Source organism: Thalassophryne amazonica, chromosome 18, assembly GCF_902500255.1.
Source record: "Thalassophryne amazonica chromosome 18, fThaAma1.1, whole genome shotgun sequence".
NCBI lineage: Eukaryota > Metazoa > Chordata > Actinopteri > Batrachoidiformes > Batrachoididae > Thalassophryne > Thalassophryne amazonica.
The window spans coordinates 27,607,066-27,712,399 of NC_047120.1; the positions used below are offsets into that span (position 1 = coordinate 27,607,066).

At 40.4% G+C, this 105,334-nt stretch overlaps 5 protein-coding genes and 2 long non-coding RNA genes across 7 annotated transcripts; 3 read left to right on the forward strand and 4 right to left on the reverse strand.

The window, feature by feature from the left end:
• Positions 1 to 3,436: 3,436 nt before the first annotated feature.
• LOC117531168 lies at positions 3,437 to 7,594 on the reverse strand. Its single transcript, XR_004566544.1, has 2 exons — positions 6,938 to 7,594; positions 3,437 to 3,683 (listed from the first exon to the last, which is right to left on the reverse strand). It is a non-coding gene; the product is annotated as an uncharacterized LOC117531168 (long non-coding RNA).
• Positions 7,595 to 8,527: 933 nt separating this feature from the next.
• LOC117531167 (choline O-acetyltransferase-like) lies at positions 8,528 to 41,601 on the reverse strand. The gene is made up of 15 exons (XM_034194211.1): positions 41,582 to 41,601; positions 41,054 to 41,165; positions 39,676 to 39,867; positions 36,948 to 37,066; positions 35,219 to 35,272; positions 31,536 to 31,716; positions 28,003 to 28,180; positions 27,745 to 27,914; positions 27,570 to 27,670; positions 27,333 to 27,461; positions 23,170 to 23,292; positions 22,925 to 23,066; positions 22,661 to 22,723; positions 18,266 to 18,403; positions 8,528 to 9,179 (listed from the first exon to the last, which is right to left on the reverse strand). The coding sequence occupies exons 2-15, from the start codon at positions 41,096 to 41,098 to the stop codon at positions 8,904 to 8,906; spliced, it is 1,911 nt and encodes a 636-aa protein (XP_034050102.1). The 5' UTR covers positions 41,099 to 41,165; positions 41,582 to 41,601; the 3' UTR covers positions 8,528 to 8,903.
• LOC117531169 lies at positions 23,238 to 26,906 on the forward strand. Its single transcript, XR_004566545.1, has 3 exons — positions 23,238 to 23,344; positions 25,191 to 25,195; positions 26,841 to 26,906. It is a non-coding gene; the product is annotated as an uncharacterized LOC117531169 (long non-coding RNA).
• A 1,170-nt stretch (positions 41,602 to 42,771) lies between the features above and the next one.
• On the reverse strand, positions 42,772 to 44,508 carry LOC117531497 (probable vesicular acetylcholine transporter-B). The gene has a single exon (XM_034194611.1). The coding sequence runs from the start codon at positions 44,483 to 44,485 to the stop codon at positions 42,941 to 42,943; it is 1,545 nt and encodes a 514-aa protein (XP_034050502.1). The 5' UTR covers positions 44,486 to 44,508; the 3' UTR covers positions 42,772 to 42,940.
• Positions 44,509 to 62,930: 18,422 nt separating this feature from the next.
• Positions 62,931 to 72,080, reverse strand: rgrb (retinal G protein coupled receptor b). Its single transcript, XM_034193755.1, has 7 exons — positions 71,798 to 72,080; positions 70,248 to 70,404; positions 68,161 to 68,282; positions 66,783 to 66,936; positions 66,566 to 66,683; positions 64,192 to 64,305; positions 62,931 to 63,286 (listed from the first exon to the last, which is right to left on the reverse strand). The coding sequence occupies exons 1-7, from the start codon at positions 72,045 to 72,047 to the stop codon at positions 63,146 to 63,148; spliced, it is 1,056 nt and encodes a 351-aa protein (XP_034049646.1). The 5' UTR covers positions 72,048 to 72,080; the 3' UTR covers positions 62,931 to 63,145.
• A 7,611-nt stretch (positions 72,081 to 79,691) lies between these two features.
• On the forward strand, positions 79,692 to 84,767 carry lrit1b (leucine-rich repeat, immunoglobulin-like and transmembrane domains 1b). The gene is made up of 4 exons (XM_034193784.1): positions 79,692 to 79,931; positions 81,521 to 81,981; positions 82,669 to 82,974; positions 83,073 to 84,767. Exons 1-4 carry the CDS (start codon positions 79,810 to 79,812, stop codon positions 84,134 to 84,136), a joined length of 1,953 nt encoding a protein of 650 aa, XP_034049675.1. The 5' UTR covers positions 79,692 to 79,809; the 3' UTR covers positions 84,137 to 84,767.
• A 2,368-nt stretch (positions 84,768 to 87,135) lies between these two features.
• Positions 87,136 to 90,880, forward strand: LOC117530903 (leucine-rich repeat, immunoglobulin-like domain and transmembrane domain-containing protein 2). Its single transcript, XM_034193860.1, has 3 exons — positions 87,136 to 87,298; positions 87,428 to 88,209; positions 89,998 to 90,880. The coding sequence occupies exons 1-3, from the start codon at positions 87,144 to 87,146 to the stop codon at positions 90,783 to 90,785; spliced, it is 1,725 nt and encodes a 574-aa protein (XP_034049751.1). The 5' UTR covers positions 87,136 to 87,143; the 3' UTR covers positions 90,786 to 90,880.
• The last annotated feature ends 14,454 nt before the right edge of the window (positions 90,881 to 105,334 follow it).

Here is a 105,334-nt window from a genome sequence, read left to right on the forward strand (position 1 = left end):
TTATGAAGAACACTACAGGTCAAAATCCAAAGGAGGCATTTCAGCCTGGCTAGACAAGTAGGATCTCCCAATTTTAAATGATGCATCACGTAATGCTTTGAATGCTGAAATCACTATTCAGGAAATAGCATCAGCAATTAAATCCATTCCCAATGGCAAGGCTGCAGGTCAGGATGGCTTTGGCATTGAAATTTACAAAAAAAAAAATGCTGAAAAAATTGCCCCTTTGTTACTTAGGATGTTTAAGCATTCATTTCAAACTAAGGAATTCCCAAGAACATTATATGATGCCAACATTTCATTATTACTGAACGAAGGAAAGGATGAAATGGAACCTTCATCCTACCGCCCCATTTCCTTATTAAATACCGATTTGAAAATATTTACTAAGTTATTGGCAAATAGATTAAATAACCACATTAGCTCAATCATTCATCCTGATCAGACTGGGTTTGTACCTAATAGGTTTTCTTTTTTTAACATTAGGAGATTAATGAACATCATGTATCATCGACATTGGCAAACTCAAAAAGTCGCAGCTTTATGTTTAGATGCAGAAAAGGCGTTTGATCAGGTGGAATGGGCCTATATGGTGGTAGTATTAGAAAGATTTGGTCTGGGTGACCAGTTTATCTCCTGGGTGAAGTTATTATATAGGCATCCATCAGCTTCCATTTTTACTAACCAAGAACGATCAGCACCTTTCCCTTTGCATCGGGGCACTCGTCAGGGTTGTCCCCTAATCCCCCTGCTTTTTGTAATTGCAATTGAGCCCCTCGCCATAGCAATTAGGAACAGTCCCACCGTTAACCCAGTCCAGTTAGGTAGAGTTGATCATTCCATATCACTGTATGCTGATGATGTGGTTATCTTTTTATCTAATCCTGAAAGCTGAGTTCCAGCTTTATTAGAATTGGTAAAATCTTTTGGGGAAATTTCTGGCTATACCATTAATTGGCAGAAAAGTGAATTTATGGTTCTGGGGACTGATCTTGACGTAGATTTTTTTTAGAAAATCTCCCTTTTAAAAAAACGGACCAGTTAAAATATCTAGGTGTTACCTTGCCAAAAAATCCTAAGTTAATTTTTAAGTATAATCATCTTGATAAGATTGAAAAATTAAAGCAGGATATTGAGAAATGGAGAAGCCTTCCTATTTCTATGATAGGTCGCATAAATGCAATAAAAATGGTCTCACTTCCAAAATTTTTGTACATTTTCCAAAAGTTGCCCATTTACTTGACAAAGCAGTTCTTTAAATCAATAGATTCAATAATTATTCCTTTCATTTGGGGCTATAAAGCCCAATGAATAACTAAGGCTCATTTATGTAAGCCCAAATCGATGGGGGGGCTAGGTTTGCCCAACTTTCAACATTACTATTGGGCGGCACTCTGCCGCACATTGGTCTACTGGCAAACGGAGTACACATTGGACTCAGTGGCTGACATTCCTCCTTGGGTGGCCATTGAAAGTGAAGAGGTTGAAAATAGTTCTCTCCCTGCCCTCCTTTTTTCGCATCCTAGTCCAAATGTTAAGGTGCACAATTTTGTTGTCTCAAACTGTATAAAAATGCTCAGTCAAATTAGGAAAAAATATTCCTTACCAAATACAAATATTCATACACCGATATCAAGTAGCCACACTTTCCCCCCATCCTTTTTAGATGCCTCGTTTCACAATTGGAAAGAAAAGGGAATTGTTTCTCTTAGGGATTTATATGTTGCTAGACAGTTTGCCTCCTTTGCTCAACTAAAAGATAAGTTCTCTCTGCCTGCAACGCATTTTTTTCGATATCTGCAAGTTAGGAACTTTGTTCGCCAGAATATCCCTGAAGTCGAGTCCTTACCTGAGGAGGTGCCAATTTATAAGCTTCTCTCGAGTTCACCTGAATCCAAAAAGTTGGTGTCTGGGTTTGTTAATCTCTTTTTAGTTCAGTGTAACTCTTTACCCTTGAAAAATGCATGGGAAGGGGAGCTGGGCTTACAGATAGAGGACGAGGAATGGGAGGAGCGTCTGAACAAAATCTGGTCCTGCTCTATAAATGCAAGGCATCAATTAATTCAGTTTAAAATTTTGAACAGGCTGCACTACTCTAAGACTACATTGCACAAAATTTTTCCTTCCACCTCTCCTTTATGTGACCGTTGTAAATGTGCGGAGGGCTCTCTGACCCATTTATTTTGGTCTTGCACAAAACTGCATAATTTTTGGCTGGAGGTTTTTCAGTGGTTTGAAGGTATGTATGAGTGCTGTTTAACCCCAGACCCCAAAGTAGCATTGTTTGGGTTATCTCGATCTCTTCTGTGCCTCAGCTCCTCTGAACGACACACAATTGAATATGGTATGATTATAGCAAAAAAGATTATATTAACTTTAAGGAAAACTGATACGGTGCCCCAATTCAAAATGTGGTTGTCTGAAATCATAAACATCTTGCATATGGAAAAGATCCGGTATTCCCTTGAGGATAAAGCGGGTAAATTTATCAAGATTTGGCAACCTTTTCTGGACTATTTAGGAAAACATAGAACTGTTTCATAGCAGCTGTTCATTGATGCCACCGAAAAATACGCATATATGTTCATATTTCTCTGTCTTAAGAGAAAAAACGTGTAGCAGTGTAACAATGTTGGTCCTGTGTGTGTGTATGCGATTTGATTTCTGTCGCTTTGTTTGTTTGTTTGGTATACTTGACAGGAACGTTTGGGGGTTCCTTACTGACGGATGGTACATGTGATGTACATCTTACCAGCCAATCAGGTCACACTTTACAAATTAATACACAAGTTTATTTCCTCATCATGTTGTCTGTGTTCCTCCTGCTTTATTGTACAGGCCAGAAGGGAGAGGGGTTTAAAGCTCCTCCCCCCTTTGGGTAAAAGTTCAAATTTGAAGAGATACTTTAAATATATTTTTACATATAAGAGTAAGAATATTAATAAGTGTGTGTGTGTGTGTGTGTGTGTGTGTGTGTGTGTGTGTGTGTGTGTGTGTGTGTGTGTGTGTGTGTGTGTGTGTGTGTGTGTGTGTGTGTGTGTGTGTGTGTGTGTGTAAAATACAAAACAGAATCAGCAGTATGGACAGTACAGTAATTTGAGGACCATTTTATTTCATCACAGTATTTCTGTTTTCTCTGCAGGTCAGTTTGTTTACAGTGGTTTTCTGTTCACACAAAAACATTCAAAATCTGAAAAATGATCTATCAACAACATAATGTTACAGCCTAAAAAATTTTTACACCAACAATCAGTGAACTCTCAAATCTACTCACACGTTATACATATAGTCACCCTTTTTAATAATGACATAAGCATTAAATACTTGACTACTGTCTTTTTATCCTCATATCCTGTTTCAGCAACAACAATTATGCAGTTCTGTTTCATGCAAAAGCATCCAAATAGTAGGATTTTTGACACTTTGTCACCATGTGCACATGGAATTTGCCCTTTGGGTTCTTCAGCTCTGTGGCCATTTGAACAGATCATGGCAGTGATGGTGCAGGTGTGACCAGGAGCCAAAAGTTCATTTATGTATCAACCTCTGGAGATCAGTGGAGCAGGTGGATAAGTGGATAAGGAGCTGGGCTGCCAATATGTAGACCTGGTTTCAAATCTCGCTCATGCTATTTGTCTGTATCTTTGGACAAGACACTTAATCTACATTGTCTGTCCACACAGCTGTAAATGGGTACTGACATCGGTTGGGGAAATGACTGTTGTGCCGTCTACGGGGAGTTGTCGACTCTCATCCGCTTGACGTTACGGAATTTGTACAATAGCACTGAAGACTACTGGGCCTCGGCCTATATATGATCTACTTCTTCTTCTTATAGAGATCACATAACTACTTGTTTGATAGGTCTAAAGTCTGCAGGACTCAAATGACAGCAAAAGAGAATTAAATTACATCAGACTGCTCACAGAAAGCACAGCTTCCAATGGCTCTGGTTATAATGTCAAAAGCTGTACTTTGTGGATGCCTTGGTGAGTATTTTTTTTATACAATATAATCACAAAAACGGAAAGCAATTCAGCAAGCACAAAAAACAACATTGTTTCCCATTTTAAAGTAGATAAAAAAAATTGTAGATACCAATAACACTTACAGAAATGTCATTACAAACAGCAATTGTGGGGAAAAATAATTTATATTTTACTGTAAGGCAGGTTCAATATTCATGGAATAATCATTTCATTTACATCTATGAATACATATTGGAATGGTTTGTCAGGAAGCCTTTTTGGAAGAAAGAGGGTATTTGAAATATAGTTATGAGCAAGGTGTTGGGTTCAATCACAAAACAATAAAAATAATTGTACTGTTACACAATCACTGCTCAGCTGAGCAAAATAAAAATCCTCAACAATGTGCTAAAAATATAACATTCCTTTTACATATATTGCTCCGAAAACAAATTATGAGAAGTAAAACAACATAGACATATAATCTATAAGCAACTGTGGAAAATAGCTTGCATTACTTTATTTAACATTTTAAGGCAGCTGTGCTTTCACACAAACACACACATAGTATATACTGCATATCTATCCACATACACATTGTATATACTGCATATTTATCTATCTTTAAATGGTAAATGGACTGCATTTATATAGTGCCTTTCCATCTGCATCAGACACTCAAAGTGCTTTACAATTATGCCTCACATTCACACAAAAACACTCACACACCGAAGTCAGGGTGCTGCCATGCAATGTGATATATATATATATATATATATATATATATATATATATATATATATATATATATATACACTCAACAAAAATATAAACGCAACACTTTTGGTTTTGCTCCCATTTTGTATGAGATGAACTCAAAGATCTAAAACTTTTTCCACATACACAATATCACCATTTCCCTCAAATATTGTTCACAAACCAGTCTAAATCTGTGATAGTGAGCACTTCTCCTTTGCTGAGATAATCCATCCCACCTCACAGGTGTGCCATATCAAGATGCTGATTAGACACCATGATTAGTGCACAGCTGTGCCTTAGACTGTCCAAAATAAAAGGCCACTCTGAAAGGTGCAGTTTTATCACACAGCACAATGCCACAGATGTCGCAAGATTTGAGGGAGCGTGCAATTGGCATGCTGACAGCAGGAATGTCAACCAGAGCTGTTGCTCGTGTATTGAATGTTCATTTCTCTACCATAAGCCGTCTCCAAAGTCATTTCAGAGAATTTGGCAGTACATCCAACCAGCCTCACAACCGCAGACCACGTGTAACCACACCAGCCCAGGACCTCCACATCCAGCATGTTCACCTCCAAGATCGTCTGAGACCAGCCACTCGGACAGCTGCTGAAACAATCGGTTTGCATAACCAAAGAATTTCTGCACAAACTGTCAGAAACCGTCTCAGGGAAGCTCATCTGCATGCTCGTCGTTCTCATCGGGGTTTCGACCTGACTCCAGTTCGTCGTCGTAACCGACTTGAGTGGGCAAATGCTCACATTCACTGGTGTTTGGCACGTTGGAGAGGTGTTCTCTTCACGGATGAATCCCGGTTCACACTGTTCAGGGCAGATGGCAGACAGCGTGTGTGGCGTTGTGTGGGTGAGCGGTTTTCTGATGTCAGTCTTGTGGATCGAGTGGCCCATGGTGGCGGTGGGGTTATGGTATGGGCAGGCGTCTGTTCTGGACGAAGAACACAGTTGCATTTTATTGATGGCATTTTGAATGCACAGAGATACCGTGACGAGATCCTGAGGCCCATTGTTGTGCCATACATCCAAGAACATCACCTCATGTTGCAGCAGGATAATGCACGGCCCCATGTTGCAAGGATCTGTACACAATTCTTGGAAGCTGAAAATGTCCCATTTCTTACATGGCCGGCATACTCACCGGACATGTCACCCATTGAGCATGTTTGGGATGTTCTGGACCGGCGTATTTGACAGCGTGTACCAGTTCCTGCCAATATCCAGCAACTTCGCAGAGCCATTGAAGAGGAGTGGACCAACATTCCACAGGCCACAATTGACAACCTGATCAACTCTATGCGAAGGCGTGTTGCACTGCATGAGGCAAATGGTGGTCACACCAGATACTGACTGGTATCCCCCCCCAATAAAACAAAACTGCACCTTTCAGAGTGGCCTTTTATTGTGGGCAGTCTAAGGCACACCTGTGCACTAATCATGGTGTGTAATCAGCATCTTGATATGGCACACCTGTGAGGTGGGATGGATTATCTCAGCAAAGGAGAAGTGCTCACTATCACAGATTTAGACTGGGTTGTGAACAATATTTGAGGGAAATGGTGATATTGTGTATGCGGAAAAAGTTTTAGATCTTTGAGTTCATCTCATACAAAATGGGAGCAAAACCAAAAGTGTTGCGTTTATATTTTTGTTGTGTGTGTGTGTGTATATGTATGTATGTGTATGTATATATATATATATATATATATATATATATATATATATATATATATATATGCATATATGCATTTTTCCCTGTATTATCATATATTTAATTTGTGATTTTTATGCATTGTTTTAGTGTACTTTTTAGTACGGACTCTTATTTTATTATTACAGTTTGTTCAGTGCTTTGATTCCTGGGAACATTCAATAGAATTAGTCATTATAATAGTTATTATTTTTAAGAAATGTGTGAAAGAAATGTTTTTTTTTTTTTGCTATATAAGTCACACCAGAGTACAAGTTGCAGGGGCCTCCCTAACTACTACAAAAATACTCTGTAAAATACAGTATATAGTGATTATTTTTATATTTTGCCATGTAATATTTATAATTTCCACATCAGGCTAAAAAAATACACTTAGTAAATAGGATTAAGCATGCGCATACATCTAAAGTATTCTGTTCTTTTTTCACATTGACTTTGGCTGTTTATTCCCAGGGACACAACAAACATTCACGCCATCTCTCCACGTATTGCCACACTGTCATGACCAACACAAGTTAAAAGCCACTGATTTAGTTTGTTAATTTGTTGTAAAAGAAACCATTTAAAATCTCACTCACACTGTACAGTATACTAGTTGGATGTTCTCTTTTCTCTTTTCCTTTAATATTGATGACTTTTTAAAATAGTAGCAATGGCTAGTGTAATAACGTACAAGTTTCTATGTATGAATGTTTTAATTTGGTGAAATGCACAATCACATACAGTACAACCTCAAAAGTATGAACTATTTCTGTTATTGCACAAAGCACGTTCGGTATAACAGTATAAAAGTACATCTGTACTTTTCCCCTATCTCTATATCCAAATATAAAGCACCTATGTACACATGAACACAGTGGTTTGCCTCATTCACCACTGGACTCTAAGTTATTTATAAGGTTCATTACACATTTAACTGTTGCTATAATACAAAAGACACACGCCACAATTCAACAACTTCAAATGTGCCGTTGAAACCATATCATGTCTTGATAGTTTATAAGATGTCCTCTACTTATACACAGCGTTACAAAGTTCTATCGATATCAAAGTTGTTTTGAGACACACCCGCACGCACACACAGTCTAAAATATATATGGAGGAGATGCTTTTGTGTTATGATTTTTCTCGATACTACTTAAAAACAAATTATTACTTTAATTTTAAAATAATTAATTATTTCATATTTAAATTTTTTTCCATTTTAAAACACACTCATCTTCAACTGCTTATATGATCAGGTCGCAGGGCATTTTAACACTATATATGTATAAACACACATTAGCAAGATATCTTAAAGCTGTACGGCTTTTCAGATTTCACAAAACTGGCAAAAAGTAGTTTCTACTGAAACCCAAGTATTATAATGTATATTTATTTGTGTAACTTGTTGCAAAATTACAGCTCATTTTAATGATTTTTATTTAACGGGGGGGAATTCCAGACGAATATTTTATTTTCCTTTTAATGCCGTCTACAGGAGGAAATGCATGTGCACATGCATAATGTTTTGAAATGAATGGAATAACCTTTGACTTCGCGTGATGCGCGTGATGCATGTTCCTGCATCCATAAAATGTCTCATAAATGACTTCAGAGGTGTTACCTGGGTTCAAACTTTTTTAAAATTACAACTCTTTATTTCTTGCCAACCTTTACAAAATATATGGCAAACATTAGATTTACACACTGATAAGCCATTTCTGAGTGTTTTCCACCATCTTGGATTATTTTGTTTGAATGAGCAGCCAACTGATGTCACCATGCCTTTGGACTCTGATTGGCTGTCGCCATGTGCTTCTCAGCATCTCTTGCACAAGACAGGGGAAACCCCTGCGTGGTCTGTGATGTTGCTACAGTCCCTATCATAGACTGCATGGGTCAAAATAGAAAGTAGTTCACGGCTGTTTATTTGTTTGAAATTTTTCCCTTCAGGGGAATTAATTACTAAGTTTTTTCCAGACAGTCGAAATTTTAATCATATTGACATTGTCATATTGTGAATCCCTTATTTAAAGGCTAATAAATAAATAAAATTATAGTGGTGCAAAAGAAAATTCTTTTTGAGTCACTTAAATATACCCTAGGTATTTTATGCACAGTATATTTTGTCTATTGCACCATGTATATTATATTGACATAAATCATTGATCACTGTGACAGAGGAGTTTTCCTCGTTTCAGTGCTAAAAGTTATGGCTTCAGTTTCCTAAAGGCAGCAGACCAATTCAGTCAGTCTACAGAATCAAACAGGCTCAATCTCACATCGAAGCAGATACAAAAACAGAATTGTATATTTATATTTCTACATATATTCTTCATAGTTACATGTGAATTTTTTGTTGTAAACGAGATAATGTAATGTTGCACACACAACAGCTGCATCTTTTCTGCGGAGTCTAAAGCTAAATTCTGAGCATTTTGAGCAGAGCAGCTGATTGGATGAGCTCTGTCAGTATGGCTTACTTCCCTGTTTTTGGGTCTGGCCGACTCCATTCATGTGATCGGGCAATTTGGAAGCTGCAGCGTTGTTTCTGTCGCACAGGTCCCTGATGTCCAGCAGGCCCCGCTTCAGCTCTTTGATGAAAACGGCCGAGCTCGTCTCCGTGCTCTCCCGGAAACTCGACACACAGAAGACGATGTGGTCCGGCTGAGGGTTGTAACAGGCCCCGTAGCCATTGGGCACCACTGGGCCGTAGCAACAGAACATTTCCTCTGTGGTGGGAACCTGGAATGGAGGAAAACAGACCAGGTTAGACCTGTTTTGCTTGCTGAGGAAAACATTTTGGGTATCTTCAACTCCAGTTTCCTAATGGACTACATGCACTCAGGATTGTGATGTATTTCTGATTTCATCTAATACTACTTGGTTCGTTTCAGGTCTAGCTCTTGCAAAAAGGGGCTTTGGCTGTTTCAGTATGAGTATACACAGGAAAATATTTAAAATGGACCATTTTGAAAAACAGGAAAAGCAATACTCCAAGCATTTCTATGTTTGACTCACTGTGTTCAGCTTCATCCAGTTGTAACAGCATACTGTTTTCATGACTTTCCGATTGATCCCCACATACTGGTAACACAGTTATCCAGCCTCTCTTAAACTTGGGATATACAGTGTATGATTTGAGTCTAATTGTTTATTGAATTCTGAGCCACATGACTCTTTTTTTTTTTTTTTTTTTTTTTTTTTTTTGAGTCACTGAATTTCAGCTTTGTTGTGCATCGTTTGTTGTGTACAGGGGGGTAAATGACACGATCAACCCCTCCAGACTGTCACTCTAACAGTCTGACGAATTCCAAACATGTCAGAAATTTTATTCACCCCTCATGATAATGAGGTAAAAACATCCGACATTGTAAATTTAAAAAAATACTAATAATAAATAGGGAAATTTAAAAACTTCTTACCGCCAGTTAAGGGCCCTTTCACACATAACACGATTGAAGCCAACTAGCACACGAAGAAGGAATTGCATGCCATTCGTGAAAAATCGGAGCCGCCTTAAATGGCCGAAAGACAGCGAGTGTCCTGCGAGTGCTCATTCGACCCCTTTCTGGTGTTGGCTAAATTCCAGGTGTCACACACGAATATCTAACACCATTCGCTGGACACTTACAAAAGGCGGGGCTAGTCACACTCCTGGTACGAGAGTAGACAGCAGCTGACCACATTCGAGCTGTCTGTGAAAAGTGTCTAAGTGCCCCACGATTGTGGCATAGCCAAGCAACACACGTGGCGTGCCAGAGTTTCGGCTCTCCCTGCACGCACCACACGCGGTGTGCTTGTCTTTTGCACCCCCGCCCCTCAAAGACACATGTGGCATGCGTGTCTTTTGCACCTCCGTGCAACACACATGGCATGCATGTCTGTTGCGCGGCCTCCCTGCAACACACGTGGCGTGCTTGTCTTTTGCACACACCCCCTCCCCGCAACATATGTGGCATGCAGGGGGGCAAACTTGCATGAAATGCTGATATGTATGTACAGACAATTATCACATGGGGACCGACCAGCCACGTCTGAGCGCACACAGCACGGCAAAGTGCCTCTCAGTTGATCGCCAGCCAGCGACTCACTGACAGCTGGAAATGATGGCTCAGTGCACATGACGTGTCACATTAAAAACACAGACATCAGACAGATGCAGGACAAACACATAATAATACATACATAGAATAAAAATCACAGAATGAAGGTACAGAGAGTGAGCTTCTTTTCTGTGAGCTGCCGAGGTCAGCTGACAAAAGTGGGTGTGTCCCCTGTGACGTGTTCAGATATCTGTGCTCGCAAGTCATAGCTTGGGAACACCTGTACTGGCTTGTAGGATACGACCTCACACAACTGTACTGTGAGCCGCAGACGTCGACATGCTGTCCTCACATGGAAATAAATTAAATACATATTGCTTCAGCTGTCCACGGTGTCAGCGCACCGCAGTGCTGGTGAATATTGTGCCATGCAGGAAATCACCCCACGGGATGCTCCTGCGTGTCACTGTGGGATTTCCCCACATTGTAATAATAAAAACACATATCACCTTTGCAGCGGATCACTGCACGCTGGACATGCCATGCTGGCTGCACGTGTTCACGACGCAAGAGCCTGGCTGTTCATGAGATGAGCGCATCGGGTAATTCATATAAAACATGAAAGAGAGAACAGTAATCCACATCATTTCATTACTTCCTGGTGTACGTCCAGGTGGAGGCTAAATCCGCTCTTTAGAACAGGAATTAAGTATTATGAATTGTGGTGTTTTATTTATTTTTTGCTCTGCTGCTGTGTGCGGGACTTTCCACGTGCTCGCACTCTGTTCGTGCGCGTGAACACGAGCATGCACAAAACCGTCATCACGGTATCGTGCATGCCTGTCCGACCATGCGTCCCTCCCAACAGCAGGTGGAATATTTTGTGGTTCCCCATTTTGTGTTTGGTTCGCAGATTTCTTCCGGTTTCTGCGTCTTTTGTGTTATGTGTGAAGGGGCCCTAATCTCTGTTTAAAGATCTAATGTTTTGATGTCTGGCAAAGTGATCTAAATAGCCTTATGGTCCTTAATTTGGTGTCACTTTGCTGATATGCCACTTTGCAGGAAATTACATGAATTTAGGAAAATCGGTGAGATTTCATGAAATTTCATATACATTGCCTTATAATATAATCCCATATTCATACAATTTAATTGCAACCACAGAACCTGAGTGATTTAGTGGAAATGTTTTTATAGTCTACACTGGGTAGCATCCCTGATTTTGGCAAATAAAGGAATACTTTGAACATGCACAGGTGGGATGTTTCACAGCAACACAACAAAATATACATCAAATTGTTAATTTATATCTGCAGATTACTAATTTCACTAATCTGGCTGTTACAGTAAATGGCCGCAAAAGAGGGAAAATAAAAGCTTTTTTCCTACAATGAAAGTGATGCGTCTGGAATATGACCGTTGACCACTACTGGAAGTGGAATGTTTGACAGCTGTTATATTTCCAAAAATGCAAAAAGGGGACCATCACTTTAACACTTCACGCTTGCCACTTTGTGGAATTAAAAAGTAGCTGTCACCACCTAAAAGTGGAGCTTGTGAGGAGGATCAGAATGAAACAAATCATTTTATAAACATTTGGGAGTCTTTTCTACACACTTCAAAATATACTGTCATTGTGTAGCTGCCTGAATCAACATATAGCAGAAAACAACAATAATGCTGATGTGCTGACAAAGACACATACAGTAAATAAAGCTGGTGCCGAGAATTGCAAATGACTCTGGCAGGTGTTCCAATTAAATGCTGAGTTTAACGTCAGGCCCAGTGTTTCCAGTTGTCATTAATTAGGCGTACGCGTCATGTAGCGGCGCTGTGTTCCACCTGGATTTCTGTGAGAAGGCTTCTTTTCTCACACGTGCACAGGTTACATTTAACGACTGTATGTTTCCGTATTTAATACAATACCACCTCTGAATCTATATTGTAATAGCCAAGTGGCCTCTGTGTGCGTGTGTGCGTGTATGCGTGCGTGCATGTGTATAGCTTCGATCACAGAGAAACTGGGGAGAGCTGACATTTGCCGTTTAGTATGGCTATGTATTTTGGGTCAAAGATGCATGCTGTGAAAATGGAAAATTGACAGAAGTAATATTTTTGGAGAAACTAGCAATATTCGCTAACAACAGTGAACAATGGATGTTGTGCTGCAATGCACCATGGATTTTTGGGGTTTTAAATGTTATTGAGGTACATGTTAGTTTAACAGCGTTGTTAGTGTTATTGATTTATTGTGTTTTTGGAGTTCAGTTGGTTTTGTCAGTTTTGTTAGGTTTCATGTTGCTGTTACCATGAGTGATAAGTGTACTGCGTTTGATATCTTCTGCCACTCTCTGTTTGTGGGTGTGTAAAAATAAAAGCACCTGCTTGTGGCAGAATGCAGAAGAAACATACAATACATATAATTGTAAATATGTTAAAAATACATTGATGACACAAGAATCTGAAAACAGTTATTTCCATTGTGGTCCATTTAAAAATCAAATGACAAAATAGATGTAATAATAAAATAAAATAATAACACTGATAATGTTAATAATAATAATAGTAATAATAATAATAGTGTGTACATGATGACAAGAACCTAAACAATTTATAAATATGATAGTATTTATAAGTTAAGACATTAAATTAACATCAGACAGTAAATTAACATTTAAAAATTATGCAATTAACAGAAAAAAGGGTTGAGTTCTTCTAAAATCTGTGGTGGTCTAAGGTTCTAAAAACATTCTGGACTCACACACCATTCCATCTCATTATAGAAACTGTATAATTTATTACCACCCTTGAAAAATGTCAGCTACGGGCATCGCGCTAGTTTATTTTTAAGAATCAATGTATTCAACATTTTATTTGTTAGGATGTTGGAGGTCCAACTTGGGATTTCTCAAACAGCATACACAAATGATAATACATCATGATATGATGTGGTCATGATACACATTGTGTGTGAATTTAAGTAAAATGTGTCAGATTTGGCATTTTATTCCTTTATTTTTTGTATAATATCCTCATATATATATATATATATATATATATATATATACATTAAATCAGTTCACAGGTATAGACATTAAGCATTTTCAGGGACTTGTCCCATAGGACAAGTAGTATGAGAGATCCACTTGTCCTATTGCTATCCTGTCCCATATCGGTATGTTTGGCAGCAACAGCTTAAGAAGCAGCATTGTTCTTCCTTGCTTAACTTTCATTAATATGAAATCTTCACAGCAAACGTCAGCTTCCGAGGGATGCGACCAAATGCACAAGGCTTCAGCTGTTCTGAGGGATGTGATTCAGTAACAGAGAAATCTGAGGAAAACTGACACTGAGTATGATGGTCTGTGGCCCGCCCAGAGCCCCTGAAGCTGTAGGGTTCTCAATGCTCTGAAATGTATTTTCCAGCATTTTAGAGCAATAAACTGAAGAAATTTCAAATTTCATTCATGGAATTTGTGATTTTTTCTTTTTTTGTGAAACTGCCATCACTACCGTCACTACCTCTGCTTTTCCATCACCATCTGGTATGCTGCTGCCACTGCTCAGGACAGGAGCAGACTGCAGCTTGTCATCCATGCAGCAAAGAAGGTGATCAACTGCCATCCCTACAGGACCTGTACACTTCCTGAGCCCTGAGGTGAGCAAGGGAAATAGTGGCTGGTCCCTCTCACCCAGGACACAAACCTTTTCTCACCCTCTGTCTTTGGCAGGAGGCTGAGGTCCATTAAGACCAAACCCTCGAGACACAAAAACAGCTTCTTTCCATCCACAGCTAGACTAATAAATAATGCCAGAGACCCCCTCTTACCCTGCGTCCCTCTCCCACTACCATAAAGTACAGACTGGTCATCCCTGTACTGAAAGCTACTGTACATCTGTATTTCACTCACCTGTTTTTGCACAGTCCCATTTCATTATGTTATATTTATTTAACAGTTAACATAGTTTTGTCTGTTTGACTCGTTTACTTCTTGCATAAATGTTTTTCTCTTTTCTTTTCTTTTCTTATTGTTTTTGCACCAGTAACACCAGATTGAATTCCAAGTATGTGCATACTTACTTGGCAATAAATTCAATTTTGATTCTGATTCTGAAACACAGCAGTCTGAGTATTTATTAGTAAAGTTACACGTGTTGTGACAATCTAGTCAATAATATTCATCTGTCCCCAACGGTAGGCCTACTAGTGCACAGCAGTAAACATATCTGAGTTGCACTAATAGAAAACAGAGTTTGACAAATTATGATACAAAGCTTGACTTAGCAATTAAAGGTTTTATAGAAAGTCATGTTTCTACAGTAATGCTCAGATTTAAACAGAGAAATAAAGTCATTAAGCCGACATCCATCACAGAATTACAGCCTATGAATTAATATCAGGACAAATTAGTTATTCTGAGATATTGTACTTATAATAAAGATGCCTATTAACAATAATTTAATGAGTCATGAAAATAAAGAACTTATGTCTGTCCTGAGTGAGAGCAAGGTGCCCAATATTTTCCGGAATATTTTAAAACATTTAATTATTGAATTAAATTGCAACATGAACATTATCAATGAATAAAAAAATGCCTTTGTCAAAACCATGAAAATTAGAAAGAGAGAAAAGCTGCTAAACTAACATGAGTTTATAACTTTAACTTTTTTTAAAGAAGAGATGAAGATGTCTACATTGTTGTGAAGATGACCAGAAAACATTTATTTCAAAACTCTTTCTGGATAAATACATTCATTCTACACACTGATCAGAATTCATTCACGTCATTTCGTCCTGATTAGCACACGATCAGAAACAATCGGAAAAAGCCATTGTTTTCCGGAGCTGTGGACTATGCACGGGCTTTGAGTGTGGAAGTGGGTTTATTCAGCCCAGTCTCTTACTTTTTTGAGCTCCCATCACAAAATGAGACATACTCTTCACAAAAATGTGGTGCTTTTCATGACTATCACAAATCAATAGATTAATGTAATTGTCGTGATGAGACGACGGACACTTTGTCCTTGATGTTAATGGAGATTTGTGTGTGTGTGTGTGTGTGTGTGTGTGTGTGTGTGTGTGTGTGTGTGTGTGTGTGTGTGTGTGTGTGTGTGTGTGTGTGTGTGTGTGTGTGTGTGTGTGTGTGTGTGTGTGTGTGTGTGTGTGTGTGTGTACTTGGATCTGAAGTGCTGAGTGTGTGTATGAAGGAGGAGGCTGTACAGGCTGTGTGTGCACGCGACAGTGGAAGCTCATCTCTCTGTGAGACTGTTTTTTTAAAACAGGTTGTGAGCATGGAGCTGCGTTTCTTCCAGTGAGACTGATTTTTATTTTTTATTTTTTTTTTACCACAACTGGATCAAAATAAATGCAAAATTTTCACTGTGATTTCCATCAATCTATGCACATTTATGGTGTGCAAAGATCCAGGACACAGCATGGAGCTGTGTCTCATAATTGTGCAGAAAGGTCAGATTTGCCAAAGGTCAGTCATTGGGGTCAAGGTCATGTCGACCTGTCTTGTTGATTATCCTGCCCTTCCCAGCTCATTTTGCTAATTTCTACCAAACGTAGTATGTCAGTGAAGGCTAACCCCAAACTTTCCCTTAAGGTCAAAGTCACACAGTTTGATTTTCCACCTGATATGAATATGGATCACGCTGAGGTAAAATTTGAAACTGCCCTGGCAAGGTTAGCCAGAGGTCAGTCAGTCATTTGGGCTGAGAACAAGGCCACTGTGGCCAAATGTCAGAATACCACAGCCATGACTTTAGTCACGCCTATGAATACAATTACCAAGTTCAGTTAAAACACTGCAGGATAACTGAGCTGGCGTTTCTCCCGACCAGCTCTGGGTAAAATTCTGTACTCGATGACCTCACCTAATGGGTGTTGTGGAGTCAGCTGTAGGTTGCATCAAAATTCTATATACTCAGTTTAATTAATACAGACTCCTTGAGTCAAAGTATGATTTTTGCACTCATTTACAAAATAATCTATTGATCAGTTTTATTAATAAGTCCAATATATTTTTGATTGCACATTCTATATTGATGTGAACTAAAAGTACATCATTGTACACAAAAGACAATTACATAAAATGTATTTGCACATTTTTGCATAAAATTTGCATAACATTTTATTACAGAGATTAGAGCATGCCATAGGTATTAAAGGCACTGCGCTGCGGTGGTTTGAATCATATTTGTCTAATAGATTACAATTTGTTCATGTAAATGGGGAATCTTCTTCACAGACTAAAGTTAATTATGGAGTTCCACAAGGTTCTGTGCTAGGACCAATTTTATTCACTTTATACATGCTTCCCTTAGGCAGTATTATTAGACGGTATTGCTTAAATTTTCATTGTTACGCAGATGATACCCAGCTTTATCTATCCATGAAGCCAGAGGACACACACCAATAAGCTAAACTGCAGGATTGTCTTACAGACATAAAGACATGGATGACCTCTAATTTCCTGCTTTTAAACTCAGATAAAACTGAAGTTATTGTACTTGGCCCCACAAATCTTAGAAACATGGTGTCTAACCAGATCCTTACTCTGGATGGCATTACCCTGACCTCTAGTAATACTGTGAGAAATCTTGGAGTCATTTTTGATCAGGATATGTCATTCAAAGCGCATATTAAACAAATATGTAGGACTGCTTTTTTGCATTTACGCAATATCTCTAAAATCAGAAAGGTCTTGTCTCAGAGTGATGCTGAAAAACTAATTCATGCATTTATTTCCTCTAGGCTGGACTATTGTAATTCATTATTATCAGGTTGTCCTAAAAGTTCCCTAAAAAGCCTTCAGTTAATTCAAAATGCTGCAGCTAGAGTACTGACGGGGACTAGAAGGAGAGAGCATATCTCACCCATATTGGCCTCTCTTCATTGGCTTCCTGTTAATTCTAGAATAGAATTTAAAATTCTTCTTCTTACTTATAAGGTTTTGAATAATCAGGTCCCATCTTATCTTAGGGACCTCGTAGTACCATATCACCCCAATAGAGCGCTTCGCTCTCAGACTGCAGGCTTACTTGTAGTTCCTAGGGTTTGTAAGAGTAGAATGGGAGGCAGAGCCTTCAGCTTTCAGGCTCCTCTCCTGTGGAACCAGCTCCCAATTCAGATCAGGGAGACAGACACCCTCTCTACTTTTAAGATTAGGCTTAAAACTTTCCTTTTTGCTAAAGCTTATAGTTAGGGCTGGATCAGGTGACCCTGAACCATCCCTTAGTTATGCTGCTATAGACGTAGACTGCTGGGGGGTTCCCATGATGCACTGTTTCTTTCTCTTTTTGCTCTGTATGCACCACTCTGCATTTAATCATTAGTGATCGATCTCTGCTCCCCTCCACAGCATGTCTTTTTCCTGGTTCTCTCCCTCAGCCCCAACCAGTCCCAGCAGAAGACTGCCCCTCCCTGAGCCTGGTTCTGCTGGAGGTTTCTTCCTGTTAAAAGGGAGTTTTTCCTTCCCACTGTAGCCAAGTGCTTGCTCACAGGGGGTCGTTTTGACCGTTGGGGTTTTACATAATTATTGTATGGCCTTGCCTTACAATATAAAGCGCCTTGGGGCAACTGTTTGTTGTGATTTGGCGCTATATAAAAAAATTGATTGATTGATTGATTGATTGACAGGAGCCTAAAATGAAAATCAGTCAAATAATTTTCTATGACGTTTTGGAGACAATCAAACCTTTTTGCTCATGTTGTGTTGTAATAATCTGAAGCGATCTCATATCCAAGAATAAATAAATAAGAATAATAAGTTACTTTACCTGACTGGTAGAAAAGATGAACTGGTTACTGTCCACATATGTCTGATCAGAGAAAATCTCTGGTTTCTCCATATTGAGCTCCTTGGAGATCTTCAGAAGCCCAAGAAGATGATTGTCTATTGCCATTCCTGTAATAGCCTGTAAAACATTTTTTTCTTTTTTTAGTAATAATAATGACTTTTCAGGTCAAAGCAAAAGAAAAAATCAGAATAGTACAGAATAGTCGTAATCCTGTTTTGGGGGGCAGTAGTGCTCTTTCCATCATAACAGTCACCTTATGTGTACCAAGTACACTGTAAGTGAACTACACAGCCAGTGTCTGGGTATAAAAAGAGTTGTTCACTAATTATGTCCGCCAAGAACGTAATAAAATCATCTGCGTTTTTTATTTGTCTGTCTGACTTTTAGCAGGATTACATCAAAATTACTTCACGGATTCTCACCAAATTTGCACCACAGAATTAGGGCATGGAAGACTCCACTGAATTTTGGAGGTCATCCAGATCTGGATTGGCAGACATCAGACATCTTGGATTGCTCTTGTTACAGAGTGTATTTAAACTTTCTGAGCCGTAACTTCATTGGATGTTTGGTACAATACCAAAACGTACCGACTGATACTTTCCTTTACCATAAACACTGATCACTATTGTAATTTTGAAAGACATGAACTCAAGCTTGTTGTATCTGTCACCCTCCACGAAGAATAGAACACTTTTTAATTCCTCAACCCTAAAGAGTCTCCATGTAGAGTTGTCCGACCCATGACAGCTGTGTGTGTCCTTCTGTCTGAACCAAATTCTTATTTACACTATTTAAATCACTGATTTTATGCATTGGATTAATTAAGGTGTATTTGAAGGTTTTAAGCCTGTCTCCCATTATTGATTTTTGATACCAAATTGTCTACAATTTCAGTATAAATATAAACAAAATCTGATACCCAATCAGGTCCTAAAGTCAGGTGCAATCGGTGGTAAAAGTAGCATTTTAGAATGCAATGACCAATTGGAACGCTTTAGATATGTTTATAAAATTTGTGATGTTGAGATAAATCGTGATCCAAAATAGTGATATAATAAATCTGCTTTAAGTAGTGCAGAGCACGGGTAATCTTGTGTAAAATTATTTGAAAATGGGAAATCGGATGTAACATGCAGTAATTGGGACGTACTGTTCTCTGAGCAGATACCTCCTGAGCTTCTGCAACATGAAAAGTATTCCGTGCACTTCAACAAAAGACAGTTTTGACATTTTATCATAGAAATTTGAGCTTTCTGTAAAGGGGGGGGAAATGCAAGAGGAGGTAGTATTTTGCTCACACAATGCCACATGTGGAAAAAAAAATCATATAATGAGAATCACATGTAATAGGGTGTATCATACATTATCAGATAAAAATCTTAGGTCATTACATTGCTATTGCATATGAATTTTGGCTGTGATTTTTAAAAATCAGGCCTGATGTCCTCAATTTTAAAAATGGGACTGAAATCAGAGCCATAAATTGGTAATGGGGAATCTGTCCTAACAATTTTGACAGACTGGTGCTGCATATTTTTCTTTTTAATGAAGCCACTCTTTTCAAATCTATCTTGTTCTTCTTATTCAGTTAAAATACAATTTAAGCTCATGGTCTTTCTCTTGTTTCTGATCTATGTTTTTTTTATAGAATTCAGGTCTGGGAGCATGTGCTGATGCCCCACGTTGCCACATCCACCACATTATGGAAGATGCTTGTGTCCTAAATGACAAAAACCCATTTAGACAACTGGTCCATCCCCAACTCCCAAAAGCAGCCATGTGTCTGCCACAGCCAGATAACACATGGGCCTGATGCAATTACTGAGGTCTTGAGCACTGAGACACCTGCATGCTGGATCATGACCAGGGGTTCCTCAGTTGAAGCCCCCACCAGATTGGAAAATCACTAAGGGCCCTTGGGCAAGGTTCTTAAACCCCCACTTATTCCTGCTGTGCAATTCAGCACTTTTCATGACAGTACCCTGACTCAGTGTGTGTATGGTTGAATACAAGGCATTATTGTAGAATATGTAGAGTTTCTGATTCAGATGGAAAATTGCTATAAATGCAGTCCATTTACCAATTCTAACAAAGGCACCTAAGCCACTGGTTTCCACAATCATACCACAACACCAAGTCCATACAACCACTCAACAGCATTATTGCAACTCTTCTTTCTTTTTAAAATAAAGACACTCTTGATGTACAGTGAGGAAAATAAGTATTTGAACACCCTGCGGTTTTGCAGGTTCTCCCACTTAGAAATCATGGAGAGGTCTGAAATTTTCATCTTAGGTGCATGTCCACTGTGAGAGACATAATCTAAAAAAAAAAAATCTGGAAATCACAATGTATGAGTTTTTTTTTAATAATTTGTATGTTACTGCTGCAAATAAGTATTTGAACACCTACCAAACAGTAAGAATTCTGGCTCACACACACCTGTTAATTTTTCTTTACGAAGCCCTCTTATTCTGCTCTCTGTACCTGTATTAATTGAACCTGTTTGAACTTGTTACCTGTATAAAAGACACCTGTTCACACACTCAGTTAATCACACTCCAACCTGTCCACCATAGCAAGACCAAAGAGCTGTCTAAGGACACCAGGGACAAAACTGTAGACCTGCACAAGGCTGGGATGGACTACAGGACAACAGGCAAGCAGCTTGGTAGAAGACCGCAACTGTTATGATTATTTATTAGAAAGTGGAAGAAACACAAGATGACTGTCAATCTCTCTCGGTCTGGGATTCCATGCAAGATCTCACTTTGTGGGGTAAGGATGATTCTGAGAAAGCTCAGAACTACACAGGAGGACCTGGTCAATGACCTGAAGAGAGCTGGGACCAGTCACAAAGATTACAATAGTAACATATGATGCTGTCATGGTTTAAAATCCTGCAGGGCAGCAAGGTCCCCCTGCTCAAGCCAACACATGTCCAGGCCCGTTTGAAGTTCACCAGTGACCATCTGGATGATCCAGAGGAGGCATGGGAGAAGGTCATGTGGTCAGATGAGACCAAAATAGAGCTTTTTGGAATCAACTCCATTTACCATGTTTAGAGGATGAGAACAACCCCAAGAAAAGCATCCCAACCGTGAAGCATGGGGGTGGAAACATCATACTCTGGGGGTGCTCTTCTGCAAAGGGGACAGGACGACTGCACCGTATTGAAGGGAGGCTGGATGGGGTCATGTATTGCAAGATTTTGGCAAACAACCTCCTTCCCTCAGTAAGAGCATTGAAGATAGGTCATGGCTGGGTCTTCCAGCATGACAATGACCCCAAACACACAGCCAGGGCAACTAAGGAGGGCCTCCGTAAGAAGCATTTCAAGGTCCTGGAGTGGCCTGACCAGTCTCCAGACCTGAACTCAATAGAAAATCTTTGGAGGGAGCAGAAACTCCAAACCTGAAAGATCTAGAGAAGATCTGTATGGAAGAGTGGACCAAAATCCCTGCTGCAGTGTGTGCAAACCTGGTGAAAAACTATAGGAAATGTTTGACCTCTGTAATTGCAAACAAAGGCTACTGTACCAAATATTAACATTGATTTTCACAGGTGTTCAAATACTTATTTGCAGCAGTAACATACAAATAAATTATTAAAAAATCATACACTGTGATTTCCGGATTTTTTTTTTTTTTTTTTTTTTAGATTATGTCTCTCACAGTGGACATGCACCTAAGATGAACATTTCAGACCCCTCCATGATTTCTCAGTGGGAGAACTTGCAAAACTGCAGGGTGTTCAAATACTTATTTTCCTCACTGTATCTTTGGACAAATTCAGATGGTATTTAAACTCAAAAACGTACCCATTTTAGCTACTTTTTTTGTAGTTTGGTGGTCATGCTGCCACTGTTTTTATATCAGCCATATTTAAGCATTTTGGGACAAATCAAAATATGGAAAGTAAAGATCTTATTCCTGCTTTAACTAACTTTGCTAGGCCAAGTGTCATAGTGTACATTAATGTTTCCTACTGTAGCGTCTTGTTGAAAAACTTCTTGAACAGAAATTTTCTTACTCTTTACTGTTGTTCTACCATATTTTCCAGAGTATAAGTCACTGTATTTTAGTAATTTGGGAGATTCTACAAGTTATACTCGACTGTGTAACTTATATACCACAAAAAATAAATAAATAAATCTCATGTTCTTTATTCCTGCTAATAACTCTTTATGGATGCCTTTCCCAGGAATTACAGCACTAAACAAAATAAAGTGTAAAAGAATAAATGCTAATAATAAAAGTAAACTACAACGATGCACAAAAATCCCAAATTAAAGAGCTGATAATACAGAAAAAAAGGGTATGACTTATACTCCAGAAAATATGGGCTCTAATAATGTTGTGTCATACTTACTGCAATTGTATAATTGGTCTGGGCATTAATTGCATCCCTCAGTCGTTTCATTTTCTCTGAGTCCTGCAAAAGAAATAAAAGAATATTTTTTCAGTATTTTCCCTTTCATGTGTGTAAACTGCTGGCAGATCGTGTGTTTTGGGAACAGGCTGGGTTTAGTGCGCCAATGTGGCCCAAGGCACCTGTTTGATTAAAACAGGCCACAGTGACCAGAATATTGGAGTTGCTCTGACATTTTGTGATAAATTGAGACAAATGACTTACAGCAAGAGTGGCTGCTTCATCCGTCATCGATTTGACAAAAGCCAGGGCCTCGGCGGTGGCTGAGCGAATGTTATCCACACGACCTTTTTGGAAACGGCGAATGGACGCACTTTCATAAGTGTGCACAAGTCTTCCATTACACCTGAGTACATGACACGTGTGATCAATAAATACTTTGAAACACTTGTTTAACAAAATACTTTAAAGAACATACTTGGATACAAATTTCCATGAATGTACTGTACTTGTAAAATGCAAGTTGTAGTGCAACTTGTATATATGCATCTGGGCTCATCTTCTGCTTTTTGATGAATTCTTTTCCATGAACTTTAAAGTTAAACACGTCCATGTCAAGATTATCCACCAGCCTGCAACAGAAAACAACCGCAAATATAAGGACTGATGGTTGTTTTTAATACAGTGGTGAAAGAGATTATCATGTGAATAAAATATTCTTTTAAATTAAATCTCATTTAATACCATAAAATTACATATAGCATGATATAATGAATTTCTGCAGATTCAAACCTGAGACTGATTATAGATAAAATCTAGAATACACCAAAGGAGTAACAATGGCCAATGTCAATAATAACTCCAACAACTGACAGAGCAGAGCAGTCAGTTTTTTTATTAACCAAATCCAAAATTATACGTATAGTTAGAATACAGTAAAGTAAGTCCCTTCAGCTGCTCCCTTGTTTGCACTTGGGGTCGCCACAGCAAATCCAAGGTGGATCTGCATGTTTGAATTGGCACAAGTTTTACGCCAGATGCCCTTCCTGACGCAACTCCACATTACATGGAGAAATGTGGCAGGGGTGAGATTTGAACCCGGAACCTTCTGAACTGAAACCAAGCGCATTAACCACTTGGCCACCACCCCTATAGTTAGAATACAACAGAGTATAAATAAGGTTTTTCCCAAAATCTTTATGATTCAAATAACATAATTATACCTCAAATATTAATGCTTTTGTATCAAGACTGAACTCCTGACATTAGTCATAGAGAAGGACAAAGATGTATCTCACAATTGATGATGATGAAAAAGTACTTTTGACTTTATATTCCAATAAATCTCCAACGTACATCGTTATCTGTTTGTACTTAATGGAAGCTCTTGGGAGCTCTTTCACCCCTGTACTTATGAGACACTAATGCAAGTATGGCTTCCAAAATAACACTAAAACATATCACACAAGCACTTATTTCAGTGTTGCTTAAACCTGACAAAGATTCAGCTGTTGCTTCAAGTTACCGAACCATAAGGTTAATTGTGATTTAAACTTATGACTAAGGTGCTGGCAATAAGAATGGAATCCGCGGAACCAAAATTTATACACTAAAACCAAGAAAGGTTTTTATTGAAAGAAGACAATATTAACTAATGTGTCAACCTTTCTTTTTGTATAAGTTGGAACATATTTGAAACAGAGAAACTATTTTTGATGCTGCTGTCAATTCATTAGTTCCTTAAAAAGCTTTTGATAGTTAATTGAACATGTCTATTAGCTCATAATTGTTAAAGTGTCTTAAAACACTTTAACTAATATATCCGATATGTAAAAAAGTGTTTGAGGACTTAAAATCAGATAAGCAATAACTGAGACAAACTAGCAAAGAATAGTTACCCAGTTGTAAATGTTTTTCATAAAAAAGAAAAAAATCTAAGCACACTTGGAATTAACGCATTAACATGGTGGTTTTAGGCTAAATAAACTCCAGTTCTTACAAAGTGCTTTTGTTCCTTCAGTGTGTTATAATTGTGCTAAAACTGTCAAACCCTTGCTCTTTCCTTATAGTGTTAGAATATTTATTTTACATTTTGAGTATTTTTTTTTTCACATTCTGTGTTGTATTGACTTAGAATAATTAATATTAGGAACCCACAAACCCTGCCTCATACTCTATGACTGTTGGGATAGGCTCCAGCACCCCTGGTACCCTTAATTGGAGTAAGTGGGTATAGAAAAAGGATGGATAGATGATTCCACAAACTGCAATACAGTAGGTTGCGGTACACACCTCTAAAGCTGGTTTGCAATCTGTTAATAAACACAAATTATCATTATTATTATTAATTTATAAGTCGTAAGTTTATTTTCAAACTGTGGCTGATGAAGTGACCGAGGTGAGTGCTTTAAAGCAGTGGTTTGTCAGGGATTTAATAGTTCATGTGTCTTGACAACATCGTTAGTATGATTAGTTTGTATTATTACAAATATCTGTAGTGTACGGCTTATTTTGTAGTTAATTGGCCTAGTATCAGTGAAGAAGCATGTGCTGCAGTTTTTAAAATGAGTGAGGTGATGGCTTCTGCACACTGCAGACACACATACAGAGGTACACAGGAGGTGCTTTACATATAGGATTCAGTCCCATTAATAATAAACACTTCTACCATTGGTTTAGAGCCAAAGCCAGTGAGATGATGTCCAGTTTAAAGAAGTCTAAAAAAAAATTCTATATTTGGTGGACATCAGTTTTTGAAAATCAGTCAAAACCTTTTATATCAAAAACAGAAAGAAATGCAAATCTTATATGAGAAGCTCGAAGAAGACAAAAAAAAAAAGTTTCTTGTCAAATGGTTACATTATACTGTAGTTGCCTAGTTTGGTTCAACAAGCCATCTAAACCAAACCAACTGTTTTAGGTTACTTAGATAACCAAAAAACACAATCAGGACAGTCCTAAAAAAAAAAGTGGAATGACTGAGGATCATCCAAATGTCAAAGTAATGAGTGGAGTGGACTTTAAAAATCAAGATCAATGGCCAAAGTCAAAATTCAGCCCAATGCTTACTCAACAAAAATATAAACGCAACACTTCTGGTTTTGCTCCCATTTTGTATGAGATGAACTCAAAGATCTAAAACTTCTTCCACATACACAATATCACCATTTCCCTCAAATATTGTTCACAAACCAGTCTAAATCTGTGATAGTGAGCACTTCTCCTTTGCTGAGATAATCCATCCCACCTCACAGGTGTGCCATACCAAGATGCTGATTAGACACCATGATTAGTGCACAGGTGTGCCTTAGACTGTCCACAATAAAAGGCCACTCTGAAAGGTGCAGTTTTATCACACAGCACAATGCCACAGATGTCGCAAGATTTGAGGGAGCGTGCAATTGGCATGCTGACAGCAAGAATGTCAACCAGAGCTGTTGCTCGTGTATTGAATATTCATGTCTCTACCATAAGCCGTCTCCAAAGGCGTTTCAGAGAATTTGGCAATACATCCAACCAGCCTCACAACCGCAGACCACGTGTAACCACACCAGCCCAGGACCTCCACATCCAGCATGTTCACCTCCAAGATCGTCTGAGACCAGCCACTCGGACAGCTGCTGGAACAATCGGTTTGCATAATCAAAGAATTTATGCACAAACTGTCAGAAACCGTCTCAGGGAAGCTCATCTGCATGCTCGTCGTCCTCATCGGGGTCTCGACCTGACTCCAGTTCATCGTCGTAACCGACTTGAGTGGGCAAATGCTCACATTCGCTGGCGTTTGGCACGTTGGAGAGGTGCTCTCTTCACGGATGATGCGAAGGAGATGTGTTGCACTGCATGAGGCAAATGGTGGTCCCACCAGATATTGACTGGTATCCCCCCCAATAAAACAAAACTGCACCTTTCAGAGTGGCCTTTTATTGTGGACATTCTAAGGCACACCTGTGCACTAATCATGGTGTCTAATCAGCATCTTGGTATGGCACACCTGTGAGGTGGGATGGATTATCTCAGCAAAGGAGAAGTGCTCACTATCACAGATTTCGACTGGTTTGTGAACAATATTTGAGGGAAATGGTGATATTGTGTATGTGGAAAAAGTTTTAGATCTTTGAGTTCATCTCATACAAAATGGGAGCAAAACCAAAAGTGTTGCGTTTATATTTTTGTTGAGTGTATATTTCGGATATTTTGAATGGCTGTTCTGCGATAGGCTGGCACCCTATCCTGGGTGTACCCCACCTCACATCCTATGACTGCTGAGATGGGCTCTACCCTCCCCATGACCCTTGACTGAAGTAAGCCGGTACAAAAATGAATGAATGAACGAATGAATGGGTAGTCCAAAGAATTTTTTTAAAAATATGCTAATTTGAAGTCTTATTTCAATTTAACCTTGGATGACCTTGAAGGATCAAACTCCTTCTGAATGGTCACTTTAAGGGATTGGTTACAGATATACCTACTGTATGCTTACTACCTATTGATACAGGTGACCTTGGCAGATTAAACTAAAGGTCATGACTTTAATTCAAACAATTTGGACCCATTATGGACTAAACGCGATAGAAGGGTTGTTGCACTCCTTGAGTGCACCTTCTTGTTTACTAATTATATTACCACTAATTGCTAGCTCTGGCTATGTTATAATTGGTGTTGGTCTTGCCTCTGGAGTCTGCTTGCAGATGCCGCTAGTAGTCTTTGGAGTGGTGGGTTCCATTTCCAGAAGAGTCTCCGTGGTGATGGAAGTTCTCTCACAGTGGATGATGTGGCTGATTTGGCTGGACTCCCTGGTCTGTTCAGAATAACAATGACGTGACTTTGAATGTTGACCTAAGAGGAACTGGTGTCAAACCCCCATTCTGGTTGAAGACTTATATTCCACTACCTTGGGCAAACTTACATGTACTCCATCAGGTATTCAGAACACTGCTCCAGAACAATACCCTCAAATGCTGAATGCTCACACACCACTCCACACATGCCATCCAGACCTACAACAAACTGAGAGAAGGTGAGTTAACTTAGACCTAACTCCTTGCTCGTGGTGGATTTTGGATCATTTAAAAAGGTCCTACCTGCATTGACTTGTCATACCAGCGGTTTGCACCATTCTTCTCACGGCCTCCACCGTGCAGCATCAGCAGGGCCCTGGTGGTGTCACTGAGCTCTGAGCTGCAGGGCTCATCCAAACACACAACACACACACAGCTCTCTATCAGGACCAGAGATGCTCTGTTGATTGGCTCTATGCAGATGCAAGAAGAAGAGCGATGAGATATTCTGAATAATTCCCTGGATCTTATTTGACTTGGTAAGAGAGTGTGAGCTAAGACCTTTTGTTAGTGTTTCTCGAGCTTGTGCCCATTCTGTCCTCCCATCTGATGTGAGGATTCCAACAGGAGGTTGTCTCTCTTTGGCATTGTCTGCCATTGTCATTATTTTCTCCAGCTGAGAGAAGATCTCGATTTCGTTGAGCTGCTTGCCATTTGCAATAACATCCATTGCAAAAAACTAAAGAAAAAAAACAGAAATGACACTTTAACTATACACAGGTAGGTATGTGTTTATATCCTGACTTGCTAATAATTCTTGGAGAGTAATCTTATTGTACCACAATAATCATGATAATGGGTTTGCAATTGCTCCAGACTGAGACTAACATCCATCCTTTCAAAGAGTTCTTGGACTAGGCCATCAGAAGTATTTCCATACCTAGTAGAAGTGTTAAACTTGCCGAGATATTTATTTATCTGTGAAAGGGATTGACATTCATGCTTCTGGGTTCTCAGCCTTTGTGATGACAAACGTCTGGGAGGAGCTTATGGAGTCATGCAGTCACTGAACAGAGGTTTTTATGATTGCAGGAGAATGATGGTTCAATCTATTACTTCCTCTCTTATCATATTCTGTGAGACTTGGATACTAACCAGTGATCTGGGGCAACAGCTAGATGTATTCAGTCCTGGGACCCGTCGGAGGATCCTTGGGTACTGCTGGAGTTTGTCGCAAACTAACAGCTACTTAGGGAGACTCAAATGAGGTGTATTACTTGCATTACTTGATACAATATTTTGGCCATGTTGTGCATTTCTCTGCTTGTGTTCTACAAGCAATCACAGAGTTAGAATTCGGTTGATGGTTGACGTCTTTGGCGTGAAGCCAGACTGCTCCGGTTACTGAGCAGCAAGTAGCTGGAACTGAATTTTGTTTAGAATAATTCAATTTATTTCATTTATACAGTGCCAAATCACAACAAAGCTGCCTCAAGGTGTCCTTTACACGAAATAAGGTCTAACCTTAACAACCCCTAGTGCAAGCACACAGGCGACAGCGGTAAGGAAAAACGCTCGCTGATAATGTTGAGGAAGAAACCTCAAGCAGACCAGACTCAGAGGCCATTCTCACAGTTACAAGGTTTTTACAAAGTTTTACAAAGCTGAAGAAACAGGAAACAGAAAAACCAGAATAGCATCAAAAACAAAGTGCATTACTGAGATGAGCACACAGTCACTGGCGCCACAGGCAGGGGGTCACCCAGCGCCCTGGGATGTAGGGCCAGCATGTGTCCATCATGTGCTGTGTCAGCTTCACCCAGTAGGAACCTATTGTGAGGAAGCAATAATCCTTGTCAGAACCTGCCCTGGCACAGAGATCAGTGTAATACCTGCATAGTGATCACCCTTTCCAGATTTGGACAGTAAGTCCTTTCTTCCAGTCCATGTGGATGATACCCATATCCCAGATAATGTCCATCCAGCTATGCACTATGACTCCTATGGATAATACTCAGATACAAAATCCCTCCTGGTGTGCACATCAGTTATTCAATGCAATCCCCAAGCAAATTTTAAGATCTGGTTGCAGAAGAAATCTCACAATCCATTCGGACCACCAGTTGTGTTGAGTCCTCCAGCCAGATTGTGTGTAAATTGCTGAGAAACATTCTGATCTTGAAGTCTGACCAGATTTAATCTTGGACACTGAGCAGATGGTAGAAAGATTTCAGCTGAATCCTCAAGGAAGGTACAAGTATGTGGTCAGAATTCACAAGCAAAGCACTTCTAAAGATCCCTCAATCCTGTAGAATTCTCAAACATTTCCCCACAAGGATACAGTCAATCTCCTTGGCAAAACCACCAGTATTAGAATACCATGTCCAGTAGTGTCCCTCTTGGAACCAGGATCCAGCAACTCACAGCCCCTGACCTTTTGTAAAATTGAGGAGCAGTGATTTTAACCATGATTACGAGACCCAATGCAGTCCTCATAGCCAGTGGTACCGGAAAGAGCTGGTTGACCACTGCAACTGCCACTCTCTCCGTATGTCACCATTGGCATAATGAGACTTAAAGTGGGTGTATCAATAAGATGTGGAGTTTTCCAAGTTACCTCGACAGCAGTGGAACATGGCCAACCTTAGGGCCCTTTCACACATCATGCGGATTTGATTGAAGTGCAGACAAAGCGCAATCAATCAATCAATCAATCAGTCAACATTTATTTATAGAGCGCTTTACAGCACTGACTGGTGTCCAGAGTGCTTAACATTAAAAACCCAAAATCACAAAAATAAAACACATATACAGTAAAGCAACACATAACAAACAGAACATGTTTGTGCACATGAAGCAGGAATCATATGCAAAACATTTAAATTCGTAGCTGCCTCGAATGCCTCGTACACCTGTTGCTACAATTATTTGCGCACACCAGCTTCACGTCTGTCTGACAGGACAGTGAGCGGCGCGCCACAGGACCATATGACAGGCCGACAGTACGACAAATACGCCACTTTCAGTCACATATCAGCAGAAATACACCATACCAAACACCGTTTGGTCAGTTATCACAACGCTTTTTTCTTTTTTAGAAAATACTTTTATCTGCTTGTTGATTTTAACCATTTCACACTCCTGTTATGAGACAGTGATTGTGGTGTAGTGGTAAGGTTTCTGTCTGGTAATCAGAGTGTGTGGGTTCAGATCCTGTGAGTGGCATTTTTTTTTAACCAGGGTTATTTAACTGTGGGGTTCTGTATTGTGTCCCCTTTCTTGTATTATTTTTATCAACCCAGTGATATTCACTAATTATACATCTGGTTTTTATTTTATCTCCCTCCATCTCAGCAGCATAATGTGGTGCAGCTCATCACACAGTGCGAGCAGCTCCAGCTGTGTTCCTGCTCGAAAGACACCGTCGTGTGCATGAACCATCGCACCGGGATCGTGCACGCCTGCCCATTGAAGCAATATTTCATGGTGCGCTAATTCAAACTGTTTTGCGCTGTTTCACCGTAATTCGACCAAATTCGCACTATGTGCTCCCTTAGTTTGTCCCATTGAAAGTGGAAACAAGAATGTTATTTTTTTATGTTTCGCTTTGTGAGGTGCTTTTATGGTAACTTAAGAGTAAATTTTGCATTCAACTGAAATGAGTGGCAAAGATGCCAAATAGGAAGTGAGATCATAGCTCAGCAATTCTTTGAACTCACTCAACTCAACTTGGTTCACTGGCCCAGGGTGTCACATTTAGGGAGTGCTAGTTCCAGCAGGGTATGCTCAGGCACAAGTTGCCGTGTTCTTATTTGTGGCTCTCCTGTTAGAAATTATTGTTATTTTGAATGGCAACACTTTTTGCTGTAGCCAATTTAGACCTTTTTCAGCACTACAGTCCAGTACTGACACATGCAGTATTATATCCAACACACTCATGATGGTAAGTAGAATACTGTAGAAATGACAGAAGCTGATATGATGCACTGACCTCTTTGAGGAAGACCCTTCAGCTGCACACAGAACTAAACTAAATACACCAAAAACACATTCACTCATGCTTTCTTTCAGAAAGCTGCCTCAGAAGTCCTGACCTGGTTCTTCCGTGTTATAATGACGTGTTCCAGCTCAGAGGACGTTTCATTCATGCGGACATTCAGCATGTCTCTCTTTAGTCCTGGGAAGCGGTAGGAGGTGAATAGGGAATAATGTTGCTCCATGCAAAGGGGCGTTCCAGCTAATTGGCCCCGAGCAAAATCCACTGGCAGCGCTCTCCTGTGACACAGTATTGTAACACAATTCCTGTAAAGACTCACAAAGTGTATAATACACACATAATACAGTGTTTTTAGACATCTATCATTGACCTCATGACTATGAATTGAAGGCATTGATTAACTGTCGTTAATATTTTTAAGTTTGCATTTCCTTTTTTTTTTCTTCTTTTTTTTTCCCCTGTCTGCATATATAGTAATGGTAAGTGCCACACTGGCGGAACCATTTATGAACATTACTAACCATATATGCAATTTATTCTTGCAAGACAGAAGGTATGTAGTGCATGAGTGAATGTGGTGTGTGTGTGACCCCCATCCGCCCTTCCCAATCAGCCTACAACATCCTACTCAAAGCCACCCGACAGCTTCTGTCAGAAAGGGCCGACCACCAAAACAACACAAAGACAGACAAAAACGAGAGACAAGTGGTGAAGACAATAACTGTGACGTGAGACACCAAGGAGACGAGGCCCCAACCATACGACATACAATGACAAACAACCACACATGAACAAACAGTGACAGCAACAGTCTGTTGTCTAATTAGTGAGCATCCATACCCTAATCCAGAACACCGTAGTGTTAATCCTTTTAAAAGCACCCAAAAACCGAATTGTGGTGACGGCCACAAACATGCGACCGTCCACACACAGAGACCCAGATCACAGCTAAATATCCGATCACTACTGTGGCTGGTGTGTTGGGCCAAGACAAGAGTACAGAACCTTACCATATGACATGGACCACTCCGGCACGTCAGAAGCCACTCAGCTGGCCACAAGCGACGACGGAAGTGGGTCCAAGACGCAGGGCCCCAGGGGAACCAGGAGAAAATGGGGCAGCGGAAGGGCACGGGGGCCAAGAAAGGCAGCACCCGCAGCCACCGGGCAGCACAGCAAACCAACAGGGAAGCGGCCCAAGAGCGCCAAAACAAACCCCCGACAACACCCCCCCCCCCTACGGGGTCACAGGGAGCTGCCCCAAACCCCAGGGAAGCACACAGGGCGCCGGCATGGGCCCACCAATAGGGGGAGCCCCAGAACCATGCCACCCGGGCCATGGCCCCCGAGGGCGGGAGTGAGCGGCGGCAAGGACAGGGAGCAAAGGAGCCACCGCAACCAAATCCAAAGCACAAGGTAGGGACCACCGAGCCACAGACAGCCCCCAGACAAGAGGCGAGGCCCAACCCCGGGGCCGGGAAGAGGACAAGGCCCCCCAACAGCCAGACCCCCCAGCGGAGCCAGCAGTGCCCCCCGAGCCCCCCTACCCCGGATCCCACCCCGGCCACCAAAGCCCATGCCAGTCCCCTAGTGCCAACACCTGCGCCCCCTGCCACCACCCACCCCCACAACGGGCCGTGGCACCCCGGGCCCCACAGGCCCAGAGCAGGGCCAGGGGACCACGGCACAACCGGCGAGGCAGACCCCCTACCCCAGAGCCCCAGACATCCACAGCCACCCGGGGCCAACCCCACGTGCCACACTCACCCTACCTACCAACCCCACCATTGTTGTTACAATTAATCTCTCTTGATGTGTACGACCCCCCAAGTGTGCAAAGATACTGTGTTGCATTAAAAGCAGGGCAAGAGACAGCAGGTGGCAGACTGCCGTGGGTGGCATTTCCTTTGCAGTCAGTGTTTACCTGACGTGTGGGACCTATGAGTTCTGCTGGAGGGTTTGTTTTCTCCAAGTGAAATGAATGCTCAGTCATCTTCAGCTTTGGTGTCTGACTTAGCTTCTATCGAACATTTCACTTTGCACAAGAAAAACAAGAGCAATCAGAGATTTCTAACATCTGCCAATCCAGATCTGGATCACCTCAAAAATTCAATGGAGTCTTTCATGCCCTAATATGTATCAGTGGTGCAAATTTGGTGAGAATCTGGAACGTAGTTTTGACATAATCCTTCAAGGCCTATACAAAGGGAACTCTTGATCCAAAATCCAGATCTGGATCACCTCCAAAATTTAATAGAGTTTTTCATGGCCTAAAATCTATGTGTGGTGAAAAGTTTGTCAAAGTCCGTGCAGTAATTTTGATAATCCTTAAAAGCCTATAAACTGAAAATCCTGAGCCAGAATCTGGTTCCAGATCTGGATCACCTCAAAAATTTAATAGAGTCTTCCATGCTGTAATATCTATCTGTGGTGCAAATTTGGTGAGAATCTGTGAAGTAGTTTTGATGGAATCATTCAAAGCCTATATAAAGTATAATCTTGATACAGATATCTTGATCCAGAATCTGGATCCAGGTCTGGATCACCTCCAAAATTTAATAGTCTTCCCTGATGCAATATCTATCTGTGATGCAAATTTGGTGAGAATCTGTGAAGTAGTTTTGATATAATCCTTCAAATCCTATATAAAGTATAATCTTGATGCAGAAATCTTGATCCAGAATCAAGATCCAGATCACCTCCAAAATTGAATGGAGTCTTCCATGCCCTAATACCTATCCGCTATGAATTTTATCAAAATCCGTGCAGTGGTTTGATGTAATCCTACTAACAGTCAGACAGACAAATAAATAAATAAATAAATAAATTGAGTTTGCCAGTATGATTCCACACAAGACGCGTCCACAGTAAAAATTTATTTGGAAACATTTTGTTGAATTTGAGCAGATAAAATAGCCTGAGATACCACAGAATCAGTCCTACTGTTTTTGACAGAAGTCCCGTTAGCAGTAAATAGCAAACAAGCCATTCTTATGTCCATTAAAAACCTACAGCATAGCATTACCTTCTTGGGACTTTGCTTTGGAATATAACCTGTTCTTTCTGTTCTCCATAAATCTACCTTCATCCTGTTATACACTGACCTTCATTTCATTTATCAAAATGTTGTTCCAGAGTGCATGCTATTAGAGTTTCCTGTTTTTGACGGTTACCATATCTTGTGGTAAATCATTTGTATTTAGTCTTGTGAAGCTCTTGATTGTTGATTAAGACACAGACACGTCTGTCTCGTGGAAGGTGTTCTTGATCTGGCCAACTGTTGTTGCCATCCACTACACTTATATTATCCAGTTTTGATATAAAGAAAATGGCTTATTTTTTCAGTTTAAAAATTAGTTGGGACATAGGCTGACAGTGGTTTTAAAATAAATAGTCTGATCACAAATTGACGTAAAATAAAAATGTTACAATAAATGAAATTAAATAATTTAGCTGTGCAATGAAACCAGTACATTTTAATTGTTTGATCAACTTAACAAAACTAATCAAGTACACAAAACCACTAAATGTTTCAGTAAACTTGAGTTAGTTTTTACTACAATAGTCTCATGCAATTTACTCACCAATGACTGAGTTAGAGTTACTTTAAAAGAGCCACAACAAATTGTTACCTTAATTTTATAAATTCAGCCATTGTAGATAGTTTGAAAAGTGGGCGTGGTCCAGCTGTGCTCTCAGACTACTTCTAATGTAGTTGCTTATTTTTGCCATTGTCCAGATATATATGGATCAGATGTCCTTCCACGAGGTCATACTTACGCGTCAATGAGAGCCTTATATGCCAGGACTCCTCTGATGAGACGAGCTGCAAATCTTAAAAAAGGAGGGAAAAAAAACATTAAGATGTGCAGTGCATGATTTTCTGCAAAACCCGCAGATCTACAGCCTGTGATTATAATTACATATAGTCTCATCTCTCAGACGTCCAGCGGTAATCACGTTATGGGAAATTATGAGGATGCAGTCTATGTGTGTGCGGGTAAATAGAAGAGCCATGTCAGCTGTCATGCTGCACATCGTTTGTCTCTGTGTTATTATGTTCAAAGCCGGATCAATAGGAAGGAGGCGGAGGCACACCACACCCCTAAACCAGGGCTGAGCAGCAGTCTCTGTGGAGAGTTTGGCTCTGCCACTCCCAATGTAATAAGGGGCCATGACAGCAGATTAGCAGCTGTGTGGGGAGATCTGGAAACATTCAGTTACTGCAGGTCGAGCTGACAAAAGCTGATGCTGACTTACAGGCTGCTGCTCAACCACAGCTCATTTAATCAGAGCCCAGTGATTCTCTCCATGGCTCATTCAGCTATGCTGATTGTAATCAGAGTCCCAAACAGCATAAACCTTTCAGCAGATGCACAGATACATGGTAGCACATGATAAAGATGATGGTGCCCCCCCCCACTCCCCCTAATACAGAATATACAGGTCATTAAAAGGTATTACTGTACATCTGTTCAGGTCATTAAACCAGATACAGCCTAAAGTGAGTGCAGATATGAACATTTGGATGTCTAAGGGCCTTAGTTCAAGCTTGAGTGTGTAAAAACGTTGGCAAACTCTGTAGCTCATGCAAAAAAGCCATGCATGCTGATTTACTAACAGTGTGCACTGACAATTGCATCTTTCTAATGTGCAAAATAATACATATTATCCATTTAATCAATTTGTTTCCACAAATATGCAAATGAGGGTGTGTCCACCAGAGTGCACAAATTTGTGGGATATGAACATGCAAATAAGTGAGATTTGACCACACAATGAAACTGATCACCGGTTTTTGCCACACTTCACCAGCTTCCGGTCCGTTACCATGTTGAAACTTCTTTAATTGTTTTTAAAGCCCTCAGTGGCCTGGCCCTGGTGTACCTTTCAGAGCTGCTTTTTCGTTACACCCCAGCCAGAGCCTTAAGGCCTTCTGACCAACTGTTGCTGGAGGTGCCTAAAACCAGATTAAAGACTAGAGGTGACAGGGCCTTTGCAGCAGCTGCCCTCAGGCTCTGGAATAGTCTCCTCTTCAATATTAGATCCCTGTCCCTAGAGATTTTTAAATCCTCTTTAAAAACGTACTTCTTTTCTCTGGCATTTCCTAAATGAGCGATTACATCTCTATTTCACACTACTTTTTACTCTTTATTTTACTTTCTCTTTTATTTGTTTTATTGCCTGTTGCAAATTTATTGTTATTTTTAATTTAATTATTTATGACTGGGATAACTGTGCCCATTTTTCTATTATGTACAGCACTTTGGTCAACTGCTGTTGTTTTAAACGTGCTTTAGAAATAAAGGTTAATTTGAGTTGAGTTGAGTTGAGAACAAGTTCACAAGGAAATTGAATGGATTGTGATTGTATATGTATATTATGCCTTTGAAATGTGGGTGTTAACTTGTTACACTTGTTGTATTGTTCATCTTTTTCAGGGTGTGCTTCAAAGATTGCCATGCATCACCTGAGTATGGCTTCGGCTCAGCGCAATAGACCCGCTTACCTGAGTGCATCTTTACGGTCTCCAAACATCTGCCTAGGAAACACCATAACTGGACTGGAGTTGACCGGTAGTGGCAATCTGTTGTTCAGATACATGTCCTCCAGCCAGTAATCGTAGACCTGAGGAAGACAGATGTTGCGTTGTGAAACCATTTGGACCTGGGTCATTACTTTTAGAGGTGAGGGCGAAGGGCAATGGGCTAAAAAACAAACAAAAAAACAAAACAAAAACACTGTGTCAGTGTCATATTTTTTAAAAGGTGGGAGTGTGAGGGGTTTCACTGGACTGAATGTGTTTCAGCTTGAATGGCACCAACTTTCTTTGAGAGAAATTGAACCAGTAAACCACAAAAAGAAGCACAGATTAATCTTCATAAAGCATTTCATTGTTTCAACTCTTTTATAAATGCTGTGTATTATCTTAAGAATTGCATTGACACAGAGCTACAGGAAGGCTGAGTTTTCATTCAGGCACCAGCGAGTTGACAAGCTAGATTTTACAGAAAGTTTTGGATGAGGATTGTGTAAGAACAATACATAAAAATACAGACCGATAGGACATGACTTTACCAACACTTGTGGGATTATTGTCAGATTATTCAAAATGTAATCAGTGAACTCTTTGTAATGGTTTATCTTGACCTACAAAATAAATTTATTGATTTTTTTTATTTTATTTAGTTATATATAAGGATTAACACCTTAAACACATGCAGTGCCAATCTGTCACTCAACATAACCATCACATTTTGTTCCATCCTCTGTCACTGCAGAGTGTGTATCTGGAACATGGTGCATTAATGTGTCACTGGTTTTTCTTTGAGTTTTGCACTTGTACAGTGATTAACTACTGTACATGGTTAAATATTTTGGTGTTTGTGTGTTTTAATTGTGCCCGTTGTTGTTATTTTCTAATTTGCTGTGCTGTAGCCCCCCGGCTCCTAACCTGGGAGCACGAGCCCCACTTAGTCGAGGTACCAAAAATCACAGGGTAACATGGGGGTCACATAGTTTTGTCTGCTCTGAGGTTGTCAAACTCATAAAATTAGAAGTGTACATGTTGCATAAAGTCATGAAAACACAGCACTCCCTGTTTTTCTTTGGATTAATCAAAATATAAAGGAAGTAAAAACTACAATTAGATTTATATACTGCATATGTTAACCCCATCCCAGCTCCACTGATAGATCCGCCTCTGTCTATTGTAGCAGCTTGTTTTATTTTTGCAGATCAACTGTGATGAGCCAGAGCATAATCCAAAAACACACATTACAAAGTTACTGATACAGACTGTAAATGCAGCATTTATAAATGTTAAAGCACAATCTGTTCCACCGTATATGTTACATTGTTATATACTGTGTGTGTGTGTGTGTGTGTGTGTGTGTGTGTGTGTGTGTGTGTGTGTGTGTGTGTGTGTGTGTGTGTGTGTGTGTGTGTGTGTGTGTGTGTGTGTGTGTGTGTGTGTCCATTTCCTGCCCAAACGACAACTCGGAATTGAGCCAAACTAGGCACACATGTACTTTGACATACGGGGACTGACATAGGCTAATTAGCACTTTAGCAGCAGCAGTAGTAGTAGTAGTAGTAGTAGTAGTAGTAGTAGTGTCTTAGTTAAGGGGAGAGACACTTTTGTGCTGCATCATCATCGGCAATTGTACTAAAAGCTTTGTGTCATACTTGTCTATTCTCTTTTGTTTATTTGAACTTATCTCTATTTTTGCAAGGAGCTGTAGCATAGTAGTAGTAGTAGTAGTAACAGCAGCTGTCTCTTCTTGGGGCAGGTTTAGTTGCGCACTAACAGTTCTCTGGAATCCGAGATAAGTGGGAGGTGATAGCTTTGTTGGTGAAGATTAAGTTTTAATTCCAGCCTCTGAATCAAACCCACCCTGAGGTGGTTAATTACCTAGTATTTAATATAATGAGGTCATTTTACACTAGTATGCAGTTGGAGGTAAACATTTGTACACCCTTAAGGAAATAATACATTTGTCATTAAATAAAAGAATGAATGAATAAGGTCTGCAGTGGACTGATGGACCAGTTCAGGGTGTTTTCCACCTTTGGCCCAATGACCACTGGAACAGCTTCCAGCCCCCACCCCACCCCTGTGACCCTTAGTTGGCATAAGCAGGTACAGAAAATGTATGTATGAACGAATTCATCAGGTTTCTTCATCTAACATATTTTAAATTGTGCTCTTAAAATATCTTCAGGGAAAATTCAAAATGAATTAAAAAAAAAATAAATAGAAGTTTAAAAAACATACGTTTTATAATAACTTTTTTTGGTTAAATATCCCAAATTAAATATCTCTTAATATTGTGACAGTGCATGTAGAAACTCTCACAGTTTAAGAAAAAATAAAAATGTCAAATGAAAATGTATTCAGTCAGTGCCAGATCATGGGCTTGTTTTATTTTTAATATGATTTCATAACAATTAAATACCTCTTTTCCCCAGGAATGTCCAAATATTCACATGCAGATGAAGACATTGAAGAAAAAACATTAGGAAATCTAATTATTGTGCAGATTTTTCAAATGTGATTTTAAATTGATTACAAAAAAGTTATAAATGTGAAACAATTCAGTTTGTGATGAGCAAAGTCTTTAAATCATTAAATGATGGATGGTCACTGATACAGGAGAAACAGTTTGAAACATTTGATCTGATCGGTGTGTCTTTTTTTTTTTTTTTTTTTTACCCATTTGGATCTTTTTTTTTACCCAGTTAGTTGTTCTGTCTCTCCTCTCCAGAAGCTTCTTCTGGAGAATCTCTCCAACACCTCCAGGAGCCCCAAACTTCTCCACAATGGCCTTTGTTTTCTTAAACTGTTCCTCCTCCACCAGGTGTTGTATACTCTTTAAATACATGTCGAGGGTTTGCTTCAGCGGAGGCACTGGGACCTTTGGCAAGACCTGACATCACAAAAACAACAGGTTGATAAAGATGAATCAGCACTCCCTTCTTCTACTTTGGTCAGTAATCATTAGTCAGAAAGAAAAGGGAAACGTTATTATGTGTATCAGGAATATGGTGACCACTGACCATTAATTGGAATAAGTGGGTGTAGAAAATTAATTAATTAATTAATTAATTAATCAATCTCTTCAAGTACCTGGAGAAAACTGACTGTAATGATTATTTAGTAATGTTATATTAAATGGGGGAAGCACATAGCCATTACTTTCTGTTTTATATATTATTAATTATAATTTAGGTAGTTGTGTTAAGATTTGTTGTCACTTTGAAATAAAAGTACAGTACTTCAGAAACATTTTCTACAGTGAACTATTTCTTTCCATTTTGAGTTGCTAACATAAAACTAAACAAACTCAAAACAATGCTAGACAATTTCTACACAGTAGGAAACCCGTGTGTGTGTGTGTGTGTGTGTGTGTGTGTGTGTGTGTGTGTGTGTGTGTGTGTGTGTGTGTGTGTGTGTGTGTGTGTGTGTGTGTGTGTGTGTGTGTGTGTGTGTGTGTGTGTGTGTGTGTGTGTCAGGGTGGGATTTAATGGTAAAGTATAATTTCCATTACAGTAAAATCACCACCAGCTCACAGGAATGTTTCAAACCAGCTGTTTAAAAGATAATTTGCTGAACTGCTGAATTTCAGAACCAAGGACAGAGACGCTGTTTTATATAACGTAAGCTGAACTTCAGAACCAAGGACAGAGACACTGTTTTATATTACAGACTGCTGAACTTCGGAACCATGGACAGAGACACCGTTTTATATAACGTAATGCTGAACTTCAGAACCATGGACAGAGACACTATTCTATATAACATAATGGTGAACTTCAGAACCATGGACAGACACTGTTTTATATTACAGACTGCTGACCTTCAGAACCAAGGACAGAGACACTGTTTTACGTACCATAATCCTGAACTTCAGAACCCAGGACAGAGACACTATTCTATAGAACATAATGCTGAACTTCAGAACCATAGACAGACACTGTTTTATATTACAAACTGCTGAACGTCAGAACCATGGACAGAGACACTGTTTTATATTACAGACTGCTGAACTTCAGAACCAAGGACAGCAGCGGTTAATAAAAATCAATGAGAATCATCACGAGAAGTTGTCATACTTTGCCTTCTTGGTCTTTAGCTGTCTGTTTCTCCAGGATGGGCATCTTTGACTCCAGTCCAAGGAGAATATCTTGAGAACTCTCCAGAGATGGCGTGACTTCAGCCTTTTGTCCTGAGACATTTAAACAGACAAAAACAACCACTGAAAATAAATCTAGGTCCACTGAGCCATGCAGGCACAGAGTGAAGCAGCAGGTTTTCCTCTCTCTGTCACCTTGCAGCTTCATGCAATTTACTACATGTGCTTAGATTTCAGCTACGTCGCATTACTTAAGAGATACACAACTTTTTTTAATGTAATTTTATCTTGATGACATTTTTGTTTCAGTAAATTGTTTTGTGCTTAATAAAATACTTTGATAAAATATAAAGACAAATAAAGTGGGAAAACAAATGAAATGCAGCAAACTTTTGCAACAAGCAAAGACTCTGCATCAGATTATTGATTATTGATTCTACAAAGCTTTACCAACAATAAAATCCTGCTGCTTTCTTCATTTTTTTTAGGGGGGAACAACAAGGTAGTCTTACCTGGTGAGTCGGGGTCAGGGATGCGCTGGGTGGATCCGCTCTGTCTCCTACGTCCACGCCGGGAAAACCCACATCACTGTCGAGCTCCTCTGCACGCTCGCCTCTGTCCCACGCCTCCCCATAAGGCTGCGACTCCACATTAAAGCGAGCGTTGAAAAAAATGCTGAAGGTGTTTGTGTCTACCTTCCCCTTGGAGGCAACAAACTCCTCCCATCGAAATCTATTCGTGGAACATATTATCTGAGAGCCACCCCACCCTCACCCCTCCCATCCCAACGCCTAAACCCTCCTCACCCCCATCAGATACTGATGTGGACACAAGGAAAAAGAAGATGAAGCAAACACTCACTTTTCTAAAGTTTGCACTGATCCCGCTTCTGTTTGTTGTCCTCATCATCACTTAAATGTGTCAGCCAGCTAGATCCTGTTTTTCCTGTGTTACTGCTCTCTCTACTTTTTATCATTTGTTGCATGTGTGTCCTCATTTCCCCTTTCATCATATTTTCCCCCATGTCTGATATGTAACAGCCTGGTGGGAAAAAAAACGCATTATAGCTCTCAAAAATTATATTTCATTGCTTTTTGATGCGACTATTCCGGCATTGGTTAAAATCTAAATTCATTACATTTCAAATTAAGTGTGTCTCTGAGCACATTTACATGATTCGATAATGAAATCAGCACCGTAACACAGATACAAACAGAGATTTATTAAAATGACAGCTGATAAATGAATACATATTTAATCATCCTGAAGACTTCATTTGCATTTTGGACACGCACGCACACTTGCAGATTTCTATGTATGCTTGAACAGTTTACATTGTGCATGTATCCACATTATGTACAAAAAATCCACTTTGAAACATCATTTCAAACAGCAAAAATAAAACACTAACAAACAGGCCCACTTTGTTACAAAGATATGAAATTTAGGAAACAAAATCATAATAAATAATAGCAATAAAAATACAATTTCGGCCTTTAATGTGCGAGTGAAAAAGGTTTTTCAAGGGCTGATTTATTTATTCATGTTCTTAAATTGTGCTGCTTGGAATTGGTCCCATTTAATATTTTGTGCACATTTTTTTTATTTTTACAATAATGATACACACATGTTCAACAGCTGATAAATATGTGACAAACACTAAACAGAAAACAAACAAATAAAAAAAAAACCTCCAGTTATATCCGCGACAAACACAGATTTCTTTGACACAATGAAATCACAAAGAAACTTTGGAAATCGGATGGTCAGAATTTGCTGATCGGGTTTCCATATTGCACATATGTACTCACATCAAAGTTTTACGCCCTAATGTCTGTCTCATGTCTGAGGAAAATCTCAGTCAGGTCTAAGTGAACTCCTGACCGGATGATGATCGCTGTGCTTTTAAGGAATCGAACCCGTTCTCATCCACCGGCATGCAATTCGCCGCCGAGCTGTAGCCCTTCCTTTTGGATCTCCTCTCCTCCAGTTTAATGGTGTCATACAGCCCCTGCGGAGCTTCGTCTAACAGGTTGTCTCTCTCCGAGTGGGACGGTTTCATTTGGCACACGTTGCGCAGCAGCAGCAGCGCCGGCGCGTACAGCACGTTGACCAGACCCATGCCCAAATTGAGCTGCACGAACCCGAGGTTGTGCACGATCTGTCCGGCTACTATGGGACCCATCGCGTACGCCACAGAGTACGAAATATCCGCTATTGCATAAACGCTGCCGTAAACCGACACGTGGCGCACGTCGACTAAAAACGCAAGTGTGGGCAGCAAGGCCGTGTCCACGAGGGCGATGCCGAAACAAATGCCGCACAGAGGAACGATCAGCTGTCCGAAAGTTTTGCACGCCGGGACTGTGCACGAGCTGGCCCCTATTATCACCATGCCCAAAGCTCCGTAGAACCACTGCAGGTTCGGACGCTGCGCCGCCAGTTTCACTGTGATGTACACGCCGAGCACGTGCGGGAAGAAGGCCGGAAGCCACGTGAGTCCCATTTCCCACTGTGAGGAATGCATGGTGGTCTCCATCCAGTTGGCTATTGTGGGCTCCAGAAAGGCCAGCGGGATGTTGCACACGGTCAGTGCGCCGGCCACCACCGCGATGTACGGGTCGATCATCAGTTTATAAATTGGGGTTCCGACCGGCATGTTCTCTCGAGTCCTATTGGAGAACGGCTTGATAACAGTCAGCAGCAGGAAGCCGTCAGCCAGGCAGATACAGGCAAGCACGATGAAGGGCACCCGCTTGCCCGCGAACTCGTACAGGACACCCCCGAAGGGAGGCGCGACCAGACTCCCAAAAGAGATGAAGGCCAGCGCGATGCCCAGCGCCCTGCTCCTTTCGGTCTCCTCCGTGTACTTGTCAGCGATCATCGCGATCCCTGAGGTGTCTGCGAAAGCGGAACCCAGACCCTGTAGACTTCTGGCCATGAAGAGTGTGGCGTAATTCTCACCGAAAGCAAAAATGCAGGTGGAAACGAACATGACAGTGAGTCCGATCAGAAGCGGGATGTCATATCCGACCCGATCTATGAAAGTCCCCGACAAAGGGTTGACCAGAAGCTGCAGGATGGCTTTAGAGGCGAAAAGAACTCCGATCTGCACGTCTAAGTTGTCCTGGTTGCTTTTGCTTTGGCTGCTGTTGGCTGAAGCGTTGGACTGGCTCGTGCGCTCTGACTGCTCCATCTCCAGATCGGCGAGATAGTCCGGGATAATTGGCACGATGACCATGTAGAGCATGTTGTCCAGCAGGAGAGCCACGCACACGATCACCAGTATGATCCGTCTCTGTTGGTGCGGGTCCCGCATCGCGGTGCCAAGCTGTTTGGTTCTTTCGCCCATCTCGGATAGTTTGACGGCGGCTGATTTGGCCAAACCGGAGGACCCCCCCTCTGCATCCATGTTGTGCTATTCTTTTTTCCAAAAAAAAACCAAACAAAAAACAAATAAATAAAATAAAATAAAACTAAAATAAATTTTGATTGTCTTTCAGCACTTTGAGTGTCTCATTTGTTCTCCGTCCTCGCCTCATCCGTGCGTAAAAGGAGAGGCGCACAGAAACTTGGCTGCTTCATTGGCTTTCTTCAGCTTCTTGCCCTCGTCTCAGCCGCATCCGATGTTGCTTCATGATCTCCCGACAAGTGACGTGGGGCGATCGTTCAGTTGAGATCGTGGACTTTTTGTGCACCACCGCGGCTTGTTTCGACTGCTGAGTTCACATTTGTTCGGAGGGGACTGTCATTTACGCGCGACACCTCAGATCGCTCCAACCCTCTCACCGCGGTGCTCATATCTCCTGTCACCTGTGGCACTTTTTTTGCGCTCTATGACCACGAGTGGCTGTGGCCACTGGCGCGCATGAACCCGCACGTTGGGCGAGATTTTAGTTCCTTTTTTTCTCCCCACCTTTTCACTAAGAGCTGTGACGCATCACCATCTTGTCCCGGAGTGGATCCCTTCGCTGCTTGCCTCCTTTATGTTAATTTGTACCCATGGTAGCAATCAGTCCAACCAATAAGAGCCGTGAACGCCGTCACCACGCTGCACAAACCCGTGGAGAAGGGGAAAAAAAGATATAAGTGTTGGTCAGCATGACTATATTTATGAATAAATTACTTTATCATTCATTAAACACACAAGTTCACATTCAGATTGGATCTGCACAGATAAACTTTTACTAAAAACAATGTATACTATTATTTATTAATGATGGGGTGTTAAAATAACCAGGATTATGAGTGTAAACTGTCATTATAAGTGTTTATTTTGGAGACTGGAACATTTGGTGAGACGTTGCAAAACAGTCGAGTTAGTGCATTAATTCAACCATGATTTTTTTGAAATGTTCTGACTGGTTCGATAGTTCAGCACCAAAGTTCGGAGGACAGCTCCCGGCATGAAAAACAACAACAAATAAATAAAATACACCCTCTATGTTATGTTTTTAATTATTGACATGCAGCAAATGAACAGAAACTAAACTTAACTTTTTGGGGGCTCAGAATGTTACTGAGTGAATGAATGAATCTCCTTGACGTGGCCCTATGACTGATAGACTCCCAAAATGAAAGAATGTCGTCTGACTGTTGAAAGCAACCCTTTAAAGACTTTAACACAAGGCCCTGGCGACACCGTGTGGTGATGCATCATAAGCACACGCATTCATTCCTCATCCTTTACTTTCACTTCCTCCATAATCACTTTGGGAAAAACCGTTTTCTGTCGGCCTGCACAGCATTTTTGCTTTATTTTGGATATAAATTTGGCAATTTCTTTTATTTTTTTTCCACCAAATAAATGATTAATTTATTGATTTTTGTGTGAAGTAAATTGATTTGCATGTTTGCTGTAATCAGTTCTAGTGCAAAGGGTTTTTGGGTCCTAATTTCAGGACTAAATTACCAATTAAGGGTGTGGAAATATCGCAAAGTCAGAACTGCTCAAAAGGATCTAAAGCTCATACAGCAATAATCAGTCCCATGCGTGTGTGTGGGGAAAAAGGAAAATGGCTGAAGAAGGAAATGGGTAGAGCAACCAAATAAAGTGATTCAAATGGTAACATTCATATAAGGCTGATCTACATTAATGCAAGTTAAAATTTATGTAAATTTGTAGAGGAAGGGACTGCTGGGATAGGCTCCAGCCCCCCATGACCATTAGTTGGAGTAAAGTGGGTATAGAAAATGGATGTAGGGGAAGGCAGGGCAAGTTGAACATAGGAGCAAATTGAGCCACAACCTGTTATGAATCAGTCAGCCAGATCAGTGGTGCCATCTATAGATGACCAGTAACATTACTCCAAACCCCTCCATTTTTTTTCTAGATTAAACCAGAAACTAATGGTAAAGAGAGAAAAAGCTGATTTTTAGCCATAAAAGTAAAAAAAAGTGAAACAACAGGTAAGTGCATGTTTCTTCCATATGCAGCATGGATATGATATGGATATCTGATAAGAATTGTTAGCCCAGTTATGGTTCTCCATGGTTGTCATAACCCTTCACACAATAGATGCATAGATTATGTGTTTATGTGTGGCTATAGCCATGTAGGGGTCAATGAAGAATTGCACACAGGTCAAAATTTAAGAACACACCAATCATATTGAGAAATATACCGTAATATTCATATGATCATAACAATTCCAAAAAGGTATCGTTTGGACTATCCATGTCTGAATGTTATGGAGTTATGGGCTAAAAACAGCAAAAATGGAGAGAAAGGTCAGTTTCAGTTTGTGCAGGGGTCAAAAGTTAAAGTTGCTTGAATTTTGGTAAAAAAGTGATGAAGATTATTGGTTGAGCTAATATGGTTTTAAAAAGAGATAGTTTTCACAGTTTCTCATGCTTTGTTGTCACGTTAAGGGGTAACATATGTCACATGTCATAGAATCCTGTTACACCTGAGCTAAGGCAAAAAGAAACCCCAGTACGCAGGCAGCAATGACACAAAGGATAAATTGCAAAACCATGGTGCTTTAATAATCCAAAAGTGAGTAAACAATCCAAATAAACAAGGTGCCAGAACAATGAATACAAAAAGAGTCCAAACCAAAATATGTGTCCACACAGGATGTAAAAAAGGATAAAAAAACTAACCATGTGAGCAAAACACAGTATGAGACAAATAACTTGAAATACTTACTAGGGTGCCACTCAAAAATAAAGTTTCAAATTTTTATTTGTTCATAAGGCGAAAAGAAAAGAGGTGACAAAATTTGGATGTATTATAATATTTACTGGTAGCTCAACAGCATCAAAGTTTTATTTTTGGAAAAATTTGGAAATGATAAATAACAGTTGTTTTAACATAAACATACGAATACTGTAGAAATACTTAAAAATGATGACTAGCAGTTGCTAACAGTTACTTCAGAACTTAATAAGTGTTTTTGGACAAAAACAGATTAACACAAAAAATGACTGAAAATGTCACATTGCACTGTCCAGAGAATGACTTTACTGCAGCTTTGGCAATAGTTTCATTTGTCCTCTTGTAGCTGTCCAGCTCACGCAGTAGTTGCGGATCATTTTGTGGAGCAGATGATGCACACATGCATGTGAACCAAGCCTTGAGGTACACCTTTATCACAAATGTGTTGAAATGGCCAAGAGACGAGAGTTCATGTGTAGTCAGTCGGAAATGGGAATGAAAGATGTACGTATATCTTCAGACTGCATATGAGCTTTGCTATCATCTAGCTTGATGGAATGCCCCAGGAGCCTGAATGTGTATAAAAACAGTGACAAGTGCAGGTGCTCACGGTAATCATCTCTGGACTGAAACTCTATTAGTTGTTGACAAATAAAGTGAATGATATCACCTTTAACTGGATTGACAGCTGACCCTAACAACTCTACATCTAGTGTTTCAGATAAGATAAGATAAGATAAGATGGGACAGCTTTATTATCATTGTACAAGTACAACAAAATAAAGTGCAGTCTGTACCTTTGGTGCTTAGAGTATATACACAGTAAAGGAAAAGCAAATATTTTTTAAGAGATGGAAAATCTAAATAAATATAAAAGAAAGAATAAGAGATGGGGTGAGAATGGTGGATTTATGGTATATTTTGGCCTTGGGTAAAAATTATAAGCAATATATATATATATATATATATATATATATATATATATATATATATATATATATATATATATATATATATATATATATAATGAGAAAAGTAAGTACAAAACTGTGGATATTTCACAGTGGCAGTGTATATTGCACATGAATAAAACATTGCACTTATTTCAGTGTGGCATGTGACATGGCTATTTTATTTCAGAGGCATTCTCTAACTTTAATACGCTCAATTGAAAGGATGATTTTATTGCATACTACAGATATGAAAAATTTCCAGGTATTCCCAGATTTCCTGTTTTTTTGTTTTGTTTTGTTTTTTTTTATAGTGATGTATTTTCCCAATAGTATTGTAATGGATCATAGTTGATCCGTGATCTGTACAGCCTACCCTTCATGGTGCACACCCAAGACTCCATGGGGATTTGACCACCTTTGATGGTGGGTTATTGTGGGCTAGTGCATGGGGTGGCATAGTGCATAGGTTGGTAGCTTAGGGGATCATGTCAGACTCACTGTGATTGAATGTATTAGTAATGAACATTATGCTTGCAGAATTGTTGCACATTAAGTAATGAGTGTGCCACCCAAGACCCCATGGGGTTTGGACCATCTTTGATGGTGGGTTCTTGTGGACTGCATAGGATGGCACAGTGCATAGGTTGGTACCCATACTGCCCTGTCACTGAGGTTTTATTGTGTTTCAATTACATGTTATTTAAATGCTTTGTTGTAAGGTATGGAGTTCCACAATGATCAGTCCTTGGCCCACTGTTGTTTTCTCTGTACATAACACCCTTGGGTAGGCTAATGTATAATTTTGTGGTCAACTTTCATTGTTATGCAGATGACTTACAGTTCTAAATGCTTTTTTTTCAGAGAGCATTTCACAGCATGTTCAGTTTTGTTTGTATGTAATTGATTTTTACTGTAATGTTTTAATTCCATATGTATAGTTGTTATTATTATGAACATTTACATAGCCAAAAATATGTGGACAAGTCCACCTCAGCAGGCAGTTTGAATGACTGTACCAACTTGCATTGGTGATTTACAGTTATGGTGCAAATGGCTGAAACACACACACACACACACACACACACACACACACACACACACACACACACACACACACACACACACACACACACACACACACACACACACACACACACAGGTCCTGTTTATATTTGGTTTCAAAGTGTTTTATTAAAATAAATGAATTAATATTTTCTTCCTTGAGATATTTCTTGTTTCACAAGTTAGCTCTGAAATGATGCCAGTCTGTGATTTGGGGTTCGAGGTTACGAAAAAATGATGAGGTTAAAATATATTTTAATTAATTTAATCTGTTTGATAAACAGATTGATGACCTTCCAGAGACACACCAATACAAAGCAACATTGTGACTCCTTAAAGTATGCAGAAAAAGTCTGCATTGGTTACAGATGTTGTAAAATTTCCAGTTATTCTACATTCATATGACCAGTAAGCGTCGCTGTTGTACAATGAATGAGGCTAATGAATATTTTGGTGCTCCAAAGAGAAGTAAACCTTCAATGTTTCAGGAAACCACATTTTTACTATCACCAATATTTCGATATTTCCATATTCAGGGATTCCTGATATTAAAATCTCAGTATTAAATTAGTCTTCCTGAAACACTGAAACCACTTACCAGTGAAATGGTTCTAAAAGAAAAATGGTCATTTTTTCCCTAAAAAACGATTAAAGAGTTGCATACAGTTTCAGCAGGAGAGGATTCCTTTTTGAAGCTTCATATCTGGTTGGTTTGCCTGTTTTAAAAGTCAGCCGCAACACGACAAATCCACATCACATTGATAAAGTGTATTTTTTAAAACCTTTTATAATAATGTATAATAATAATAATAATAATGCATTTTGTCAACATTTTTACAAATTAGTGGGAGCAATGAAGCATTAATAATAATAATGTTATAATGCTATAATGTTATATTATTATTATTATTATTATTATTATTATCATCATCATTATTATATTAATAATAGAATAAACAGAATGTTGAATTTTCATTTGGTGTTATGGTATAATTTTTGTTGTTAAATCTTTGAATCATTGCACGTTTTTTATAGTGTATAGCATTCCCTTTGTTTGTCAGAGTCCTTCAGTAATTAGACAAACTAAATATACAGAAAGTATAATTGTTAAAAATAAAAATTCTTATTTTTGCAGTGAGCTTTCTTCAAGTCAGGTGATTGATAGAATAACTGAATATGTCTTGGACTTCATTTACATCACTCATTAATACAAACAACACAAAACGAAATTCAGTCAGTGCAAAGAGTGTGGTTCTATATGGTAATTCCAGATACACAAGGAAACCCAGCAAGACACCCAAGGGTTATGTGGTACTGTGGCTGGGAGTGGAGAAACTGCAGAGTGCAGCTGTTGTCTGCAGCTTCATGGTGGAGCAACACAGAGAAAGATTTTCTTAAACTTCAGTTCAATTTACACAGCACCAAATCACAAAATAAGTCATTTTGAGCCACTATCAAATCAAATCAATTTTATTTATATAGCGCCAAATCACAACAAACAGTTGCCCCAAGGCACTTTATATTGTAAGTTAAAAGCCATACAATAATTACAGAAAAACCCCAATGGTTAAAACGACCCCTTATGAGCAAGCACTTGGCGACAGTGGGAAGGAAAAACTCCCTTTTAACAGGAAGAAACCTCCAGCAGAACCAGGCTCAGGAAGGGGCAGTCTTCTGCTGGGACTGGTTGGGGCTGAGGGGAGAGAATCAGGAAAAAGACATGCTGTGGAAGAGAGCAGAGATCAATCACTAATGATTAAATGCAGAGTGGTGTATACAGAGCAAAAAGAGAAAGAAACACTCAGTGCACCATGGGAACCCCCCAGCAGTCTAAGTCTATAGCAGCATAACTAAGGGATGGTTCAGGGTCACCTGATCCAGCCCTAACTATAGGCCTTAGCAAAAAGGAAAGTTTTAAGCCTAATCTTAAAAGTAGAGAGGGTGTCTGTCTCCCTGATCCGAATTGGGAGCTGGTTCCACAGGAGAGGAGCCTGAAAGCTGAAGGCTCTGCCTCCCATTCTATTCTTACAAACCCTAGGAACTACAAGTAAACCTGCAGTCTGAGAGCGAAGCGCTCTATTGGGGTGATATGGTACTATGAGGTCCCTAAGATAAGATGGGACCCGATTATTCAAAACCTTATAAATAAGAAGAATTTTAAATTCTATTCTGGAATTAACAGGAAGCCAGTGAAGAGAAGCCAATATGGGTGAAATATGCTCTCTCCTTCTAGTCCCTGTCAGTACTCTAGCTGCAGCATTTTGAATTAACTGAAGGCTTTTCAGGGAACTTTTAGGACAACCTGATAATAATGAATTACAATAGTCCAGCCTAGAAGAAATAAATGCATGAATTAGCTTTTCAGCATCACTCTGAGACAAGACCTTTCTAATTTTAGAGATATTGCGCAAATGCAAAAAAGCAGTCCTCCGTATTTGCTTAATATGCGCATTTAAGGTCATATCCTTGTTGTGTGGGCCGCTGAAGAGGAGGTACTGCTGGCCCACCACCACTAGAGGGCGCCCTGCCTGGAGTGCGGGCTCCAGGCACCGGAGGGCGCTGCCGCCTTACAGGAGCAGCCAGGATGACAGCTGTCACCCATCACTGGAGACAGCTGATCCCAATCAATAAGGAGGTATATCAGCAGGACGGCATCTCCACCTCATTTGCCGAGATATCGCCTTACCAAAGAGGTAACAATCTCAGCCTACACATACGTGTGACTTTAAGTGTATTCTTGTTGATTATCTGTAGGACAGCTGACTACCAGACAGCATTTGGATAAGTACTCACCTTCCTACATTTCTTGATTGTTGTTGACGAGAGGTGGAGGTGGACTCTCCACCCTCCGTGTTGCTGGGTGCAGCCGCATCCACACCTGACTGTTTCTGTTTCCTGCCAGCAGTACCGGATCCGACGAGCGGAGGCAGTGGCCACCTGGGAATTCGGGACTTGGCGGCTCCAGTATTCCCGGGGTTCGGTGGCAGAGGAAATCAGGTTGGTTCCGGTTCGACTTGGACAGACGTCTCCTATCGTCGAGCCTGCCCACACGACACCGTTGTAATTAAGCTCGATCTCCATATTGTAATCGGTTGTATTTGTTGTGCCTGTTTCACAACAGTAAAAACAGTGTTATTTGACTCCTCCATTGTCCGTTCATTTGCGCCCCCTGTTGTGGGTCCGTGTTCCTACACTTTCACAACAATCCTGATCAAAAATGACTCCAAGATTTCTCACAGTATTACTGGAGGTCAGGGTAATACCATCCAGAGTAAGGATCTAGACACCATGTTTCTAAGATTTGTGTGGCCAAGTACAATAACTTCAGTTTTATCTGAATTTAAAAGCAGGAAATTAGAGGTCATCCATGTCTTTATGTCTGAAAGACATTCCTGCAGTTTAACTAATTGGTGTGTGTCCTCTGCTTCATGGATAGATAAAGCTGGGTATCATCTGCGTAACAATGAAAATTTAAGCAATGCTTTCTAATAATACTGCCTAAGGAAAGCATGTATAAAGTGAATAAAATCGGTCCTAGCACAGAACCTTGTGGAACTCCATAATTAACCTTAGTCCGTGAAGAAGACTCCCCATTTACATGAACAAATTGTAATCTATTAGATAAATATGATTCAAACCACTGCAGCGCAGTGCCTTTAATACCTATGGCATGCTCTAATCTCTGTAATAAAATTTTATGGTCAACAGTATCAAAAGCTGCACTGAGGTCTAACAGGATGAGCACAGAGATGAGTCCACTGTCTGAGGCCATAAGAAGATCATTTGTAACTAAATGGTAAATGGACTGCATTTATATAGCGCTTTTCCATCTGCATCAGACGCTCAAAGCGCTTTACAATTATGCCTCACATTCACCCCGATGTCAGGGTGCATCATTTGTAACCTTCACTAATGCTGTTTCTGTACTATGATGAATTCTGAAACCTGACGGAAACTCTTCAGATAGACCATTCCTCTGCAGATGATCAGTTAGCTGTTTTACAACTACCCTTTCAAGAATTTTGAGAGAAAAGGAAGGTTGGAGATTGGCCTATAATTAGCTAAGATAGCTGGGTCAGGTGATGGCTTTTTAAGTAATGGCTTAATTACTGCCACCTTAAAAGCCTGTGGTACATAGCCAACTAATAAAGATAGATTGATCATATTTAAGATCGAAGCATTAATTAATGGTAGGGCTTCCTTGAGCAGCCTGGTAGGAATGAGGTCTAATAGACATGTTGATGGTTTGGAGGAAGTGACTAATGAAAATAACTCAGACAGAACAATCGGAGAGAAAGAGTCTAACCAAATACGAGCATTACTGAAAGCAGCCGGACATAAAGATATGTCTTTGGGATGGTTATGAATAATTTTTTCTCTAATAGTTAAAATTTTATTTGCAAAGAAAGTCATGAAGTCATTACTAGTTAAAGTTAAAGGAATACTCGGCTCAATAGAGCTCTGACTCTTTGTCAGCCTGGCTACAGTGCTGAAAAGAAACCTGGGGTTGTTCTTATTTTCTTCAATTAGTGATGAATAGTAAGATGTCCTAGCTTTACGGAGGGCTTTTTTATAGAGCAACAGACTCTTTTTCCAGGCTAAATGAAGATCTTCTAAATTAGTGAGACGCCATTTCCTCTCCAGCTTACGGGTTATCTGCTTTAAGCTGCGAGTTTGTGGGTTAAACCACGAAGTCAGGCACTTCTGATTTAAGGCTCTCTTTTTCAGAGGAGCTACAGCATCCAAAGTTGTGCTCAATGAGGATGTAAAGCTATTGACAAGATCATCTATCTCACTCACAGAGTTTAGGTAGCTACTCTGCACTGTTGGTATATGGCATTGAAGAACATAACAAAGAAGGAATCATATCCTTAAACCTAGCTACAGCTATATGGCTACAACTATAAGGTCGAGATCTTAGCCATCACATGAGCAAGCACGCTAGCGACAGTGATCACAAAAAAATTCCCTCAGAGCCTTAAAACAAGGCTATATTATAGGAAGAAACCTCAAGCAGACTACACTTAGTGGGGTGACCATCTGCTATGACTGTGCTAACAACTAACAAAAAGCACAAAACAAGACTGTCAGAAATGTTGCAGCTCAACAGCCACACATAGACCAGTGTTCATAATGTCAGGATAGTTGAAAACATAACGAGGTGAAGATTAAAGTCCCAGTAAAATAGATGATGTTTGTAAATCGGAGATTGTATTGATGCCAGATCTGTCATTGAGACAGCTTATCTCACCCAACATGTACCTCCAGTCTTTCCCTATAGATGCCCATGCAGCACAGCATGTTCAAGAGTTTAAGTGTTCCAATATCAACTACAAGCATAGTAATTCAAGTTCATATCCATTCCTAAATGAGATAACCGAGTTTATTCCTCACCCTTTCCGGATCATACGTTATACTAACACTAAATAAAGTGTCAAACTTAGATCCAGAGAGTCTTGCTCACTTACTCCAGAGCTTCTGAAGCTCGCATCAGTAGATATGACACTTCCAAGAAAGTAACATCTTCGGTCCAGCAAAGGCTCCAGTGTAGATTCATGGGATATGGATGGCGGCTGCTCCACAAATGGCATCAGGACATCCACTAGGCAGAAGAATAGAACTGAAAATCTACCTTAACATTAGTTTAACATGTGATACATACTCACATATTCATCTGTGCTAATACCCGTGAATTGCAATTAGATGAGACTCAATCCTTTCCCATGGGTATTGAGACTAATAGAAATGATGGGCAAGCCAATTGTTGTAATACAAGCACCATAAATGTAAGCTAATTATAAGTTGGAGGAACAGATGAGTCTTTAGTCTAGATTAATATGAATCAGCAAAATCAGGCTGTCTTATCTCAGCAGGATGACTACTCTTTTAGAATGAAGACATTAGAGGGCATCCAGTTTTTCATTGGCACATGACAATTGAATTCCCAAATATGAGACATTATTTGCATTAAGGGGCAAGTAAAGCTGAGTGTAATCAGAATAACAGTGCAAAGTAATTACAATAATTCTCAATATTTGTCCTATAGGAGCTACAGAAATTATGAAAAACAAAGGATCTAAAACAGAACCCTAAGGTACCTGATATTTCACTCTAGTACATTTGGAAGTAAGTATTGTTATACAGCATACATTGTGATTGGCTGGATGACTATGATGTTAACTATGAAAGAACCTAACCAGAAATGCCAAAATATTTTTGAAGTCTTCCACCATATAAATTAAATCTTGTTTAATAATCCATGTTTAATAATATTTAATTGTAGGGTGCAGTATATATTCTGTAGCATTATTATGTACAAAATGTAAAGTCTCTATTTTTGCTAATAATGTGATTGTGACTGTTCCAAAAATTCTTGGGTAGCTGACAATAAATGTGTGTGACGGATATGTCTATGCTATTTTTAGTTGACGATGTAATGCTGAAAAAGTAAGTACATGGATTAATACATCAACAGGAGGATTAACACACCACAGTAAATAACTGCCCACTTTCACTAATGACAGAAGCCTAACACAGCAATAAACACTTATTACATAACAGAGATGCAGTTTGACCAGAAATTGTGCAGTAACCCTGAAGGGCCGTTTACGTGATCTCAGTCATCTATCAAAAATGCACGAAACATCTCTGTGTGGTATGTAGCTTGCATATCTCTCTGACTGTTTGTCATATCTACCTCAGCTTTCGGATATGGCTTGCACATGGCACGATGATGTGCATCCTGTATTATGAAAATTTTGAGTGATTAATTTTGAAAACTATGGAAGCGTATTGCATTCACTGTATAAAAAATTTGACCGCTGATCTCATAATTACGAGAAAAGATCTCGTAATTACGAGAAAAGATCTCATAATTACGACATCAGGATCTCATAATTACAAGATCAGGCTATTTTATTTTTATTTATTTATTCTGAAATCTTTATTTTGATTAACAGTGTAGCATTTGTACTTCCAAGATGGCGTGCTCGCTGATGTTACTGGTAGCAAAGTTAAACATCAGACAGTTAATGTTAGCACCATTTCACAATAAAATGATTAATGCCAGCCTCCCCGCAAATACTTTTACTGTGAAAAGGCATGCTGTCAGTGTTCTTTGCAACTGAGTTTAACTTGACAACACTGAGACTAGCTAAAATCCGTTTTTTAGATAATGCCAACAAATTTTCCTCAATCAATCAATCAATCAATTTTATTTATATAGCGCCAAATCACAACAAACAGTTGCCCCAAGGCGCTTTATATTGTAAGGCAAGGCCATACAATAATTACGTAAAAACCCCAACGGTCAAAACGACCCCCTGTGAGCAAGCACTTGGCGACAGTGGGAAGGAAAAACTCCCTTTTAACAGGAAGAAACCTCCAGCAGAACCAGGCTCAGGGAGGGGCAGTCTTTTGCTGGGACTGGTTGGGGCTGAGGGAGAGAACCAGGAAAAAGACATGCTGTGGAGGGGAGCAGAGATCAATCACTAATGATTAAATGCAGAGTGGTGCATACAGAGCAAAAAGAGAAAGAAACAGTACATCATGGGAACCCCCCAGCAGTCTACGTCTATAGCAGCATAACTAAGGGATGGTTCAGGGTCACCTGATCCAGCCCTAACTATAAGCTTTAGCAAAAAGGAAAGTTTTAAGCCTAATCTTAAAAGTAGAGAGGGTGTCTGTCTCCCTGATCTGAATTGGGAGGTGGTTCCACAGGAGAGGAGCCTGAAAGCTGAAGGCTCTGCCTCCCATTCTACTCTTACAAACCCTAGGAACTACAAGTAAGATTGCAGTCTGAGAGCGAAGCACTCTATTGGGGTGATATGGTACTAGGAGGTCCCTAAGATGAGATGAGACCTGATTATTCAAAACCTTATAAGTAAGAAGAAGAATTTTAAATTCTATTCTAGAATTAACAGGAAGCCAATGAAGAGAGGCCAATATGGGTGAGATATGCTCTCTCCTTCTAGTCCCCGTTAGTACTCTAGCTGCAGCATTTTGAATTAACTGAAGGCTTTTCAGGGAACTTTTAGGACAACCTGATAATAAATTACAATAGTCCAGCCTAGAGGAAATAAATGCGTGAATTAGTTTTTCAGCATCACTCTGAGACAAGACCTTTCTAATTTTAGAGATATTATGCAAAAAAGCAGTCCTACATATTTGTTTAATATGCGCATTGAATGACATATCCTGATCAAAAATGACTCCAAGATTTCTCACAGTATTACTAGAGGTCAGGGTAATGCCATCCAGAGTAAGGATCTGGTTAGACACCATGTTTCTAAGATTTGTGGGGCCAAGTACAATAACTTCAGTTTTATCTGAGTTTAAAAGCAGGAAATTAGAGGTCATCCATGTCTTTGTCTGTAAGACAATCCTGCAGTTTAGCTAATTGGTGTGTGTCCTCTGGCTTCATGGATAGATAAAGCTGGGTATCATCTGCGTAACAATGAAAATTTAAGCAATGCCGTCTAATAATACTGCCTAAGGGAAGCATGTATAAAGTGAATAAAATTGGTCCTAGCACATAACCTTGTGGAACTCCATAATTAACCTTAGTCTGTGAAGAAGATTCCCCATTTACATGAACAAATTGTAATCTATTAGATAAATATGATTCAAACCACTGCAGCGCAGTGCCTTTAATACTATTTGTCCAATGTTTCAGTAAGTACATAAGCTGAATAAAATCTTATATTTGCTGTGAGTTCAAGTTTAAATAAACTGTGTTCAGGAGGTGGAGCACCGTATTTCAAATATGCTAAATGGTCAGCTATACAAAAATACGAAATGGACAAAATGGGGCAAATATGGAGCCTAACAATCATGAAATGGGGTAAAAAGTAACAAAATGGAGCAAACTGACCCAGACTGACTCCAAATATGATTAAATATGATTCAATGAATTACTTTTATTTATTTTTAAGCAAAATGGGGACCGATAATAACAAAACGAAGGTTAAACATAGTGAAATGGAGCAGACTGACTCCAAATATGATTCAATTAAGTTTTTTTTATTATTATTATTATTATTTAGCTAAATGGGACAAAATGGGGACTGATAATAACGAAATGGGAGTAAAACGTAACGAAATGGAGCAGACTGACCCATTGATTGAAGTTTCATCTCTCGAACACCAGATGGCGGACCTGCCCCTACTACGAGTACATGTACTGAGCGCATCTCACAAAAAAACAACAAAAAAAACAAAAGCTAAACAATTAAAAGTAATTATTCGGAGTCAGTTTAGTTCACTCTGCTTCATTTCATTATATTTTACCCCCATTTTGTGATTATCAGTCCCCATTTCGCCCATTTCGTATTTTAATATGGCCTCTAAATGGTCTGTGCAATTTTGTCTGAGACTCTTCCAATAACCTGTTTCGTAGGAATCCTTTTATTTTCATATAAGTGAGAATGAAACTTGAGAATGAAATTTTTTAAATCAATATGAAATACTATATTCTAATAATAATATAAGTACACCTCTTTGTACATCCCACCTTCAAACAGCCTCATACAACCATCCATGAGAAATCTACTTAAGCAGGTATTGTCACTATTCTTTTTTTTTTCTTTTTTTTTGTAAATAGTAGATTGATGTTCTCTGTGTATAGCTGGGCAGGCAGTCTTAATGGAGTCCGTGACTGCGTTCATAAAAACTACTGCATATTCTGCTTTGAAACTGTAAATGTGATAGATACAGGTATGGACCAGCAAACCTATTTTGGGTTATGTTGGCAGTTTCAACATAATTTGCAGTTATTCTTTTATACATTAGTTTATTGGAATCACAACAACATGACACAATAACATGACATCATCACAACTTGAGTGGAATGTCCCTGATAAGTGTTTTTATAGTTTTGTATTTTCCGGCGTAAAGGGCTACTGCATATGTTTTGGGATTACAAAAGATTTTCCTCATTCTTTTTCATATTGTAACTCAACAGTTGATCTGCTGTGTGCACTTAAACAGATCATTGATGAGCACAAGACAAAGAGCTTTGCAGTCCTAATCCTCTTTTAAAAAGTCTTTATGCAGTTTATTTTGTACATAAAAATCCAATCCATCTTCAAATAGGATTGAAATTGTGCACTACAATGCAAAATGTACAATTCAGAAGGGTCACATGTTGACAAATAGACAGGTGAGAATACATGAGCTTATATTATTTATATTCTTAAGTTTAAGTATTAAATTTTCAACACGGGGTGCTTTCAGGTCAACCCAGTCTCACACCCAAGTCATCACATTAACGTTACTCTTTGTCGAGTTGGGTACCCTGTTGCCTCACTGTGTGGCACGTAGCAAAATGCTAACTCTACCCCAACCATACCGCTATCTATAACATAGCCTTGTGACTGTTGCGTGTGATGCGCGTGTCCAATGTGACATGGCCGTGCCACTTGCAGTACGTTCCAGGTGTCATCAGACTTACTCTCTGTGCCTCAGACTGATGCCTTCTCACCTCCCTACTGGACCTGCTGCTTTCCGTCTCTGTATTCAACCATATCGACTAATATAAAACACCTTGAACTGATTCTCAGAATCATTATTATGTCTGCACCTGTGTTCACTGGTTTACAGTCTCCTAATAATAAGGATGGAAACTGCCATATAAATATAAGTATTTATTATTCTTACCTACATTTGAACATCATTCAAATTTTTGACAGATTTACCTCTCATTCATAATAACAGAACTCTGGGCGTTGCCATTTATGCAAAAAGGGTTGGAGAGTGGGCAGATCAGTTTGTGATGAAAGAAGCCTGAAAATGCCCGTCTCTTTGAGTCTGACCACCGAAACAAACAGCTTCTATTTTTCCAAAACCAAAACTACCCTGTTTAAGAGTTTTATGCAAACAAAGGCCAGTGCTGTTAATTCTGTAATTTTGATATTGTTGTTATCATTGTGTCCTTCTAATTAGGCCAGCAGTCCTCAGAGGCAGTGTTAAGCTCATATTCAGTTGGAGTTGAGCTGCTTTCAGTCAAAAAGAGGACTATTTTCCAGAATTCAGCTCTAATCTGATGGCTGATGGATTTCTTCAACTTTTCTAAGGAAAACCTGGAGGTCACTCCATGCAGGTCAAAAACACGTAAGAAATGTGATACTGCCATGGAACAACAACAAAATTGCCTGCAGTTTTTTTGAAACACCACGTGAAATAAAAGTTGCGGAAAGTTTAATAACATTGCACCTCTCCAGGTCACAAAATTTCAATTACCTTGGAGTTTACTCAATGGCAACTCTATTTCTTGATGATCTTTGAGATGTTTTGCCACTCATTTAAGTATTAGATGTCATGATCAGAGCCTACATTCCTTATTGTGTAGGATTACAGATTCTATTTCTGGCACTGAAACCTCCTACATTAAGGGCTCCTTCACACTTAGTACGAATGAGTACAAATCAAGACAAATCACGGCGGAACAAGTCCTACGAGTGAACCATGAAAACATCGAGCCGACAGGCAGGCGTGAAAGAACCTGCTGTGATGGTTTTGTGCACGTGACGGTGACGTGCATGAGCATGCCCGAAACCATCGCAGTGGGAACACAGTGCGAGGGGTTGGTAAGGTTAGACCTTACTTGTGTGAAGCACCTTGAGGCAACTGTGTTGTGATTTGGTGCTATATAAATGAAAATAAATTGAAATTGAGTAGCTGGAGCATGTGTAACCACCTTGCGCAGCTGCCGTGAAAAGGAAAAAAAAAAATACATGCCACCCATGGAATTTGAACCTGCAATTTACAAAAGCTCTGATTACCAGACAGAAACTTTACCACTGCACTACCATCGCTGTTCTATAAAAGGTGTGGAAAATGCCTGGAATCAACAAGGACATAAACATATTTTTAAAAAAAGAGAAAAAAGCGCCATAATAAATGACTAAACAGCATTTGTTATGGTGTATTTCTGCTGATACGTGACTGAGAGTGGTGTATTTGTCGCACTGTTGGCTTGTCATATAGTCCTACAGCGTGCTGCTCACAGGACATGCGTGTCCTGTCAGACAGATGTGACATTCAGATCGCCTGCTGCGTGTCCACATGAACTGACGGTCCGTGTCAGCTGGGGCAGCCTGTCAATGTGCGCACTCTCCACCCCGTCGCAAAAGCAATATATGTTTTTATGTATTTCTACGTGAGGACAGCAAGCACACACGTGTGTCCGTCAAAACACGATACGTGCCCTGCAGGTGTGACGCCCTGGACCAGAGACAGACAGCAATGCCCCCTGTCCGTTCAGCACACAGACCAAGGTGTCACTCTGTGATCAGATGAGAGATGCCTCACCTGCGGGGGGGAAGGGGGAGTGACTCATGAACTACACACACACACACGTGTTGGGGGGGGCGGGAGAAGCACGCAAAATACACACACACGTGTTGTCGGGGGAGCCGACACTCTGGCACACCACATGTGCACTTGGCAACTCCACAGTCGTGGGGGCACTTAGACAAATTTCACCGCCAGCTCGAAAGTGATCGTCTGCTGACTGTGTTTGTGCCAATAGTGTGAATGGCCACACATTTGCTAAGTGCCAAACGAGCAGTGTTAGATGTTTGTGTGTGTCACCTGGAATCTGGCCGACATCTGCCACGAGGGGGATTGAATGGGCTCTCATAGCGCACACTCTGTCTGGTGTGTGCAAATAGTTGTAGCAACAGGTGTACCAAGCGTTGGAGGCAGCTCTGATTTTACATGTATTACATATGATTCCTGCTTCATGCGCAATTTGACCACATTCATACTATGTGTGAAGGGGCCCTAAGTGATGCCTTTAAGAGAAACACAGCATAGCTGTTACGTCCTAATGACGTTTTGTTAACTTCACGTATTAATTTGCTTTGCTGTCAACAGGTCTATTTCAAGGCTGATACCTCCCCCTGATGGTGGAAGGATGTCACCCGGTGACACATCCTGGCAGCATCAGTCACCTCTGAGGTTACTGTGACAAAGACTAACATCTCCTTCTGGTTTATTTCAGGGTGGTATATCTTTAGCAGCTTAGAGGTCAGAGCACAGTGTGTTTACACACTTCAATTCTTTATGTGGTCACTGACACAGGGACAGTAGCTGGAAATGTCTCACCAAACAAGGGTCCCTGTAGAACACCACAATTCAGTGCAACAAAATAAAAGTGGATATAAAAGCAATATGTGCGATGGTGTTAACAGATCAGTTACTACACAATATTTTTGAACAAAGTTGCCTCTGTTAACATCTCAAAACTGTCTTCTTTGGAGAGCATGACATGCTTTTCATGGGTTTCATGTTGCAGAAGGAGGTTTCTGCTCAGAGAACGGTAGGATCCAATTACTGCATATTGTACCTGCTTGCCACTTGTTCATTTTCACCCGCTTTTACACAATATTACCCCAATCTGCACCCATTAAAATCTGTTTATTCATGTTTTGTGAATCACGATTTATCCCTTTCAGAATCTTAAAAATATGTTTAAAACTTTCCAGATTGCTACAGTGTTCTACCATGCTACTTTTACTACTGATTACACCCGATTTCAGGCTCCGATTGAATATCCGACTTTTTGTGTGTGTGTGTGTGTGTGCAATGAATAATGAGTAAACATGTTGTTTACTGTAGGTTGTTTAATATGACTGAAGGTGTAATAAATGTTAAAACACATGGCACAAAGAGCACAATAATTGTAACTGAACATCACACAACTGCTTGGTCAACTGGAACATGCTGTGTAGAGTGACACAAATCCAGTACAAGGATCATCTGCTATTTAAATGGCGACATCATTAAGCACTAGAACTCTTAACATTTACATTAATAACTTTCTCTTCTAATGAGGACTCTTTTATAACAGCACATTGGTTGATTACATTTTGACCAGTTCTTACTGAGTTTCCTTTCATTTGGACTTTTTAATAACTGGTTCAACGATTTTCTGTCCAGTGAGGAAATTCCACAGGCCGCCTCTGTAGAACTCATTCCCAAAGGCGTAGAAGAGGGAGTTAAAGATTGGGTTTGTCTTTGCAACGATGGGAAGAATCTGGGAGCAGATACAAGTTTTAATAGAATACAAATAATGAATGCAACCTCGTTGAATGGAACATTCCATCATTCACCTCATGAAATATTCTTACCATTGAACAAATGAAACAACATTCATTGTTTTTATATAATGCCTAAAATATATCCTTGTCATTTGATATTGTGCTAATTTATAAACAAGAGAAAATGGACATCCCACTCCTACTGTATCCACCAAAGCTCAGTAGCGAGACTGAGATGCCCATCTCATCCAGATGTCATCTGACGGAGCCTGCTGTGCCCCAGTGGCCTTCCACAAGCCCCGTACTGCGGCGGGGCCAACCCAGCCTGCGCGGCTCTGCCTCTGGCAGACACGGCTTTCTCAGGACTCCCCCTGACTCGTTCTCGAGCCCCCTCGGCGCATCCAGCCTTCCCATTCGTTACCCATTGAGTCTGGGCACTGTCAGTCCACTCTTAGTTTTTAAGCTAAGCGCCGTCGCCGCTGGTGTGTGCACACGGTGTCGTGCAATGGTACAAAATGTATGGAACCAAATTTGCATGCTAAATGGAATCAAAATAGCACAATAAATGGAACACAATGGCAGAAGGGACAAATGATCAACATCACGTGAGATGCAAATCACCATACAAATGATAAGTATCTATTTAGGTGTGATATAAATTTCAATGACATATGTATTTGTTTAAAATAATAAAATACTGCATTTTGGCTCAGATTTGTTGACAAAGGTTTTGTCACTGTTGACTATTCATTGGGAAGGTTTGCTGCAGTGTGCAAAACAGGTGAAGGGAAGATCAACAACCCAAAGTCTGAGTTCCTTCAAATCTTGCAGTGTTAACTGAACACTCCAAGTGAATATGGTCGCAAACAAAACAACTGTCAAACTTATAAACAAAACTTACCATTCTCAGCTTTGGTGATATAATTTTCACGTTCTCAAAGCAGGAATAGATGCACATAAGGACGTAGGGGCCCCAGCACATGAACAGGACCCTCAATGGCAAACTGGTGTTAAACTATGGATAAAGGTACAGCAGATTCAAGTGACTATGGGCACTCAGAACTTTAACTATGCAGTGCTTATTGCAATATACCATTTCCCAGATACCTCCATTTTGGATTTGGTACGGTGCAAGCCGGGATTGCTTGGGGACATCCCGCATTGTCCACCTTTTCAAACATGTTGTAGAAGTTGTGATCCTTCAGTGTTATCCAGTAGTTAAGTCATAAATTCACATAAAGATGTCAATCATAACTCACCAGTCTGCTAATTAAAAGACCAGGACCCATATGTCTGTTGTTGGGGCAAGAAAAGAGAATTATTTGCCATTTGCCATTTATTATTACCCCCATACAGTGAGCTTGCCATCTGGTAACAACAGAGGCACTTGGAGGAACAATCTTTATAATTTTTTTTTTTCTTTTACACGAATGTAGCTTCACTTTGCAAACCAGGAGATATTAGTGGTCCAGTCACTCCAGAGGATCGTGCACTGCCCCACAGAAAACCGCACATAAATGAGAAACTAATAATAACTGGACACTGTGAAATGGCAGACATGGGTCTTGGTCTTTAATCAGCAGACAGGTGAGTTATGATTGGCTTCTTTAAATGGCTTTGAGGTTGATGAATACATTTTGGACTCACTGCTTCAATAAATATAACAATAATAATAATAATAATAATAAGCCCCACCCATTATACTCTCAGGCTCAGACACACACTGGCATGACAAATGAGTACGATGACTAGATTCAGCAGGGTTTCATCACTTAATTACCAGATCACATCCACAAATAACTTCAACACATTCAAATAGGCGGACAATGCAGGATGTCCCCAAGCAATCCCAGCATGCATGTGCTAGTTCCACGTATCACAACATCCACCACACTATGGAACCACCCAGCATCCTGGATGGCAGCCACCCAGGCAGACAACAGATCCACCCAAAGCAATTATTAAATTAACTGACAATAATTGTGATACTTGATTAATTGTTATTATTCATTTGTAATGTACAAATTCTCTGATTCTGGCTTTTTAAATGTGAATATTTTCTGGTTTCTTTACCGCTGTCTAGAAGTAAACTAAATATCTTTGGGATCTGGACAAAGCAAGACAATTACGAATGTCATCTTGGGCTTTGGGAGGTACTGAATATGTTTTATATTTTATTAACAAAAATTGATTAATCCAGAAGATAATCTACAGATTAATGAATAATGGCAATAAATGTAAGTTGCAGCCCTATAAAATATGTCACTGGTTTCATTTTTTTGTGATGAATTGTGTGCAAGATTTTCTTTCAAAATTAATTGTTCAATGTTTTGGAGACTTTATATCATATATACACACACACACACAGTATATATATATATATATATATATATAATGTGTGTGTGTGCTACATAATGCTACATAAATACAATGTTGAAAGTTATTGATGGAATTTATCGTTATAATTTGCTGGTAAGTTATCCAAATGATGACAATAATGAATAGGTTATCAAAACATAATCATTAGATTAGTGAATTGCAAAAACTCAATTTATTTATACTGTCCAAAATCACAACATAAATTGTCTCAAGGAGCCACACATGAGTAAGCCTTACCCACCCCATGAGCAAGCACATTGGCAATCGTGGTTGCCGATGGTAATTACAGCTCCAGATCTAGAGGCGGTTGTGCGTGGGTTTGTTTAATGTGGGAATGTCGTTGAACGCTGACAAACAGTCCTGGCAGCTTTCATCTGCCTTCACAGCCATTGGGTTACAAACCATCACCTCCACCGCCTGATCCACCATGAGGAATTCTTGTTTCAGGATTCAAGGTTCCTGATGGGCCTTCATGGTTACGGTAATAGCCATGGGGAATACAAGATCCCCACCATTTTTCACCCCAGCAGGCAATCCCCTACTTGATCTGCTACCCAGGTGTCATGACAAGGATGAGGAGTTGGCTTTTGATACACCTAGTTGCAATAAGAAGGATGCTGGAAAGTGTGCATAATGGTGCCAATTCCAAGTTTGGACATTTCTAATGGTTTGGGGTTCAGGTCAAATACAACCTTTTCAAATGAACAAAATGATGGTAATAATTGGTGGAAATAAGTGCAAAATATTCAAACTTTTCAGCTGGCTAGAGATGCATATAAAACACTCTACACACACTCAGCAACAGCAATATAATTTCAAGTGCAGGTTTGTAAATCAAAGACCTGTTTTTAAGCCTTTGTAACATAGAGGTTATTTTTGGTACTCTACTATCTTACCCTGTGATAATGGATTTTCTTGAAGTGTTTGTAGATGGAATTGTAACATGAGTACATGGTGATGGCTGGGAACATCAGGTAGAGCAATGTCAGGGTTAGCACGTAGGTTATGTAGTCTCTGTTGAAAACAGGTGAATATTCATCAAAACACTGGTATAGTTTGTACTTCCCTCATTGGACGGCACCACTGATCATTTGTGAAAGTTTATTTGTGTACCTGTCACCTCTGGCGTAATCCAATGTGCAGCAGGTTCCCATGGGCTCAAAGTCATACACGCCCCATCCCGCAAGTGGCAAAGCAGCCCAGAAAATGGAAAGAACCCAAATAATGGTGCTCATTGTCACTGTTGTACTCCAAAACAGCTTTTGTCCTGCAGAATATAAACAGTTATGATGTCATTATGTTTCAAAGGACAGTATGAAACCGAGATATTTCAGGGTTGTGTGGTCACTTCATTTCATTTGTTAATACACATCCATTCCCAACTCAATCTCATGCCATTCTGTGATGGAATCATGAAAAGTAAATTAATCTATGGTTCATGATACTGTCACGAAAAGCGCCATTCCTTCTCACAACACTTAAAAGGCGTTTAGGCGTTGAGGATATCAAGTGATGAAATGTTTTGTGTATTATTTTGTCTCATTCTTCCTGCAAACACATCTTAAAATGTGCAACAGTAAGGGGTCATCATTGCAAAGGTTTTAGTTTCTAAGTTCTCCACACACTACTGGGGTCAGGTCAGGACTGCAGGCAGGCCAGTCCAGTACCCGTACTCTCTCCATGCCTTTGTAACATGCAAAATGTAGTTTTGCATTGTTGCACAGATGTTTCTGGAAAAGATGTCATCTTAAAGGCAACGTGTATCCCTCTAAAATCTCAGTGTACTTTTCTGCTTGTTGCTGATTATAGTCTGAATAGTCCTTTTTGCCTTTGGTTCAGAGCACATGCTGCCCATTTCTTCAAAAACAAAACATCTGGAATACTGATTCATCTGACCACAATATGTCACATCAGCTCGACCGTCTTGTCAAATGAAGTGTTTCTACTCCAATAAGAGTTGATTTTACTCTGTGATAGAGTATATTTAACTCTGTTTGGACTGGGACCAAATGTTATCCCAGCACAGTAAATTTTACTCTACAAAATTTACTGTGTACACTGTTTTTGGCTAGAACAGCCTCTGGTTTCTCTTCCTCTTATCCTGCATATGTGTTCTTGTGCTACAGAGAACGTGCTTTCATTGCGCCTCTCTGCTGATTCCTTTCTTTTTCTGCACTCACCTTCTTTGCATCTTTTACAATATTTTGTCATTTTGTTCCCAGGTTCTTTTGATTCTATGTTTTTCTTTGACAGTCATCTGACATTGGTGTTTGGGTTGTGTCATTAGTCTGTTTCTGTTAATCTGCGTCTGCTCATGTTTTATCCTCCACACCTGACACTTATCACCTTCATTGTTCTGGTGGTGTTAAAAGAACTCTGACTGTCTTCACTTCTACTGTAGTGTTCTGAGTTCTGTGTTTTCTGACCTTATGTGTTGTTGGACTTCAAATTCTAATGAAAGATAAATAGGCTAATATTTTGGCATTCTTACTGGTGCAGTACTGGTGATATCTGTCCCACGCAATGGCAGCCATGAAACTGATGGATGCCAGGGCTGATATCATGCCCTGGAAAGCATGAATCGAACATCCATCCTGACCAAATGGCCAATATCTATAGAAAACAGAGAAACAGGCAAGTCATATTGAGACGTTCATATTGGATTTCAAACACCATAAATAAAATAATGTACAGTATGTAAGCCATTTATTCATTACTAAATATCTAGTAGTTTTTGTACATTATACCCCCATCACATTAGAGCACAAATTACACGAATGTTGTGACATTCGAACAAGTGCTGCATTCGAACTGCACTCGAACGCCTCTTACAGCATTCCTACAGCAGTTGGCACATTCGTGTGTCGCTCCTGCTGGAAAACACCTAACGGTGGTGGAGTCAGTCTACGGCATTCGTACTGCCATAGGAATGGACATTCGAACGTCATTCATGCAATCTGACCTGCCGTCAAACTGCATTTGACCTGCAGCATGAATTGCACGAATGCCATAGGAGTTGATATTCGAAAACATTACGTGCAATTCATGCTACATACGAGCTACATTCAAATTCCTTGAACAGCATTCGTGTGGCACTTAGGAAAATATTCCAAATTGGCAGGCCAGCACAAATGTCGTGCTGCAGTCGAACTGGGGTATATTCATATGGTGGTCGTACTGCTGTGTGACTGCTAGCTAGAATGGCATATAAACTGGCATCCGAAATGGCAACTCACCAGCATTCCGAGCAGTCTGATTGGTGCACAAAGGAAATATTGTTTTGTGCAAGTTGTGCAAATCACATACCCATACATTATGATTTATTTCTCAGCTTGTACAAGGTCAAAAATGCAAAGGTTTGGAACAGCTAAAAGACAGGTCCTCTGGGATGTTGTGGATGCAATAAAATTGAAAGTGTTGGGAAAGTCTAGTGACACGGACCCACAACAGGGGGCGTAAATGAACGGACAATAGATGAGCCAAAAATACAACACTTTACTGTCGTGAAATGTGCACAACGAAACATAGACAAATGCAGAGTTTGGATTACAGTCAAATATACGAAGGTGACGTATGGGCAGGCTCGAGGATAGGAGACCACCGTCAAGAGAAGAGCCGGATCCACTGCCACCGGATCTGGAGCACCCCGGAGCTGCCAAGTCCTGAATCCCCAGGTGGCCACCGTCTCCAGCTGTCAGATCTGGTACTGCTGGCAGGAGGCAGAAAACAGCTAATGGTGGATGTGAGGAAACACACCCAGTAAACAGTCAGCTACAGTTCCTTCACAGTGGGCAAAACACCTCCACCTCTAGAACAGGACACAGTTTGTGCAGAGCCTGAATAACTACTTATTGAGTTTGATGTGAGGAGTGAAGAGCGTCAACTCCTCCACAATCCGCAAACCCCAGCTCCAGCTGCGAGTAATCACCAGGTAAGTCTGCAAAATATTCAAGAACAGATTACATGCGTTCGGCACAATAACGGCTGAGAGTTTTACCTCGAGGGTACGACGATATCTCGGCAGCGAGGTGGAGTTGCTGCCCGGCTTTTATGGAGATGTGGTGATGTGGTGATGATGACTCCCGGTTGCTCCGGCGCCCTCTCGTGCCTGAAGCCCGCACTTCAGGCAGGGCGCCCTCTGGTGGTGGGCCAGCAGTACCTCCTCTTCAGCGGCCCACACAACAGAAAGTAAATAATACTTGGTAGGAGTAAATGAGGGGTTTTTTTTTCCCAGCAAATGAATTCCGATTTATGTCTTTATTTGCTTGGCGTTTCAGCTATTGTTAGCTGAAATGTGATTGAAGTGGATACTTTTGTAAAGGAGACTTCGCTTGACATTTTGATGTATAATAAGTGTATGTTGGTGTCAGCATTGGTTAGTTATGAGTATTCAAATGTTCCAAAACAGGGCAAGTCCCCAAATTTGGGGACTCTAGGGTTTAAGAGGTTAATTGTCTGTCGAGTGCAGCTCAACTTTTGTTTTACTAATTCATGTGATTCGTACTGCATTCATGCTCTAGTCTGACGGGGCCCTTAGATATGTTGGCAGGAGTCAAATAGTCCGACATATAGTGATACCTGAGATAGGTAGCATAAGCCGCTGTGAGTCCATTAATATTCAAACTGATGTCAGCTACAGCAAGATTGAAGACAAAAAAGTTAGTGGGATTCCTCATCTCCTTCACTCTGAGGAAAGCCCCGATGCTGACGGCATTGAGGAAGAATCCAATCAAGCCTGAAAAACAGTTGCAAAGGCTATTTTTTCTCCATTTTATAACACGTCAAACTTAATCCCATCATTCACTATATGGTGATATGATGCAATATCATTGTATCAGTGTAATGTAGGAGGGCATTGTATAAAAACCACAGAACACAGAAAACACATTACAGTGTCAATCTCTAATTACACAGTGAAAGAGGAGAAGGATCTGTGTAGTGCGACACATCGATCCATGCACAGCTTGAGTGAAAAATAAATATGCAACGAGGCCACATTTTATTGAGCACTCAAAATGTTACAGTGTGAGCACAAGATATAATTAGCACCCATGTTTGATTGCTGTGTGCCCATGTAATGCACCTGCACAATGCAGAGTTGAATGCACACAGAGAATTGAGATAGCAAATACCAGCCTGGGTTTAGGACGTTAATATGTATATGTCACGGACATGACAAGCAAAGCTCTTCAGTATCTCACCATGTCATTTAGGTCTCCCAAGCCAAATTGGTGTCAGGCGAGGGGCCAGATTAAGAATGGTTCATAATGATGAAAAAACAAGGCAGAGGAAATGTGGCCTGGAGGAAGCCCGGGGTCCCTGTCTGAAGTTAGGACTGGACAGAGGGCTCGTCAGTCTGCACTTGTGGCCGGGCTTGCCACGGAGCCCAGCCGGGCACAGCCCGACAAGGCAGCGTGGACATTCCATTTCCACCCTGTGGGTTCACCACCTGCAGGGGGAACCAAAGGGGTTGGGTGTGCTGTCCCATGGGTGGCAGACACACACACACACACCAAACACAGGGTGCGCATGAGCACACACACACTCGGAGTGCTCGGAGAAACCATGGAAAAAGACTTTCTTTCAGTCATCACCCAGGTCATTCTGGTGGACCATGAGGCACCTCAGGAGAGGAAAATGGGGAATCATCCAAGCTGTTTACAGTAAGGATGGGACCTGTTGACCTCAACTAAGGAGGTAATTTGGCACTGGAAGGAACATTTTGAGGACCTCCTGTATCAGGCTGGAGTGTCCTCTGTAGTAGAAGCAGAGCTGGAAGCTAATGAGGGATCATCTTCAATTTCCCTGGTGGAATTCACTGAAGTAGTCAAACAACCCCGCAGTGGCAAAGCCCAGGAGGTTGATGAGATCCATCCAGAAATGCTGAAGGCTCTGGGTGTGGAGGGATTGCCTTGGATGAGACGTCTCTTCAACATTGCGTTGAGGTCTGGGACAGTGCCTAAGGAGTGGCAAACTGGGGTGGTGGTCCCCATATTTAAAAAAGGGGACCGGAGAGTGTGTGCCAACTACAGGGGCATCACACTACTCAACCTACCTGGTAAAGTCTACTCAAAATTAAAGTCCTAAGTTTAATCCTATAAAATCCACACTGTGCTGAGTTCACTTACCACTGACAAGAAGAGCTGAGCCAAAAGCAAACATATCAAACTCAGCGAATCCTTCTGGTAACGTGTACGCTGTCATGGTGAAAAGCAGATATGAACCAAAAGCTCCTCCAAATATTGAGACCTTATAAATACCCCCAAAGAGACTTATCTTAACCCCTTTACAATCCCATAAAGAATGTCCTAATGACCAAACTCTAAACTCTGCAGTGTGAGCACCAAATGTTTGCAAGTTTGCTGCACAGCAAATCATTCCACAAGAAAGTAGAGCAAAAATAAAATGTGTGAGTTCAACCCTCAGCAGCGTTTTAGGTCAACTTCCTCCGGCTTTCTTTCACTATTCAGTGTAGTGATAAGAAAAACAAATACACAAGGAACCCTGGTTGAAGTGCGTAAGCATGGTGTGGACCGTCCAGATGTGTGGGGGTGGTGGTTACTGCTTACAAACGTGGCAGCTGAGATACATATTTTATCCACGAAAAATTAAATAAAATCAGTAGACAGGCCTTGTAACCATAGTGGTTTATGCAATTGTCCATGTAAAATTGTCCTGAAACAAATAAATTGTCATAAACAGTTTTCCTAATCAGGGGCCTGTACTACGAAGCGGGGTTACTGGCTTATCAGGGTAACTTCGGGAGTAAGTTGATGACGTGTGGAGTAACTTCCCGGTTAACCCGTACTACGAAAGGTGGATAGGTTTTGATCGAGGTATGCTGCCATGGCAATTTATGCTGCGTGCCAAACCTGCTCCGAGCAGGTTATGTTCTAGGTTAGCTTGATGTTTTTGCTTAACCACTCCCTTTATAAGTACCGCCCATCCACCGTCAATCACTCCGAAGACAATGCCGGCCTACCTGGATGATCCGTTTGATATTGGGGCACAAATTGTGGGGGCTCTCATCGCAGAGTGAGGGTTTTTCCACTGACATACCCAGACGATATTCTCCATGAAAGATATAGATTCTCAGCTGAGGGAATTCGTTATCTTTGTCAGCTGATCGGGCCAGACATCTGTAACATCACCCATCGTAGCAATGCCCTGACGATCGAGCAGATAATGTGCCTTGCGCTTAGATATTTTGCCAGTGGACAATTTATGTATTCCATCGGTGATGCTGAACATCTGAGCAAGAATACTGTATGTCGTATGATTCGCAAGGTAGTACTTGCTCTGTCTAAACTGTTGGATGCATTTGTCATTTTCCCTGGCCATTTATCCGCAATGCAAATCAAAGAAGGGTTTTATGCAATCGCAAGTAATTACTAATATCAAAATAGGTCTAATGCATGTCCATTAATTAGGCGAAGTGGGGCTTATCAATAACAATTTCTCCTAGGTTTCCCAAGAGTAATAGGAGCCATTGATTGCACGCAAATCCCAATCAGTGCACCCCTGGGAGAGCACGAGGGCAATTATGTCAATCGCAAATCTTGTCACAGCATCAATGTGCAGGTATAGCCATTCTATTCGGCCTATTTCATATACCCATTATCATGTAGTCCACTCTAAGCTCACCTTCTTTTCACTTATTTCAGCCACATAAGGGTTGCTTTGGTTTGGGTGATTTTTCTAAATATTCTAATATACAATTACTATAATTACATATTTCACATTCTTTTTCCACATTCCGGTTCCATATGTTTTGTACCATTGCACTCTGCAACTATTTAAGCATTTTTCTTTTTCTTTGTTTTTTTTTTTTTTTTGTTTTTTTGCCTTTCAGGTTCTGGGGGAGCTCCATCCCCAGAAGGGAAGCTGGATTGTATATTTACCTCCGCCAAGAAGGTTATGTTTTCGGTCGCGTTTGTTTATTTGTCTGTTTGTCAGCAGTATAACTCAAAAAGTTTTGAACGGATTTTGATGAAATTTTGTGGAGTTGTTGGAAATGACAAGAGGAACAAGTGATTAAATTTTAGTGGTGATCCGGATCACGATCCGGATCCCGATACTAATGCGTTAGCATGTCTATGGCATTTTCAATGTTAAAAGTTAGCATTAAGCAGTTGCAGCTGTCATCACGTTCAGGTGCATTTGTTTTCAAGTTGTAATATTTCTTAAATTTATTTTTGTTTATATATTAATAATCTAATGATTGTTATATACAATTTTAGAGAAAGAGACAAAAAGAAATAGATCACTGTGCCAAGGAGGGAATCTCTTTAGGGTCAGTGACCCTATGGCATTGTTTAGATAAGTGTTTCATAAATGTTAAAAAATTCATATATTTGCAGTTTAGTTGAATAATAAATTTAATTTTGTCTCTTATTTGTTTTTGTCTATAAGCACATGCAATATCAATATCAGTGCTCAGATGACAGTAGCTTCTGGGAAAGATGCAAGTTGCAATAAACTGATGCCAAGCGCTAAGAATACATGCTATCCAGTCACAGCAGATAAAACTTTTTTTTACTACTTAGCAAACATCATTGTTAGACTTTTTTAGGTTCAATGATTCCACGGCGTGTAGATGTTATGGCGTCAGTGACCCCATGGCCTTGGCGGAGGTTTGCACTCTGAGTGCTTCTAGTTTTAATTAATTTATATCATGTTGTAGATTTGCTTTCGGTTTGAGTTTAGGGAAGATAATTTTAGATGTATTTATCTAAAGTTGTCACTGGTGTGTCTCTCACACAGCAAAATTAAGAGGTCATTTAAAAATAAGTGCTTCAGAGAGCAAAATTAAGAGGTTGCACAGGTTTTATACAGAACAGAGGAGGAGTAAATATACTGTATTTCTTTCAGTCTGAGCATCTTCACGTTATATCTCATGAATCAACAGCTGCCTGCTTGTTTATAATCACTGGAGAAACATGTATATATAAGGCAACCCGAATTAAAGGAGAAATGCGGCTTTTAACTACCTGGACTTCATTTCCGGCATAAAATACGGTTGTTTACTCACCGATATAACTTTGGTGTCATTTGGAGTCCACAGTTCAAACGACATGTTCAGTTTAAATCTGAGTCAAACATTTTTCTTCTTCTACCAATTAGAACTTCATGTTTTACACATCACCAACTACTGGACAGCAGGCAATATGTGTCACCGATTTCAAAATGCAGCTCTTTTGTTTGTTTTTTGCATGTGACACGACATATCAATCATCTGTGTCCAGTCAGATTTCAGGGGAGTCCAGCGCATCCCTGGCCTCTGCTCTACCTCCACCCATGCCAGGAAGTGTTCAACATTTGACATTTCCAGTTTCACTGTGGACTCAAAATTTGGCACTTCTTGTTTCAGTGTGAACTTGCCACTTCCCACAAGATTCCACGAGATCTTGTCTGTCAATCCAGGAAGTGTCGATCCAGGAAGTGTTCAACATTTGACATTTCCTGTTTCATTGTGGACTCAAAATTTGGCACTTCCTGTTTGGGACTCAGTGTACCATGAGCGAGCTGTGTGTCGCTTCACTCATATTATTATTTTATTTTATTATTATTATCTTTGCCTATAGGGCTGGAATAAGGGATAGAACTCTCCAAATTATTTTTCATTACTTTCCATTTCAATCATACTTACAGGTGAAATGTTTATCCACAGCCTTTGAACTAACAATTTGTGCAGTTTATATCTGCAGATGAAGGCATTTTAGTCAAAATCACAAAGAATAAAATTGTGTGCCTTGTTAAAGATCAATAGAAAAGACCGTTCAGGACGGGCACGTGAGTGGTAATATGGCGGCCGAATTGCTTTAAAAATATTGGCCGATGAGCTATCCAGTGTTATATACAGATCAGTGTAGTGGGACCCACATGTACTACAGCTCACCCGCCATCTTCAGCAGCCCTGCACCACCCTTTGGGACCCTGTTCTGTTACAAGGATGCAGGCACACAAAGGCACGCATGAAGCTGACAAAGGATAAAGCAACTGGGACACAAACCTAGGTAGGCTAGAGACATGCTTGCAGTCTTTCTCTGCAGTTGGCAGACCTTTGTGCAAGCGTGATATCATGGAAGTGATAGATATAAAGACCAAAATGTTCAAACATATTTGATTCAGATGTGACACTTTGCTTACATTTCATGTTATAATAAGCCTATTTTTGCAGAGTGGGGGGTCGCAGTTGGAGATCCGGAGGAAGCTGGGGTTGGTTGTTCTCACCTCAGAGGTCCATTGCTATTGTGGTGCAGCGGTAAAATTACAAAAGTTGCCTCACTCTCCAAATACTTCTGGACCTGACTGTATGACCCCTTTAAGGTTTACACTGTAAATTCTTGCTTGCATCACCTCTTGCCTTCAATGCACCGCCCACTCAACTTCACCGCAGCCCAAATTTCTCAAACTGCATATGAAATGTCTGTCTGACCACATCGCATGGAAAAGTCCATTAATAAAAATCTGTCTGTGCAACAGATCACCTTTCTGTACCGCTTTTGCTTTCTTGAAACGTCGAACATAATAATGCGACCTGACAAACGAAGGAGCAGAAAAAATAACATTTGGGCACCATCTGATTGCGCCGTTAATCTGTGCACAGATTACGACAAACTTAACTATGAAGCAATGGTGTGTCCCTTTGGATTCATAAGAGCCTTTCTCAAACTGCCCATATTGTTGTGTCTGAACATGTGCCATCTGGTTGCCAACTGCTCTGACATGATTGGACTTAGTCCATATTTGGAGGATGTGATTTGTGTCTCATGTCCTAATCTGAATATGGTATAAAAAGTGTGATGGGGCAGCTTTAAGAGAGCCACTTTCACATGCCAAGAGTTTCCAAGTGAAACAATCTCTTAATCTGCTGAGGCTCAGAGTAATGAAATGAGATCAGATTTAAACCGACACAACCCAGAACAAGCATGCAATGGATTGAGGAAACTCTTAAAATTTCTTTAATGTGATGCATATAATAAAATAACTCTGAATGACTACATTTTCTTTTGTTTTTTTCTTAGTATAATTGTATATAATTACCTCCCCCAACAAAGTTATCTCCCCTCTTTGTTTTCTGTTAGTCAACATGTTTTTTGTTGTTGTTGTTTGTTTGTTTTGTTGTTTTGTAATCATTGCATTTTTCATGTTTAGCTTACTCTGGAGCACACAGTTTACAATGACAGACTGTTGTAAGTTCACATATAGCAGTCCTATTGAGATACCTTTCAGCACACAAAAGGGTCGAGGTTAAGGTCAAAGGTCAAGGTCACAAAAAGGTCAAACACATAATTCACAAAAACAACTTTCCGGATCGCAATTTTTTGAAAATTTGCCTCCAAACATCACAGGCTAATGGTCTGCCGCATAAGTCATTATCTGGGATAACCATTCAACCTTGACCTTCAGGGATTGCCTTGAGGTCAAAGATGACCTACAAGGAGGTCAAATTTCATATTTCTGTAAAACATGTTGTGTAATACACCAAATGAAAGGGCTTCTTAAGAGGGTTCAGAATATACCAACAGTTCTCCATTATGATGTCATTTGGTGACGTTATGACAAGAAAAATGGCAAAATTTTGATTTTTAAGGGTGTGACAAAGCATGCAAATCATCTTGGATCATGTTCAAAGTGGACAAGTAGACACTTGAGGAAGACCTCTTTTGGTGTGCAACAAATGTAAGGTCAATTTCAAAGGTCAAGGTCACAGGAAGGACAAACACTAACATTACCCAAAAAAGCTTTCCTGGTAGCAATTTGTGCTTTTTTGCCTCCACATTTCACATGAACATGGTGAATGCTCTTGCTCATAAGCTGTTACCTGGGATAAGTGAATAACTTTGATCTTCAGGGTTTACCTGGAGGACAAAGATGACCTACAAGTAGATCAAATTTCATGGACATGAAACTTGAAACATATAGAAACTTGAAACTTTCACTCTCATTTGTGACAGTGAGGTGCAAACTGGCATTCTCAATGAATAGACTTAAGTTTGATCCCCATCTGATCCATATCACATATCTAGTGGATTATTTGATTTTAACATTGAAAAGCCCTTTTCAATGTTTTCCAAGGTAAAAATTTGTGGAATTGGAAACTAGTGTTGGCGGATTATTATGAATTAATTAATGTCATATTTATAGGTTGTAGTCAGAGTAGGGTCTACATATGCACTAATATGTTAATTGAAGAAGATTAAGTAAATCCTATATAGGCCCTGAGACACACTGGTGCTGATGTTTAGAATCTGTATTTTGTAGCATGAAGCAGATTGGAGTCTACGACTCACCCTGTATAGGACGCCAGTCCAGTGCAGGTTACTTCCCTAGCCACGGTTTGTCTTTCCAATGGAGAGAGATAGGTTGTGTGACCAGGAATTAAAACCAGGTCTACATTATTATATTACATCCTTTACTTACCACGTAAAGTCTGTTTGAAATTAAAATCTTTTTTTCAAGACAGACTTGGCCAAAAAAGCAACATAACAATAATTCATACATATTGGAAGCCCAACAACTGTGCTGCTTGCTTGTTTTTAATTTGTATGTTTTGTTCATTATGTTTTTGTCTTGTATTTTACAAATAAAATTGATTCTTCTTCCTCTTATTATTATTATTATTATTATTATTATTATTATTATTATGTGATTGATCTCTTAAAGCTACTTCTGACCTAAAAAAAATAATGTGTAGGGTAATATGATTTCCAGTGATCATATGTCTGTAGTGGCTGCATGTGATTGCCAAATAGTTGGTTACATCACCACCATAATCTGCTGGTTGTGCAACAAAACAAAGGTTGCACTGTTTGAGGTGCATTTGCACTGACTAACTCTGAGAAACAGAAGTCCACCAACTGAAACAAATGTTTATTGTCCTTCTGTTAAAACACACTACCATTCAAAAGTCTGGAAATGGAAAAGAATGTATTCTAATCCAAAATATTGCGTATACAACCCCTGGCAATAATTATGGAATCACCGGCCTCTGAGGATGTTCATTCAGTTGTTTAATTTTGTAGAAAAAAAAGCAGATCACAGACATGACACAAAACTAAAGTAATTTCAAATGGCAACTTTCTGGCTTTAAGAAACACTATAAGAAATCAGGAAAAATAATTGTGGCAGTCAGTAACGGTTACTTTTTAGACCAAGCAGAGGGAAAAAAAATATGGACTCACTTAAGGTTCCACAGTTGACAGTGCATGTCAGAGCACAAACCAAGCACGAAGTCAAAGGAATTGTCTGTGGACCTCCGAGACAGGATTGTCTCAAGGCACAGATCTGGGGAAGAGCACAGAAATATTTCTGCTGCTTTGAAGGTCCCACTGAGCACAGTGGCCTCTATCATCTGTAAATGGAAGAGGTTCATATCCACCAGGACTCTTCCTAGAGTTGGCCACCCATCTAAACTGAGCAATCGGGGAGAAGGGACTTAGTCACGGAGGTGACCAGACAGGTGTGTGCCTTACCAAATCATGTCCGATCAACAGAATTTACCCCAGTTGGACTCCAATTAACCTGTAGAAACATCTCAGAGTATCAGTGGAAACAGGATACAACTGAGCTCAATTTTGAGCTTCATGGCAACAGCTGTGAATACTTATGTACATGTGATTTCTTAGTTATTTTGATTTTTAATAAATTTGCAAAAATCTTATAAAACTTTTTTCACATTGTCATTATGGGGTATTGTGTGTAGAATTTGAGGGGGAAAAAAAGAATTTACTCCATTTTGGAGTAAAATGTGGAAAAAAAGTGAAGCACTGTGAATACTTTCTGGATGCATGGTACCTTGTGCCATCATGCAGCCCTGATACACATGTAGGTGCTGAGCAGAACTGTGCACTCGTCATTCATCATCCAATCAGCTATAAAGATCTAAAACTCTAAAAGTGAAAACGATGCAGTCTGTCAGCTTCCGGGAAGCAATAGCCTAATCGTGCGAATGAAAATAACCCGTCCTCCGCTAATCCCTGCCTATCTGTTTTTATCTGAGGATTCTGAGCAGTATGGAGCTGTCAGTCTGCACAACAACTACTATGCCTCCTCTGTGCACTTAAACTCAGCTGCGGCTCATACGTGTTTATTTGTAGTTTAGTTGGGTAGTTTAAAGTAGCTGCCGGTGGGAAAAATGAGTAAAAATTTCAGTGTTGCTTTTTGTTTGGCTTTGGTTTTTGTTCCTATGCTGAGCAGATCATGTCCTGCACAGTGCAGCTGCTTCTTCCACAAATTAAGCGATGGATCCAAAGCAAGGTAAGAGTAGCCTTTTACATTTACTCTCAGTTTGGGCTGTGTTATTCTTTTAGTGTGTTTTAAATAGATTTTCGCTGCAGCTTTCTTTACTCTCAAGAGCGGAGGATTAACTTGGAGTGCGAGTTTAATCTCCTTTGCCTGTCAGAACAATGTGATTGTGTCATTTTTAAACTGTGCAGTGGATGTAGAAAATCTACACATCTTTGGGGTTTTACACATATTTCTTTCTTTATGGCTTTTAAAAAAAAAAAAAATTCAGTGAGGGACACCTAATCCACTGTCATTACTTCATAAAAGTCACCAAAACCAAGTTACCTCAGGAAGCTCTTAGCAGTGGTGGAATTTGAACCCACACCATTAATATGACTGGAGCCTAAATCCAGCACCTTAGACCACTCGGCCACATTACCACAGCCTAGCATGAGTTTAGCTTTACTCTCTTTTCTCAAAACAAGGAGCTGTGGTGCAGGAGGCCCTAGGCACAGCATCTCCAAGCACATGTAACTCCTTTGGAGTTGTAATGGGTGAGTTGATGGCTTTCCTCACTAGTAAAGTCACTCAGCTTTTGAGAACTGGCTAACACAGTATCTTACTGCTTGTATTAATGTTTAATTAAAAACAAAAAGTTCATGACCCATCCCTTGATGTGTCTGAAGAAAAGTGGTGAAAAAAGTGTTGATTTAGTTGTGTTACACTAAAGGGCACCCATACTTATGCAATGCATTATTTAGGGTTTGATATATTATCGACCCATCCATTCATTTTCTATACCCGTTTACTTCAATTAAGGGTCACGGGGGGTTGGAGCCTAACCCAGCAGTCATAGGGCATGAGGCAGGGTACACCCTGGGCGGGATGCCAGTTTGTCACAGGGCCTTAATATAATATATCATGTGGTATAGATTTGTTGTTGGTGTGAAGTTAAAGTGGATAATCTGAGAAATTTTAACATAAAGAAGACTGAATTCTTTATTTCATGGCATAAGGAAATTAAAATGTGTAAAAACCCAAAGGTATGTGAACTTTCTGTATCCTCTCTCTGATTCTACTACATATAGAGGTAGAAAATATAAATTCCATTATTAAATTTATGGTTAGATTTATGGTATGATTAGATGATTTCTGTAGCGGACACAGAACAGACTCTGCTGCAGGAACAGATCCAACGAATGGCTCGATGACCCCCACCCCTCCCCAACCCCCCGATGGTGGACTGGACACCTGCATGGACTCTGATCAATTGTTGTTGTGTTATGTTCTGTATTGTAAACGTGTTTGGTAGAATGGCCTAAGCAGTGGGTCACACCTTTGAGTTTGGTCTGCTTCAGGTTTCTTCCTCATTATCAGAGGGAGTTTTTCCTTACCACTTTCGCCTGTGTGCTTGCTCTAGGGGGTTGGTAAAGTTAGACCTTGCTTGTGTGATGCACCTTGAGGAAACGTTTTTGTGATTTGGCGCTGTATAATCTAAATAAATTAAATTAATTAATTAAATGAAGTTAAATTAATGGTTGCTCACCTGTTGTTTTAGGTATAATTTGTTCTTATATATCAGCTTATAAGATGATTTTTGTTGTTTTTCATATCTGCAGGAGTGTACTTTGCAAGAATCCAGATATCACTGTCATCCCTTCAAATTTTCCCATCGATACGTCAAAGCTCCGTATTGAGAAAACAGCTATCACAAGGGTTTCAAGCAAGACCTTCCATTACCTTAACAGCTTGGAATTTTTGTGGATGTCTTTTAATTCGCTGAATTCTCTCAGTGTGGAGAGTTTTCGGGGTCTGTACAATTTAGACGAGCTGAGGTTGGATGGCAACTCTCTCACATCATTTCCCTGGAGCTCTCTGACTGACACCCCCAACCTGAGGCTCCTCGATCTGCACAACAACAAGATCTCTACAATCCCAGCTGAAGCAATCACTTACATAATGAATATCACCTATCTGGATTTGTCCAGCAACAGTTTGACGACCATTCCTGCTGATGTTCTGACAATGTGGTTGAGTGTGAAGCCTTCCCAGGACATGGAGTCCTCCAAACTAATTCTAGGTGAGGACTCGTTTTTGCCTCCACCATGGAGGTAATGGTATTGGGTGCTGTTAGTAGATCATGCAAACACTATGAAACTGATTTTCTCAAACGTTGGTGGAAGGGTGGGGTGTTTTGCCAAGAAAATAAACCTTTTGGGGTGGATTTGATTAAGGGGACGGATCCAGGAATTTCCACTTTCTTTAACATGGGGGATTTTTCAGCATTTTGCAAATTTCTCAAGAGACGATCCACAGATCCTCTCGTGAAATTCATAAAAATGTTTAAAGAAAATGTTGAAAGAAAATTTTAAAAAACATATCCATGATCTGCAGCTTCATTGGATCAAAAAGTTAATGGCTTCTTCCTTGGGGTCCCTTATACCAAGTTTCAAGAAAACTGTTCTTGTCGTTTTTTGTTTTGGTTTGGTTTCTTTTTTGCAAATTGTGCTAACATTCACTCTAATATTTACAGAGATATGTGTGCAGTGTTGGCTGAGGTATGTGCTCTAGCACTAGGAGCATTTCTTGTTGAGGTATTATTAATGTATGAAAACCACCTCCATGTCAGGTGGCACCATTAAAAATGTGATACTTTGGATTTCTCGAAGGCTTTGGAGTCCAGATTGACAAGGTTTCAGACTACTTCCGTTCACTTGCTGCCTTAACTTGATCGGTCTGAAATGACATGTTTGGGTCGTCTTCTCAGGTCTCCATGACAATCCATGGCTGTGCGACTGTCGCCTCTTTGATCTGGTCCAGTTTCAGAAGTCACCATCATCATCCGTGGCTCTAATTGACACCAGGTTGAAGTGTGCGGATCCAGAGAGCTTGTCAGGGGTTCTTTTCACTGAAGCCGAGCTGCAGAGGTGTCAGGGTCCTCGGGTGCATACAGCCGTGGCTCGCGTTCGGAGCTCCCTGGGAAACAATGTCCTGTTGCGCTGCGGCACAGTCGGAGTCCCAATCCCTGAACTGTCCTGGAGTCGTGCTGATGGCAAGAAAATGAACGGCACCGGTAACCTCAGATAAAATAATCTCAGACTTACTGATACACCTAATGAGATTAAAGGTATACTTTTGTAGCACTATGCTCAACTCTACTTTGTTTTTCAGTTCAGGAAGAAATCTCAAAGGAGGGCATCATTTGGTCAATCCTGAGCGTACCTGCCGTCTCCTTTCATGATTCTGGAAAATATATGTGCAAAGCAACAAACTTTGTGGGCACAGCAGATGCCATCATCTCCTTGGTGATCACAGATTCCTTCCAGTCAGAGGAAATGGGCAGCACTGCCAAGAGAGCCAGAGGGAAGAAAACAGGCAGCATCGGAAGGGCGGCGTACCAAGAGAAACTTATTGCCAGATATGTACCTCCATCAACCACCACAGCTGCCAAATCCATCATTGAGCCTCTCGTCAGTAAAGGCATCATAGGGAGATATGAAGTCGAGAGCTACAGCGTCTCTGACAGCGCTGGTCAGGGGCAAGGTAGAGCATCTGGCACTACAAGGCCCATCAAGGAGCAGCAGGATGCTCTCAGTCACTTGGCAGCCAATGCGTCCTCCTTACAACAGATTCCAGAGAAAAGGATTGTACGCTCAGTAAAGGTGATCGGCGACTCCGACCACGCCATCACTCTGAACTGGCGGGCCCCTACAGCCACAAATACCACAGAATTCAGCGTGCTATATGCTGTATTTGGGGAGCGAGATATGCGCCGGATTAACGTAGGCGCAGGAAAGAACCGAATCACAATAGACGGCCTTGTGCCAAAGACAAAGTACATTGCTTGCGTTTGCATCAAAGGCTTGATCCCAAAAAAGGAGCAGTGTGTAATCTTCTCAACGGATGAGGCAGCCACTGCGAGTAGCACTCAGAAACTCATTAATGTGGTGGTGATAACAGTGGCGTGTGTGATCGCTGTGCCCCTGACACTGATTGTGTGTTGCAGGGCTTTAAAGAAGCGCTGCCAAAAGCTGCTGGGGAGGCAATCCAAAGAAATGCAAGACTCTTATGTCACTTTTGAGACCCTCGGCCCAACTAGAGCTAAAGGGATGGAGGGGGAGTATCTGACCAGGCTCAACCCTGATGAATCCAACCGGCTTCTTTCAGCCAGGTCCAGTGTGGACTCTGAGGCTACAGCCAGGACTGAGGGGCCACCGAATGAGTACTTCTGCTAGTATCAACAACTGTATGCCTGAGCCTCCTTGGGACAGAGTGTTGTTTTCTAACTGCTGAGCAACAAAGCAGGAGTTGCAAAAATACTCCAAGGAATTCCCTTTTACTATGCTCCAGTGGACACCTATAGCTCTGTTATCCACGGATTTGTTTAAAGCCTTGTGGGATTAAAGCCACTATTGATTTGGTGAACTACAAAAATAGAATTAAGTATAAATAAACAGATAATTATAATATTAAGGCTCTCCGGCTATGTGTAAAAATCACTATGCACTTTAAATTGTTTTTCTTTCATACTTTCTTTCATTCCTGCATAGCAATTTTGAAATGCTACCCATATGCACATACAATTCAAACCTTTTTCTCCCCTCTGTGATGTCACAATTGTCTTCTGCAGAACTCTTTATTTCAAAGTATTTAATGAAATCCGCAGTTAGACCTTTTGCATGTCAGTGTCATGTTAATGTGCCAGGTTTGCTGCGTGATCAAAATCCTAAAATCCATTTTATTTTATAATGAATATATTTGTAACCTGAAATACACACATATGTATGATTGCATAAAAAATAATTTTTTATACCAGTACACTATTTGAATTAGATGCAGTGATATTTGAATGCATGAACATTCATTCAGGATGTTTGATTGCCTTTGTTAGAGTACAATACCAGTGCCAAGGGTGGCCCTGAGGCTCACTGGTGCTGGTGCTTATCTCCAGATTCCGTAGGATCAAGTGGATGAGAGTCTATGATGCTCTCAGGACAGGACGCCATTCCAATGAAAGTTACTTCCTCACTTGAGGGTAGTACCCATTTTACAGATGGATGGACTGAAGTAAAAAAAAAAAAAAAAAAAGCAAAAACCTTCTCAGCACAAGTCCTGTTGTCCTTTCAGAGAATCCTTTTGAGTGCATCATATATGTGCAATAGAATAGATTCATTAAATGATTGATAGACACCATTTCTCAAATGTTGAGTTGATACACACTGAAATGCCATTGAGCAGTCAACAGTAATTACTTTGTAACTTTACAAATCTATCGGACTGGGAGGTCCTAAAACCATTAGATAATATTTACATGATTCTGAAAACCTCAGACTCTTCATAATCCATAAAGTGCAAAAGAGTGAATAAATGTGTGTGTATATATATATATATATATATATATATATATATATATATATATATATATATATATATATATATATATACGAGGTCTATTAGACAATAAACCAACCCTTTTATTTTTTTTTTTAACTATATGGATTTGAATGACATGCGATTCCACCAATCATGCTTGAACCCTCGTGCGCATGCGTGAGTTTTTTCACGTGTCGGTGACGTAATTTCCCTGTAGGCAGGCCTTGAGTGCGATGTGGTCCCGCCCTCTCGGCTGAATTCCTTTGTTTCACACGCTGCTCCAGACGGCGCGCGTTGCTTTATCAAAATTTTTTCTGGACCTGTGAGGAATATCCGAGTGGATACTATTCGAGAAATTAAGCTGGTTTTCGGTGAAAAGTTTAACGGCTGATGAGAGATTATGGGGTGTTTCTGTCGGTGTAAGGACTTCCCACGGGGCGGGACGTCCTGCAGCGCTTCCAGGCGCCGTCGTCGGCCTGTTTCGACCTGAAAACATCCTAATTTAAGGCTTAATTCACCCAGGATGTTGTGAGAGAACAGAGAAGATTCAGAAGAGGCCAGCATGAGGACTTTATGCGGACATTCCACTGTTTAAGGACATTTTTTAATGAAAGACGTGCACGCAAATTTCCGTGACGACTCGGCGAATATGTGTGCGCCGCGACAGGAAAAACACCTCCGTGTTGAAAACCATTTGTAAAATTCAGGCGGCTTTTGATGTCTTTCAACAAGTGAGTAACTGAGAAATTGTTTAACAGCTTGGGCATGTTCCAACTTGTCCGTTGTTTCCAACGGAGGTGTTTTTCCTGTCGCGACCCCCCGCGGTCAGGTCCGGCCCGACATGCGACTCTGCCCGCACGTTCTTTCATTACAAAATGTCCGTTAACAATGGAATGTCCGAATAAACTCCTCATGCCGACTTCTTCTGAAAGTTCTCTGTTCTCTGACGACTTCCTGGGTCAACAGAGCCTGAAATGTGGAAGTTTTCAACTTGAAACGGCAAGACGCTGCCGCCTCGAAGCGCAGATCACCATCAGGCGCCGTGGGCCGTCCTTAAAGTGACACTACCAGACCTAAATCTCTCATCAGCCGTTAAAATTTTTACTGAAAACCAGCTGAATTTATCGAATGGTGTCCACTCAGTTGTGCCTTACAGTTTTGAAAAAATTTTGATCAAACAAAGCAGCAGTCTCTGAGCCATTCCTAAGCAATGAAAAAATTGACGAGAGGGTGGGCGACTCCTCACTCAAAGACTGCCCACAGGCGAATGACGTAACTGACAGGCGTGAAAAAACTCTTGCATGCCCACGAGGGTTCACGCATGTCTGATGTAATCACACGTGATTCAAATCCATATGGTTTTTGAAAAAAATAATAAGGTCGGATACTTTTCTAATAGACCTCGTGTATATATATATATATATATATATATATATGTCATTGCTGTTATTTGTTTCAGTGCCGTTTTTGCCTTGAACAACCTGAGAGCTGACTCGTGTTGGGATGACTGAGGTCAGATTACAGTCCTTTCCAGACATCTGTCTCTGTGCAGCCCTCCCTCTCTGTGCCGCTGATCTCAATGGGCTACAGGCCTCTTAATTCAGACGAACCTCCTGTCAGGTTAATTTCTCTGCTTTGCTATGAATAAATTAAATTAGTTATACCAGAAGTTGCAACTCAAAAATATAAAATATCTAACTTGTTAAATTCTGATTCAACAACCTTTATGGAGAGTTAGTCAGATAATCCGTGAGACACAAAGTGACCCACTGCTAAATATGCACCTGTCCTGTTTGTCTCGCATGTCCTCTTAAGTGTTACGTCAAGAAAGATTAAGATAATAGGCTTTCTTCCATGCAGTCGGTGGACATGTCCTGCTCTGACAGGGCCTGTTTCACATGCAACTCCAGGAAAATGGACGTCTTTTATCTCACATTAACTATATCATTTGGAATTTGTCTTATGAGTCATGGATCATCAGCATGTGTCATTGGTTGTTCTTGCACCAATGACTCCTTGGGAAGGTAAGCGGCCTAATGACCAGTTCTTGAAAGTAGGTTATAACCTACCTAGCAAAAATAGTACAAACCACAAACCTGTGAAGAAATATAGGATGTTTTTTAACCACCTCTTTTCCTGGTTTACCATTCTAGATCTTTAGTGTGTATGGAAGCTCCCATGAGACACATTCCAGAAGATATTCCAGATGATTTTACAAAAATTCGTATTGAAAACTGCCACCTGACCGAGTTACCTCGTGGGTCTTTCTCTAAAGTTTGTGCTTTGGAGTTCCTTTGGCTGAATTTTAATGAAATCACTGTGATGAGCATTAAAAGCCTTGAGGGGCTGACAAACCTGACTGAGCTGAGACTACAAGGAAACAAGCTAACCTCAATACCATGGACTGTGTTTCAGGACACACCAACGCTCAAGATTTTGGACTTGAAGCACAACCGACTGGACGTCCTGCCAGAACACGCTCTGAAATACTTACCTGGACTAACCTATTTCGATTTATCCTTCAATCAGATTAGTGTCATATCAAAAGATGTCTTCATTAACTGGCCCCTTTACCAAGCAGCAATGAAAACATGGGTGAAAGAAGGGCTGGTCTCCAATGTGGTTCTGGCACTGCATGAAAATCCATGGTTGTGCGACTGCCGCCTCAAAGGCTTTGTTGAATTCATCAGGGAGGTCAGTCCTCCCATCATTTTGATGAACTCCTATTTGATGTGCTCGGGACCTGCTGCCAAAGCTGGGAAGTATTTCCATGAGACCTTCTTGAAATCATGCATGAGTCCGGTGGCCTCTGCACCAGAAACCAACATCACTTTACCCCTTGGAGCAAACATAACGCTTGCATGCTTAGTCAAGGCGAGGCCTAGTCCGACCATTCAGTGGATGTACAGTCTAAAGATTATAAGAGCATTTTCAGGTAAGAATATTTATTTTTGTACTGCTGAAGGGTGAAAAAGAGGTATTGTGAAGAATTCTGTCTGACTAAATTAAATTTGAGCTTAATTCTAGACCTTCTTTTTAAACAGAAATTACATTAAATTAATAATTGAAGTAATAATGAATTAGCTAGCAATGGGTATGATCCGGTCGTGTCTAGGAGCACACGGGTGCCATATGTCAATGCATCCATCATACTACACAACCACCTTGGGTTGTGGATGGCAGCCACCTGTCCTCTTGGCCTTCTCCAAGATGTGGAGAAGATCCACATCTGCAATTATCCAGACCTCCAGTACATTGGGTCTGCTTGCACACTAATGAGTAACTGGGTCTAGTGTCTTGTACAGAAACACTTGCAGAGATGTACAGACAGAAACAGCAAGATTTTGTTCAACTTAAAAAGTGACCTACTCCTCCAAATGAGCCGTGCTGTTCAAAAGCTGGGGGTTTGATGGAGATTTTACAAATGGGTTCAATATAGCTGCAGTAGGCTGCAAGTTGTGCTCAAAGTTCATCACAGCAATTTTTAGAAAGTCTCAATAAACCTTGGGTGTTACAAACATCTTAAAACTACTTAAAAACTTTGAAATGGTCATTTCTAGTCGCTATGATTCTAAAATGAGGAAAATAGTCCATACCAATGACCGAAAGATATGCACAAAAATTTGAGTGGGGGTGAACAAGTTGTCTGGGCAGTTGGTATCCAGGCCCTAAGATGGTTCCGCAGTATGGTGGATGCAGACCTAATGACTGGGTAATGTGCCATAAAAGGAACACTTTCACATTTACAGTGGTGGTCCAACATTTCCATATACTCATCACGAATGTCATTGTAATTTAGAGTTTTTAATGATGTCTTTGAACTGTTCTTTTGCCAGGGTGGAATGATTGTATAGCATACATCATTAATGACTTTAAAAACCAAGAATTGGGTGCACAAGTATGAATTTATTTTGGATCTTCTCTCATCCACACAGAGTCAAAACTATGGTCCTTGGTTTGAATCCCCATAAAACTCTGACAATCATTAAAGTCTTTTGGGTTAGTGTATTTTTATATACTCATAAGTGGGCTACAAGTATATAACTACTATCTGTAATGAAATAGCATACTTACATGTACACTAGAAAGTATACTTATGAGGAATGATTGAGAAGTTTTGAACTTGGCCCAGATAAAGTAGGGCGTGGTTCTCTATCTCTTGCATTCTGAGAAAACAACATTTCTCAACATTGCCCCCAGTGAGTCAAAATTTCACACATTCTTGAGAAATGTTGGTTTCTCAAATGCAAAAGATGGAGAACCACGCCTTAGTTTTTCTGGGTCAGGCTCAAAACTTCTCAGTTGCCCCTTGTATGATGTAAACTTGAGGTTTACTTAAGCATATGTAATCAAATTAACGTTAAGTACACTTTTTTGTTGGGATTTTTTTTTTTTTGGTAAGGATGGACTGATAGCCTACCTGTGTGGTTGGCAGTTGGGAGTTCCACTGGTTTGTGCATGTAGCAACTGTAGCAACAGGCAGCAATAATGTGCAACCTGCATTGTCCTTCACTGGGTGAAAACCAACAGTCTTCAGTACGTGATGCAGATGCTCGAACCATGAGGCTAAAACCCAAAGCTCCAAACATCCATCATGAGAACATTTTCTGTTTATTGGTGTGTTTGATCACTGCACAGCACCACCTGCTGGCTGCAGTTACAAGCACATCTTATCTGACACTGTTTTTGTTGATGTAATGTGACTTTTTTCATCTCCTTACAGTTACTGAGACTGATGTAGATGAGGAGACCATCAGATCTCAGCTGGTGATCCCATCTCTCCATCTGGCAGACAGAGGAATCTACACTTGCATGGCCAATAACTTTATTGGCAACTCCTCCGTCAGTATCGTGGTTAATATCATCTCCGCTGATTCCTCTGTACTTCTTCCTCCACATTCCCCTATGATGTCATCTGATGAGAATGCCTACATCGACATCCGCATCGCCAAGCAGACAGTTTATGGCATCACACTAGAGTGGTACGCGGTCACGGACAACCCCGCCGAAACCTGGTTCACCATCCACTTTGGGAAATATGATTCACTCAAAAAGGAGATAATTTACATCGGACCTGGTATCAACAGCTACTCAGTCAGCAACTTGCTGCCCGTCACTAAATACGAGGTGTGTGTGAGTCTGAAAAACCATCCGCCTCATGAAGGCCAGTGCGTTGTGTTTGTGACAGGAAGTGACATCAGTGAGTTAGAGCAGAGGGAGCGTCTGATCCATATCATTGTTATTGTGTGCGCTATGGTGCTGGCCATGCCCGCCGGTATGTACGCCTGCACCACGGAGGCCAGGTTCAGCTGCGTGGAGCGCTGCATGGATCTGTGGAGGAAGCGCAGGCTGCAGGGAGACAATCTGCAGGGAGTGGACAGGCAAGGCACTTTTGACAGCATGCAGGCTGCTAGTGATGAAGGTCTCTGCAAGGACTCAGAGGAGAAGTTCAAAAAGAGGAGGAAGTCTGAAGATCGGTGCAAAGGAGGAAGTGCAGCTTATTTATACTAGGATGTAAATCAGGAATTATACCTATAATGCCGGATTACAATTGCAATACTATTATGGCAAAACCAGAGTCTGTATGTTCACTGGACAAACCCTCTGCGATGTCACCCAGAGGATTTCTGAAGAACAGATTTGAAGCTTAAATGCTGTGATATCAAATGTTGCTATCTCGGCAGTGCCTAACTCCATCTAACTCCTGACCAAGCCATAAATGGACAAGACATTGATCCTGGGTAAGACCGGCTTGACCTGGGTGAGACCAATGAAGCCCCAACATACTGACTGATCTCAGTACATTTGAGACAATAATGTAAATATAGTATCTTTCTTTTAAAAAAAGGACTCTGACTTAGTAAAAAAAAGAAGATCCCTGCCTAAAAACATGATTTTAAGTTGCATTTTTACAATTTCTGCAGTGATTTGGTGTAATATTAGATTTACTGCATGTACAAGGTAAGATTTATTTTGCAAAAACAGACACAAAAAAATCCTATTTTAAATAAATGATTCAGAAAATATTGTTAAAAACACAATCAAGCCATTTCTAGTTTTATTACATAAAGCACTTTGAATTTTGCGAAGGAGCTCATTTATGTATGTAAATATGTGACATTTAAGGCTCCTCGTGTAAATATCCAACTGCAAATGCCTTTTTTCTTTAGTTTTCAGAATAATTTGTTTTTAACTGTATAATTCACCATGTTGAAGATAGATTTTTGTTGAAAAACACATTTAGCTTCTTGGCTTTGGGCAACTCTTTTTTTACATTTTCATAATAAATGGAAATTTATTCATTCACAAATTTACAAATGAATGCAAAAATCATACTCATGTACATTTTTCTTTCTTGTAACATGATTTATTCAGTAATGATTGTTAATTCACTTTTTTAAATAGCTTTTGTTTTCATGGATTGTACGTGTACTGTGTTGTAATGATGTATGATGTGGATTAAAGGGGTAAAATTGCTGATATGTAGTGATATATTTTTACACAGTCACTCAAAGGATTTATTACATAAGCTATAATGTCTTATGTGTCTGTATGTAAAGTGCTCAGGAGATTATAATGTTTATACGTATCTGAATCCTAGTGAGAAAACATTTGCTTTTACTAACAGGAAGTAATGATGGCCACCAGAGAATTTTTTTAATGAAAGAATATAATATAGATAGATAGATAGATAGATAGATAGATATAGGCTCCTTTCAATATACGAGGTCTCTTAGATAATAAACCGACCCTTTTATTTTTTTTTTAACTATATGGATTTGAATGACATGCGATTACACCAATCATGCTTGAACCCTCGTGCGCATGCGTGAGTTTTTTCACGCGTGTCGGTGACGTCATTTCCCTGTGGGCAGGCCTTGAGTGCGATGTGGTCCCGCCCTCTCGGCTGAATTCCTTTGTTTCATACGCTGCTCCAGACGGCGCGCGTTGCTTTATCAAAATTTTTTCTGGACCTGTGAGGAATATCCGAGTGGACACTATTCGAGAAATTAAGCTGGTTTTCTGTGAAAAGTTTAACGGCTGATGAGAGATTATGGGGTGTTTCTGTCGGTGTAAGGACTTCCCACGGAGCGGGACGTCCTGCAGCGCTTCCAGGCGCCGTCGTTCGGCTGTTTCGAGCTGAAAACATCCTAATTTAAGGCTTAATTCACCCAGAACATCGTGAGAGAACAGAGAAGATTCAGAAGAGGCCGGCATGAGGAATTTATGCGGACATTCCACTGTTTAAGGACATTTTTTTTAATGAAAGACGTGCGCGCAAATTCGCCGAGTCGTTTCCGTGACGACTCGGCAAATCTGTGTGCGCCGCGACAGGAAAAACACCTCCGTGTTGAAAACCATTTGTAGAATTCAGGCGGCTTTTAATGGCTTTCAACAAGTGACTAACTGAGAAATTGTTTAACAGCTTGGGCATGTTCCAACTTGCCCGTTAAGATTTCCAACGGAGGTGTTTTTCCTGCCGCGACCCCCCGCGGTCGGGTCCGGCCCGACATGCGACTCTGCCCGCACGTTCTTTCATTACAAAATGACCGTTAACAATGGAATGTCCGAATAAACTCCTCATGCCGACTTCTTCTGAAAGTTCTCTGTTCTCTGACGACTTACTGCGTCAACAGAGCCTGAAATGTGGAAGTTTTCAACTTGAAACGGCGAGACGCTGCCGCCGCGAAGCACAGATCGCCGTCAGGCACCGTGGACCGTCCTTAAAGCGACACTACCAGACCAAAATCTCTCATCAGCCGTTAAAATTTTTACCGAAAACCAGCTGAATTTATTGAATGGTGTCCACTCAGTTGTGCCTTACAGTTTTGAAAAAATTTTTATCAAGCAAAGCAACAGTCTCTGAGCCATTCCTAAACAATGAAAAAAATCGACGAGCGGGTGGACGAGTCCTCACTCAAAGACTGCCCACAGGCGAATGACGTAACCGACAGGCGTGAAAAAACTCTCGCATGCCCACGAGGGTTCAAGCATGTCTGATGTAAGCATGTCTGATGTAATCACACGTGATTCAAATCCATATGGTTTTTGAAAAAATAATAAGGTCGGATACTTTTCTAATAGACCTCGTACAGTGCATCTGGAAAGTTTTCATAGCACTTCACTTTTTCCACATTTTGTTATGTTACAGCCTTATTCCAAAATGTAGTAAATTCATTTTTTTCCCTCAAAATTCTACTCACAACATCCCATAATGACAACATGGAAAAAAGGTTTTTTGAATTTTTTGCACATTTATTAAGAATAAAAAACTAAGCGCCCTGTCCCGCTGGTGTTTAGGAGGATTTGCGTATGGACTGTGCACAAAATTGGCTCATATTTGCGTAACATCCGCAATATGCGTGAAACATGCTTATATGAGTCGGCCGACATCCGCACACATCCACAATTATCCGCAGAGGCACATTTTTCCGTTACCAGGATTTTTGAGCTGCACAAAATTTTGGCTGCGGATGACATCCACTGTTGGAGTTATTCTGTAGATACACTATTTTATTTTATCATGCATGTTTTGTGTTCTCTGCTCTGGTAGAATGTAGTTCTCTCTGCTCTGATAAAGTGTACTGATGTGATGGGTGAAGGTTACTTAAGATATGTGACATGACGTGCTTCTGCAAGTTGTGGTATCTCTGTGTGCACGCTAAGCTCTTTTTCAGGACATGTGAAGATGACCCAGGCAGAATGCAGCCATAAGCGGAGCAGTGAGATAAAGAATAGAGAATTGAATGTTCCAACCACAGTGTGATTATGATACATTAGTCCTTGTGTCAGAAGAAGTGTGATTAATCGTTAGATGTCTTAAACACATCTTAATCGAGCCCAAGATTAAAAAGGTTCTGAAAGTCCTGAATGTATTGTGCAATCAGCGGTTCTGCGGCAACAGCTCACGCGCTATCACTCCTCCCCTTAGGAGCTGTACCGCCCATGTATGTAGGGAAGTCCTAAATAAAAGAGCAGGAGCGCAGGCCAGACTTTAGTGTAGCTTTGGTGTACAGCCTGACTTGCACTCCTCGCGAGCTAAATTTGACTTTCTGTCTCACTGGTGGTTCTTGACTCTGTCTTGTTAAAGGTTTTAAGAATGTTTGGAGGCGAAAATACCCAACATTGACTGGGGGCTACGTCCGGGATCTCAACAATACCGGAGGTGTCCGGCGGAGGTCGTCAAGTCCAGACGTAAATCCTTGGCCAAGGTCCGATCGATTGATCGTGTCTGCAATTGTCGACCGCCGGTGGCATCGTCTGGTTGACGAGATTTTCCCGAAGAAGACAGACAGGAAGTCGAGTCAGTGAGTAGAATTTCTTTGTAACAGTACTGAGTGAATGGTGATCAGATCACATAAACAGTTAAATTCCGCAAGCGATGATACAGAATCGTCTGTTAATGAAACACAGTTAAACTCTGTAAGGAGGTCGGACTCCTCTACGATGGCGAGGAACGCACGTAGTTAAATTCTGAAGGAGGGTGCGGACTCCTCTGTTTATATACGCGTACCGGTAGGGAATAAAAGTGTGATCACATAAACAGTTAAACTCCGTAAGCGATGGCGTGGAATCGTCTGTTAATGTAAAGCAGTTAAACTCCGCGAGGAGGGCGGACTCCTCTACGGTTGCGAGGGACGCACGTAGTTAAATTCCGAAGGAGGGTACGGACTCCTCTGTTTTAATACGAAGTAATACCGGTTTTTGAGAATAAAAGTGTGAAAGTGTAATACTTTGGACAACGTAAGTGACAACCGTGTGTGTGGATGCAGAGGCAAGTGATTCCGCTTCCTACGGGGAGGTGAAAGGAATCAACCACACGACGGCAAATTAATTGTCACGTCCAAAGAAAGTGAAAACTTCAGATTTAGAACACCCTAGGTGTGCCCCCGTCTGAAGTCCAAATTATAACAAGGAATAATAAAAATGGGGGGAAAGACGTCTAAAAATAAGGAAAATTTATCAACTGACGACTGGAAATTTATGGAAGCAAAAAATCCAAAAGCAACAAAGAAATTGGAGACCTGGATAAATAAACATGACTTTGACGGACGACTAAACCTGACTAGTATTCAAAAACTGAAGGAAAGGTTGGAAAAGGAACATAAAGGTGATAAAAAAAGAAGCAGAAAGTAGGGGCAGATTTAGTGGCATTTTGGGAGGAGGAAGCAGAGAACAGACGGAAGGGAGCAGAGAAGCGACGATTAGAGAAAGCAAGGAAAAAGAAAGCTGTAGGTAAGGCAGAAGAAGATGTGATAATTCAGCACAGAGAACCTGAACAACCTCAGAAACCACCGACGGCTGGACCGCCGGCAACAACGCATTTGTACCCTCCTCTACCAGAGGATGATGATGTGCCACCACCGCAGTATGATATGGCGGTGCGACCTAAAGTAAAAAGTGAAAAACAAGAAAAGCCACAAACACGCAGTCAAACAAAAGTGCCTACAGCTCCTCCCATGGAGGAACACAGTGACCAGGAAGATACCTATCCTTTGATAGAAGTACCAAATCCTCGTGCAGGAACTCCAGGGCACCGATCAACCATGCTCGTATATCGAACATGGAATGCTGATGATATCAAAGCAGCAGTTGACATGATACCATCACCTCATGTTGACATTGAGGGATTCATGCAAGACATAGAAAACATTAGAAAGTCGTATCACCTAGATGGAACTGTGGAAGGTGTAACTCCCCCACGAGAAGATGTAGCCCAGTACATTATTGACGTAACCGCTTTGGTTAAATCCTACAATCTTAGAGGGGATGAAGTTCAACAAGTCATAATGGCAACTGTGACAAAGGATTGGGCTGATGTAAAAGGAGATTGGGATCCTGCAGAGGCAGACCACACTCCATTAGCCCATGATAGTCAGGAATTGGAAGATCGATTGGCCGCACTATTGCTGAGAATTAAGCAGAAATACCAGCAGAAGTCAAATTACACAGAAATAAATCGCACAAAACAGAAAGATGATGAACCATTCGAAGACTATCGACATCAAATGGAAAAAGTTTTTAAAGTGCACAGTGGTCTTCTACCACTGAAAAATGATAGCGTGTATGAACAACAATTGAAAAATGCACTCCATGCCAACTCCAGATCAGATATCCAAGCATGGGTAGACAAACACATGATAACGTTCCCAACAGCTGGGTTACAAGAGTATGTAGACCACGCCATACACGCAGAAAGAAATCTGAAAACAAAAAAGGCAGCCCGCTACTGTATATACAAATTTGGCCCAGGCCTGGCAGTGCTCTTTGGATCTGTCGGAATTGAGACAAACTGAACAATTATTGGAGGAAGGTCTGACGACCTGTGAAAACAGAGAACATGTAGTAATGATGTCACCTAAAGATCTACACATAACTATACTATTCACTCCATGAAAGGATGAAAGGTATGGAGCAGGATTTCTGAAAATTCCATCAGAATTACAGACAGTAGCACACCTATACACAGACAGAAAAACCACCTCTGTGTGTAGTGTAGTGCTGACCCAAAGTGCAGACAAATGGTACAGAGGAAAACCTGAGGCTGTGCCGCATATTTCACTGATAAGGGCAGACACTCAGTCCTGGAAGGACCTTGGAGGAATTGTTAAGATAGCTGAGGAAGCAACTGATTGGCATGAAGCAGATGCAATGTCGGTGTGGGATTTCAGTCCATCCACAGGCTTGTATCGGAAATACAAGTTTGTAAGTGCTTGAACGACACCGGTGATACATGAAGTAGATCTGGATGATTGAAATTTAACAACATCTGTGTTGTTGACACAGGAAGATGAGACTTTATTGGCCAAACTGCCTCCTCATCTCTGGGTGAAAGCACCCACAGATGTAGGACTGTTGAAAAATATTCCGCCAGTCAAAATTAAGCCACGATCTGATTGGAGACCACGGATCAAACAATATCCGTTAAAACCTGAAGCAGAAAAAGGAAATGATGACTTTTCTAGGTATCTGTAATTATTGCAGAGCCTGGATTCCATGTTATGCAGAGATGGTGCAGAAATTGCAGGATTTAATACACTCTATACCAATGGATATGACTGACAAAATACAGTGGAATAAAGAAGCTGAAGAACAGTTTACAGCTCTTAAACAAGAACTTGTGAGTTCCACAGTATTATCTCTGCCCAATTATGCCAAGCCATTCACTCTCATGGTGGACACAAAACGGGGATTCATGTGTGCAGTCTTGCTACAACAACATGGTAATAAAAATAAACCAGTTGGCTATTATTCCAAACGTTTGGATACATTCTTATCGCCTGCCAGACAGACAATGAACCATTAATAGATTCTGACCTTTTATTGGATATGCAAAAACAGGCACCAGCGCAGGAACGACATTTGTGGTTGAAAAATGGGGCAACCCCAAACCCCAAAGGACTTTATTGTATACATAACAAACCCATCCTACCCAAAAGCTTATTCAAAGCAGCTGCAATTGCGACATATGGGTGTGTCGACAGGGGGGATGGTATATATGGTAGACCAATACTTTACTACCTATGAATTTAATTTATACTCAAAAAAATTTTTGTAAAGCCTGTGTTACCTGATTGAAACACAACCCACAGGGAAGTATAAGACCCCGGAGAGGGCAATTCCCAAAACCACAGTATCCTTTTCAAATTGTCCATATGGACTTTATTGAACTAAATCGATGTGGACCTTATCAATACAGTCTAGTATTATGGAATACCAGAGACATTGTACAGTGATAATGGAACACATTTTGTAAATGAAGTTGTACAAAGAGTAGCAGAACACATGAAAATTAAGTTAAAACATCATTGTGCTTACCACCCACACAGTGCAGGATTAGTGGAAAGGACAAAGGGCACAATAAAAATAAGATTAAGGAAATGTATAGAAGAGACAAAACGAACCTGGATTGAATGTTTGGACCTAGTAAAATTGTATATGAGAATAACACCAACACCATCAGGGTTAACACCATTTGAGATACTTTATGGACGACCATATCGTCTACCAATTTTGACATGGATACTAAAACAGCAGATGAGGAACAAACATTAGCAAATTTTATGAAAAAGACATTAACACAGAAAGAGATAACTTAAACACATTTACTGCCGAATAATTTTGATCTTCCACAGGACGGCCTTCCAGTAGTCTAGCCAGGAGACTGGGTGTTCATCAGAGTGATTAAGAGGAAGAACTGGTCCAGTCCTCGTTGGGAAGGTCCATACCAAGTGCTGTTAACAACACCAACTGCAGTAAAGATAGCGGAGAGATCAACGTGGATACATCACTGTAAGATACAGCGTGTGTTGGCTGCCTCCACAGTGTAAGGGGAAGTCTGGCTACAAAGGGAGTCTATTTAATTAGTAATAGACTGTCTCAATGCCAGTGAAGCAGGGAGATCCTTGCACTATTAGGTGAGGTTGGTTAACAACACTGTATCCTAGCAATCATGACTGAACTACAGCAGACCCCGGAGCGGCGTGCTCAGCGCCGCCGCTGCCGGACTGTTGGTAGGGCAGCCGGTTGCGTTGTGATCTTAGTGTGTTTCGTGCTCCTCGGATTCCTGGCCTGGTGGTTGACCCAAGAATTGCAGCTCACTGTGGACCGAGCCAGAGAACAACGCAAGCAACGTCAGAAGAGGTTTATTCATAATGTGAATGAGACAGATGGACACCCTCATATATACCATACTAATATGTGGTACAGATATGTTCATTTATTGGCTATGGAATTACGTTACTAATTGTTATGTTTGTTCGCAAATACCTATATCCTCAACACACCCAGCTCTGACGGCTAAACCGTACCCTGCTAGGGTGACAGAATGTCTTATCATACGGATGCATAATCAAACTGTATTTCGGGGGCAGCAGTTCTCAGCAAATCTGATAAGATGTAACACCACTTGCCTCAGTGCAACCACTTATATGATAGGGATTTCAACAGAGGACGTACAAGCGTGCCCAAGTGCTGCTCCATTGACTAGACTGAAGGGAAACGCAAAAATATCATCACGTTAAATTGTCATCACAACGGCCATTCCCAATTTGCTTTTACGGGACAGGGAATAAAACTGTAGGTAAAATTAAGAAACGTCTGTGTACCCAAACGTATGTTTTATCAAATAATTTAAGCCTAACCAAAACATAATATGTGGATGGTACTTATCTTCATCACATTGGACGGGGATGTAATTATACAGGCTCCTGTCCATGGGGAACGGATGAATCATGTGCTTATGTTAGTAAGTTTTTGCTACCACCTGTAAATGGTACTCCGGTGTATGATGACATCTATTGGCTTTGTGGTTCCAGACTGTACATGAGTCTCCCACCAAATTGGGGTGGTGTGTGTGCACCTACCCAAGTGACTGACCATACATATGTGGTAGTGCCAAGGACCTCCACAGAGAAGAATGGCAGCACCAGACGGAGGAGATTGATATACCCAGATGTGTTACCACATGATCACATGTGGGGCTCGGATGTACCAAAGGACCAAAAATTGTGGTCTGTAGGAGATAAAATAGCACATTCATTGTTCCCCTGGATAGGAGTGGGAAAAAATTCATTAATGATTGAAACTCTGAATTATCGATTGGGTCTGTTCATGAATGTAACTGAAAAAATAGTAGCAGCTCAAAACACTGAAATAGATGCTTTACGTACCATGGTGATGCAAAATCGCATGGTTTTAGACTTGCTTACTGGTTCACAGGGAGGAGTCTGTGTTCTGCTGAACACAACATGCTGTACTTTCATCCCAGACTCCATTCATTCAGTGGATATGCAGGACGCATTGGAAGAGCTGAATAAACTTCGTGATGCAATGCATAAAGACACCCTAGCCGTGAACCGGTGGAATCCCTGGTCCTGGTTGACTTCAGGACCATGTTGGCAGTTACTATTGAAAATGGTGACACCAGTTATTATAGTCCTAATTCTGATTGGACTTTGCATGTGTTGTGTGATCCCTTATATCAAAACAATGGTTGGCAAAATGGTGTCAAATACATTTGTACAGTGTAATCTGGCCTTCCAACAAACTATGCCAAGATATCAAGCATTGAAACAGTCAGACCTTAGTGGAGAAAACTATGACTGTACTGAGAATTATGATGATATTGAAAAGCTCACAACTCCAGTTCAAGCTTGAACTGTTGACGTGATGAGTTAACACACTCTTAGCCTATGAAGCTTTAGCTGAAAATGTAATAAGACAAGTGGTGTAGTCGAATAATACAGAAAAACGGTTCATTTATACCAGTCAGCCGAAGTGACGTGTGGTGGTGGTGTGGAGATAATAGAATTTTTGACAGATTGCCTAGGAATGTGTCAGGCTACTGTGCTTTAGTGTCCCTACTCCTCCCAGTAAAAGCCATTCCCATTTTAGCCAAGGACTTGTTGACGCACCTAAAGTCTGTGGTGCCTGAAAATTGCAGCTGAAAATCTGAATAAGAAGTGGTTGCTTAGTAACAATTGTTTACTTTTAGGTGAAGATGTAATACCGTTGGAATGCATGATAAACAGAGGGGAATGTTGGAGTTATTCTGTAGATACACTGTTTTATTTTATCATGCATGTTTTGTGTTCTCTGCTCTGGTAGAATGTAGTTCTCTCTGCTCTGATAAAGTGTACTGTACTGATGTGATGGGTGAAGGTTACTTAAGATATGTGACATGACGTGCTTCTGCAAGTTGTGGTATCTCTGTGTGCACGCTAAGCTCTTTTTCAGGACATGTGAAGATGACCCAGGCAGAATGCAGCCATAAGCGGAGCAGTGAGATAAAGAATAGAGAATTGAATGTTCCAACCACAGTGTGATTATGATACATTAGTCCTTGTGTCAGAAGAAGTGTGATTAATCGTTAGATGTCTTAAACACATCTTAATCGAGCCCAAGATTAAAAAGGTTCTGAAAGTCCTGAATGTATTGTGCAATCAGCGGTTCTGCGGCAACAGCTCACGCGCTATCACTCCTCCCCTTAGGAGCTGTACCGCCCATGTATGTAGGGAAGTCCTAAATAAAAGAGCAGGAGCGCAGGCCAGACTTTAGTGTAGCTTTGGTGTACAGCCTGACTTGCACTCCTCGCGAGCTAAATTTGACTTTCTGTCTCACTGGTGGTTCTTGACTCTGTTTGTCTTGTTAAAGGTTTTAAGAATGTTTGGAGGCGAAAATACCCAACATCCACCTTACATACTCTATACATAATCTATGCGCTGTATATTCGCCGTCATCTGCTGATATTCGGAACTGACAGGGATATTTGCGGTTTGGCAGCGGACTGGGGCAGTTTGTAAAACGGATATTTTGCGTGCCCATCATGTCCACATCACGGACTAAAATAAGTTGTAGCGACTGCATATAGGCTGGCTACGAATAAAACATTTTTATTACGTCTGCTTTGCATGTGATTTGTGGCGGATACAATTCAGATGCGTTGTGTTCACAGCTGGACGCCGTTCTTTGTTCTTCCGGCTGCCACGCACTCTGCGCTGAACCCTGTGTATATAAAATAATTATTTTGTGGCGGATTAATCATTTTATTCTGCAAATTGGCTGTTAAAAACGGCTCTAATCGCCTCCTGAATCACAGAGGAAGCTGCAGCATGCATGCGCGCACGCGAACGGCTAACAAGCTGCAGAAAGTATTTTGAGCCGTCTGAAAAGGTAATTATTTGACTTGTTTACATTGTCCAGGCTTGATAAAACAGCTGCATGTTTTTTCCTTCTTGTCTGCAGCTGTTACAGTATTTATTCCTATGTTTATAACAGATTTAACTTCTTGTTATAATCGTTCAAACGAGCTGCGCTCTAATGCGATCCACTGACATCACCACTCGCCCTGTTCACTGATTGTTTACTCCAATCAACTTGTCCGAGTCCAGCAAATGCTCCAGAGGCTGTATTGTTGGTGTGAATAGTGATGCCGAAAGGAGCGAGTGCACTTCTTTTATGACCGCAATGCAGATGACGTGCACACGCAAACACGTGCGCGATGCATCATAATACACCCGTAATACTGCCGTGAAGTCTGAAGGAACTGAATGACATGGATAGATTGTGAGGAGCTTCCAGGCATGTGAGAAGCAAATAAAGAAAAACGTTTAAAATGTCAGGTAGTCTGGGAAGCAACACCCCCCACAGAGGGTTTTAGCCATGCTGAAAAAAATGTGAAGGATCTAAATGACATGGTCAGATGGTGAGGAGCATCGCTCGTTCATATCAGCGATAAACACTGCTTTTTTCTGATTTTTTTTTTTTTTCCAATTTACCTCTGTGATCCGGGCAGAGGCCACCAAAGATCACATCCAAAATGACCAAATGTTAAATTTGGTGTAACAAATATCTTTGGCTGCCTGCCTTTTATACAGCATTATTTTAGCTAAACTGCAGGATTGTCTTACAGACATAAAGACATGGATGACCTCTAATTTCCTGCTTTTAAACTCAGATAAAACTGAAGTTATTGTAGTTGGCCCCACAAATCTTAGAAACATGGTGTCTAACCTGATCCTTACTCTGGATGGCATTACCCTGACCTCTAGTAATACTGTGAGAAATCTTGGAGTCATTTTTGATCAGGATATGTCATTCAATGCGCATATTAAACCACTATGTAGGACTGCTTTTTTGCAGTTGCACAATATCTCTAAAATTAGAAAGGTCTTGTCTCAGAGTGATGCTGAAAAACTAATTCATGCATTTATTTCCTCTAGGCTGGACTATTGTAATTCATTATTATCAGGTTGTCCTAAAAGTTCCCTGAAAAGCCTTCAGTTAATTCAAAATGCTGTAGCTAGAGTACTGACAGGGACTAGAAGGAGAGAGCATATCTCACCCATATTGGCCTCTCTTCATTGGCCTCCTGTTAATTCTAGAATAGAATTTAAAATTCTTCTTCTTACTTATAAGGTTTTGAATAATCAGGTCCCATCTTATCTTAGGGACCTCATAGTACCATATCACCCCAATAGAGCGCTTCGCTCTCAGACTGCAGGCTTACTTGTAGTTCCTAGGGTTTGTAAGAGTAGAATGGAAGGCAGAGCCTTCAGCTTTCAGGCTCCTCTCCTCTGGAACCAGCTCCCAATTCGGATCAGGGAGACAGACACCCTCTCTACTTTTAAGATTAGGCTTAAAACTTTCCTTTTTGCTAAAGCTTATAGTTAGGGCTGGATCAGGTGACCCTGAACCATCCCTTAGTTATGCTGCTATAGACTTAGACTGCTGGGGGGTTCCCATGTTGCACTGAGTGTTTCTTTCTCTTTTTGCTCTGTATGCACCACTCTGCATTTAATCATTAGTGATTGATCTCTGCTCCCCTCTACAGCATGTCTTTTTCCTGGTTCTCTCCCTCAGCCCCAACCAGTCCCAGCAGGAGACTGCCCCTCCCTGAGCCTGGTTCTGCTGGAGGTTTCTTCCTGTTAAAAGGGAGCTTTTCCTTCCCACTGTCGCCAAGTGCTTGCTCACAGGGGGTCGTTTTGACCGTTGGGGTTTTTCCATAATTATTGTATGGCTTTGCCTTACAATATAAATCACCTTGGGGCAACTGTTTGTTGTGATTTGGCGCTATATAAATAAAATTGATTTGATTTGATTTTGCAGCAAATACTGGAGAATGCTCGCATGGATCAGGTTTTGTGGATGTTTGTGGAAAAAAGAAATGTCCCTGAGTCCTCTGCCTTTGAGATCAGGAGACCCCTGGGAAGTGATGATGGAGTCACAAAGTCAGAGGTATGTGGGGATCCCTTTGCAGGAAAACAAAGCTCCAAGTCCTTAGGGGACCTGGTGCTTCCTGTCTTATGGTATGATTTTCAAACTTGGTGAACTTGGGTGATAACTATTTGTCTTCATTACCAAGGCTCTTCAGGATATTCTTGGGTACCACTGGAGAGAATTTGTGTCAAAAGCTCAGTGGATAAGTTGCTGGCCTGTCAATCAGTAGACCTGGGTTTGAATCCTGCTCATGCTACCTGACTGTGTCCTTGGAAAAGACACTTAATCTGCATTGTCTCACTCCACCCAGCTGCAAATGGGTACAGACATTGGCTGGGGAAGTAACTTGCATTGAACTGCCCCCTCCTCAGCCCCACTTCAGCCCCACTAAGTTGTAAGCTCTCATCCATTTCACTCTACTAAATACAGAATAAGCACCAGCACAACAAGCCCCAGGATATAGGACTTCATGTGCTTCAAGAGGCAGAGGTGCAACCCCACAAACAGGATGGGACATAAAGGATTGATTAATGAGGGATGTCTCCAAAGATTTTCCAATTTCTTAAAAACTTCAACTTAAATTACTTTTGTCACACCATGGTGGTGTAGGTGTCTCCTGTGACCTATAAAATTTGAGATGGCCACTGTCACAATTTGAAAAACCAATACACACATTACAGTAACTTGTCTGTTGGTTGTTACAAATAAATAAACCAACCAATCAGTGAAGGAGACTCATTTTTCTCATAATGCCTTTTGGTACATGTCTGTTAATGCTCAAACCTTCAGAACTAGCGCATTACTTTAAAGATATGTACGATATTTTCACTTTGCAAAAATGACAAAGTTACCGTTAATGTCGATAAACTGTCTGGTTTGTTGGTTAGTTGCTTATAAGTGAAACCATGGGTAAAAAGTGCTTTGCATTTCATGTCTCCTGCCCACTGTCTGTGTTATAGCATGTTAAAAGTAAATGACACTTTTTTATGGGCGACAGTGCACAGAGTCAGTACTAAAAGTTAGCAGCTAGCTGTAACTTCCACTAAATTCTTTTTTTTTTAGCAGTTTAGCATTTAAAAAGTTAATTTTTCAGTTAGTGGATTAGCGGTTATCGAAACTAACTTTTTGGTTAACTGTACCCACCACTGCAGAAAATGTTGCACTTCCTTTATTTTAAACTTTTCCGTTGACCACTAAAGTAATTGGAAAATTAAGTCAAGACAAGATTGTTTGCAAATATTTATTCAAAATCAAGACAATACAAAGACAGTACAAAGGTGTTACTTGAAACAACCAGGCAATTGTCATTTATAAAATATACAGTTTATTTTAACTTTATT

Bases quoted from the DNA above. Each gene is read 5' to 3' on its own strand.
- LOC117531167 (XM_034194211.1), bottom strand. From the start codon at position 41,098: ATGCCCATCCTGGAGAAACAGACAGCTAAAGACCAAGAAGGCAAA. The intron at 35,273-36,947 runs GTAAGCGGGTCT...TCCTTTTTTAAG, and splicing joins GACCGTAAAGATGCACTCAG to ATTTGCAGCTCGTCTCATCA. The intron at 23,293-27,332 runs GCAAGACCAACA...TTTCTGTTGCAG, and splicing joins TCTGCAAGCAGACTCCAGAG to GCTGGTGGATAATCTTGACA.
- LOC117531497 (XM_034194611.1), bottom strand. From the start codon at position 44,485: ATGGATGCAGAGGGGGGGTCCTCCGGTTTGGCCAAATCAGCCGCCGTC.
- rgrb (XM_034193755.1), bottom strand. From the start codon at position 72,047: ATGATTTGCTGTGCAGCAAACTTGCAAACATTTGGTGCTCACACTGCA. The intron at 66,684-66,782 runs GTACACAAATAA...TGTTTTCAACAG, and splicing joins GATTACGCCAGAGGTGACAG to AGACTACATAACCTACGTGC. The intron at 63,287-64,191 runs GTAAGTTTTGTT...ATCTGCTCCCAG, and splicing joins TATCACCAAAGCTGAGAATG to ATTCTTCCCATCGTTGCAAA.
- lrit1b (XM_034193784.1), top strand. From the start codon at position 79,810: ATGAGTAAAAATTTCAGTGTTGCTTTTTGTTTGGCTTTGGTTTTTGTT. The intron at 81,982-82,668 runs GTGAGGACTCGT...TCGTCTTCTCAG, and splicing joins GTCCTCCAAACTAATTCTAG to GTCTCCATGACAATCCATGG. The intron at 82,975-83,072 runs GTAACCTCAGAT...TTTGTTTTTCAG, and splicing joins CAAGAAAATGAACGGCACCG to TTCAGGAAGAAATCTCAAAG.
- LOC117530903 (XM_034193860.1), top strand. From the start codon at position 87,144: ATGTCCTGCTCTGACAGGGCCTGTTTCACATGCAACTCCAGGAAAATG. The intron at 87,299-87,427 runs GTAAGCGGCCTA...TTACCATTCTAG, and splicing joins ACCAATGACTCCTTGGGAAG to ATCTTTAGTGTGTATGGAAG. The intron at 88,210-89,997 runs GTAAGAATATTT...ATCTCCTTACAG, and splicing joins GATTATAAGAGCATTTTCAG to TTACTGAGACTGATGTAGAT.